At 41.3% G+C, this 144,179-nt stretch overlaps 2 protein-coding genes and 1 long non-coding RNA gene across 3 annotated transcripts in view; all 3 read right to left on the bottom strand.

Moving 5' to 3' along the window:
- Positions 1-11,323, bottom strand: part of vwc2l (von Willebrand factor C domain containing 2 like) — a 24,304-nt gene extending 12,981 nt beyond the window's left edge. Inside the window, exons 1-2 of the mRNA XM_079667484.1 lie at positions 10,810-11,323; positions 9,210-9,700 (exon numbers count right to left, since the gene is read on the bottom strand). Coding sequence (XP_079523610.1) covers positions 9,210-9,623 — 414 coding nt within the window. The 5' untranslated portion in view covers positions 9,624-9,700; positions 10,810-11,323. The remainder of the gene's footprint in view (positions 1-9,209; positions 9,701-10,809) is intronic.
- A 58,229-nt stretch (positions 11,324-69,552) lies between these two features.
- Positions 69,553-126,186, bottom strand: LOC307030585. The gene is made up of 6 exons (XR_013805705.1): positions 126,103-126,186; positions 124,414-124,566; positions 123,683-123,730; positions 77,336-77,391; positions 77,087-77,219; positions 69,553-70,382 (listed from the first exon to the last, which is right to left on the bottom strand). It is a non-coding gene; the product is annotated as an uncharacterized lncRNA (long non-coding RNA).
- Positions 126,187-132,145: 5,959 nt separating this feature from the next.
- LOC307030371 (uncharacterized protein) lies at positions 132,146-135,072 on the bottom strand. Its single transcript, XM_079666748.1, has 4 exons — positions 134,585-135,072; positions 133,949-134,111; positions 133,684-133,743; positions 132,146-133,334 (listed from the first exon to the last, which is right to left on the bottom strand). The coding sequence occupies exons 2-4, from the start codon at positions 134,058-134,060 to the stop codon at positions 132,358-132,360; spliced, it is 1,149 nt and encodes a 382-aa protein (XP_079522874.1). The 5' UTR covers positions 134,061-134,111; positions 134,585-135,072; the 3' UTR covers positions 132,146-132,357.
- Between the last annotated feature and the right edge of the window lie 9,107 nt (positions 135,073-144,179).

Below are 144,179 nucleotides of genomic sequence, written 5' to 3'. Positions count from 1 at the left end.
AGATTGATTGATTTAATGGAAATGTTCACAGTATCACATATTTTCTCTTTTTATAAGTTGAAAGTAGGCCAATAACTAACTAGACAAACAATATCTCAATCTACATTCAAAACATAGAACATTATATCTGTTTTAAGTATTGGGAATGAGGTCTCATCTCTTTAGGTTATATCAACAGCCCCTCACATCCCATGTTAAAAGAAAGAAGTCACCTTCTAGAAACCCCAGGGCGGAGGATAAACTGTTGTACTTTTGTCCTTTATTACTTCTGATAAGATGGAGAAACTAGAACCAGAATGCAGCAGTCCTCGCAGCCAGAAGCAGAAATGGGCTCATTCTCAAATGCTTAAGAGCTCAGACAGTATAGAAAGCTGGGTCTATATGGGGAAGGCAGACCCGCGCAGACATTAAGAAGCCTGGATATTACTGAAGTAATATATAAAAGGCTTTGAATCAGATGAATGCTACTTTCTGTCTATTAACATGCCATTTCTTGAATATGATCAATTCCAGGATGCTAGTGTCTATGTGAATGGGACTTTTAGGACACAAGCAGCTACAAAAGCAACCCGCGCATGTAATAGTTCTTATATTTAACAAGACTATTCCCCCTAAAATAGCATTTACTTAGCAGGATGGTCAATTACATGTTAGTCTGAAGTATCTAATTATTGGTAAAAGCCCAGCACAATCACGTACTCCCTCTAGGAGTGGGACAATTAGTTAAGTGCATGGTAAGGATCCAGCTTACACCAGTTTCGATTAATTTTTGATCAGCTGCCAAAACATAGGGCAAGGAAATTACACTAAAATATAACAATGGAAACAATCAGACGCAGTTCCACTGGAGTCTGCATCTGGCACAAATACAGTTTTCCTTTCAAGGCATATTACTATCTTTAGAGATAGCAAGGGAGATGATTAGACATCATATAGTAGTCTTTCAAAATCTGCTAAACCTTTCATTTGTGCTTTTGTCTCGAATTGTGGCTGCTGGTAAAATTCTACGGATGAATTGGAATTAGACCCGACATGAGAGTTAACATATAATTTATGTGGTTTGAGGCAATGGAATCAATATTTCTTGAGCCAGAAACAACAGAACAGTGATTTGGATTAATTGTTTATGGCTCACATACATTTTTTATGTTGTGAGACTGATGAGAAATGGGCAGCTGGCTCTCTCGACTTGCATGTGTCTTGATCTCAAGGTGCTACTTCCTCCATTTTGTATCACAGTGTTTGTTTTTGTAGTTGGTTAAACACATTTTCTCATTTCTTCGTTTTGATGTGGTCTATACTTTATATTGAATTATTTATCCAGAATAACCTATATACACAATAGTTTAACCTTTAAGTTTAGGGGCAAAAGTACACAATGTACCACTTAACTTACTATACTGCAATTTTCTACATTCTCCGACATCTTGAAAACATTTATTCTAAAGATACTCTTTAGTGACAATCTTATATTGCGTTAATTACTCTAGTTTATTATTGTCTTAATACCAACAAGTTAAAATATAAAGCATATTCTGAATGAATTACAATATTTCTGATTCATTTCTGGGACGTATACTGTGAGGAATCCAAAATGTATCTATGTGTCTATTATTGGAATATATTCATACTGCTTTTGCAACATCTGAATGCACAGGTATAGCTAGTATTCACAACTGTATACCATTGGGTGGTTTTATCTACAAGGCATACTTTTCATTGAAGAGTATAACTAAAAACTTAAATACTCAAGTAAAGTACAAGTAAAGCTTGTACTCTACGGTATTCGAGTAAATTATAAAAACAGATTGAAGTACTTTGGTTGCATAATTGCATTTTCCATTGCATGTAAGGTAATTGTCGTTCTGCTTGTCAGTAGAGAACAGTTTGAACAACAATGAAAAAGCAATAGTCAGTAGAGTTAAACATTTTTCTCTATAAATATATTGTTTTGAACAAATATGTAAAACAAAGGCTCCTCAATTGTACATTCCTTCAATGTATTCAGCTGCGCACGGTGCTTTCAGTGCGTCCTTTTGTGTGAAGAGGATCAGTCATGCCTAAGCCCAGCCTCACAAAAGAAAACACTAACATCTTAGACGTGCTGCCAGATGTTTCGGTGAAGAAAAGTCCCCTTTTGTCCTTTTCTTATTCGCTGGGTTTTAGCGTGAACCGGCTGAAATGGTTTTTATTCCCACTCGGAGACAAATGTAGACAGGGCCAGGTAGCAATGAGTAGTTAAATAACCTTCAATGGAGATTCTGCTAGGGTAAAATACCCAAAGACTAGACAACTGGGTCACATAAATCCCCCCCATTTATTCAAGGGATGGGAGTGGGTTGTCACACTGCATGCTGCTGTTGTCAAGTCAAAACAATATTCCACCAGCAGTCAGAAAAAACAGACACAGAGGAAGACTTGTTTATTGCTATTTATTTATATTTAAAACACCCTTGATACCTAGGGAATAGTTACTGCTAAAGATAAAAATAAATATTAGGTGGCGTAGTTTTTATGTTTTCCTTAATAATTTCTTCTAATTGGGTCCTTTGCTACCTCTGGCAAATTGGATAGGGAAACCAATTTGAGCAATCATTTATACAGCTTTTATGGCTGTGTTGTCTCATAGGTGTCTGCCGAAAAGCAGAGTCACACATTTCTGCGTTTGTGTGTGTGTTCATGCTTTTCAAATGCCTTGTTTAGATTGTTTGTGCACATTTCTATGATCACGCATTGAGTTTAGCAAAGGCTTTCTGTGTTGACAGAAGTCATGAGAAACAGACAAGTCGCAAAGACAAAGGCATTTTCACTTGCATCTATTGTCAGTGCAGAATGGTAAAATGTTGTGTTGATGTGAAAATGATAATGCCTCGATATTCAGGCCCCACTCAGTGGTAGGCGTTAACTACAGTAGCTTAATAGCTGCTTCGTGGGGATCTTAGGACATATATTAAGATTGCATTTTTTATCAGTTATATTTATTTCAAATGAATGAATTAACATTACTTGCCTCTAAATGAGGAGTTATTCAAGATATTCTGAAATGTTCTGTGTGTGCCTCTGACACAGCAAAGGTTGGAGCCCTTTTCCCACACTGTATCTCACAGGAAGCACGGACAGGATTGTTCACATTTGAGTTCACATCCCAGCCCTAGCCTGACGATCTGGGATCTGAACTCACCCTATAGCTCCTGGTTCTTGATTGAAGCTGCGCTGGAGCCATGCTGGACAGACTGGACCCCTCCTCATCTGATGGGGAACCCTGGAGGTGACATACCTACTAAGGTTGAGTGGCACGACTCTCACAGGGCAAACAAACAAAAGAGTAGAAAATACACCCACTGGTGGTAAATCTACAAATATCTACATTATATCAACCATTTGATACAGTGTACCAGTAAATACTTTGATGGCGGAGTACTGTATTTTAGGCTTATTATCAGGTTGCTGAGGCATGAGTTATTCCAGCATTAGATTCAGCAAATGACAGGCTGACATTGCACCACAGTCAGCTGATTTATGTTGAATGAATGCCCAAAACCACTTGCATGAGAATGACTGCATATTCGACTTACATTGGACTTAAAGACTGAGCTCTAGCATGATGACATTTTCCGCAAAATGTGTAAAAATGTGGTTGATGCCACGCTATGTATACCTAGACATTCTTCATTCATTCTCCGAGCAACCCAGAGGCTTCAAACGGAACACATGTCTCTCTGTTATCAATCTCACATTGCTGTGTCTTTGCGTTTCATCTCCATCATCGGCAACTGAATATAAATGCAAACGTCTGCACAACGTAACACGAGCTCTGCCAAGGAAATACCAATGAGGGCCATACCAAAGGTTAACCTGTCTGCATCTCTAAACTGGGCTCTGAACACCAGATACTGACAGCCTTTGATTTACTTGAACACTGCATGGTCCCGAAGCTTTCATGTACTCACTGCAGAGACCCAGCCCCTCGCTCAGGATGTAGACCAAGACACCGGAGCTACTTGTGCAGTCTAAGATACGGACTCCCCCCCCTTATTTCTGTCATGGCACTTTCCCTGAGATGATCAATAAGAACAAATTAATTCCTGTCTCTCCATCAAGTGTGAAGAGATGCCCTTCCCCCTCTGGGCTCTCCAGTCAAGGTTAGCATGAGGGTGAGCTGCACTATTGATGGACTTGATCTCACATCAAACTGCGAGGCTTATGCACTCACAACTGCCCTCACAGAAATCTGTGGGCTTGCATCTCAATGCAGGACTTTGCTCGTATCTGTGTGATGTGCAAACCAATCAGTACAGATTAGGAACATGATCCTGCTCATCCCTAACAGCAACACTGTGTCACTGTCATTGTGTTGTGCCAGTGCATAATGTATGTACACAAGTAGCAATAACATTAAATAGAGCACCCCATTTACTAAGGCCGAGTCACACAGTATCCCATGCAGGTTTGAATCTGACCAATGGTCCTTTGCTCCATATTGGCCACCCTTTCCCTGTTTCATGTCGATTTACAATCTAATCGAGGCAATAAAACCCCAAAACATATTATTTAAATAAATACAAACATTTAATATGAAAAAACAGGGAAATTCACATCAGATTTTTCCATCTTCCAATTGCTTGTTTGTCTAATAAAAAATGTTGGAGCCCAATGGCCTTTTATTTAGTGTAAATCAGAAGTTGCATATCTAACTTGTTGCTGCATCTTTATGTTGACTGTCAATTAATTGTGTCAGCATTGGCATAATGGCCCCCACGGCATAAAACACTATGCTTTATACTGAATTACCAGAATACTGACTCACCACTCATTCATCTGAATTAAAAAGGTTTTATAGACAAAGTTTTTTAATTGAAAACTGATGGACAATTCCTTACCACAGTTTTTTCCTTCCAGTTTTGCCTTTAGCATTTCCAAAGACATAATTGTTAATAAAAATGCTTGTCTACATTGTATGTGGCTAACCTCACTGTGTAGCCCCCCTGCCTGCTTCAACTTGTTTCAGTGACATGACATGCTAATATTCACAGGTGCAACATGTTCTTCTAACATCTCCCAGCAGAGGTGTCATTGCTTTGCCTTGGAGTCATTATGTAAACTAACTGAAACAAACAAGGACCTGCCACAGATAACTTAACAGTCTGATGAAGCCTTGCATGGCAGTTCACTGCTGAAAGGTTTCAATAATAACCCTTTGTGTAAATGTTTACTTGCTGCAAATGATTTTGAAATGCAGCTATTCCAAACAAGTGATTTCAGTTTGTCAACAGGTGGTATCGTTATTTATCTTCAGCACAGACAGCCCAGCTTCATACTCCTCTGATAATAATAGCAGTCAGCTTTTCAACCATGATTGTTATCTTCAGCGTATTTAAATTATATGAATAATGGGTCAATAAATGTTTGTATCGTTCAAAAAAGGTTTGCTTGAATCATAAAATGATCACAGATACACAGCCTGTCCTTTCAACGCTACAAAATAGCCTCCTTCAGCTAATTTCAGTTTTACGGCTTGCAACTCAAATGTGTTGGTTAATTGATCACCTGATTATAAATAAATAAATGCTGAATAAACTGCATACTTCTTGTGCAAGAACGTAAACCACAGACAGACAGAGAAAGCAGCAAGCTAGTAAACATAGTTGAACATTTAGCAGTTAAAGAGGCAGATATTCTCAAGAGATGGTGGAGACCAAAACCAAAGCTAAAATAAAGTGAATAATGGACTTACATTCTTCAGCTGGCTCAATGAGCAACTGTTTGCTAACACCTTTAAAAGATAAACTTTAAAATGTAATAATAGTTAAATGTTGAATTCACAGCTTGTTTTGCTGCCTCCAAGTTCACTTGTAGTTGTATAATTATGTGGCTAATAATGCAGGTTATTCAGTAGTCCTTTTCTTGCTAAGCTAATTTTATAGCATTGTAGTGCTAAAAGCTGTGATGCTTTCAGTTGTGTGGTTACAAACACTGCTGAATTCCCAGCTAATCTTCCTCTGACAATGCTCGTTAATGTTGAAGATGCTTTTGCAAGCTTATTTTCAAGTATCCATTTAGTTCTGGAGTGCTTATTATTTTTGAATTGTATGCCCAAAATAGACTGAAAAGTGGTCTTCTTCGCTGAAATATAAACATAAATCATGTGTGCACTGGACTGGATAATCCATTTGTCGCAGAGCTGCTGTTGGTTTGTGTCTCCCATTTTCTTGTAATGGAAAAAACTGTTGGCTGTTTTTGTGGATAAATCTTAGGTAACAAATAGGCAAACGTTTAGAAAAATCCAATCCATTTGGCCATGTCCTCATGCTACCCTTACACACACATGTTGGGTTGACTAGATGTAGCTTTTCTTTCTCTAACATCAGGTCATAATATGTAATTTTTGGAACCAGAAAGGGATAAATGCAGGTGATAAAGTTTCTTCAAGCTTACTTTAGACCTGAATACTCTTGATCAAAGCAGTACATCCAAAATATTATAAAGTTGTCCGTTGGAATTGTAAAGCATTTGGCTGACCAACTATATTTGACAGATACCAACCAGTTACTAATATATATTCACGGACATGCGCATATGCCTTGATTAACTATAGCTATACCATTGTTTAGGCTGCATTATGTCATATTATATTTCCATCACTTACAGCACCTATCCACTTGTGAGGAATATGAATGAGGAGGTTTCCTCATGGACAACAGTTTAAACACAGACTTAAGTTGTCATGCTAATGTTGCTATTTCTAATCAGGTAGCACTGTCAAGCTCTAAAACAACTGCTGAGACACTGGTCTGGTGGGTGGAAGCAGTCACAGGAGACATGGAGGAGCTGAATCGGCCTGCAATGACTCAGTATATCAAAGCATTCAAATACTCTAAGAGCATCTGTCGGTTTAGTAATGCCGGGTGCATTTTCACTAAATGGCACATGGATGACATCACTCTGAAAGGCAGCCATCTTTGTGCCCTTATTGGCCAATAAACACATTTTCATGATACTTTTACAGTCTGCCAAGCGGTGATATATTCTAACACAAATAGGAAGCCTCACTAACCCAGACCCTTATAACCTCCCACCACAGGTCAATGTTGAGCTGTTCCTAGTAAATGTTAAATATCATCAGACCTATTCCATTGTGTGGGTGCCCTGCACGTAATATTCATCCTCTACAGTGGCTTCAACCAACATAACATCATCATGACATTAGATTTAATTTGGTGTTTCAATTGATTGGTAGCTGTCATTTTACATGAACATGCAAGTCTATGTAAATGTTTGTATATGTACATACTACCATGCAGGGGCGGACTGGGGGGAAAAAGTGGCCCGGGGATTAATTGACAGACAGGCCCACTTAATGCGTGGCATGTATCGGCTGGCCGGCGACGAAAGTATGTTACTTAACAAAAAACCCTATTCATTTTATGTTATTTTGGACCATTATTCATATAGTAATCACATTACCTGAGCTCTTGAGTTGCCTTGAGCAAAATAGTTACAGCATATTTAGTGATTGTAATGTTAACAGATCATTGATGCAATAACATTTGGACCCAATTTGCCTGACTTGACACATGGAATTGGCATAGGAAGCATCCTCAATGTGGGTGAGACAATTTAACAGGGGGTGTGGGCAGGTGGTGGACCTCACCTCCTCTAGGGGGGTCCGGGGGCAAGCTCCCCCGGGAAGATTTTTTTTTAAATGTTGAAGTTAAATGCATCAATCTGTTGCACTTTGAGAGCAAAATTAGAGACTAAATCTATGGCAGTCAGTAGGGGCTTGGACTGTGAGCCGTAGCGTCGCCGGTTCAAGTCCCCGACCAGACCTATATTTGGAGTGTGGACTTCTACTTGGAGAGGTCCCAGTTCACCTCCTGCCCCGCCGTGGTGCCCTTGAGCAAGGCACCGGACATCCCCCTTCCCCCCTCACTCCCATTGCTCCCCGGGCACTGTACAATAGCTGTCCACTGCTCCTAGTACTAGACTCCTGGTACTACGATGGGTTAAATGCAGTGAACACATGTCACTGTGTGTGCTGTGTGCTCTGCATGTGTGACCATTAAAGAGGGTTTCATCCCTCCCAATTCTTCTTCAACACCCATATAAAACAGAACTGTAAACAGATTTACTTTTTCTTTCAACATTTATTTGAACAGCAAGTGGAGGCAAAAGTGACTGCACCCAAAACAATAAACCTGCTAGCTAACTAGCCTAAACTCAGTAACAGAATGTGGGCAACACGTTTTTCTCCACAGCCGCGTGACCTCTGAGTCAGACGTCACTTCCTCCTTTTCTATCCTACGGGTACAGCCGTACTGCCACTCCCCGTGAACCCTGTTTCCCTGCCAACCCCCTCCCCCTCCCCTCTGCAAGCCCCTCCCTCTGAACCCAGGGCTCGCTACAATACTGTAGCTTATACTGTATACACAAAATATACAAAAAACGCCTTTACGCTTTGGAGGTTGTTTATCCATCTGTAAGCAACTGCCAGCTAGGTCTCTCAGCCACTCACTCCTAATCGTTCACTGCGCAGTGACAGCTGCTACGGGCCTGATGTGTGAAATTGAAACTGATAGATAGAACAAAGGTAGCCTATCAAAACGGCCCAGCCCAGCCCAGCCCAGTGGGCCACACCCCACTGGGCTGGGCTGGGCTGGGCTGGGCCGGTAGGATTTAGGTAGGATTTAGGTAAGCAAAACAAAGGGAGTGACCGGAATACTTTCAAATGTGGGCCGGTAGGATTTAGGAAAAATAAAAAAGATCTTTTTTTTTTTTTTTTTTTTTGGGCCCTCCGGCCCACACACTGCACCGGCCCACCGGGGAAACTCCCGGTATTCCCAATGGCCAGTCCGCCCCTGCTACCATGTAAGATGTGTGCTTCAGTGGCATACAGACGTTGAACAAGACAGCCTGAAACAAACTGGCAAGATGGAACCAACTCATTATTATCAGTTGGGCACTCTTATATAAGTTTAGATGTGACCTCATAGCATCAACTACTGTGAATATTCTGGAAGACATATATCAAATGGAAGGCCAATAATTAGATTGCGAATTGTATTTTTTTTTTTTTACACACATGAATGTTCCCTCTTATATGAGAGAGAAACATAGTAGGCTATAATTGAAAAGTTTGATGGCAACCAACCAGCTAGAAATCACCTTTCAAATGAAAAGATCTCTGTTGATTTCTGGAAATTAGATCTTACCTTGAATTCTTGAAGTATTTTATACGTTTTCCCCCGGTACTCGCAAAAGTTTTTAACCTCCTTGCATTCGGGGCAGCATCCATTGTGCTCCACTTTTGTGCACTTGGGGTGCAGTTTTGGGCACTCGGGCTGGTCGCACACAGGCCCGTCCTCCGTGCACTGGCACGGACAGTTCGAGTGTCCCGGGTAAAAGCGCTCCCCGAGTTTGTAGACAAAACCACTGTCATCCACGCACCCTTTCCCCCGGTAGTCATCGAAGACAATGTTTTCAGTGGCGGTCCGCTCCGCCTCGTCCGCGGTGTAATCCTCGGGGTTTCCCACCGAGGCCGGGGACACGGCGCTCAGGGCCAGCAGGAACAGGAAGGCGGCCAAGAGGAGAGGGCCCATCCTTCGCCGCGGCATCGATGTCCACATTCAACAAGATTTTGTGGATGTCATCGCTACGCTCCCCGTATCCTCATTACTCTCGTCAGCATCATCATCACTTGAGGCTGCAGTGGGGAAAAATAAGAGATGATAGCCTATGATGGACGATGACTCCACGGCTGTTGTTTTGGCACATCCTCATTAGCACTCACATCCTAAATGGCCTACTTTTCACTTGTGCACGCCTGTGCATTTGTACGCTAACAGCCATTATAGAGATCATCATACAAGTTATAATTGTATCTCCTGACCCCCCCATGCAGGTCACTCAACAGGCTAATGTCATTATTCCCTAAGGAAACAAAATCTTTGTTGACAAACGAAGCGTGTAGTGCTCTATATGTGCGCTCGTGACGTGATGTGGGGGGTGTGCAGATTCAAATTCTCTTCATGCAAAATTGCAGCCGTGGGGACGTTTAACTTCAGAGAAAAATGTTTAAATCATTCACTATCTGAGGTGGGTGGAGTGGGTCCTGGCAGTATTCTTCTCCATAATACAACACAGCCTACCTTTGTTTAATTCAAACTCTATGAGAGCGATTAGAGACAACAGGTAGCTGGTTTATTTTTCTTTGAAGCCAACGATTATAGACATTAGTCTAAAGACACTGCTCAGACTCTGAACTAACCTGCTCTTAAATGTAGCAATGTGACATGCTAATGTCCTGAATCATAAATGCGCAATGATTTAATCCCAAATGCATCACTCACTGTGAAAGGGAAAACCACAGCATCAATCAACACAGTAAAGCAAGAATAACAGCAGAACATACATATTTTCCCTCGGCTTGAAGTCAATTTGTTTCTAATTGCTGCATTTCTTGAGAGATCAATCGAAATGCCAGTGACAACAGGGATATGTAGCACAGGATAGGGCAAACTCACCGCGTTAAAATAGCTTGATATCCACTTAGTGTGTGAAGCCAGAGCGCCCAACACAGAGGGCTACAGCAGATTAAAGACAGTCCCCTATAGTCTATTGGAAACTTCACTTTATCCACAGGGTAAATTCAACAGACTCCAAATACTATAATCCTCCCTTCTGGTCGTGATGATGGATTTAAAAGCAATTAAACACCAGCCTTTTGGAGATATGACTCTCCTTTTCCAGTGAAAAGAAAGCGATATCCACGTAAAAGTAGGTCTGCTTCATGGTAATCCTCCCCGGACTCACCTTTTGGAGACAAACAGTTCACGTCCAGAGGCATGCGGCACAGACAGAGAGACAGAGACAGAGAAAAGAGCAGCTAGAGAAATCCTCTATAGCGTTCGCCGATAATCCGGAGTCTTTTCAATATTTCCCCACACGCAGGTGAATGTTAGAGAGCTGCAGTCAGTCTTGTTGTGTGCGTGTATACATCCAGCGGTTTCATGGCAAATACAAATCCAGAAGGGTAGCAGTAAGACAAATTAACCAAAATGGGACTGAAGCCAGTCATTGTTTGTTTTTCGATTTGTCGGCAGAGGTCGCATTAACCGTCAGCAGGCGAGACTGAGGCGGGAGCGCTCCGACTTTCAGCACGTTGGAGAGCGACTGTCTCCTGCGTCCTGCACTGAGCAGAGCAGAGCAGAGCAGAGCGCCCCCCGTCCCCCAACGTCACCCACAGACACAACAACTCACATCCCACGATCCGAGGACAACTCCGGCTGCATTTCTCCAACTGGTCCTATCAGAGGTAAAGGCTCAAATCAAGTCAAACGGAGAAATAATTCAGCAGTCTCAGATACGCAGCTGGAGTGGGCTGTGTGCGCGTGCCTAAACAGGCGCTCCTGTGTTTATGTTTGTGTTATTATTACAGACCTGTACATGTGTGTGTGCGTGCGCATGTGCGAGTGTCTTCACACATGACCTGCAGCATGTTTCCCTGACTCACTCATTATGTGCAGCACAGTATACAGACACCCATTTGTATTTTGCCGTGCAACGCAAAGACTTGTCAAGCTCCTACAACAAGAGAAAAAAGACAGTAAGGCTTTGCAGAGCAGCATCGGCTTTGCTTTACAGATGGTAGCCCGTAGGGGCCACTGCCTGACTACATTCAGTCTGAGAACAGATGACTGAGTGAGACCCAAAAGACCACCACTTAATTAGCTCTTCCCATGAGTACACACCTCTTATAACCTCAACCTTATGGCCTGTCTTGTTCAAATATGTGTTCACAGACTTGATTTGTAATGATTACAACCTTGTATTCTATTTAGAGCTCTTTTAATCAAAACACCTGCAGTACCCAAGGCAACACAGTCGAAAACTCATTTCTAGAAAGTATTGAAAATGATACAGAAAAATCTGCTGTCTATTGACCTATCATGGAAGGTCAAATCTAACTCAAACAGCCCAATTAAAAGAATATATTCATGAATAAAGGCATGCATCCTCAGTTTTAACTGCAGTATTTTCTACCTGCTTTAGAAATGATTTATATATAGCTGTACAGAGATATATTATATATGTGTACAAGTAGCTATATAAATCAAGGCTGCACTGCAAAGAGGTTCTGAATATATTCAGAACCTCTTTGCAGTGCAGCCTTTGTACAACATCTCATTTATGTACATATGTTGTAAAATATATGAGGGGCGTTTCATCCGCACTTGACGTGACCAGAGTTAAACCCACCATCCCAGGTTGATTTCCCTCATTACATCTTTACTTATCACAGAGGAGGAGTTGGAAATAAAGAGAAGCTGACAATTTAGAGACCTTAATTGTCAGAGACAGCCAAGATGTGGATTGTGCAAATAGGGCTACCTCTCAACATCATAAGATGTCCTTAATATAGCAAGTGTGTATGCTCATTAATGCATGGGCATATCCTGTTCCTCGTCTCCTCTGAATATGATTCTGAGCTGCAAACAGCAAAGCCTGCTCTCAGCTAACATTTGTCAAGCAAATTCAGCATCAAGCTCAGGCTGGATGACTTTCAACCTCCGTAACCTAAACTCTAACTCCAAAGAGCAATGTGTTAGCGGATCCTGTCAGATACGCCCCACTAATTATTTCGCTAAGAAAATATAAATGCGCAAAACTTTGAATGATATGATCTATATCATAACACTATGTTAAGGCTGTGACACAGTGCAGCCAGTGCCTTTGGCAGGGCTCATGCGGGGTTTAGTTATCTATAAAAGGTGGCAGGTGTTTGAAATGCAGATGCCTGCAAAGCTGCAATCACAACAACACCAATGGCAAGCGGGGGTTTGTCAGATTCATGGTAATATGTGCAAAGTGCATAATTACTGTGTCAGCTGAAACATTTAGCAGGCAATCGCAGGGCAAACTGAGGTTACACTGTTAACTTTTCTCCCTGACTGGATACAAAGGTGTGGAAAGCATATTCCTGTTACATTATGGTGCGTGCTTTTATCCTAAGCTCCTGTAATACGCGCTGCTGTTCCTCATCATTTAAGATCTGTATTTGACTCCAAGTTGCATGTGAGCTGCATTTCCCTCCTCATTCTAACACGACTTTTGTTTCCCCTTCAAGTTACGCCTCCTCCACAAACAGATGCGTTTTGTGACTGATTAGGAAACTGTTAATGACATCGAATCATCCCTTGTGGTTTGTACAGGCCCGTCTTTCTCAGAAAGGCTTTCCTCTCCGACTCTGTCCATTACAGTACATGCATGTTTTTCTGGGATAAAAACATGCTTTTTCCATCTTATACTACTACTCTGTGTTTAACTATTCACCACAACCCCCATTACTCACATCCCTTCCCCTACTCTCTGTACAGAAATATCTTGGCCGTTGACCTGGTTACAAAGAAAAGAAACACTTATGGGTCGTCAAGCCTCTCATATTCCTCCAACATCTCACCGCACTCTCCGCAACAAAGCCATATCAAGAATATATAAATACATATATTTATATCATTTATTAAATCACTTTTACACTTGGGTAAATGTTGGATCCTAATGTGAGATGTGTAGTGTAAGACAGCCGGGCCGCCACTCCAGCATGCCATGGTCCATTAGGCCTTCACTGTGGCTCAGGAAGAACATGGGGTGGATGTTATAACACATTAGACTACCTGTGTGTTACTGCTGGGTGGTGAAGTAGACTTCTACGTGTTACAATACTTTCATATGCCATTTTCCTGAGCCCACCGAGTGTTTACATCTCATTTTCTGTTGAGGTGAGGCAAACAATTCCCAGCCCACATAACTGGTTTCCTATTCAATCAGCTAATGGAGAAGGAGCTCCTCATCCCCCGGCGTCCTGCCTTCCTCCACCTCCGTTTTCCCACAGCAACACATTCACTGCGGCGGAGTCTGTACCTAATGTTATAATGGTTCAGCCATTAGGGCTACATTTACAGCCTGCTAGCAGGTCTTAGGCATTATATTCAGTCACGGCTATTCACGCTAACTTATTAAGCTGAATGCCAGAGAGGGAGAGAGCAGAGTGAGCTGAAGAAAGTGAGAGAGGAAACGGATAGTAGGAGTGGAGGTGGGCCTCGGGCGACTTAAGGCTTTTGTGTTAGTGAGGCATACATTTCTCCTCTTCCATAGAAGTATGGTTGATAAAGCAAAGGCTTTATGCTAATGTCTCTTGAAGTGAAACTCACATTGAAATTATGGCTCTCTCTTTCTATGTATTCTGTCGGTGCCTTCGTATAAACACTACTGGTACACTTTTACTGTGACAAATGTAATCCTTGGCTTGAACTCCTGCAATCCTTTGCTGATTTGACCCTGTAACAATGGAAATTAATCTCTCTCTGGCTGATCCAAGCGCTACTAAAAATCTAGCAAAGCCTATAATGATGAATGCATTGACAGTTAAATCCTCTTTATTTTATAGATACATTTCAAACATCACTCTGAACAAGGTACATTAAAGTGTGGTATCAACAGATTGAGACATTTGTTACAGTACATCATTTCCTGATCCAAAAATTACAAATATAACCAATATGTAAGTTGAAATTGTAAGAAATATTTATACAATCATTTTCAATAGATAAAAAACATAGGTTTGAATCACAATATTCAATATAATACCGCAAAAGAGTGACACATAAGATACATTTACCAACCTTAAAGATATGTAATGGGAAACTAAGGGATACTAAGTGGATAAAGAAAGTAGAAAGGGAGATACATTCAAAATGAACGTTTGTGTAGTCCTTGCGTGTATTTCAAGTGTTTTGATTAAAGCTTGCATTCCAGAGAATAGCTAGCCCCACACTGCTTCACCCCATCCACTTTCCCCTGTGGTCCTATACACTACATCCCGTATTACATGGCACACTGGCTCCTACATTCTAAAGCCCTTCTAAAGCTAGGGGGAAGGCGTTCCATTGGCTTTTTAGGATGAGCTAATTTGGGGCAACTGTGAATAGGAAAGAAATCCATGCTTTGGTGTCAGTTTGCTGGTGAATCACGGGTCTCCCTGTGATACTTATTATTATCCCAGCTGTGTGTAACGGTGCCCCTGTGGGTGCAGGCATTTTCCACCGAGGTAGAATAAGAGCTCTCTTCTCCTCCCATAGGGGACCTGTAGAGACTCTCTGATTTGCTTTCTCTAAAGGCTGACGTTGCTCCAGCAGCTCTAGGGAGGCACTGAGCACTGACACTGTGTCGCTGTGGTTGGCTGCCTCTTAATGACTCTACGGCTTTAGACATGCAAATACATTTGAAGTGGAGAGGAGGCCTGGAGGGACACTTTGGCGCATGAGTCACATACAATATACTCAATTTTACAGCGTTAACTGTGACTAAGTTATATCTGTATTAATGAATGAATGGATTAACAGTGTGCATATGGTTATGAGAGATGTGTCAGCATTCACTGTGAGTATCCACCTTCTTGAATGTCAGTTACAGGATAGTAATAAAAGGCTAACATATGTAACAAAAGCGTAAATAGAAAAAACTCATAAAATTGGTGCTAGTGATGGAAAACGATTAGATATTTAAGGGAATATTCTCTGGGTCCTGGGTGCAATTACTCACCTTATGTCCCAGCATCCACAATTCAGTGTGTTGGTTGTCCCTGGCTTTTGCTCTAGTTCTCTCCTACATGTTGTTATTCTTGAGCATGCATTTGTTCCCCTCCTCAGAAAACACTTACAGAACAAGAGGCAACATGGCTGTGTTGATCTTCCCTTCTTTTCCAGCTTAAAAATAAACATTTGCCACTTTCTCTTGTAAACAGTTGTGCACATTTGTCTACTCTTTTGTAGCAAGGCAACTATTGAAATGTTATCAGTCAATGCTTTATGGCTTAACAACATATATACAATTAAAAGTAAATGAAAGCAATTGCTTTATCATCAACTTCCAGGACTTAAATTGCCATTGTCACCATACAAGTTTGACAGGAATCTTAATGCTGTAAAATATGTGTCTGGGACTCGAGTTGATGTGACAAAACATGTATTAAATGTCACAGTCATTTGTTCCACTTTGAATACTTTTAACATGATAATTACATGCAAGCAGTGTGGGTGTAGCCTCGTTCTAATCGTAAGTGACACTCATTCAAATTCATTTGCATAGGTGCTCAGGGATCATACTGAGTGTTTGGAGTTGGCATCACAGTGACATGGTGTGTTATAGGGCTGAACGATTAATCGATTTGACTTTCTTTCTTGTGTGTCATTCATCCACACCAATCAGAAATGCTGTGCTCCACATGTACCAGCCATTGTTAACCAATCAGAAGTGGCCCATGATAGAAGGTGATAGACAGATTAATCCAATCACCTGCCAAGTATTTTTGAAAGTGCCTGCCCTTTTCCAAATGGCTTCCAATGGAGCTTTCCTAGGTGGTTTGGTGAAACAAACCATCTGAGTCAGGTTAGTAATGCTCCATCACATGTTTTACATCTATTGCAGGGTGAATCTTAAACTGAAGCTTGACTTTAAAGCAACCCAACGGAAGTTTCATGTAAGTTTAGTTCTTTCACTTGTAGCTCGGGCTGCGGGGGTGCTAGAGACGGGAGCATGTTGATACGACCTTCCTAGCCGGAGATATGGCCGCATTTTATAATAAACTTCCGTTGGGTCGCTTAAAAACAAAATCTCGAATCGCAATCGCAATATCTGTTAGAAAAATCGCAATTAGATTATTTCCCCAAATCGTGTAGCCCTAGTGTGTTACAGACTGAACTTCCTCAGATTTCACAATACTCACAAGGCACTGGGGAGGTGTAATGCTTCCCAGCATTTGGCAGCCACTTACCGTAATTGTCACTACATACAAAGGCAGTCAGTCACTCATGGGTTACTGTTTTTAATAGTAAGCATCAATAACACTAACCCTTGTGGATTTCAATGACGAAATTGTAGCCTGTTTTTTTTCAGACACAATTCTGATGACAGTTAACATCACTGTACCATCCTTGAAAAACACAATTTGTTGAGTTTTGACAATTTTAAGTCTTTTAAAAGTATGTGTTTTATTTATAAATGTTTACATGGACATCCCTCCCTTAGGGGAATTTATCCACAAAAAAGACACTGGATGATGGGTCAGAAACCAGAGGAGACTGTGAAGTCCACCGTAGACGGACCACTTTTGGAAAAAATGTCCTCTCCATTAAAGGCAGCTCCTTCTGGAATAGCCTCCCAACTGAGATACGGGATTGTCCCCCCAATAGTTTTAAAGGTTGACTCAAAGAATGGTTGAGAAACAAACAGACGTGCATTCACCGCGAAATGCACTTTAATACAGGGGAATCTCCTCTTGCACTTTATGTAGCTCTTGTATCTTCTCTTGCACCTTATATGTCATTGCTGTTATATTGTATTACCATGTCATAAATACTTGTGTATGCTGCTCTTGCTCTTTTGCCCTTTTTGCTTGTCATGTATTTTGTTTTTGCTATGTTTGTAAAATGTAATTTTCTAAAATGTTTTATGTGAGGCAATGCGGGTGGAAATTAGCTCAAAGCTAAATCTGGCATATTTACGCTTGACACATGTGATTGTTTTAAGTGTTCATTGATGTGCATTGTCCCTGCTAAATAAACAATTACATACAAATACAACTTAAAGTGCCTGTCATGGGAAAATCATTTCTTAGGATCAAAAACTCCATTCACAAAAAAAACATTGCTAGACGAAGATCTTTAAAAATGTTTTTTCTTTTACTGCATTTTTTTTGTTTTATCGAACTGACATTAACAGTTTGTAATCCAACTAAAAGTCAATTTGACACAAACACATCTACTGGGTACCAGCAGTAAATTAGTAGTAATCTTGCACTAATCCCAGTTCAACATTGTATCATGACTGTAAGCATGCTGTGAAAACGACATGGCACAGTTGAGCTTGAAAAACGTGATTGAAAGGATACATTATTATAACAATGGGGATATATTAAATCATTTTGATGATATACTTTTTTTATAGAGCACATTTCAGACACAGTTACACATTGCATGATAAAACAGACATATTCAAAACCCAAAGAGAATGAAATGAACTACTGTAAACACCAGAACCTAAAAACATGATAAAACAGTTTAAACATATATCAGAAAAATAAAGTTGTTCAAAATGGAAACTGAGGTTGCAGCCCTGAGGAAAGTCCCTGGCACTATTCTATGAATAATGCAAACATCATCTGGCACATGATAAGGAATACAGTTACATCCTACACATAACCATAATAATCTTACATATTGATCATTGGCTGCTTTTGTCCACAAACAGTCCTCATTGGGACTTTTATGCTGTGATATTTTTGTACTTTAAAATACAGTTTTACACATCAACGTATTTTCTTAAAACTCAGAGTAATGTCTGACCCTCATTAAAGCTGCTGAAAGGCAGAGAGAACACCAAGCCGCTTCTGTGGCAACAGAGCGACTCTAAATTATTAACAGCATGTATTCTAGTTGACCAGCACTGCAGCAACAGCGGTTAGTGGTCGGCCATAGGGGCTTCATAAAGACTGTTTCCTAGTAATGTAAATATAAAATCAATCTACTGTGATGCATCAGTTTATGGTTGAAAAGCCATTTGCATTGAGTTGAAAAACATTGACTTTTCAATCGATGAATGTTGCATTAAAACAACAGGCTGACCTCCACTGAAGACCATAACTTTCACTGGTTTATCAATGTTTACAGCAAAAGCAGGATCAGGAGTTGTGGTCATCATGTTTAGTGTTGAAACATGTAGGAGTAGAGTTGTTTAGAAGCATAACTCATAAATGCCATGGGATGCAATGTTGAGTTATCTGCTTGTTATAGTAACCTTTCCCTTTATTTCACTTTCTGGCCTTTTTGTGGAGGAGTGTAGGAGTATCAGTCAACTTCTACAATGTGCAAATAACATACACACACAAACACATGGGTGCACATATACACACTTGCTTCATTTTTCTTCCTGTTAGTTTGATGATACAGTAATCTATTTCCAATTTTTTGCAAAAAAACGGACTGAAAACTTAAGGCTGCTCAAATTAATTTGGCTTCTGAAAGTACCACAAATCAATATGGCTCATATTGATGGAAAATAAAAACAGAATATTTATGAGCCAAAAATGTAATACGTCCTTCCTTTTCACTTTAGTTGGTGAATGACGCACAACAGAAAACCATGTGTTTAACACAAATAAAAAAACACTTTAATGTGTATTATTAGAGAATGAATGTCTTTTCAAAGCTTCCCTTCAAGATGTGCAATGTCAATCTACCCATCAGCTGATATGAATGTCTCTGTTTACCAAGATGGCAGGCGAATATTCCTCATGCTAATGTGTGATATTAGTCTAATGGCGTGTGGTGGATGTGAACAGCTGGCTGATCTTGTTGGCTTGATAATTAGTCAGCAGCATACGGAAGAGTTACTGCATGCGTCCTCCCTCGATCCTCCCCATGTCTGCCTTTCAGAGACTGGTTCTCAAAGGAGAGCCGGTTTCCAGCAGAATCAAACCCCTCCTCACAGCAGGGATTTTCCTCTCCTCCGTCTCTCATTCTGCCTGTCCCCCACTTCATCAGCCTCTTTCTTCAATCTAACACCACTGATTCCTGCCGATGCAGAGGTGGGAATAGCTACCCACCGAGGTGCTGACATCACCGCTGCAGATGGCAGAATGTGGATATGTGCACTATACTAATAAGACCAGGTGTTTCACCACAAGAGACAGTGCATCTTAAATGGGCCTGCAAATGAAATGTTGAGTGTGTGCAAGGTGCAGAAAGCCCAGCATCTGGAAAGAGTTTAATATTCATACCCTTATCCATTTATTAAAGTATTTTCCAAACACACCCACTGAATCCTGACTTGTTGACTAATTGTTCAGGGAGTAGAGCGATGACAAGAACTAGAGCAAAACTGTGACAAATAGATGTTCCCCAGGCGCAGCTTACTCTAGCTACATATTGAATAAGGTCAACAAGCATCCGGATTAATCAGTTATTATACAAGCACAGTTAATGGTGGACCAGTCTTTACTGCTGTATGTCATCTCATAATATCCATAGAACAACCTGCTGCTGGCCCTGTGCGTCTGTCAGTATAGAGCCAGTGAGTTATTAGTGTTGTTACACCCTAAAAAAAAACGTGTTTACCATACAAGGAATATATGAGCTCTGCTGTCAGCCTCCTTTGAAATATCAGAGTGCATTATAGTTTTTGATACCTTTGAAATATCAGAGTGCCTCCATCTCATTATAGTTTTTGATACTTTTGAAATATCTTACTATTTGCTTATAAAAAACTGTCAAACCGCACAGGGTGCTATAAGGTGCTTTTTACTTGCGTCCCATAGAACCCTTGTATACATAATATACATTGTTGAATTAAAACAGAAACAAATTCTCTTAGAACACATTTGTCAAGAAAGTCATGAAAAACAGTATTGATACCAACAAGCACCTCACAAAGAGTGTACCACTTGGTAAGAAGAGGCTCATATGGTTCGGAATAATTAATTCAAACCTGAACATTTGAGTTCAAGTAAAGCGGTTTTGCTGCCATTGGCCTTGGTTTCACAAATGGTAAATGGACTATATAGTGCTTTATCCAGTCTTTAAGACCCCTCAAAGTGCTTTACATACTACATGTCATTCACCCATTCACACCCATTCATACAGAGCAGTGTATGTTACTCTAGGTCTAGGAACTAACATGCATACACATTCACACACCGTTGGCCATGCCATCTGGAGCAACTCATAGTCCAGCAGGAAGGGCCCTCAGATTGTGAGATACCCCTACCCGAGGTAGAACAAATGACAACAATGATTTTTCTTATCTTTAGGGTCTCCCATTAATGAAATGGATTGTTGTCAAATTTTATTTTGGGGGAAAACATGTTTATTTGGTTGTTCTTTAGAACTACCCCAATCCCTGAAAAAGAGCCAAATTAGACCAGGACGAATGTGGCAAAGGTGACAAAAAAGCTCATAACTTGAGAATGGCCTCTCTTTTCCTCTTAAGATTTGCTGAGGTATGAACCAGGTAGCTGTTCTACATCACCAAATAGTCAGACAATTATTTAACTAAAGAAATACTGAATTATAGTCCTGTAAACTTAGCTTTAGTTTAGAAGGAAATTGTACTTTTTGGTGATAGGAACATAGGACTCCATCACTTTTCTCTCATTTATCAGAAAAACAGAAATCCCTAAAAAATATACTATTACTTAATTGTCTAGGGTGCTATTGAAAACAAACCAGTAGTTGTATGGAAATATCTGGTACAGTTCTATTGCAAATGAGATTTCTTTAGACATAGACCTACCTCTTCTCTGAGACAGTCAAACTCAGAATGGGGGATAAGTGGCACAATAGCCTATAAGTTAAGAATGCTCACTCTGATGGTCATTATATTTGGAGAGGGAAATACCAGGTGGCTGAACTACATCACCAAATAGTCAGAATAAGAGTAACCCAATACAATCAAGTGTATTAGTTCTAAATTGCAAGCCTCTAAAACATAGGTGTAAATAGTACAGGTTTTATTGAAACTGGAACCTTAATTCAAAGTACAGTATACAATTCATCAAATAATTCTGTGAGAGGTCAAGTATATAGATACTAGAATATAATGTTAAATGTCAGGTTCCTCAGAAACGTTAGGGACACATTTTGACATTCTGCACAGCAGGTGCAGAACTCTGGCACTTTCCACTCTCTCCACACTTTGCATCTTTGCAATACAAGTGAGTAATGTCTCTCACTTCTGTAGGTGCTGGGGTTTTTGTAAATAGCTGTGGTTTAATGGCCCCATCTCTGACTATCCACCCCTTGCCAACAGGACTCCATAACAAGGGTTTAGGTTCGGGCTGTGACACCATATCGCTGTCTGAAACATTGCTCTTTGTACATGTTGTTGAAATGCATCCTCGGGTGGCGGCAGAATTTCCGAGGCTGCACCTGTTGTTGATGCAATTATGAACCTCAGTTCATCCAAGTTAGTGCACATCAGTCCAATTTCCTTTTTCTTTTTTCCATATAGCAGAAGCGCAAATTCTCTTGCGACTGGCAAAGAATCTTCCAAGCTGGCAGAGAGTCCAAAATGGGCCAGATCTTTATGCTCGCTGAGATGGGTCTTGAGTTTGGTGAATGCTGTTGTCTTTCCTATTCTACACAAACTACTTGTTGTGCCACAACCAGTGAGTGCATGACATGCTGGTAGACATCATTGTAGTTGCCGCCCAGCTTCAGGACCATCTCCAACTAAACGGCCTCTTTGAGAAATTCCAGTCCGGTTTCCGTTCCGCCCACAGCACTGAAACAGCTCTGGTCAGGGTCACAAACGACCTGTTGATGGTGGCTGAACCTGGTTCCCCATATCTCCTCATCCTCCTGGATCTGACTGCAGCATTCGACACTGTCGGCCATGACATCCTCCTTCAGCGCCTCCAATACACCATCGGACTCTCTGACTCTGCCCTGAGCTGGTTCCAGTCCTACCTGTCTGGAAGAATAGAGTACATCTCCTTGGGAGGTGCGAGGTCCCAGACACACCCTGTCACCTGTGGTGTCCCTCAAGGGTCGGTCCTCGGGCCCACTCTGTTCACCCTGTACACATGTGTCATCAGCCAGCATGGAATATCATTCCATTGCTACGCTGATGACACGCAGCTATATGTAAAGACAGACCCTATCCCACATGCATCCTCACTGTCACCATCATCATCACCGTTCCCATCAACATCCTTTAACACCTGCATTGAGGAGATAAAGGCTTGGATGCAACAAAACTTCCTGCAGCTCAATAGCTCCAAAACAGAAGCTATTTTAGTTGGCACACCAAACCAGTTCCAGTCATCCCCCATAACCCCCATTACCTTTTCTGGCAAAAACATACCCCTCTCCACATCAGTTACCAACCTGGGTGTAATATTTGACAGACATTTGACCTTTGACACCCACAGCAAACACCTGTGCAAAACCTCCTACTACGACCGCAGGAACATTGCAGGACTCCTGTCAGATGCTGAACAACTGGTCCATGCCTTCGTTTCCTCAAGGCTTGTCTATTGTAACACTCTCCTCATCGGGACTCCTAGCGGCAGCCTCCAGAAGCTCCAATACGTACATGCCGCTAGGATCCTGATGAGGGTGAGAAAGTACAACCACATCACACCCGTCCTTCATTCCCTCCACTGGCTTCCTGTCTCATTCGGGATCGAATACAAGATCTCACTCCTCACCCATCAGTGCATCCACAGGAACGCTCCTCCATACCTGAAGGAACTTCTCACATCTCAAACCTCCACACGCAACCTCCGTTCCACAACAAACCATCTGCTTCGCCCCCCCAGGACCAAACTCCGCACAATGGGGGATCGGGCTTTCTGTGCAGCTGCTCTTCACCTGTGGAATTCCCTCCCAGATCACCTGAGGACTCCCCAGACCACCTGAGGACTCCCAGACCACCTGAGGACTCACCAGACCACCTGAGGACTCCCAGACCACCTGAGGACTCCCCAGACCACCAGAGGACTCCCAGATCACCTGAGGACTCCACAGACCACCTGAGGACTCCCAGACCACCTGAGGACTCCACAGACCACCTGAGGACTCCCAGATCACCCTAGGACTCCACAGACCACCTGAGGACTCCCAGATCACCCTAGGACTCCACAGACCACCTGAGGACTCCCCAGACCTCTGAAGCCTTAAAGAAAGGCCTAAAAACTTTTCTTTAAAAAAAAGCCTTTGATTAAACTTTTGTTTATTTTGTTTGTTTCTTACGCTTCCTGTAGCACTTTGGGATTACTTTTAGCAATGAAAGTTTCTTTAAAAATACAATTTATTATTATTATTATGATTATTATTATTATTATTATTATTATTATTATTATTATTATTATTATGATTATTATGTTATGTCAATTTTCTCACATATGGTGTTGATGGGGACATATCTCTCTCTCTCATTCCATGGGCTGCATGCATGTACACTAGAGATGCATAATATATGAGCAGTACTTCCACACCTGTGTCATCAGACCTCACAATGATGCGGGAATATGACTGCAAGATGTACGGCATGGAGCACCATCCTTGTGTCTGCCTCCTCCTGATCACTGTACAGTGATGTCAAACTGCTGACTCCTGCTGTGCAGATGCTCTTCACCTCCTCCCCTTCGTCAAATCCTGAGTGTAGTCTCTGTGGGGCAGCAGTGACAATGTAGTTGCTCACAAACATGCACAGTGCAGTCTTATTTCCACTACTCCTCAAGTACTTCCTTTAGTTTGGGACATTAGTTTTGCTTTAGGTTATAACACTTGTGTTATTCTTCAGAGCTGGGTCCTCATTACAGATCTACACTTTTTTAAATGCACCTGCATTGACACACCCGTTCACAAAATCATACTGAGTGTTTGGCACATATTATATATAGAAAACAAGAAATGCAATGTGTAGTCGTGGTATTTGACAGGTATGACGGCCCACAGTCAATCAAAGACCTGGAGAGGCAAAGGAGAGGTGCAAGTGATGGAAGGCCTACACATGTTATCACTGGCAAAACAAATGTCCCAAACTACAGGAAGGACTTGAGGAGTAGTGGAAACAAGACTGCACTGTGCATGTTTGTGAGCAACTACAATGTCATTGCTGCCCCACAGAGACTACATTCAGGAGTTGACGAAGGGGAGGAGGTGAAGAGCATCTGCACAGCAGGAGTCAGCAGTTTGACATCACTGTACAGTGATCAGGAAGAGACAGACACAAGGATGGTGCTCCATGTCATACATCTTGCAGAGTCATATTCCCGCATCATTGTGAGATTTGATGACACAGGTGTGGAAGTACTGCTCATATATTATGCAAGCAAATACATGTTTGGTTCATAGTGGACATGCATGCAGGCCATGGAATGAGAGAGAGATATGTCCCCATCAACACCATATGTGAGAAAATTGTAAAAATACATGTCTAACTGTCTACCAGCATGTCATGCAATCACTGGTTGTGGCACAACAAGTAGTTTGTGTAGAATAGGAAAGACAATCAGCATTCACCAAACTCAAGACCCATCTCAGCGAGCTCAAAGATCTGGCCCATTTTGGACTCTCTGCCAGCTTGGAAGAGTCTTTGCCGGTCGCAAGAGAATTGGCGCTTCTGCTATATGGAAAAAAGGAAATTGGACTGATGTGCACAAACTTGGATGAACTGAGGTTCATAGTTGCATCAACAACAGATGCAGCCTCGGAAAATCTGCCGCAACCCGAGGATGCATTTCAACAACGTGTGTAAAGAGCAATATTTCAGACAGCAATGTGGTGTCACAGCCCAAACCCAAACCCTTGTTAAGGAGTCCTGTTGGCAAGGGGTGGATTGTCAGAGATGGGGCCATTCAACCAGTGCTATTTACAAAAACCCCAGCACCTACAGAAGTGAGACACATTACTCACTTGTATTGCAAAGATGCAAAGTGTTGAGAGAGTGGAAAGTGCCAGTGCCTCTCTGTTGGTCTTCCCTGTACGGAGTTCTGCACCTGCTGTGCAGAATGTCAAAATGTGTCCCCTAACGTTTCTGAGGAAACTGACATTTAACATTATATTCTAGTATCTATATACTTGACCTCTCACAGAATTATTTGATGATTTGTATACTGTACTTTGAATTAAGGTTCCAGTTTCAATAAAACCTGTATTATTTACACCTATGTTTGAGAGGCTTGCCATTTAGAACTAATACACTTTACTTTATTGGGTTACTCTTATTCTGACTATTTGGTCATGTAGTTCAGCCACCTGGTATTTCCCTCTCCAAATATAATGACCATCAGAGTGAGCATTCTTAATTTATAGGCTATTGTGCCACTTCTCCCCCATTCTGAGTTTGACTGTCTGAGAGAAGAGTTACAGTAGGCATATGTCTAAAGAAATCTAATTTGCAATAGAACTGTACCAGATATTTCCATACAACTACTGGTTAGTTTTCAATAGCACCCTAGACAATTCAGTAATGGTATATTTTTTAGGGATTTCTGTTTTTCTGATAAATGAGAGAAAAGTGATTGAGTCCTAGTTCCTATCACCAAAAAGTACAATTTCCTTCCAAACTAAAGCTAAGTTTACAGGACTATAATTCAGTATTTCTTTAGTTAAATAATTGTCTGACTATTTGGTGATGTAGGACAGCCACCTGGTTCATACCTCAGCAAATCTGAAGAGGAAAAGAGAGGCCATTTTGAAGTTATGGGCTTTTTTGTCACCTTTTCCATATTCGGCCTGGTCTAATTTGGCTATTTTTCAGGGATTGGAGTAGTTCTAAAGAACAACCAAAAAAACATGTTTTCCCCCAAAATAAAATTTGACAACAATCAATTTCATAAATGGGAGACCCTAAAGATAAGAAAAATCATTGTTGTCATTTCTTTTACCTCGGGTAGGGGTATCTCCAAAACTAAAGCCTTTTTTGAGGACTTGCTGCTGGACTATCAGGGTTAAGCATCTTGCCCAAGGATACATCGACATGTTGACTGCATGGGCAGGGATCGAACCCACAACCTTCTGGTTGAAAGACGACCGCACTCCCTCGCAGCCACAGTCGCCCCACAACACCTTATTCTGTCCACATTAAAAAGATGTCCATCCCACTCCTTGATCCTTGAACTGATTGCAGAAACACAAACAATCTGCCAGTAGCTTGCGGCCCAAAAAACAAAAAATGTGACCCTGTATAAATAATTTTCAGTAGTACGTCGCTGATATCGTTACTTTAATAAAATAAAAAATAATCAAGGTCACTGTCTCATTATAATGAGAACATTTTAACAAAAATATATTTGTCCTGCATACTAATCTCTAAATGTTCTAGTATTGCTGATTTACATGCTCTGTAAATGCTCAATGGGAGACATGATGGCGCAAACAATGATAACATTAGTCAATGACTGGAAATAAACAGTTACACAGTTTAGAAACAGTTAAGTGGATTGACTAATCCCTGGCACTGCTTTTACATACATAGCTTTGACATGCCACTAGTCCATAGCTAACAATAATCTAATTAGTCTAGAATAACCTTCTGTGTTTGAGCCCATCAAACAAATAATGATTTTTTTCTGTGCAGCTCTCTGCTTCTAAGTGTAAGCACATTAAGTTCAACATCATGCTCATTAATACCAAACTTTTACTGTGTCTCACCCACATCATGATGCAAAACTCAATTAATTTGTGAAACTGATAATTGTCTGTTTCTCCAACATAGACTTTAGAGCCAGCTCTTTAGGGTGATGGTTTATTTTTGTTGTTATAGCAAGACATTATCCTCATTATGAGAAACTCAGCACATTTTATGATAATTATGATTTCCCTTAAAACAGAATATAATATGAGCCTTGAGTTCAAAACAGATTTGAAATCTAAGCCAACTAAGTGAAATAACTGCATTGATATACTGCACTAATAGCTATAGTCATGAGATGGCCACACAGCCAGCCTTAAGTACAGATTGTATTGTACATTTTTCCCCCTGCAGTTGTTTCCTGAAATAAAAAAAAGGCTATGCATTACATCACTGTTTCTGCTCTTCACTCCTTTTTAGGGCAGCTTACTATTTACTTGACCTTCTGTTCGGCTATTGAATATGAATAAAGGGATTTTCTCTTTACTTGAGAGAACATTGTGTAGAAAGCCTGCATTATTAGCACTTCTGAAGCTTCAATCTGTGCATGTTTATATTCAGACTAAATCTAAATGTAGGAGATGTTTACGATCAGATTACTTATTTTGTATTGTGTTAATTAACAGAAACCAATCATCCATAAGTTTACATGTTCCACTCATTTCACCACACTGCATAGCAACACTGATAGCATTGATTGGTGTTGTTTGTTAAATAAATGTGCACACCCGTTAAGATTAGAGCTAAAACAGTGGACATTTTTCACTTGGCTGTACAATATGCTTCTAACGCTGTCTCCTGTGGTGCATCTTCAAAGCATGACACAAATACTAATACCATGTGGGAAAGAACATCTCTCAAATCTAGAATACTAATTGGGAGATCCACCTAAAAAAATGTTTTATGGTTATGTAAGTTCTGACGAAGACTCCCTATAAAAGCTACATTTTCCAAAGTGGAACTGGTCCATTACACAAAATGCTCACAAATATCTTTTAATAATCACCATTTACTGTCAGAGGCTTTGGCGTTTCCATCAGTCATAAATGCAATTGGGATACTGCCCCAAGATCACAAGAATAGCAAATGTGATTTTCATGTTGGTGTAGGCATCTGCCTTCATTTGCATCACAATTACCCTACACATTAATTCTTAATTCCTATTTTGGCATTCAACTGCTCTTGTGTTTGTTCTGAATAATTGGATGCAGAGCCATTAACAGGGTTTCAATATTAGCTCTGCCTATGAATGGAGCCAATCTAATGTGTTGAAGTCAGTTGAAATGAGTATGTGTGTTTGTAAAGCCAGACTGGCTGCTTAAATATTCACAACTTTATCACCCAAACTGAGAGAAAAGCACTCAGTGCTGCTGCGGTGTGGTAATGACATGAAATTAGTAAATGGTCTTCTTAAGGGACTTTTAAAAAGGAATATCAATGTGACAGCAGTCTACATGAACCAAACGATTGCACAAATACAATGCCATACAATATCTGTAAATTATTATTATTATCAGAAAATAACTTTGTGAAGCAGATGAAGGTCGTCAATATTGCAAAAATGTACATGGCGTTACATTATATCTATGTTATCTTTTCAGACTGTTTGATGCTGATATAAGGTTTTCTATTCATACTTTCACAGCACTTGCACAGCCTTTTGAAAAAAATGAACTCCCTGGGTGTACAGCTCAATAATTGTTTTTACAGTGTTTGACCTCAGAGGACACCTTTCATTGTCTTAGCAGTCGAAGTTTTAGATAATGGAGTAAAATGAATGATTTAGAAAACCTCTGTATCCATGACAACTGAAGGATTACAGGATTAAACACATGATCAGACCACTGAAAAAAGATGCTTTCTTCCTACACAGAGGGATTTGTTTTTGGAGATGGATTTGTAGGTACCCAATCACACACCCCAGTGGCATTGCTTCATTCTGTTTTTATCGACAGACATAAAACATAAAGATCAGACGGATGAGACTGACCGAGCGATTTAACAGAAGCTGATCTGTAGTCACAGAACAGAGTGAGTCCACAGTACAAGCAACAGGCCCAATAAAACAACAAACAGAAAGAGACCATTGGCTCCTCTTCTAAACAATCCCTTAATGACGGCCTGGCACGGTTCACTGCTGCGTTTATTGTCAAAAACCTTCTTTGGGACATGGCCCATTCCTGTTCAGTTGAAGGGTATTCATTTAACGTTTTTTTTTGCCAAATTGGAAAGATTTCAGAAAATCTTTATTGATGGAAACCAACCAAGAAGTTAGAGAAAAGCAGATTTTTAATGTGTAAATGCTTTTTGGTGTCAATAGCATCATGGGGGCCATCTGCTGCAGAAAATACACACAATTAAGAGATCCTGGAGAGATAGACTTTTTTAAAATTTTTAATCTAGTGTCAATAAAGTGGTGTTAGAGGAATCAGTTCACAGTGCAAGGATGACAAATATCCTTCAGTCAGGATGATCACTGCAAGAAATAAAACCCAACAAGCATATATTTCACTCATACGGTAGGGACTTGAAATTGCGAGAACATTAAAACATTAAAACATTCATTAATAACTGCGAAAATATCCACAACATTTTTTAATATACCAATTTTATTCAAATGTGCTGTGCTCAAATGTTAGATCCCTGACTCCTTCTGTGTGTTATGTCTCAAAGTGTCCTTGGGTGAGACTCTTAACACCAAAATGCTCCTCGATCAATCGAGCAATTTGCAGGGTAGTGTTCTGCTATAAGTGCTTATGTGTGAGTGGTGACAAATGAAACATATTTATTTTTTGAAATCCCAAACATCACTTTCAATGTTTCAGTTCCTGTCAAGAAATACCTTAAACCATATATTTAAACGATAAATAAAATATAAATTTCAGTATTCTGAGCCCTGACTCTCTTCCTCACGGACGGCAAAAACATCAGACATTATACAATAATAATAAAAAAGTAAAAACAAATATTGATAAGCCACGCAGCTTCCGCTTTTCAAAGATTCGATTTTCGCCCTTGGTGTACACGGGTCAATAGATTAAATTAAGTGACTGTAACACAACATGCCGTGAGACTGGGCTGTGTATTTTAGAGTATTAAATGTAAGGTGGTCTTACAAGTTGAATCCCTTGTTTAGTTCTGACAAAAGACTTCCCCACATGGAATTGTATGAAAATGTGTCCAATTATTTGTAAAAGATACATAAATAAGTGTTCCCTGCAGTGTAAGCAAGTCTATGACTTACATAGTTTAGTCTAGAAGCCGGTGTGTTGCCCCTTGAAAGTGTTTTGGCTTGTTATTGCAGAAGCTGCATTCACATTCATAACACATCTCTGGCACATATTTCAATCCCTTGTCGCAAAAGGAGGCTTGCCTTGTGACACAAAGAGCAGCACGGAAACAGACTGCGCTGGCAGGCCCTGGCAGTGGACACCTTGGATCCATCCCATATCTGCCTGAACTGTAATCCTGTCAACTTCAATAAGTCTCCCGATAGTGTATACAGTATATCAAGAAACTGACACTCGCCGCTGCAAGACCACATTGCCTATTAACAGAGTGCAGAGTATATGAAGTCGAGAAATTATTGAAGATCTACATCAACAAAACTGATCAAAGACGATAAAAACCATGGCATAATGACGATTATCTGTGTCAGTTATGACAGTGTGATTACCATGACACACGACATAACTGAGTAGATTTGAAACCAACAGTGGCGGAGCAGATACTGTATGGGACTGTAGGCTTAGCTACACACTTATGAAATAACTCAGCCTAAGCATTGAGCTATTATGGAAGCACTGCCCTTAATTAGATGAAGACATAAACTCTTTAGATGAGTCGATAAGAAGTAGCCGCCTAATGTGATCTCCAGCAGATTGAAAAGCATTTAAGGCGAAGTACCAGTGACTGCTCAAATGGGATTGTGGCAACTGCTTTGGTCCCATCAGCATTCAGCTGCTCTACCCGCAGCGATGTGGCTGACCCAGGGGGAAAAAGGACAGAGTGATTACTGACGCAAACATAAGGCCTTTCAAAAACTAGGTAGGTTTTCCTTTCATAACTTCCTGTGCCAGATAGGAGGAATATCTCCTCAACACATTTCCACTTTATTAAAAATACAGCTGTGACAAATTGTTATTTACTGTAGTGCGCTTCTTGTTTGTCTCTTCACGGGGTAATTTAAAAGCTGCTCTGTCACTGTGTCTGTCCGTATTTGACTTTACACAGCTATATTTATCGCATGGATTAATTTATGGCAACTAAAATTGTACTAAGTAGATAAATGACAGGTTGAATTGCTGAGATTACTGTGAAGTGTGACTTAACCTGCCAGCAAAGAGAACACGAGTAATGTCTTTGAGGCTGTTCAGCTTGTAAACATCCTCACAATGCCAATGCAAATATACTTTTGGTATGAAGTTTGCTATGTTTAGCATGTTGGTTTAGCGTGTTAGCATGAATACATTTGCTAATTAGCAGTAAATACAAAGTACATCTGAGACTCAGGGGTCTTACAAAAAAGGACAAATGTAAGTGTTGGACCAGATGATGGTGATAGATACAAAGTCAGAGAAGTCATTACAATGTTCTCCTCAAGGGGGCATACATATCTGTGACAAATGCCATTGAAAATCCATCAAAAAGTGCAAACATATTTTAGCTAAAACAAAAAATGTCAACTTCATTTTGCCCTAAAGTTACAAGATAATAATAATAATTCATTTATTTTATATAGGCGCCTTTCAAGGCTCTCAAGGTCACCGTACAAACACGCAAAAAAACAAGATACAGAATACATAACAGCAGCATAAGAAACATACAAAAGACAATGCAGTATATACAAATAAAATAAATAAAACAGGGGATCACCCAAGTTAGTAGGTTTCATCATCTGGGGAGTGTTTTTATTACTTTGAATGCATTGTCTTATTTTCTCTGTGCAGGTACTTTGTTAAAAATATTCATTCACTGTGCCTCAATTCCAAAGACAAAAAACTAACTAAATAAATAATAAGAGAGGAAAAGTAGATGAAAGCTGATTTGTGAGACAAAGGGGGCTAAAGTATTTCATGGTAATAGTTCCTCACACTGCTTCATAAAAAACACATAAATACCTGAATAACAGATAGATTAAAAAACAAACCAAATAGAAAAAAAAGATCAGTATATTGGCAATAACACGGTCCAAAATTGGGCCATTACATTTTTACTTTAGTTTATATGATTGCACCGTTCAATCAATTTTCTCCATCTTTTAGAGGCCATGGGTCCATCCAATAGTTGTTGAGTTATTTCAGTCTTCGCGTCTGACAAATTGAGATCGCCATCCCTGGAAACACTTAAAAAATGCAAAGAAATGCTGGCAAGGAGGATTGGGTCGAAGATAAAATCAAACATTAAACAGAATTCCCAATACTCCGATATTGCAATACACCAAGATGAAATTGCTAGTGAATCATGAGTCAGATCCTCCACAAATGTTTCAATAAAATGAAATGACAAAGTGGGGGAAATAAATGGCACCATGGATAAGATCAGCATGACAAATGATTGATTTGCATGCTTGTTTTTTTCCATTTTACAGGAAGCCACGCAGGCCTCCTGAGTGTGTCTGCATGACAGCTTTGTAGCCTGTCATATGGACTATGCCACAGTCACCCTCTGCAGATATACAGTCGTAACCTAATCTACTAATAGTTCAAGTCCTGGGACAACGCCCTGGCAGAACTGTATACTGCGCGACATCAATCAAAACTGTCACACTTATCTCATGGCAGATAAAGGTTTCCAACAGAAAGCGTTCATCATTTTTTCTGTCATGGTTTCAAATGAACCTGAGCAACCATTTTATGTCTTAGGTGTGGATTGTGCCGTGTTAGGGGTTACCATTTCACGATATAAAACAATGGAATAGGCTCACAACTGTGTCCAAATATTTAGATTTCTTGTCTCAAGTATGCTTTTTTAATCTGCAGTGTTTCCTGAATTTTCATATGAATCTTGTGTAATCTGCATCTGTTAAATCATAATCCTGGTTTATCAATTAAAGTTCAAATAAGACAAAACATTTTTTATTATAAAGCACATGGAGGGAGGAGTGTGTAGCTCAGTGAGTCTGATAAAAATGAGTGGCAGCTCAAAATGATTCTTTTTCTTTTGGTGTTACTGATGAATCTGAGATACAGAATCAGGTTTGCATTAGAAACCAAGGCATATTCCTCTCCTGCAGTGTAATGGAAGTTTAGAAAAAGTACTTCATAAAATACAGAGTGTAAGGACAGAGAGCAGTGAGAGAAGGACATTTTTAAAGAACACAGTTTTATTCATGAGGCATTGCAGCTCGACTGTTCTTCCGAGTTAAGACAAGTACTTATAATGCGTTGGACTTTTCAAGTGTAAAGCAATTGGCTGTGTAAAAGTGGCTTTTCAGTTTCTTTTCTTGTGTAAACGTGGATGATGATTGGATGATTTTCTGACAGCATTCATTCCTCTCCCATCCGTTCCAGAAGTGTGTGTGGTGTGGTTTTGGTTTTTCTTCAAATAGTAGCAAAAAATGAACTTCAAATGCTCCTCTACGGATACCAAAACATCTAACAATGGTGAATGCATTTATATTTCGGTAGAGTGCTGCAATTTAGAAGGCACTTCAGCAGTGTTATGTTCAGCTTGTTACTTCTTGTGGGCAAAGAGGTGGCCATAACTCCGCACATTGCCTATTACTTTGTTTTTTCCCTCATGGTTTGCATCTATTATTAATGCATTACTTGAATCCCTATAAATTACCATCAAGCACATTCCCACGCATGCCCAATAAACTGTGAGGGGGTGACAGCACTGTAATATTTATTAGTGTGTTAGAAAGTCATGCAATATCAAGGAGGCTGGACTGATCTACAGTGAGAGTGGCTTCAGATTCCATTATTGTTAGGCCAATGCTTTTTCATTGCTATGACTGATGGAGAGTGCCATGGCAATTGTTTGGGGATGTAGTTCTGGCACAACAACTTCTCAACACCAGGGAGTGTTGGGTAATATTGTGTCCTCCTGGATCAGGGATGGTTCATTCCTCCATGCTACGCTGCCTTCAATCCTGGAGCTTAATAATAAGTCTGTCAGCTTGATTTAAAAAGCCTCTGGTAGTGTTATGAGAGACACCATCAGATTTACAATAATTCATAAATCTAAAACAATAAAGGATAAATCAATAGAGGTGTATTGTTAAACTGTTTTCAGTCTCCTTTCTTCCGGTGTCAGAGCTCTGAGGAGAGACACAATTCAATTGTGGAGGCTCTGCAGAACAAATTTACTTATTTTGTTGGCAGTGCAATGAGACATATCTCCTTTTTAGCATACATTTGCAGCATTAAACTCAGAGGTTTATGGATGTGATTGGAAAGTGTTTAACTAGACTACAAGTAACTGAATTATACCCTGACTTGATGTGTTCTCCTAGCTAAACTGTATGCATTGTTATGTACAATTATTTGTATTTTTTTGTTTGGCCTTATGATGGCTACAATTGGATGACCATTTTAGTTTTCACTTCATATATCACTGTAAATTGCTTGAAATGATGAGCTGTTTTGTTTTGCTTTAGTTTAGTTTTATGTATGTTTTGTGTGTGTGAGGATCCCAGGAAGAATAGACAATGCACATGCTAGTGGGGATCCTAATAAAGAATAAGATTTAAAAAAAACTATCCCCCCAACATTCTGCATATATGTTTATTTTTATCAGTGTGATCCTATAATATAAAATGATGTTATAGGTACTGAAAATACCAGGTACAGTTATGACATTGGTAACCAAGTGTGGGAAGGTGGAGGAGGAGAAATCCATGAGATACACCTGATCACTGTCCTCACCTCGATACGTTGAATTTTGGATCCCTGACAAGCTGAAGGGCGTTCAGACCATGGAGTGATATGAGCCATGTGATTATGAACGTTACATTTCATTGCCTAGTAATTGGTGGGAAAGAGAAGCCATATCATAGTCTGCCTTTTGTTTATTTCATGCATCAGTTGATTTTTTAATTCCAAGGGGTGCAGTAAACAAACTTAATAAACATACACGATTACTCTTCATGCTGATGAACATTCCGCACCACAGGGAGATCGTTTTCACTTCATTTTAGGCCTGTAGAGCTCAGATATGTAGATGTTTGTGTTTGGTATTTTGTATGTAATGCTTCTGTGTTGAGCCAAGAGGAGACTGTTTTAATTTGGCACTATTTTTGGTATCATCAGTGAAACAGAAGCTTTAGTAGATGTTGAAGTCGCATGCTTCATGTGCTTCATAATCTGTTTTCTGAATTTATTTTCATTGCACAATACATTTTATCTTTTGTCGATTCAACCATCCAAGAGTCAACATCTTTACCATTATTTTTAGTTTCAGTAAAATACTGAATGTACTCTTTCAATATCAGAATAGCACATTCTTCGATTTACACACGGCATCTATTGCACGTCTGTCTGTCCTGGGAGAGGGATCCCTCCTCTGTTGCTCTCCCTGAGGTTTCTCCCATGTTCCCCTTTAAACTGTGGGTTTTTTCTTTGGAAGTTTTTCCTTGTACGATGTGAGGGTCTAAGGACAGAGGGTGTTATATTGTCATACTGATATTCTGTACAAACTGTGAAGACTACTGAGACAAATGTAACATTTGTGATATTGGGCTATATAAATAAACATTGATTGATTGATTGATTGATGATGACGAAGGCCCAACTGTAACTGTGTACATGAGAGGATGTATGATTACATAGAAGAAGATCATGAGACACTGTGTTAGACATATGATAGCTATGTGACAACAATTAACATGATGACTCAGCCCCTAGGCATATGACTGTCATGTTGATTCCTTACGTGGGCCTCAGCTAATCTGAACTAAGCAACTAAATACATGTATCCTGATATTGAAACTCAAGCCGGTGATGAGTGAGATTTTTCTAACAGTTTCCATATAGGTCATTTTATGTTCAAATACAAAATGTGAATAAAACATGTGGATATAAGCCACCAGCGGTCAATAAGCTGGTTGGTTCTTCTTGTGGTGAAGACAGAAAAAAGAGCATTCATCAGAAATAAAATAAAATAATATTTACTGGCCGGGGACAACAGCAGGAAATTAGCCATGTCGGCTAAAGCTGCACCATTTACTGTTTTTGTGACAGTTCATCGATGGGGACTGTCCACGACACTATAAATAAATAAACTAAACTAAACTAAACTACGAATTATATCTCCTCTCCATTTATCTGTCAATCAAATTGAAAACACAATCCCTTTCTGTTGTCGGCTAAGACAACATGTGGGCTTTGTCTCTTTTGTGTGTCTGCTAAAATAATAAGATGTCTTCACTACACCTGAAGTGGATTTACGCTCCAAGTGTGAATAAATGATGATCCACTGCTGATTGGATTTCTGTCAGGAGATTGAACAGGAAATGAAAGCCTTTGAATTGGAAGGGGCTACAGAGGGAGACAAAATGGCATGCTGTGATTAATGTTTTTGTGCCATTTATGCAGCCATTTTCTGGCTTACGAACACAGGAGTTAAACAAGGTAATGGCAGCGCCAGCTAATCCTCAGCATCATTCTGCTATCAGTATCTGTCTGAAAGGGTCAATGATTGACTCTGATTAAGCCTGTTCTCAATTCAGAGGAAATGAATAGATGCCAATCAAACTCCAGCATTTCTGTCAGCTATGAATGATTGGTGCACAATGAGTACGGAGTTATCATTACCCAACATTACTTCATTGTCATTGTAGCATATGCAAACCATTTTGCCATATATAATACACAGGAATTACAATAAATGATTACAATAAGGTTAAAGGATCAAAATGATTTGGTTCAATTTGGTGCTTGGAAGCTCTCAAGTGAGGGATGCACTTAGTGTGCTCTCTGGTCAAAGGGTTTGCCGCTTCTAAAATGCTTATTTGCAACAATACAGTGCTAACACATTTTGTTCACAGATTATTGTAGTTACAGAAACGTTAAGATGTAACAGTATGTTGTTATGTAAGTGGTTGAGTTTAAAAACCTGTGGGGTGGGACAAAGGAACATGTTCTAGTCAAGGATGTCATCATGCAACACACTGTCAGTCTTCCAATGGATACTGACAAACTCCTAAAAAACAATTAAAGTAACTGAGGATTACTAGCCAATATGGTATAGGATCATCATGAAGTGTACATGTAATGAGTGGCTATTGGAATAACTTATATTGTCTCTGTGCGATGAAAAATCATGTGCCATGATAAAAAAAAAAACCTTCAACAATCAGCCAGGGATATGTGTAATCGCCACATGGAATAGACCTTCCCAAGCAAAGACCCCCTGCTCAAAAACACAATTTTCTTGGCTATTGCTCCAACTTTCGGCCGACTGCTAATGCAAGTAATGTATTTTGTGAAAAGTAATGTCAATATATTTTGTCTGGAAATATCACTGTAGCCTCCTCATATGCATGAGCTCCATACGAGACACTGTCAAAATGCCTAGCAGGGGCATGTTGCAGTCTTGCAAATAATTGGATTATCATAAGGCTTCTAGCCTCTGAGAGGAAAGTGCAACAAGTGTCAGACCTCAGCTCTTGGCAGAGAGTCAAAGTCACAATACCACAGGGAAGATTTACTTGTTAGAAAAAGTCAGGTTTTGAAAATGTTACTTAAGGACAAATTGAAGTAGTAATGACACCACTACATTTCAAATACCAAGAGTAAAATTACTCATTACGCATAATGTGCCATTTCAGAATAATGTGTATTATTCCATTATAGGTAAAGGTGGGCCTGAGTTTAATTACTTTATATTCTGCTTGGCAGCCTGTGGTTCTCCGCCTGGGTTTAATTATAGTTTCATCTTCCTATAATCAGGGCGGCCCCTGGCCATCTTGTGGCCCCACGCAAAGTTATATGATGAGGCCCTCTGTGTCGCGAGAGTCGAAAGGGGGTGGGAATTGCGGTGCTAGTGGAGCCTCGCAGCGCGCAACTGTGGCGCGCTTACACTGTAGGTGCGCCGCATTTGCGCTTCAGATGAGGCTCCCTCCGCAAAATGAAGCACCCTTTGCAAAATGAAGCACCCTCGGCGAGGTGAGGCCCCCTCTGCCAGGTGAGGCCCCCTCTGCCAGGTGAGGCCCCACACAGTCTGCGTGATCGGCCTGTAGGGAGGGGCGGCCCTGCCTATAATAATAAACAATAACCACTTTTGAATGACTTTGTGTTATTAATCTGAACCTGAAAGTATATATCATGTTAAGATTTAAAGTAAATGAACTGGAGTAAGGTATAAAATACAATATCTGACTGAATTGTAGTGAAAAACAACTACATGAATAATTGTACTTAGTTACTCTCCACCACAGGAAACCTGAAAACCGATAACGGGTAATCTTTGGCATTAACTGGACTGTGTGGAACATGTTTATTTTGCGTCAAAGCCACTTTGTCTTCTCATCTCTGCTGAGAGCGAGAAGCCGACTGTCTACAGCTCTTATTAGAAGTCTCATCACTGTGCGCCGGTTCTATCCCACTGTGTTTTTCACAGAAGACCTTTGTGTTCCATGAATTCAATATTTTATTCTAGTCCTGCCAGGCACCTCATACATATACATTATGCCCACACAATTACAGGCATACAATAAAGAACTGAGCAGAAGGTTATGCAAAAGTGTCTGTTCTAACTATACAGTCTATGGTTCTAACTTATCATTTTACAAGTAAAATGTATCATCAAAGAAACTTCTTCAGATTTTATGAATGTCTAAAACTATTCGTTCATGTACATACCCAGAATCACAATCTGAAAAATAATACAAAGGAATAATGAAATGTATTATTAACTGGTTGACATTAACAGAATAATAATTCTATCCTTGTTGATTCTCTAAAGCTCTGCATTGCGTTCTTCGTTAACCCACAAAGAAAATTCCCACAAATTGCCATTGCTGAAAATAATGAAAACATGTTCCTTTTGAATCAGAATCAAATTGAGATTTGTTAGGCATTGTTAGTCGCAGGATGAAATCACTGAATGGGTCTCTCTCATTTTAGACAAGTTTAACACACATGGTAATAGCTTGGAGGTTCGCTAAATTATTCTCATGACTTTCCTCACCCTGTATTCTCTTCCATTCATTATCATGTCCTGATTAAAACACTAATGAGAGGAGGATGAAAGTGCTGCCATTCATGTCTTTTTTTTTACATTTACAATTCTAATGTTATTATGTGACTAGATGTGTGTGTGAGCAAGTGGCACATCTTTATATTAATAATCAGTGGCTTAAACACTGATGCATAAAGTAATACATAATCTAAAACATATAAAGAAACACAATAACACAATTGCTTCTCATTGTAGCATGTCAAAAATAAAGATAAAAAGAAACAAGGGATTTTAGAGTTTCCTTTTAAGATTGGTCTTAAACTGCAGGGTGAATTAGAAAGCATTTTTTTTTATCTCAACACTAAAAGAGATGACAAGGACAAGTCTCCTCTTATAAGATAAGATAGTACTTTATTGATCCTAATTTGAGAATTGTTTGTTTTGCAGCAGTAAAAAGACATGGCATTGTACAATACAAATTAAAAGACAAGAAATAAACAAGAAAGTAGAAAATATACATGTTGAATTTACAAATGAACAAGATATAAAGCAAGGTATACAAAAGTATGTGACAGAGGGAATATTAAATATTAAACTGAATATATAAATGTAAAATGTAGTGTGATTTTATTCCAAGAGAAACTATGGAGCAGAATTATCTAAGTCTGTTCTGTATTGTTGTATGTTTGTGATGTAAGTAATGAGAAATGTATTTTAGGGTCTTTTTTCTAGCTTAACCTGAATTATTGTGTGGTGGTATGGGTGTTGTTTTTGTCAAGCTTTAGGAGCAAAGTATTGCTGTCGTGTCGTCTGCATATTTCAGGATGGTAATCAGCAGAGTGTCCTAACAATACGAATGGCAGTATCAGTTGTTTCAGCAAGTACGCCACAACAACTTGTGTTTATGTCTTAGGGACAAAGTCTTCTGATGGAGGCACTGATTGTGATTACGTTAAAAAAAATGAGAAAGTCATGTGCTGTAATGAACGTCAAATTATTTTTAGGGAGGATGTTGCTGATGGATGGGGGCTCAAAATATGGGACTTTTACACAGGAAGTCAGTTTGTTCCCCATTTCCAGCCGACCATATCCATAACCATGACCGTTACCTACCTTAACGTTGTCTTTATCGTTGGTACGGTGACCATAATGCACATTGAACCTAAAAGCAGTAGAATACGATAAGATAGTACTTTATTGATCCCAATTTGGGAAATGTTTGTGTTGCAGCAGAATAAAAAGACATGGCATTATACAATACAAATTAAAAGACAAGAAATAAACAAGAAAGTAGAAAATATACATGTTGAATTTACAAATGAACAATAACAAGATATAAAGCAAGTTTTTATACATAAGTATGTGAGAGATGGAATATTAAATATTAAACTGAATATATACATGTCCAATGTACAGTGTGATTTTATTCCAAGAGAAACTATGGAGCAGAGACTTCTCTGATTTGTTGTACAAAGAAGATTTTGATTTAATTCACTGTGTTTCCATGCCCACCTAACCTGACCTGCCATCAACTCTTTCAAATAGGTCACAGCTATACACAAGAAACTTGAGCTCCAACCCATTGTAACATGATTACATAATAAATATTTTCCATGGTTTAGACATAACATTCTTGTAAAAGTATATAAGTTGCAAGGATTCAATGACAACATAGTATAGTATATTATATTATAGTTTATAATGGTGTACTTCAGAATAGTTAGTGAAAAATTGTATATTTTAATACATTAGGCCTATGTATGTATTCTAGACTAGTATTGTATGGTATAATAGAGTATATTATAGTATGTTCAAATATAATATATAGTAGTATGGTACTGCATAGTATTTAATAGTATAGTGTAGTATTGCATTGTATAGTATATTATGGCATAGTGTAGTATCGTATAGTATACACTTTAGAAACCTTTTCCATAAAAAAGTGTATTAATTATATAAGTTATATGATGTACTGTAACTGTGCAGAGGTTGGTGAGAAGGGATTCCCTCTGATCACCCTAATGCTGCAAAGCTGCTCTAATCATGTCGGAGTAACTTTAATAAATCCAGTGTGTACCTGCACGGCTCTGCTTGTGTATTCAGCTTCACCTCAAATCAACAATGTGCTAAGCCAGCGACTGATCTATCTATGGGGTGTGGACTGGAGACACTGTAGGGCTTTGTTTTCCCTCTTTCTCAAATCCTTGAAAATCCTTTACACAGCCATGTGTACTGGGCAAAAAAAAACACAACGAGGAAAACTGTATGAATGCAAAGTGGAAAGTTCCTCTCGGGAGTCCTGAGTGACGCAGCCAGGAAGACGTCGACATCGCAGCTGGAGCTAAATTATTGCCTGACTTTGACACAGTAGACTTTCAAGAGGATTTATTTAAGGAGGTTATGCTCTAGTTGAGGTTGAAACAAATCATGAATCATTTTGTTATCTTTCCTTATATTCCTCTGATGAATTATGTTGAAATAAAGCTTTCCTGCATTTCAGTGTCAGAGGATGGATCTGCAGAACTTCTTCTCATGAATTTCTCTTAGGTATATCATTTTTTAAGTGGTCCCAAAAGCTGTAACAAACATAATCTAATATCTCTTTAGAGCTTTGTGATATATTTGCAATTATAATTGTATTCATTACATTTTTGGAACAGCTTATCCCAAAAGTTATCACTGTGTTGAGCTACTGCAGAGTTTCAGCTAAAGGGTATGTAGCAAACCCAATATCTTTCATTCTTTTACCCGTTCAGCCAGCCAGAAGAACTTTTTCTTAAAGCTCTGGAGAGCAGAATATCCAATTCATAAGGGTCACTGCCATTGCATTTCGGCACAACACAGATGGGCCACAGCTATTTTTCCCTCTGTTTGCCCTGCTGTGTTTGTGCAATTTTCCTCCTGTGGTGGCCTCCATGTTTGTCACCTTTATCCCCCATGGCCAGGCCACTGCTTACAGGCCAACCTCTGGGGAAGGCGGCAGTGAAGCTGAGCTGCGAACACACTTGAGACCTGTGAAGCTTGTCAGGACCCCAGACTCACGGCCTACCTTTTTACTTTGCCAAAGGCACTGACCACCTTTCAGACATTATTCAATGGTGTGATGAAGGATTTCACTACATATCTGCATATACAATAAACTAAATGTAAAAGGAATGTGAGTTGATGTGGGTCCAAGGAAATGTAACCCAGTGAACTGAGCATGAGCTGTGTCACATTCAACATTGGGATAACAATAGAATAAAGAATGAAATACTGATTTGCAGCACATCATGAGTTCCATATATAATACTATAGACACAGTTCTGCATTTTGATGTGATTATGTGTTGACTCTTGATCAGCTAGGGATTGGGGGTTTCACATAACAAGACAAGGCATCAATCCCATCTATTGATATGCAAGATGAATGACAATGCACACATCAGCCTCACAAAGATATACAACGTTTATTTTTTTACCTCAGCCTTGTCTTTGACAACACAGTCTCACTCACTGATCGTCCAATAAGGCCCAGATACACCGGCCCGAAATCGGCAGTAAATGGGAGTCGGGCCGAACATGAGCGTGGGCACGCCCTATTCGGAGTGGTGTGCGCCGCACCGTCGGGTCTTTTCTGCCGACCTGACGCCTTTTCTTGCGTCGGGAACACCACCGGAAGTCGGACAAAGGGATAACACTGATTGGCTGTTCAGCTAGTGAATCAGTGCATGAGAAGCATTAACGGAAGTGAGGGAGGTAAACAAATGATTTAAAATGGAAGATGGAACACCTCATCGGTTTATAGAGCTCCTGTTCGTTCATGTTTTCAATGGACGAGAGTGAAAATGGAAAGAAAACCGCTATTTGTTGTTTGTTTATATCACGGAGTCTGTTCTTCTTCTCTGTCTTCCGGTTGTTCCGGTTGTTGCCTCTTTTGAATGATGAATACACACTACCGCCACCTGCTGGTAAGGAGAGTTATTGCCACTCACGGATGCGCAGTTCACACGTGCTCGGCTCGGATTTGCGGTGTGTTCCAGTGTGCGAAGTCGGCAAATACGCAGGAGAGTCCGGCGAACGCAACAGTCAGTGTCGGCGTCGGCGACTTCTCAGGTGACGGGCCGATGTATCTGGGCCTATAGCCACGCTTGGTCAGGGTCCTTTGGCGTGCAGTTGTGACGCGCCGAGACTCCTTCAGCTTCATAAACTGACGCAAAGAGCTTTCAACTGATTGCAATGTATTCCCATCGGCGGCGGTATTTGACGCTCAGGGAGGCACCGCATCCGTCCATGGGTGCATCTCACTTCGGTTAAATGGATTCCTTGCGTCCCTCACTTGCGTCGTTTCCCTGCGACTAGTCCCTCCCACCAGGGAAGCATGGAGAGACGCAAGGAAACCACAAGGAGGGAAATTAGTTGTAAGAGCAAAGGGACGTCGCTTCCTCCGGAGCGTCAGGTGAAGCGACGTCCGTTTGTGATGATGCCGCACATCTGATCGTCTGACTGCAGCCAGATCAGTGCATGCGCTGCATCGTCCAATCAGTGAGCGATACACAGTAAGGGGGCGGGGCCAGTGTCTGAGGATTTCACCGGAGGATGGTCTGGTAGTTCCTCGATTATCGCTCCTCCGTTATCACTCCTCGAACCTCGATCCTCGGTCCTCCGGCAAAAATAAGGCCACTGGGTACTCAAGATGGCGCAGACAAATCAACTTCCGGTGATACCAAGCCCGAGGAGCGAGAAAATTTAAAATAACCGAAGTGAGACGCACCCCATGTCGGCGGCAGTTAAAGGCAATGTGAGCGTCCATTCCCATTGGATAAAGGAGAATTTTACACCCGGAAGTAAATATTCTCTTTACTGTCGATTGATTTTACAGTGATATCTCCACTACTCATCAACTCAAAAATACCGGATTATCCTTGTTAATTAAACAACATTGGTTGGTTTAAATTGTGCACAATGCTTTTGTGTTTTCCCCCTTAGATTCGGAGAAACAAATATTTTTACGGAGTTTAAGATGGCAGAAGACACTACACTACCCATAATCCTCGGCTATCATTTGGGACTACACCAGCCACTTTGCTTACAAACCCCGTGATTAGTCCTCAAGCTCTGTGATTGTCTGTTGGAGTGGCGGTGTCCCAAAGTTACGCCGAGCGTCAAACAGCACTTTGAAACGGAATGAAGCCCATCAACGGCACACTATCCAAAACAGGACTCGAACGTGATAGGGGGTATTTTGTAATCCTGAGGGCTTTCTTTAAGGTTAACCTGATATTTTTACTCCACTACATTTATTTTAGTTACTTTACACATTCTGATTAATGATGTGAAATATAAACAATCCTTAAATCAGACTTTAGTTACACCTGAGTAAAATTCAGTGAAGGTGATTGTCAAGTGCCAACAATCAGGCGAGATATTTGATAGTGGGTGCTTGAGATTGAGAAGACTAAAAATGTATCTGCAGATCCCTATAAAGTATATTCATTACTCGTTATTCTCTAATCGTTCAGTAAAAACTGTATATAATGGCTATTTTGCACATCCCTTTCAAGATTTTCAAAGGTTTATTGACATATCATATACACAAACGGTGTAGTTATGCCATTAATGAAAAACTTGGGTCGCAGGTTCCTCAACAGTGACAAGACATCTATCAATATTTGTGTATACCTCCACCATTAAACGTTCAAATTCTGCACATTTCTTATTCTATCTACATACATCTTATAAGAGTATAATAAATATGTATAATATCGGTTAAAATAAGTGCTTCAACATAGTTAACATTGCAGGAAAGTTGATTGTCAAGTCCCAAAAAAAACATGCAATATATTAGATGTTAAGTACTTTGTCAGGCTTACTATTTATCTGTAGATACCCCCAAAGCTTTTTGCTTGCATGTATTTAAAAGAAGACCTTAACCTAAAGTATTCTTTAATGTTTGAATAAAGCAGTTTGTCTTTTTTGCATATCCTCCTATTAATATCTTTGTACATCCGGCACTAAACTTTTTTATTCTAGATATCATTTACAGTATCTCCTTGATATGTTCTATTCTATATTTCTATCACTGGCCTTCTACTTTCCCCCTATTTTGTATGTCAAATATAACACATTCAACAAAACATGCAGCAGACCGCAAGGCAAGTTTCTTTATATAGCACCTTTCAACACAAGGTAATTAAAAGTGCTTTACAAAAATGAAAGACATTAAGAAAAAGGCATTTAAAAACAGTCATTAAAAAGCAACACTCTACCTGCATTGCAATGATTCTAAATGTGTAATAACGTGCTTTAACCACTAGATGGTGCGGGTTAAAAAACTGTCAAGTTTACAGTATTAACACAATAAAATATACTACTGTTTCCGGTTTAGTTTACGACGGATATATTTTGTTATCCACAGTCCACACATATATTGTTTTGATATTTGTAACACAAAAGTGATGTGAAAAAACCACAGCAACACAGAAAAGATGATCTTAACATGACCCAGCTGTCTAGTTAATACAAAATAATAATATCAAAAGAAAATATTACTACTAACTTTATTGTGAAATTAGAACAGAACGGTAAAAGAATAGAATCTGTAGAAGAATAAAGAATGTGTGTACATGTAGATGTGTAATATTCAATGCAGCCGAACCAAAATGTTTTCATATGGAATACAGTTGGAGGTCAATCAATCACAGAGCTTGAGGAATAATCAAGGGGTTTGTAGAGCAAAGCGGAATGATAGCTGAGGATTATGGGTATAGTGTCTTCGGCAATCCTAAACTCCGAAAACAAAATGTGTTTCTCAGAATCGAAAAAACACAAAAGCATTGTACACAATTTAAACCTATCAATGTTGTGTAATTAACAAGGATAATCTGATGTTTTTGAGCTGATGAGTAGTGCAGATATCACTGTAAAATCAATCGACAGTAAGGAGAACACTTACTTCCGGGTGTAAAATCCTCCGTTATCCAATGGGAATGGACGCTCACATTGCCTTTAACTGCCGCCGACATGGACGGATACGGTGCTTCCCTGAGCGTCAAATACCGCCACTGATGGGAATACATTGCAATCAGTTTAAAGCTCTTTGCGTCCGTTCATGAAGCTGAAGGAGACTCGGCGCGTCACAACTGCACACCAAAGGACCCTGACCAAGTGTCGCTATTGGACGATCAGGGAGTGAGACTGTGTTGTCTTTGACATTAGATATCTTTGGAATTCCAAATGCGTTCTGTATGCAAATGGTATACATGTTTTATACTAAAGTATTGGTGCTGCATGGAGATTAATGGCAGCTTGGCAGTGCAGAGGCTGTTGAATTAGCTTTCCCCGTCTCTTGGGCTCTGTTTAGCTCCTGTCTGCCAGAGAGATGATAGGTCCTGCTCTGCAGACAGGGACATCCCAGAATAAGTGACATGCCATCTCTGCATTAACTGTTAATGCGTATAGGGCTCAGTTACATATCTGCATTGAACACTAAAGTCAGTGGAGCACTCTGCAGCCTGTGCAGATGTGTAAACATGGTTTGGTGGTACTGAGTATGCATTAATGACAGCACTATTAAATAGCAACTGAACTTCATTTCAACAGCCTCGTCAAAGTTGAATGTTGGCTTTATGAAGTGTTATATAAAAGTATATACGTTATAGTCAGTATTGCACACAACTAACAATAACCTCCTCCAGCAGTGCGGCGTGAGATTTTCCTTTTAGTGAACACAATAAAAGTGTGTGAAAGAAGAAGAAGAAAAAAGACCATCACCTTGCAATTGCTGTGAAACTCCAGGGAGCCTCACACAATCCTTTCATAGTCTTTTCAGTCGTTTTAATCTTTAGTCCATATCCATTGTTCATGTTCCAATAACAATCCTATAATTATGTCTTTTGTTATTGCAAAGCTTTGAGGACTCCTATATGGTCTGTTTTTTGTGTTGATTTGGAGGTTTGATATTCCGCAGAGGCAGAAGTCTGTATAAATTACCTGTGTAATTAGCAGCGCTTTACAAATGACCCGGTCAATATTGTTGGTTGGCCTGGAGAAAAAGACGAAGAAAAGCAACTAAAAAAGTTTCTTGTTTCTTTTAGTGATATGTATTTATTTATTGGTTTATTCCATCCATCCATCCATCCATCTTCTCCCGCTTATCCGTGGTCGGGTCGCGGGGGTAGCAGTTTCAGCAGAGAGCCCCAAACTTTCTTTTCCCTGGCCACATCAACCAGCTCTGACTGGGGGATCCCAAGGCGCTCCCAGGCCAACGAAGAGATATAATCCCTCCACCTGGTCCTAGGTCTACCCCTTGGTCTCTTCCCAGCTGGATGTGCCTGGAACACCTCCCTAGGGAGGTGCCCAGGTGGCATCCTAACTAGGGGCCCAAACCACCTCAACTGGCTCCTTTCGACGCAAAGGAGGAGCGGTTCAACTCTGAGTCCCTCCCGGATGACTGAACTTCTCACCTTATCCCTAAGGGAGACACCAGCCACCCTGCGGAGAAAACCCATCTCGGCCGCTTGTATCCGCAATCTCGTTCTTTTTCGGTCATGACCCATCCTTCATGACCATAGGTGAGGGTAGGAACGAAAATGGCCCGGTAGACAGAGAGCTTTGCCTTCTGGCTCAGCTCCCTTTTCGTCACAACGGTGTGGTAAAGCGACTGCAGTACCGCTCCCGCTGCTCCGATTCTCCGACCCATCTCACGCTCCATTGTTCCCTCACTCGAGAACAAGACTATGAGATACTTGAACTCCTTCACTTGGGGTAAGGACTCATTCACTACTTGGAGTGGACAGTCCATCGGTTTCCTGCTGAGAACCATGGCCTCAGATTTGGAGGTGCTGATCCTCATCCCAGCCGCTTCACACTCGGTTGCGAACCGATCCAGTGAGTGCTGAAGGTCGCAGACCGATGAAGCCATCAGAACCACATCATCTGCAAAAAGCAGTGGTGCAATCCTTAGTCCACCGAACTGCAGACCCCCTCACCCACGACTACGTCTCGAAAACCGACCCATGTATATTACAAACAGGATTGGTGACAAAGCGCAGCCCTGGCGGAGGCCAACCCTCACCTGAAATGGGTCCGACTTACTGCAGAGGACCCGGACACAGCTCTCGCTTTGGGAGTACAGAGATTGGATGGCCCTGAGTAGAGACCCCCTCACCCCATACTCCTGCAGCACCTCCCACAGTAACTCCCTGGGAACTCAGTCATACGCCTTCTCCGAGTCTACAAAACACATGTAGACTGGATAAGCTTACTCCCATGCCCCCTCCAGGATCCTTGCGAGAGTAAAAAGCTGATCCGTCGTTCCACGACCAGGACGGAATCCGCATCGTTCCTCCTCAATCTGAGGTTCGACAATCGGCCTGATCCTCCTTTCGAGTACCTTAGAGTAGAGTAAACTTTCCCGGGGAGGCTGAGTAGTGTGATTCCTCTGTAATTGGCACACACCCTCTGATCCCCCTTTTTAAAAAGGGGAACCACCACCCCGGTCTGCCACTCCTTCGGTACTGTTTCCGACTTCCACGCAACGTTGATGAGACGTGTCAACCATGACAGTCCCTCAACACCCAGAGCCTTCAGCATTTCTGGTCGGATCTCTCTCTAGTTTATTCCACTCATGGCAATTATTATAAAACAGAACATGTACACTCTATGAAGTTTGTGTAGCCCATGATGGAAGATATTGCTGTTCATCAAGTGTAAAAAACTATTTGGGAAAATGACAACTCTTAAGATAACAGTCTGTAAATCACAATGTAAGCAGGAAGTCTATATAAAGTATAATTAAATACACATGGTGTACCTTTGTTTTTTCCTTTTCTTTAAAATAATTTAGTGTTGGTTTACAGTACTACATTCCCTTGGTAAATATCATATTTAGTTATATTTTCCAAATCTTTTCACGCTGCTACATAATGAACGGAATAAGGTGGAAAAAGGGACACTTCATTGCCTCGTCCTTTGTGTTTATTGCTGGATAATGACATTATATTGTATGACGTTATATTGCATGACTGAAAATGCAATATAAAGTGTGGTTGTATTGTAGCATTTTCACTGTCTTTTTTCTTCTGGATTGTTTCTGAAAGCATTCTGTCTCTTCTATAATTACTTAGTAATTAAAGTCTTTAGCCATTGCTTTTCCATTAATAAGCCTTTTATGCTCGTAATCAAATAATTTATGTTAGAAACATAATAGTTCATATTATAAACAGTAAGTCATAGACTATTGAGATGAGAACCTGGTCATGCTAATCATAAATATATTATCTGTTCAGCACCTCTCTCCCTTTTTGTTGAATTTGAGCTGACCATGTCCACTTTCTACTTGTTGTAAAATGTAGTCAAAGAAACTATCAGCGTTTGTATTTTGTTATGTTCCCATGAAGATAGTCATCTACACCACATTATATAGAGTCAAAACTGAGGACTATGCCTTTACTGTAAGTATAAATGAGTAGCTGGTAAGAGAATGACGTTTTTTTCTATTTTGTCTGTTGTGCCCGGAAAACAAGATAGTGCAGCATTTATACATTTTTCATGAACACAACTCTCTGCTGATTGTCTCTCTGCCATCCCAGGGCAGCAGTTTCAAAATGAACTTGGTCCCTTGGGAGTGGAGCCCTATTATATGATTTACCGACTGGATCCTCGAGGGAAGTTGTCTGGACGCTGCCTCTGGACACTGCTACCCTTCTGCTACACTTCCTCCCATTACAATCACAGCTGAAAGGCTCGAAGCTCAGAAAGCAAAGGACAAGTAGAGTATGGCGCTGTGGGACTTATGTGAGCACAGAGCTGCTTTAACACTCTGACCAGTGGGAACACACTTTGGAGAGTCATCAGAGAGTTGGCAACACATTGCTGTAATCCTGAATGCATTAACCCTGATCCCCCATCTTGGCTTACTGCAGGAAACAGGTGGGCAATGCAGTGGGAAGATGGGAAAATAAAGATGCAATTTGTCTTCTATGAAATGAAGGGGGTTTGGTCGACCGAAATACTACATGGAATCTTCTCTTGTGAGGGCATTTGCCATAGAGACTTTGATAAAATAGAAGAGGAAGCAAACCAAACATTAATCACAATCAGTGTTCTTTGGCTGAGAAAACACTTAACCTGACGATGATGGAAAAAAAGGCTTGCTGATTCGTCAAAGCATTGTTTTGTAAATGAGCTGTACTCCTCAACTATTGAGTCCACAGTTCATCTTTCACTGAGAACCTTAATACCCTCCGGCTTAGGACAGGTGCTGTGCAAATTGCTTCCTTTAAATGATTGATGAGAGAAGCTCTGTCCGTGTTGAGACTAAGACTGAAGTCTATTTGGCACAAAAGTAGGAGGTTTAGATTCAGCATGGAAATCATGAAAAAAAACTAAGACCCCAAAGGAGAAAATGACTGAGCTTTAAGGATCATCAAATGTGCATTAAGCGACATCTGACTGATCAACCTCAGCTAATTGACTCAACTGGCTTCCAAATGTGAACTTCTACTGCAGAATAATGCAGCCTGCGTCAGTAGATGTGTTAAATATAAAGTCAGAATTCAAGACAGAGTATTGATTTGTGAAGCAGGTGTGAATGCAGTTAGGTGCCGACAAATTCTACACAGAAATTGAATGCCAGCAAGTCAGTTATTCTCGGGTCACGGTTCTCTATCAAGGACTCTTGAAACACTGCAGTAAAATTGTTTTGTGCGATAGCTTTTCAAATTAACCTTGTATTATTCAGCCTCACAGTATCACCGTATTCTCAATTGAGGTTATTTGTTTTTCAAAAGCGTTTCGTTGTACTCACATTTAAACCACTGGAATTACAATTTACAAACGTATTCCAGAATACTTGTGTGCTTTGGCATTTAAGTTAACCATAAGGTAGGTCACCAGTAACTACATGAAATAAAACTATAGGGCAACGACTTTATTAAGAACATCTAAACCATTTTTTAAATGACGGCTTTATTCTTTCAGCAATGTCCTGAAATAACATATATCTGCTCAAGCGATAATGTCCTCTAGAGGTCATGACAAACACAAAGTCCTTGTAAGAAATAGGTCATGGTGAATAGATTGGACAATCAAACATGTTAGACAGCTGTTCATTTCCCGTTTCCTGCCGACAGTCAGCAAGAGTTATAGCCATTCTGTAAAATGGCGACGAAGGTCCCCTTAACTTTGACCAATTTCAACGCAAACCATGATTTATTTCCCTCTCCATCGCTTCTTTCCATTGAGTCACTGTTGTCAATGCTTCTGATTTCACCAGACACAAAGTAGCGTGCTCCAGCAGTGGTTCTCCATATTGCTTGCATAATTAACGCATCTAGTCCTGGTGTGGAATTACATTGCTTGGAGGAAAGAACAAAGCTGTTAAATAGCCAAAACATATAACACAGCTGTCCCCAGCAGAATCCAGAAGTAATAAAACATATTTTTCCGGAAGGCACAGACAATGTTGTTGTGTCATAAATGTGGTGTTGTTATTACGAAAACATTTTTGTCATTGCATTTAAATGGTCGACAATTTTCTATTTAGTTTATGTCTGGAAATTGCACCTGTTCTAAATTCAAGAGCAAACATTATTTACTGTCTTTTTCTGACCGGTAATACAGCAAAAAAACTTCCAACGGCTAAGTACTGTAGTTTATATTACATATATCTTCCTCCATTATATTTCAAGAGGTGATGTCTCCCTTCAAGTAGCTCTCACCCGCTGTTGTCCTCAACTCCTTTATTTCTGAAGTAACAAGAGGGCAGACTCTGACCATTACCCCTTGTTATGTGTGTGCTTGTGCGTAAACGGGAGGGCTTTGCAAATGCTGCTATTCTCCATTGGCAGTCATTTTATCTTACAGACACAAGGCTGGTCACACCAGTATTCTCCCTACTATGGCATTATGTCCAACTGTACATATTTTCTCAAATTATTGACATGGTAATGGACAGTCTATTCAGGAAACTCAATATTTTGTCTCCCCAATGCCTATTATAAAGCTAATCCCATGGTTTATAACAATATCATGGGGAAACATCATCAATTAAAACTCATCTGCGCTCTCTTGTAAAAACGTGAGCGCTCTTCCAATGAAATATATGACCCTAATAAGATTTCTTAAGACCTGTATAGAAAGTTGATAGTGTTTTGGTGGTGCACACAATAATCTAGGTTAGAATTGTATTCTACGGTATGAAAACTATATTTCCGTATTGATATTCTCTGGTGGTTCTCTACTTATTTGCAGGTTTAAGGCTGACAGAGTAGAGCTTCCTTGGTTCAGAGCAAGCACTCCATCATAAAACTCCTCCGAATGTCATCAAGACCTTTTAGGTCCTAAGGGAAATAGTGTCCTCATCATAAATTGTCAGTGTTACCGGCACCAGACCTAGGGGTAATCTGGACCAGCAGCAAGGGTTACACACACTACGGAACACTGTGTAACCAACATATAAACTGTGTCTGTGGATTTGAAGAGAGAGGACCAAAGTTAGCGTCTCGCTCAGATCACGGCACGTTGAATTCTGACATCAATGGCATACAGTTCAGTCACATTATGTCAAGGCTCTCAGTTAACATGCATGATACATTTATATCAAACCGTCTTACAGACAAAACATATACAAAGTATAAATAATATAAAACATTCTGCCTAAATAAGAAATACATGCATATGAATTAAAATGATTTAACATATATTCCTTAACTTAGCATATCAATAGGTACCAAAATAATATACCTCAAAACACACACTCACTTAACAGCAGCACGTGACAATATGGCGTGACCACGTGAACTGTGAAACTAGCTTAACTATGGTTACATAAACAGCTACTTAGCATGGTGATGCTAACCAGAGCAATTAGCTACAAAAGGATACTTGCTACACTTACACACATATCACAAATCCCGTGAAACATTACTAAACAATTGACAGTGCTTATACATTATCTCTTGATGCCAGCTAAAGACAGAAACATTAGTTTTGCAGTACCTGTGGACAAGGCCGTGGGAAGTAGGGGTGCTGAGGGTGCTGCAGCACCCCCTGGTGGATGACAGGGGATCTGCACTTCTACAAGATATAATACCAAAAAAATGAATTTTCAGCCTTGATATAACAACATTCATAATTAAGTAAAGATAACACCCTTTTCACCACGGTTACATTTTCCATTTGCCCTGTACGATGGGCGCTGTAGTGATGAAAGTGGGGGATGTTGGCTTCAGGCGCCCGCAGCTCACAGCCAAAGTGAGAGAGATAGAGAGAGGGGGTGTACCGGTACCGGCGGGGATTGTTGTTAGCTTCGGTTGCGCTAACGGATATAAGAAGCTGTTTCTACAATAATGTGGAGGGAGAGTTCTGTCCTGTCAGACTGAGAGGCTCAGTGAGGTAAAGGACTCTGAGGGTTTAGGTAGTTCACTTTAGTCTAAATTATCTCAGTGAGTCTCAAACGTATTGATCACAATTATGTAAACAAATATTTCCAAGGCACACCTTTATAATTATTAGGATAAATAAAAACAGGTTTGAAATCATTCCAATGTATAGCCTACTATAGGACAGTAAACCAAAAATATCGTTTAAGACTGGAGAGATTTAAAAATATGCATAAATAAATGTTAACTGGTAAAATAAGATATGAATGAACAACAAAAATAAAATAAGTTACATTTATTTTTTATTGGCTATGGTAGGTTATTGAAAATGTTCACATACTTATTTGATTAATAAAATGCAAACCGATCATTTTCATATGGGTGTTTAGAGTTGTACCCCCTAGATCAGTCTCTAGTAATTGGGCACTCAAAGTGCACCAGATTGAAGCATTTTACTTTAAAATGTTAAAAATATCTTCCCGGGGGGGCACCCCCGGACCCCCCTAGAGGATGTGAAGTCCACCCCCCAATTAAAACATGTTATAATACTAAATACATTTGAAGCCTTTTTATATAAGCTGTCCACCATGTCAATATGTTTCTCTTTTCATAGTGTATTGGTCTTTTGTAGAGGTCTTTCATTGCCAGCTAAAATCTTGCCTATAGGGCAGCACATTGGTCAGAACCAGACCTGGTGTCATCCCCACAGCACCCCCCATTTGAAACATGTTCCCATGGCTATGCCTGTGGATTTGAAGAGAGAGGACCAAAGTTAGCGTCTCGCTCAGATCACGGCACGTTTAATTCTGACATGCGCATGAGCTGAGCTCCTCCATAATGGATCCACAGCAGCACCAGGGCGCCATCTACTGACGTTACAGTGTATTGTATACATGTTAGAAAGATTATATTATGCCTCACTTTCACACAAGCAACCAACAGCTTAGTAAAACTTAAAGTTAAAAAACTGAAACTTTAAAACTTAAAGTTCACAAGCCACCCTTACTCTGTTCAAGATGGAGATAATCAACAGAGAGGAGCTCAAATGGGGAACTGGTTGTTATTGAACACATAGGTGCTCTCTCTGGAATGGTTGGCCGCTTCTGTTTAACACACTGGCATTGGCGAATGACCTAGTCTTCGATTTCACGTTGCATAAAAGGCCAATAAAACCTTTCTCTCGCCAAGTGGATGACTTTGTCTGCACCGACATGCCCCATATCATCATGCAGGTGTTTCAACACAGTTGGCTTCAGCCGACTAGGGAGGACCAACTGTTTTCGTTGTCCTGTCTGCATGTACAATGTTCCCTTGTCAAGTGTGAGTCTATTCCATTCATGTACGAGTCTGCGTGTCTCTCGTCCCATTTGTCTCTTGTCTCTATCATTAGGATTCCATCCTCTACTTTTCAGGTTCATCACCTCACAGATGGGAGCATAATCTCATGTGAAGGGGACTGGAACGATGAACGATCAAAGCGAGTCCCCCCAAAGACGCGTCTCCGTCCTTCATGCTGAGCATCTTCGCTTTTCTGAAAATCTTCGTCACCAAGATGCTGAACTTGCTGGCTCGTAACTTCTACAACGTGCGTTTCCAGGCTCTTTTTGTGTGTTTCGCCATCAACTTCATTCTTCTCTTCTACAAGGTCACTGGTGAAGCTGAGGTAGATGAGGAGGACACCTGGGACGGCGATGAAGATAATGATGAGGAGAACACATTTTTCTACATGGATGAGTTTGTCCTGCAGGAGAGCACCGGCTACATGTTACCCACGCTGCGCTTCCTCGCTGTTTTCCACACCATCATCTCACTCGTCTGTCTCTTCGGGTACTGCTTCCTCAAGGTTCCTCTGGTGGTGTTCAAGAGGGAGAAGGAGATTGCGAGGAAGCTTGAATTTGAAGGTCTCTACATCACCGAGCAGCCGTCCGACGAGGACATCAAGGGCCAGTGGGATCGACTCGTCATCAACACCCCGTCTTTCCCCAGCAACTACTGGGACAAGTTCATCAAGCGCAAGGTGATCAATACATATGGAGACATGTACGGAGCCGAGCGCATCGCTGAGCTGTTGGGCCTGGATAAGAGCGCTCTGGACTTTGACCCCACTGTGGAGACTGTAGAGAATGAAGCCTCCCTGCTCTCCTGGCTGAGCTCCATCGATACCAAGTACCACATCCGGAAGATGGGAGTGGTTCTGACTGACAATTACTTCCTGTATCTCATCTGGTGCTCCACCATGTCCATTTTCGGACACTTCAACAACTTCTTCTTCGCTGCCCATCTTCTGGACATCGCCATGGTCTTCAAGTCGCTCCAAACCATCCTGGCGTCTGTCACTCACAACGGCAAGCAGCTTATGCTGAATGTGGGTCTGCTGGCCTAGTCGTCTATCTCTACACCGTGGTGGCCTTCAACTTCTTCAGGAAGTTCTACAACGGGGGGGATGAGGACGAGCCCGACATGAAGTGTGACGACATGTTGACGTGCTACTTGTTCCACATGTACGTGGGTGTGAGAGCTGGAGGCGGTATCGGCGACGAGTTGGAGGAACCAGCTGGAGACCCCTATGAGCTTTACCGCATCATGTTCGACATCACCTTCTTCTTCTTCGTTATCGTCATCCTGCTCGCCATCATTCAGGGTTTGATCATTGATGCCTTTGGAGAGCTGAGAGACCAGCAGGAGCAGGTGAAGGAGGACATGGAGACTAAGTGCTTCATCTGTGGCATCGGGAACGATTACTTTGACCGGACGCCTCACGGGTTCGAGACCCACACCTTACAAGAACACAACCTCGCAAACTACCTGTTCTTCCTCATGTACCTCATCAACAAGGATGAGACTGAACACACGGGTCAGGAGTCCTATGTGTGGAAGATGTACCAGGAGAGATGCTGGGACATCTTCCCGACTGGAGACAAAAAAAAAAAAGAAAAAAAGAGGGGGTGTCTGTTTAAACTGAACATCTAGCATTTCCAACCTGCTACATCAGCATGAGCTGAAGACATTTTTAAAGGAAATACCCCTCAAATATTCCTTGTCAAAGCTAGTCTCTATCTCCATCATCCTCAAGGCCCCTAACAACCTCCTTACATCGAGGCTCCCTGGACCAATGACCCTCACTTGATTGTCCTTCTCCTGTGTTTCCCTGAGATGTGTCTTGGCTATTAAATGTGTTTATTTGGCAAAATCCCAAAACGGCAGTAATAATACTAATTGACGCTTAAGGTGACAAATGCTCATTATCAGGTTTATGGAGGCAATTTTCTGTTTTTGTTGTGCAGTCTGCTAGAAATGCTTTTTTTCCTCAGGTAAGCACTTTGTTGTCTATTAATTTCCTTTTAATGCAAAATCCAATCAGGCTCACGCTGTTTGGTGTGAAGGATCTGTGCTGGGTAGCAGTTACAAAAGACAAATACAACTCAGCAGAGCAGGAAAACTGCTGTGCACCATATCCCATCTGTGTAGGAAGCAATCACTTTCAAATTGCATTACAATTACTGGGAGTTGAAACCACAGCCATCATCATCATGATTGTCGTCGTCACAATCATCATCATAGTTTGTATTTCCCAAGGATATCCAAATAAAACAAATATTCATAAAGAGTGTGGGGGAAACTTCTGTGTAGCAATGCAGTGGGAGTCACAGACTCATGAAGGAGACACGGGAAGAGCAGGAGCTTTGATGTCAAACACTGATGGTTTATTTAGGAGTTTCACAAGTCACGAGTCAGAGGTTCTGACTTCACGGGAGAGTTGCCACGTCAATTCTGGAGCGCCTCTCTCTCGTTAGACCTTTTGGCTGGTTTCACAGAGAGTAATCAACATATTTTGAGAAGATAGCCTAAACAGCTGGGAACACTGAGTTACTTGCGTCTGACACTTATGGCCTCGAAGTTTTCACACCTTGGAGTCCACAAACATCGAGAAGGAAGTGTGCCAGTGTACCCACAACAATAAACCATCTGTGACCTAGTGTTGCCCGGTCATAGAAATGGGAACAACAACAAATGGCTGAATCAGCCCATTTCCTTAAGGGAGTATAATAGACGTCAGGGTTGGTCATACACGTCAAAGGGCAAAAAGGTTAGATATCTAGGAGTCTCGGAGAATTATTCCCTAACAAAGAGGAATAACAGCCATCACCATGGTACTGATGGACTCATGCACAATTTAAAATGTAAACAACACCTCACCCGTTGGATAGCTTGTTAGAGGAGCTCAGAAATAGACAATGTGCTCGGGGCGAGGAAGAAGTGTTACAGCGGATGTCAGACATGGATGTGTCTCAGTGCATGCAATGTCTTAGTCTCCACACCACTGGTAATTAATGTACTGTGTGTACCTGTTTTTGTGCAGTGTGTGTCCAGGGTGAGCTTTCTTTTCACCTTGGGCTAGTAATAACAGTATAATGAGTGGCCGGCTACATCAGCTCTGATTTTCTGCTCCTGCCAGAAGCCCTAAGGAAGCTGCGGTGACTCACTATTGACCAATAACTGATAGATGATTTTTGCCTCATACAAAGACAGCAATCAATACTGAATCCCAGGTTCCTGTAGTGCGAATTATAGGTGAGACTTTACGTCCTATCCACGTTTTCGCTCTAGATTTTTTTAGATAAAGTTCCTCAAAGTAAAAGCATGCCATGACGTTCAATATATTTGGATAAAAAAACGTATTTTCTATTCTAAAACAGTGAAAAATAAAACGAGATGTTTCGGTTTAACAGTATTGAATGTGTGTTACCAAGGGGGTTCACTAGTGTATTGAACAATACCATCGTCTTTTATAATTCACCTTGTGCTATGAAAACTACAATGCACTGCAGAAGCGAAGCAGAAATACTCTGGCATTGTTTGGTGTCACGTTGCAGCACAGTACTTGTATTTTTTCTGTAAAAAACAACGCGGTGCGGTTCAGGTTGATTTCTTTAATCATTTAGCAGCAGGAGTGATTACTGCAGGTATTTCTTTCACCCAAGAGAATCCTTCCAAAGCGTAAATCGCCTGCACAACTCACACTTGACATCCATGAAATGTGCAATTTTTGTAAACATTACCGACATTACATGCTTCTCTCGTTATTGCTGTTTTGAGGACAATGGAGGCTTTCACCCGGTGAACATATTGTGCTGCGCTCTCAGTGCATGCCAGAGTGTTTTCATGTTTTAATGATCAAACTCTGTATAATGGTGGATGATAATAATTAGACACAACCAACCTGTCATGTTAATGAACAGCCTGTGTGTAAAGTGTCGGTTTTACATTTGGCGAACACATTTAAGCAGATCATAACAGAGCTCACAGGAAGTGAACTTCAGACAACTACCTTGGGAGGTCTCATAAATTAATGCTGTACCTCACAACCCAAGTGGGGAAACATTGTTACTGCTTCCTGTATTTCTTCTATAAAAATGCATGGCCACAGGCTATTGCCATTGGAGAGGATTGCGTGTATGTTGAAGGAGAGACATTTGATCAATGAAGCATTCCAACTGGTTACCAACAAATAAGAGCCAGATGGCTTTTACAAACACAACAGATCTGTGCAAAGTTGAAAAATATCATCAAACAAAACCACCCATCTCCAATCCCCCAAAACTGGTTGGCATTGTTATTGGAGAAAAAAAAAATCCCTAAATGTCAACAAAGCAGTTCCATTTATCAGATCATGCGTAATTTAAACTGCACTGACATTTCCACAGTAGCCCTTAAGATCCACAGAGGCCCGAGTCATCTGATCGCAGCCTGTTTGTTCTACTCATTTCGAGGCAGGATCCGAGACGCCTGGGAGCATCAAAACGTTTGGATGAAAGTATGGTGATCAGGACTAGCAAGGACTGCACACAAACTACAGCAGGCTGTGCTGAAATCGCAAAGAATCATCAGGGAAGAGAAGAGGCGTTTAAAAAGTAAACAAGCACACAGATTGAGCGGAGGAGACACAGTGTGTGTGACTGTGTTGCTAAAATTACATACGAGCCGAACTTAAGAAAAGGTCTTCTTTGTACTTTTCTCATCGATACACAGCATGTACACTAATGCAATACAGCAATTAGGGTTTCACACTTCTACAAGCTTCAACCAGTGACTTTAGCCTGGCTAAAAAGGGTGGCACTCTATGAAGGTTACAACACTCATGCACTGAAAAGGTTATGGGGGAAGTGCTGAGGAGGCAATATAAAGATGAATCCCTACCAAAGCCCATGAGTCCTTGCACCAGAAGATCCCTTGTGTGTAAAATCCAGCCAATCTAAAGCAACTTTATTTTCCCTCCGTTAAACATTTCTCGGAACTCCTCCTGGGACCCGAGGTAAAAAAGTGTCTTCCAATTTCCTTTTTTTGTGATTTCCTACATATTAAGGGTTAAAAAAACATCTTGCAATTTAGACTTTTTTTTATTTGTTTTTATTTTTAAATGTTACAGTGTGTCCACTGTAGAGGACGTCGGGACCATATTAGTTTGAAAAGACAGCCAAAATTAACAGATATACTATGTAACGTATGATGGCTATAGAGTGATATTAATACAAGAATACATTCACCTTTATTTAAAACATAAAAAAGTAATTGATCTGAAAATTGCTGTTTATTTGGTCACTAAAAAACTAGTTTGTTTTTTGGTGAATCTTTCCAGATCTTGAAAGACTTTGTAGTCAATGTAGTGGGGAAAGCACCTCATTGACTCCAGACGGTACGGGCTGTAGGGTCATCTTGACTAGTTTTATGGATGTGGATATGGATTTGGAAATTGTTTCTCTGCATTTGACCCATCATCGTGTTAGGAGCAGTGTGCTGCCATTTTGAACAGCGCCCGGGGAGCAGTGTAGGGACACCTCGGTAGCACTTTACTTGGTCTTGCCGGGACTTGAACTGGCGACCTTCCAGTTGCTAACTCCCCTATTGACTTCGCTACCACCACCCTATGGAGCATTTATAAAAGAGCTGTTATTTGAAAACTTGAATTATTTAATTGCTTTCAGAACTAATTATATAGTTTCTCACATGTTAATAAACAAGAACATATATGTTCTTGTTTACAATTATTCAACAATATTTGACTTCTCCTCCTGCTTCTATAACATTTTGTTTTTGGTATGCCAGCTATTTTGGATGAAAAGAAAGAGGGACTTCCCAGCATGCAATTGTAACCAATGACATATCACTGGAAAGACCAGGATGTCCTCTGTACAGTACATCAGGGATTGATATAGTAGCTAAAAAGAGTAAAAGGAGATGCATGTTAACAAAATGTCCACTACAGTGCTGGGTCCCAGGAGGATATGTGGAGTTGTGAAACATGTGATCTCATAGAAGGGATCTGCTGTGATATGATGCATACAGTATAAAAATACCAGCGTCATTCTTTCCAAAGTCCCTAGAAAGGAAGGCTGTGATTCTATTATTATTATTATTATTATTATTATTATTATTATTATATAGATTGATTGTAAAAAAGCTACAACTGTATGCATTAAAAAAAAGAAAATATTCTGCAATCATTGCATGTGTTGGTAATTGCTCACTTAGCTTGTTGCCACCAGTCCCCTTTGATGCAATGATTGAATTGTAAAGTGTTGGCGATTTAGTCAACCTCTGCCCTAATCAGGTGTTTCTGCTTCCAACACCTCTGATACAAGAAGATTCTTATTGCTTTTAGTAGGAGAAATCCAATTGTCTATAGGTCCAATCATGTGTTCCCTCGGCAAACCCCAGATGGACTCACTTGATCATATTTCTAAGACCACTTAACATGAGCAACTCTGCAGTGTCATATAAGAACATACTTTTTTAATTCCAGCAATTGAAATTACTCCTAGAGGGGTGCTTCTCAGTCAATATTGATTATTCATTTTGGACGTATCACTGATTATTTACTTGAACTAATATGCAGCCTTTATTTAAAGAAGTCCTCCAGGTTGCCCTTTACTTTTAAAGACAGCCCTTGTATATTTGGATGTTTCTGTATGACTGTCAGAGTCAAATCCTTTACATTAATAAATGCCATTTTACTGGCTTTCCTTATTTGTGGAAACTGACAGTTGCTGCTTCTATGGACAATTATAGATCTCCAGGAAAATAAAGTAGCTCAAAGGTAATCTCCCAGTTCTTGAATTTTTCATCTGCTTCCTTTAGAAAATACGACTTGCTGCCATGGAGTCTCATTTCATTATTTTGTTGATGATACAAAATCATACCTGAGCTGAGCTGTACTGTTCTTCCATGCCTTTATCAAGTCTTGAAAGCGACAGTGCTCATTTTACCTGCCTCAATCAAAAAGCCAATCAACAGCCCTGCCACAAGGTTTTTAACTATAGCCAAAGGATGGAATTTAATGACAGGTCTTACATTTCATATTCAGATTAGGTTTTCAAAACGATCATTCAAATGCACAAATCAATCCACGACACTTCGCACTAAGCTTAATCAAGTGTGAACTACTGTGACCGTCGTGTTATACTGCGAGTAGTAATGAAGTGGTAGAATAGCTATACATTTGGCCATCAAAGTTAAATTCAGTTGTACCATTCTAAGACCATTCATCTTTGCATGAATGGCTCATATTCATTCTCCTTATGCTCAATCAGCCTCTTGCTGTATTGCAAGTGCTACATGTAGCACCTTTAAAATTACAAAATACAGACACATCAGCCGTTCAGCTGACTCCACTCGCTTCTTATTGCAGGAGACGTGTTTTCCTCGAGACAATCTGAGCTTACTGTAAGAAATAGAAATGTGACTGCATTCACTACCGCTGGATGCATCTGTCATCGCTCAGACTGTGCTGTCATCTGAACCTGCCCCTCTCAGAAGTAGAGCAGCGTGCTTTTTCCAAGATCATACTGGCATTGGTGCAAACTGTCACTTTTCCAACCCTGTGGCAATTGCAGTATATGACACGACGAAGACAACATTATCACTGATGCATGGAATATAATCAGAATATCCATTTATATATGCTATATTCTGGAGAAGTGGGGGTCATTTAACATCCCATCTTAAGTAATAAAGGGTTATTATCATTTGGCAATCATTTCTCTCTTCTCCTGATTATTGTCTGTCATGTTAACTTTGGTAGCTATTGTCATTTGAATGTTATAGAAAAATTGGGGAAAAGATCATACAAATGCGTAGATTGCCTTATAAATCTTCGACTTCCTCTGCATACTGCCTGTATGCAGCTTAACGGTTCACATGCTCACTTAATTCTTGGGCATCTTTCACAATTGTTTTTAAAAACTGAGTGAACCACCCACAATATATCTGTAAACAATAGGCTAGGGAAGGAGGTGATCATTAATTGACCCTTGTTTTTAGTGTAAAGCAACATGCATATATCCAGGTACTATGTTAAATAGGTATGTACAGACACGTGGATGCTTCATGGTGAAAAAAAAAGTGAAAACTATGGCAGTGTAAACTATGATTGACTACCCTTTAATCTTTAAATCTCTTGGTGTATTGCTTGGTAAAGCTCTGTCCCTTTGTGTTGCGTTGGAGCTCGAGGCTCGAAGAAAATAGAGCACTGTTCTGTTTTCCCTCCTTTTATATGTTGTTAAGATGAAGCTGGCCAATCAGATCCCAGTGAAACAAAACTGGGAACTGGCTTTCAGGAATGATCGGATAGAACTATTTTGTGTTTGTTCATGTTCAGCTTTGACAAGTATCTGACATGCTCTCCCCAAATGTCTGCATGTAACTGCAGACATTTGCATAGATCACATTAAGGTTGTTTTGTCATTGTGGCAATCCATTGCTGTACGGGATAGAGAGAGGAGAGGAATCCCTGCAAGGTGACAGTGCTGTGTCAAAGAGACATTCTGCTCCCAATTACGAAATTAGTAAGTGGGTGGCTTCTTTCAGACTTACTGTGTGCCTGCGTGTGAGCGGGGGTGTGGACTTTGAACTACAGCACTGCAGAAGGAATGACAACTCCCAGCCCACTTTCTGCCTCTGCTTCTCTCTCTTTGCAACATCTCACATCTTTCTGACGGCAGCTTCATTGTTTGTGCAGACGCTCTGCATATAATCAGGGCTTTCCCAAGAGTCCTCACATAATTATATTTAAAGACTCTGAAATATCAAAACCCACCTGAAAAACCCAGACATGCAGCAGCTTAACATTTCCCATGTGCCTTTAGCCCAGTGGTTCTCAAAGTGGGGGGCGCGCCCCCCCTGGTGGGCGCAGAGGCATGCCAGGGGGGGCGCGAGAGACCAGGAGGAAAAATGGTTATAAAAAAAAAAAAAAAAAGATAAAAAAAATAAATAAATTAAAAATCATAATTTGAAAAATTATTGATTCGAAAATAATATGATGCAGTACAGTACTATTACGTCTGGGTCTCTGTTTCATTCAAGCTCGGCTCTGTGTGTGTGTGTGGAACGAGCCATTTTGTGTGCGCGTGAGAGAGAGAGAGAGCGCACCGGTACTGGAGATCGTTGTTGTTAGCTTCTGGTGCTAGCGAGCTACGCTAACGGATATAAGGAGTTTTTTCAACAACAAAGTGGAGGAGAGTCCTCTCCTGTCAGACTGAGAGCTAAAGGACTCTCTCAGTGTTATCTCAGTGGGTCTCAAATGTTTGGGTCACCATTAATGTAAATAATTATTTCCGAGGCACACGTTTATATGATCATTATAGTTATAAAAAAATAAGAGAATAAATGAAAAACAGGTATGAAATACTATATGACAGTAAAACAAGAATAAAGTTTAAAAGGGTGATTTGTAAAATATCCATCAAGAAAAAGTAAATCTGTTTACATTTCTGTTTCATATGGGTGTTGAGAGATGTATCCATAGATCTCTTCCTTTCGCTCTCAAAGTGCACCAGATTGATGCTTTTAACTTCAATATTTAAAAATAAATCTTCCCGGGGAAGCTTGCCCCCGGACCCCCCTATGTGACGTCCACACATCACCTATAAAAATAGCACTTTATCCCTGCTTACACCTATATGCCGTGAGCTGAATATTGAGCCTTCATTGTAACAGTCGCGGGTACGTTGTGTATTTGCGTGGGGATTGTTGCAGTAGAAAATTCCACTGTAGCGACCGGTACATTAATGGGAAACCCTAAATGTTTGAGCACCCTCTATGAAACGTCAAGCTACCCCACAGCACCCCCAAAATAAATCTCTGGCGCCGCCACTGAGCCTGATTATTCGTTTTGGGGGGGCCCGACTTTTTTTTTTCTCCAAAGGGGGGGCCTGACAGAAAAAGTTTGAGAACCACTGCTTTAGCCTAACTGCCAAGGCCAAGCTATCGAGAGGGGGTGCTCCTACCAGGAATGTAAAAGAAACTCAAGCTTAATAATTTCGTGAACCCTAAGAATAAATATGTCTCAGTTTCTTAAAGTGATACAGGCCAGGGAACTTTGCCACCAGACGCCCACTGGGAGGGCGTCTCTAATTAAATTGTAGGATTTAAGTACAGTTTCCAATACATATTTCCTTTTTCATTTGCATTAAGGCATACCAAATGACTCCAATATTCCAGTCCTGGTGCTTGAAGCAAATGTGCTTGATTGGGCTCGCAACCTTAAGTGTGCTCATCAGGACGCAACTTATAAGCATAAGTGCTAACTAATTCATGTGTCGCCTTTGGGTATAACATTTTCTCATGGGTAGTAGACACGCCAAGTGTCAAACAGTACTGTGTCATACACCTTCAAACATGACTCGGTTTTTAATTTCGTAATCGTGTACAGTTCAAACACAAGCTGTATATTCAACACTAGGTGTGCTGCAATCCTAATCACTGTATCTTTGTTGCTTGCATGGTTCCCATGTTCATCCAATTCAATCCATTCTTTGTACGGCCAGAATTAATTAAAGGTCTGTGGAGCAGTTCACAGAAAGTTATATACAGTACATTGTATTATGGTTTCAAAGATAATGGTGAGAGTTCAAGCAATCAGGAACTCGCTTTCTCCAGCTTTGCATGCAAAACTGTTTTCTGTTTAATAATACAGCGCACGAATAGCATGCGCCTCATATAGAGCTCTGTGGTCATTCATAATTCATACTGTAATACTAATAAGCCTTTGTGCTCTCAGTTCTAAGAGGGATAATCAAAATGCTGGTGCTCAAGTAAAGAGTGTGACTTGGGTTGTGATTGGCTCACTAGCTCAAAATGGACATGGCCGTGTTGACCTGTAATACGTCTGTCAAACAATGACATAAAAGCGATTCCATAGTTCTACACAAAGTAATTTATCTGTTTCATACAGTTGCAATACATCACTGTACTCTTTCTTAAAACTGCTATAAGTTATAACTGTTATAAATCAGCTGAGTTATAAATCAGCTGCAATCTAAGTACGCTTTAGCAACAGTTAATAAGGCAACAAAACTGAGATTAACAGTAGATGCAGTGCTTCATGTAGAGTAACATGTAACAGGCCAGGAGCTTGCCTAACAATTGGCAAACAATGATGAGCAACTTATAGATTTTTTGAAAGCCGTGTACATTTTAAGAGTTCAAATTGACACGGATACCTTAAACTCCATTATGCAGTCTAATTGCACCTGCAATTCCCTGGCAGCTGTTCTCATCACATGCACGCAGTTGGCAGCACTTGTGTGTTTCTGATAAAAAAAGGTTGTTTTGCTTGGAGCTGCGGGAACACAAATGAGAATGTGCCCATCCCTAATTCAGAGCAGATGGAATCTAAATGGATGTGCCATGGACTGTAAGAGGTCACATTGAAAGACTCAATTGTAGTGTTTGGCTTATTCAATTAGCTTTCTCCTCTGAGTTCACAACAACCAGGTGGGAGTCGTGTAATTCTATTTCAGTCTGCAACAGCAAACCACACAGCATGCAGGTACAAAGTGGTGATTTAGAGGTTATCCAATATGTTTAATAAACTATTTTTGTCAGTGCCTACTCAACTTGTTAATTTTTGTGATTAAACGTGGCCAAGTGAATATTGTAATCGGAAGTTTTATTCTATTGGTTTATTCATGATAAGGGTAATGTGTTTTCAGTTTGTTTTTGAGATTCACTGTAAAGGACGACTTGATAATATTCCTGCCAAAAATACACCCATGAAATGTTTTATTATGATTGTAAAATTTGATATATTTTTGTCATTGTGAATGATATCATTAACAAACATGTTACTGTATTGAATTCTATAGGAATGTGGTGAGATTGATTGGAGAAAATAATTGCGTTTAAGCCATCTTCTCTTAGATCTATTATTTTCACTGCCATATCACAAAAAGCAAAGAAGCGTGACAGGCTTTTCCAGTGAGTTTACAGCCTGTCAGGAAGTCTGATCACACCAAGAATGTATTACTAGACAAAAGGTAGAGAAGATAAGAACAAGACATTAACATTGTTGAAAGCTAGTATACTGCTTCTGCATGTGTCACATCTCCTAGACAGCTGTTAAGATGTAAAAAATAAGTATAAGAACCTAATGGTATTTCAATTTAAATGCAATAAATAATGTAGTGGTCACTAATGAAACACGAGGGATTCATAGGTGTTCCTAGAATTGTGTATGACTATTTGCCTGAACGTGGGTAGGTGGTTGTTGGATCAGTTGGTTATGCTTTGTCCTGGGAGTTTTGCAGAGAATGTTTTATTCGTCCTGAAAAATGACTTTATACTGCAGTATTTACAGTTGGTGTCTTGTTTCGCTTTCTGAGCAAATATCAAACTGCATTTCATTGCTGCTCTTCATCTCACCTGATTCCGAGCTTAATAATAAAACATTGCTGTCTTGCTTCTCCAAACATTTCCTACCCATAAATCTAATTAGAAAAAACATCCACTATTGCTAAATGTATGCACCAGCCCTGGAGCTAGCTGCAGCATGGTAAATGTGAAGGCATATCTGGGCTGCCAATGTGGGAAGGTTATAGAGCTGAGGTCAGCAGCTTTAGTTGAAGTCAACTCTACCCTGTGCTCTAAAATGTTCACTGGACGCTAGACTGTAGCCTTCAGGGACTGTCACAAAGTGCTTAGAGAGGTGGTCACTAAGGGATTGGCCTCATTGCAGAGTGAGTAATGAGAGCCCCTCTCTGAAACTTCTGCGGTGTATGAGTTATGCAGAAGAAGAAAAAAAGACTCCTGGTATAAAATACCGGTGGATCCTTTAAATTAGGCATCCTACTGTGGGAAATGTAAAGTCATAAACAGTGCGTAAGAGAGAAATCTAATCTGTACCGGTCGCATATTAATGTGTCCAGCTTTGAGCTTCTTTAAAAAAATCATTTTATTGAAATGTTCAATCATGCATTGTTGATATACTTCTAATTTCTGTTGACAACGTCCTCTTGATACACTGTACTGTAAAATCTATTTCTATTTATTCATCCGAAGCATCAAATGACTTTGACATTAATACAAAAACAAGGGCAGAATTTCTAAATGCCCCGTGGACATCCATCAGTACAGCTGGGCATGAGAGGAGCTCAGCTAACAGCCTCCCTGGGACTCATAGACACGCGCCAATCATTATTCCATAGAGCCATGCACTCGGTTAGCATTATGTCAGTACCTGTTTTACTTGGAACATGGATGCAAATAAAAAAATCATAATTTCTACATCCACACCTCAATCATGATAAGGAAAACATGGATGAAATTGAGGAGTGGCTGAGATTTGCATAGGCCATTTTGTAGTCATCAATCATCAACATGTGCAGAGAGAGAGAGAATTTTTGCCCAGATGGTTTGTGTCATTGATTACTGGATTTAGTACCACAATTAAGTAATTTATAATTACATTGATTTGTAGCTTGCATTAGTCATCCCTTTTGTGTTTAATGCACACTGTGCCAACTGCACCAGATTTTCTGTGGGCTTTCTCCAGTTTTTTTTCTAATGCCCAAAAATCATCTACTTCATTACGTTGCAAAACAGGCTCACGTTGCACCAATTCATTTGTGGTAATTTGATTAAAGACATATTTAAATCAGGAGAATGCACCACATAAGCACAATACCAGCTGGAAAATAAAATGCACTTTAAATCAGAGTGGTGGGCTACAGTGGTCATGTTTAAGAGTTTAAGACAGCACTAGCATTATTGAGTATTGGTGACTTGATGTTTTAGATTGAATTAACGATGTATTGGTTGATGTGATCTTATTTTTTATATAAAGCTGTTATGGATTTAAATGATCATCCAGCGTAGCATAATTTCTCCGGATTGTATAACAAAGTGAAGTGGTAGAATTAAGAAATTTGCCACAAGAGGTTGTAAGTTACAGTGATTTTACAGCATCTGTGGGGTGTTATATGCACTCGACTCAGTGTCTTGCCTGAAAGCTCTTAGCTGTTGTAAAATCCCCCTTACTTATGGCCTCAAGAGGCTAATTGCTTTAATAAAACGGTTTCTACACACACCTGGCAAGGTGTCCCAAATGAAACACACAGCAGCATATATTAAATCATTCATCGAGAACTAACAATCATTCTTCTGCCAAGCAGTGTACGGTAGTTCTTTAGTGACATGGCTAAACGGTTGATGTGCAACACAGCTTGATTTAAAATTGATCTGGATATCGTTATAACGTGTGCAAATTCTTAGGTAATTATAAGCCCACCCATTTATTTTTGTCCTCTGTGGTGCACATTGGTTTTTGGTCCATTACTTTGAGGTTATACATGCCACAGCAGGAACTCCAATTGTACTCCACAGAGGACATCCTGGGCTTTTCAAACATATGACTAAGTGGGGGTGTGGCTTTGAAAAAGATAATTTCATTGTATTTCAAAATGGCGTCCATCAACACAAGCACTATTTATAGAAAGATGTTATGAACTCAGACACTTAGGAGGTAGGACCCAATTGCACGACTCGGGAGACGGAGGTAAAGTCTTTGTAAGATACTTTATTTTTTCAAGAACAGCAAAAAATGGTCTCTACAAAAATGAAGAACAAAATGAAAACGCAGTGAGGATCAAAACTTTCACCAGAGCACATACAGAGCATAGACCTGACTGTGGCAAAAGACAAGAGCAAGGATCTGACCATGGCAATAGACAAAAACGAACTGACAAAGAACACTGGGGAACAGGGGAATTCAAACACAAGACAATCAGACACAAGTGGGAACAATCAGGGGCGGGGCTGACGCTGATGAGCACAGGAGACACAGAAGGGGTGACAGGTGAACACAATCAGGGCCGGGGCAGGTGTTGATGAGTCTGGAATGACAGGTAAACGGTAAGTGACAAAACAAAACAGGAAGTGGAAAACAATACAACCAAAAAACAACATAAATCTCAACATTTCTGTCGGTGCACAACAAAAGATAAATGGTAAGTTTGTAATTTTGTAATCACCAGTGTTGTGAGTTCAATATTTTTAATTAATTATAGTAAGGGAACATCTTAGGAGTTAGTGTAGTGAGATTTCAGAGCAGTGTAATCATTATTTGACCTAAAACTAAATGTTTTTATGAATGTCTCAGAGGACATGGGGATTTGCTAACTTTTTATTTCCCCCACACAACACAAATGGAGGCAGCTCACTAACCGAGGCAGAGAGAAGTCTGAACAGAATCATTGAGGGAGACTCAGACATAGACCTGTCAGATGATGAGGATCCACAGGCAGTGATTGAGGAAGAGGAAGAAGTTGACAACTCAGAGGGAAGCATTGACTTAGGAAGAGCAGGAGACAGTTACAAAAAAAGGTCCGTCGTCCACTAGGGGCCAAAACTAACAAGTACCGGTAGGTTTCTGTAGGATGCAGTGGGAAAACATACATCAAGTACTACAAATGAGGGCTCAGTATTTGTTGCATTGAGTTGTTGTGCTCTAATGTTGTCTAAATGTACTTGTATGTTAATGTTGTTTGTGTACTATGCTTCGCATAACTAACACCCAATGTCCTCTACAAAGGACACACAATTAAACAAAAATGAGTTTGTGTTAGTCATTGTGACGCTGATAATTGAGCGGCCTGACCAAGCAAGGAGGCAGAGAGAGAGAGAGAGAGAGAGAGTTCAAATATAACCCGGTGTTGGCATTTATTCATCACTGTGGGAAATGATACCCAGCCTCAATATAACTGTCTCATGTTAACACAGTCACCATTAACAAGGATCTCACCCCCACACTAACAAGCAACCAGAACCTAAATACACACAGACCAATCAGACTAACAAGACACAGGTGAGGGGGGAGGAGACAACACAGGGCACCAGGTGACCACAATCACCAGTAACAGACAAGACGGGAGGGTGAACACTTGTACAATTAATGCAACTTAACGTCATGACATATACACGCTCAACCATATTATTTGCACTCTGATTAATCTCAACTGCTGTCATTCTTACACCAGCATAAACACTTTCGGCGCTCTCGCTAACCCCCCCTCTCTTTCCAGGTGGAGCCGAGGACCCGACCAGCATCTGCAAGACGACATTCCAATTAATACGGTTTAATCATTTAATAAATACTACCCCAATAATTAGTATACATTATGTAAAAATGTGCAAATATGCAATGCCAAACTGTACTGTGCAATCACGCTAATAAAGTCCAAACTGTTCACTAAAGTGCTGAGTGACATTTCTGAGCAAAAGGGAAGTTGTTTCATAAAGTGCAAACCCACATGTGCAATATTACAAGGCCTGAAGCCGTCAGTCCATAGTTACGAAGTTACCTTCGTTACAGTCATTATGTTAATACCACCCTAAAGACTTGTGTGATCTAAAAAAAATGACATTTGAAACCTTTTTCTTTCTGGGTCTCAGGAACGAATAAAAAATATGCAGGCCACTAAAGTTACATGTTAACTTACCATAGATTCTTGGTGAAGTTTGGGTTGAGGTAAAAGCTTGTTGTATTTTCGCCAATAACAGGTTACATTACAGTATGCATTTGTTTCTTTAGTCTGTGTTTGTGTTTTCTTTTTTACTAAATGGTTATCTACGATGATTTTACAACTGATTCAAAAGTGGCTCAGCCAATCATAAACACAGGACACAATTATCCGTTTGTTTCGCAGTTGTAGCTGTTATTAGCAATGATAGAAGGTTGAGGCATTGTCATGGCCATTTCCACTGATCATAATTCCATTGTTGAAGTCTACTAGAATAGATGTATATTGTGCAATTTTTCAAAATCACCTTGGTTTCTCATACAGTATCTCTGTAAATTATGTGTATTCACTGAATTTCACTCTCTGCCTTTAACGGCTCGTTGTAGCTCCAATAGCTCCAGCCCCCACCCTCCCTGTGAGCACAGTGTGCTCTGATTGGTCAGGACTTTGTGAATCGCGCTAAGCTGCGTGGAGGTGTGGTTTCCTTGTTTAGCGATACACATCGAAACACAGCCAAACTCACCCTGAGCACACACAAAGTCACAGCCGAAGTAAAAACAATAAGTGTGGCTTGATATTGAGTAAGAAAAAGGTTGATAAACGCTGTGAGAATGGGTCTGCAGAGAGAATTTCGCCTCGATCCCAACTGTCTGTTATCAGCCTGTAGCCAGGGAGGAGAGATCAGCAGAGCTGCCTGCACTGAGTGTGTGTGTGAGGAAGTCCGTGGAATGGTTAATTTGCACCAATCAGCGGGGGCTTAACGTAACGGCTCCACGGATTGGTCCATTTGGTTCCGGGTAACGCATGATGTCATGCGTTACCCGGAAGAATCAATGGACAGTGACGTATCTACAACGAGGCGTTTTGGGGAGGTATTTTCTGTGTTAGAGTTTTACTCGCTACAGAGTGTACTTTGAGGGTTTTGACTCTGCAGACCGTTTACATGCATAAAAACCTTCATAACAAACAAGGGGACGGGTAATAACCGGAAAAGCATAACATGGGACCTTTAATGAAGCTACAACATGGTGCGTCCAAGGAGAATAACTGACCAGAATTGTGTGTGTTGTGTTCCTGTTCGGTCTTAGTTTAAGGGGCTCCTGAAAGCTTTATTGCATCTTCTATAAATGAATACAGTATGCTTTACATTAATACATGTGAGGTTATATCTCGACCCCTTGCCTTCATTTTATTCAACACAGTAGCTGCCCTGGACTCTCCTCTATGTTACATTAAACTGTCTGGTGCTTCTAAAATGAATAAGAGCAGCTGATACAATTGGACATTATTGAATTCACCCTGACACTATTGTATTCCTCCTACAAATAATGTATGTATGCTTTCTGCTCCTGCCGCTTCTCCACAAATCCAAATTGCACGATGCTACACAAGGATTGACGTTAAACCTCTGGACACCAGTCATGCAATAATTAGTTTATCACACCTGCATGTGCTTGAGCATTGATTTAAATTATAGCAATTTTACCCAGTTTCAGCAAAGTAAAAAGCCAAAAAGTTCAGGATGAAGATACAAAAAACCAAGACTCCCTGAGGGGTTGACTTCCATCAAAGACAATTTCCTCCCCATCTCCCAACAGGAGGGCTGCTGAGCAAGGGTAATCAGTGGCATACATCAAAAATGTTATAGAAAATCAGGTTATCAACTAGTACTTTACTAAAGAGGTTACATTTCACATACATCCCGGACTGTGATACGTGATTTGATCTAAACCAGCACTTTAGGCCCTATGTTTTGTGTCAATTCAGACCCTTTGTTCAGATCGTCACTTCCTTCAGAGCACTGCCATGTCGTATTTGTGAACACCTAGAGTGTGGATTTTAACTGGGTAGCTGTTGGGAAAATACTGAATGTGCTCTTCCAATATCAGAGTGGCAAAAGATAACAAAGGCCCTATATAGCTGTGTACGTAACCGGATGTATGATTAGAAGAGCGTCAGGACACACTGTTTTAGGCAGATGATAGCTATGTGACAACAATTAACATGATGATTCAGCCTCTATGGAGATAGACATATGTATGTCATGTTTATTGCTTATGCAGGCGTTTGCTAATCTGAACTAAACATTGAATACTGCTTTGAATCAGTATTCTGCATCTTGTGACTGTAACACCCTCTCTTGTATATAAGCATGTCAAGGACACTGTTTGGGAACTAGTTGTCCCACGCAGCCCTGTGTGTGATGACTACTTCCATTCTTGCAGGGATAATAAATACATGTATCCTGATATTGAAGACCAAGCCAGTGATATTTTTCTAACCGTAGCACTGCCTCAAATCGCACACAGATGCAGGTAGCTAACTACACTCTAAAAACGAATTCAGGCGACCTTTCACCTCCACTTAATTAAATGCATGGTTGCAAGATAAAAATGTGAGTTAATTGATTTAGATAAACATTTTAAGTTGCAAACATTAATTTATAAGTTGTGTTGACGTAATGATGTTGGTTATTAAATCAACTTAATATTGTGTGTAATTTGAACTCTGATTTCTGCGTTAATTCTCTTAACACAAAATTCAAGTTGTAGTAAGTAAAGCAATTGGCTTGATAACTTAATTGTTCTACACCTTGAGTTAAGGATTTCAAGTCCACTCCCACTGAACATGCCTGGACAAGTTCTGACAGTTAAGACAAATAGAAATATACAAAGGATATTTTAAGTTGAGTGTCATCTTTTGTCATTCAAATACAGTAGATAGCCTTGTGGTTGCACTTTATAGGCAAATTGCTGTTTGACCAAAATGAGCAGCCTTTGAACTCAGAATAGTTCTGTGAGAGGATACAAAGTAGTAGAGGCTACTGTGAGAGTGAAAATACTTTGGTTCCTATTGTGATATCGCTTTTTATTAAAAATGAATCTCGGTGAAGTAGATCAAGGACATGCTTCTTGAGGTAGGATCGTTATTTAGAGTTGTCATTGAAATGCAAGTTGTTGGCAGTCACCCATTCAGAATATATTAATTTAGATCATTCCTCTTTTTTTTTCTTTTTCAAAAATAGCACAATACAATTGAAGTACGCAGAGAAATATAGCCATCCGCTGCCTTGTCGTGCACCTTGGAGAAAAGGAAGAGGACCTTTTCAAGGACTTTTTTGGAAACTGCAAAAAAGATGAGAAGATAAATCTGTCCACATGCATTTAAACACTAGGCAAAGTACTCAAAAGCACCTCTGTGTGTCTTCAGGACCACATTGCCATGATGACACACACATGCAGACTCAACAGGTGAAAACAATAGCAGCATTGCTTTAGCAGCTGGTAATAATGGCTCTGAATTCGCTAAGAGTGACAGTTTAAAAAGTATGCAATTACCTAATTCATTGTCTCTTATGCGCTAACCTATTATTTAATGTGCTTCAAAAGGACATGAATATCACCTTCATCAGTGACCGGTCCACCCCAGGATCTGACAATAGGATAGCAACCATGGTGGTCGAGGGAAACAAATGAATGAGCAAGCATTCTGCGTTAAATGTGTTCATCCTGTTTGAAATAATGACTGTCGGCAGTGTAAACATCTTTGTTACATCTTTTGTAAAATTGATGTGTGTGATCTGCAGATTGGTGTCCATTGAGAGTTTGTTACTGTAGCTTTACAAAAACTTTACAGATTTTACATATTTGGCACTGGTTTTGAATATGCAAAGGCCTCTAAGTTCGTTGTGACATTTCCCATGGTAATATGGCTAATATGTTTATTTATTATTTGTGGGGCAATTTAAATTTGTGTTATTTATCTTTTTTTTCAAGATTTAAATTAAGCCCAGCCAAGTCCTTTCAGGAAGACGGGGTGTTTATACATTCACTCCGCAGCTGCATATAATCAGTTCATCACAGGCGTTCTCTTTAACCTATTACATTTCGCCTCATTCTCCAGCAGCCAATCACCCTGCTGCAGACAAACTATAAAATGGTTCTCCTCTCTCCTGCAGTCAGCTGTGTTCATGCACCTTATCATATGGTATGTGTCAATAAATGTTCAAACTAAATGAATTCTCTCCTGATTGAAACATCATGTGTTGAAATAAACAACTGCAGTTCAAAATAAAAACTGAATTGCCGAAATATTTTTGTTGTGGAATCAATTAATTTCTTTCTTGAAAGGCAAAAACATGAAAAAGCTAAGAAAAAAAACTATTGAATACAATATATTTGGAGCAACTTAAATTATAAATGGTTGTCAACTTAAAAACGTCTGTTCATAATGATGGTAATTAAGTACATACAACTTAAAATTCCTTTTAAATCATACAGTAAAACTAGTCAAAACAACTTAATCTTTTGAGTAATCAACTTAAAAACTTGTTTTTATGCTACCAATTATTAAGTAAGTGGTAATTAAAAACACCTCTGATTGTAGAGTTAAAGCCTTCTCCCCTAACTCAAATAAGTTTTTTGCTTTAAGACAATTTCATTCGAAGTCCAATCCACGGATTGGCCCATTTAGTTCCGGGTACGTGCTTTCGTAAGCACGTACCCGGAAGAATCAAATGGATGATGACGTTTCACCAACGAGGCGTTTTGGGGAGGTATTTTCTGTGTTAGAGTTTTACTCGCTACAGGGTGTACTTTAAGGGTTTTGACTCTGCAGACCGTTTACATACAGAAAAACCTTCATAACACACAAGGGGATGGGTAATAACCGGAAAAGCATGGAGCAGGAGTTTTAACTCAATAAACATTGATGCAAACTGTTGCGTTGATTTTCTTTGTTGAGCCAAGGCATTTGCTTTTAGAGTGTAGCAAGCAACCTTTTGGTTTGCATTACCAAATCATCAGACTGATCAATTAACCAAATAAAAATAATTGTGGCTCTTTTTCTATAACAGTATAGTGGTACATAAAGTAAATCGTAAAAAAAGACATCTAAAACTTGTATTTGTATTTGTATTGTACATACTGCTGTTTTCAGAGATGGGTTTGGAGAACTGGTGCTCAATTGGTACCCAATTGAACATTACCAGTACCGATAAGCTGCGGTATCTTCATTTGGTCATACTTCTTTGTGAACACTTATGCACTTCACAAAGCTATAAAATCTCTAAACTACTGTATCTCTGAACTTTCTCCAACCAAATCACACACAATTAGGTTTCTCTATGTGATATTCTAATTAATAATGAAAAATAATTTTCTCTTCCATTTACTGAGTCTCCCTCGGGATGTATGTTTTAGACAAGCAGCTTTTAAATGCCAACATTAGTTTAGTTTTGACCAGGGTTGACATTCATGTTAAAATGACTTTATTTATAATTTGTTTTACCAGTAAGATTGAGTTCTATTCATAAAATGACACATGCTCTATAAAGTCACAATTGCATCGTACTCTAACACATTTGATTGCTCTGTCACACTGAGTGGTGCCCTTTCATTATTGGATAATCTAAGATGATTATTGTGCTAATCGCTCTGTTATCACATGCTTTCGGATAATACTAAATCGCTACGCTAAATTCAACCAGCCTTTCCCCTGATGTGGTTTTCATTTATTCTAGCAAAGTCAAGGAAGTGTAATATTATTTTGTTGGGTTCACTCTTATGTTACATTTCTTATTGGATGTTCTTAAGCATTAAACATCTGTACTTACCACGTGCTGCAGCTACATGCTCCTTCTGTTAGTTTAGTGTTCGCAGCATTGAGCTTTATTTCCAGGCTGCACTTCACAGCATAGCACCTCATGCTCCAGGATGTATCTTCATACTTTTTCTCCATGTGTCTCACTGTAGAAACATTCATTATTTCGGTTATACAGTTTAGTTTACACATTACTAATTTCAGATTTTTTATTTTTCAATGAACAATAGTAGGTCAAGATCGGATGTGTATTAAAACTCACATATTTCACCGGCTCCAAACTTTTCACTTCTTACTTATTACCAAATACCAATACACCTAAAAACACCCAAAAGATCAACACCAATATTATTTAAAAATACAAGACTCACAGATATTGAAGTGCCATTTAAAGTAAAGTAAGTAAACTCAGTATTTCTTTAACAGCTCAATCGTAAGGTCAGATAGGATTACCAGTGTTCCGTGAAATAATCCACAAATTGAATGGACAGCATCCAATATTTACAACATCAAATTACTTCAAATTAGGGCTGCTCAATTAATCGTATTTTAATCGCGATAACGATTATGGCTTGTAACGATTATGGCTTGTAACGATTACGAAAACAACGTATTCTAAATAAAACGATTATCTTTTTATTATTATTACTTTTTTTTTTGTTGCTTTTTCAGTTGAATTATACTTAAAGTTCAGGGTAATCAACTGTTAAAAACATACTGTTCACACTTTTTTCTCCAATAAATGGATGTTTTCAAAGTCAATGAATAATCGCATTTAATAATTACAATTATTGACCCAAATAATCGAGATTATGATTTTTGCCATAATCGAGCAACCCTACTTCAAATGCTTCCTTTTTTATTTTACAATGAGGATTCATAAGGTTTTATCCAAGCCCAAAGTTATGGCTATGCAATGACATGATTCAAACAGCATTCGACAATGATGTCCGTGTGTATAATAAGCATGGCATGCACCATAGACATGCTGTAGCCCAGATGCACAAATGATGAATGTGTTATTGAAAAAGTAAAGCCAGATTACGTTTTTGTCATGTACCAATAAATTACATCACTCCCCACTGAAATTCCTGGGAGTATTCTCCTAAAAGAACATTTTGTTTTAGGTGCAAAGGAGAAGAGTAAAGACAATCCCCAGAAAGGCAGTTTTTTAGGGTTCACATAAAAAAAGTGAACTGTAGTTTATATAACTATGAAGCAGGCTTGAAAAAGGTTATCGCAGCAATTATCAGTAATTGTATTATCTGCCTAATTACTCCTTTACAAAGTGAGTAATCAACATATAGTAATCTAACGAGCACATGAAGCTTAAATATATTTAATTGGCCAATGAAGCACCAGCCAAACATTATATTTCATTCTGGCAAGTTGAGCAATGTTCAACTTTTTGACTACTCAACCCTGTGTTTTTTGGGTCTGCTGCTGCCAACGCAGCAGCAGCAGTAAAGATAAATGAAAGGTCTGCTTTTCCTTTTGATGCAGGGCAAATGTATTTCTGAACTTGAAAGTGTAGGCAATGACAGAGAGACGCAAGTAGAGCTCACTTGACAGAAATCGGGGATTAATTATGTAATTATCTTCAAGCGTATAGAATCTCCAGGCATAATTACAAAAAGCCCCTTCATTTTTCCTTTTGCCAATGTTTATAGCCTGCTTGTTTGCTACAGTAAAAGATTGGATGACATATGGCTAGAGTGGAAAATCACTTTATATTGTGGAAAAACACCAAGTGGGATTTTGCAGAGCCCACTGGAAACAAACAGGCCTGCATTTAAATGCTAAACTAGCTATAAGGTAAATACAATGCAGAGTTACTATTGATTATACATGATAGCACTACAGGTTTTATTCTTGCCCTGGTAAAACAAGTTAATGTAAAGTGAATGTATTCACCTGTTTTCAATTTGTTCTTTCAAAGATTTATTTATATCTGTATTCGTTTATTCAACAGGGACATTACATTGCTGTAAATGTGCCAGGCAAAGAGGGAGTTTTTCATCTGTAGTCCCTGGACAGATGTTGCAAAGTCACCCTAAAAACGAATTATAACATTGCATTGAAGCATATGATTTGACTTTGTTTACTAGTCAACCAATGACCTCCTCAGTCATTGCTGATCTTTACGAGGCAGCAAGAGTTGGGGGCGCACAAAGAAAACACACACATTGTGCGAGCTCAGTATTTGCAGGAACGGCAGCAACAAGCTCATTAATTCCCATTCTCTTTTATCCCACAAGCTCTGGGGCGTGTTGCTCTTGTCAGTCTCTGCCCCCCGGCATTCCCAACCCGCTGCGCTGATGCTGATGTTTCTTTGAGAGACTCCACTCATCTCTCTGAGATCTCTAAGGGTCGAAGGCTGTGCAGAGAAAATGCATAGTGAGCCTGAAAATAGAGACCTAGTTATGTCTAAATTATGTCTACTCATATTGATAAAGGTATACAAGAACATTGTTTTGATTAGTGTCATCAGATGTGACAGGCTAATCATTGTTTTTAAGATTGTCTGATCCAACAGTATACTGTATAACTGAATTACTAATGGTGAGCACTCAATTCAGAAATACAAATGTTTAAGTTTTACTGTTTATTTAATAATGCCCATGCTACATGATTAAACATGTTCTCTATTCATCAGCTTTGTATTGCCAATTACAATGAACACAGTAAAACTGAACATAGGGCCTTAACATTGGGCATTAAGATGCTTCATGGCCATTTGATCGTAGAGAGAAATGTTGTCTTTAGAAGAACAACAAGTGCTGCACCAGCTTCATGTTTTAATGTCTATTTTTACTGTCTTAAAGGGTTTCTTAATACAAGAGATGATATAATCGTTCAAAGATTAACAGAGGTTAATTCTCTCGGCTATGTGTCAGACTCAAGCTGTGTTGGAATTTCATAGAGATGTTTTGCCATCTACATTTTCAAACTGTATGTAGTGCATACTGACTTAATAATGATTAATGACACTGAACTAAACTCGAGCAATACGTCTTCTCTTTATCACATGAGGGTTTTCATCTTGACGTTACTGGTACAAGTGACTGTAGAATGAAAGTTGTTTATCATAAGTCAATCAATATTACCTCCTCCACTCAATTTCATATTTTACAGTATTATTTTTATGGGAAATAATATTTGGAAATGTGTTCTTACAGTACATTTTACATATGAGCTCTCGCACTTTTCCTCTTGACTGTACCTTAACGTCACTTGCCATCATTCATAATTCATCCAACATTTAATTATTTAAACTGTCTGCATAGCAGTCCACCAATGGCTGGTCTGAAAGGTTGCAATACATTTTCAAGGCGGTTGAGTGTACACAGTTAATTTACATTGCGTACAAAAAATCTAAATGCTATGCAGTTGGAATGCATCACACACTTAAAATTTGACATCTCACTCAGGAAAAGGTTTGCAATTTAAAATGCAGCCATAGTCAACAACCCATAAAAGTGCTTACTTATCAGAGTCAATATATTTTCTTATTGTCTGTCACACGAGAAGACAAGCCACCGATTAGCAGAAAGCAGACAAGACAGGTGAAATGTCGGTAAGGGAAACAACCTCCATTAATGGAAAATAATTCAACCTTTGCCCCTGCATAGCTCTAGGAGGAGATCCTGTCACCATGTATTTAGTGCATGTATCCACCAAAGTTCTCCTTCACCGAGGTGTCATCTGTCCTTCACTAGTTAGGCCTTTAATGGACATTCTCATTCTGAGTGGTGTTTCACTTGTCTCTACTGTGGCAAGGTCACTGTCACTCACAGACTGAAGGCAGTTATGACACTAAAGACACATTAAACATAACATCACAGGGAGGGAAGTGCTTCCTTCTAACATCTGATTGATGGATAGATTATCAAATATTAATGAGATAGGAGCTATACAGCGTCATAGTGACAGAGTTTGGGAGGAAGATGATGACAGTCGCCATGTTCTCGAGATACGTCACCCCATCTCCCAATGTGTTGTTTCTTCCCCTGCATATTTGGAGCATGCAGTTTAAGGCACACAAATAATACAGGGTCATGCAAAGTGCAAGTTCGAGTCAGGAATATAACAACATTGTCAGTACTTTCTCTAGTTTTAATTTTTATCGAAGTATAACTCACCAACAAAACTAAAAGCAATGCTAGGCAACAGCAACTTGCTAACTTGCACAAACACAATTATATTGATTTGATTCCTTAAAAAAAAATAGTATAGCCTCTTCTTTCACATTCATATTCAGTGTTATCATTGTTTGTGTGATGTAAAACCCTAGCTACATGTAATCACTATAATTGCTAGCTACCTTGACACAGTTACATCCAATATGGCTGTTTGTCCGAATGCATAGGCTATAGTAATGTTGGATTTTAGGACGAATGTAGATCACAAAAGATACAAGTGCCACCCCTAATGATAAATGACAATTGGAACTGCTTGTATTTTCAATTGTAGCTGTGGTTTTCCTCTGTGGTAACTAGCTAATTAGTTCAAGCATATACCCAAAACGTATATATTGTTAGATGGACGTAACATTAAAGCACAAATATCCTGAGCCAACAAGTCAATCTGTGACTGTAGCAAGGTGATTTTATAGTTGCCAACACATATAATACATTTCTTGAAATATATATTTACATTTAGGGTGAGATTTGGACTTTGTGTTATGCGCTGCCAGATAAGGATAATATAAACATTTGAAAAAAGATTCATGACAACTTATAAAATCCCCTTATTTCAGAACAAAGGAAATATCCTATAATTGTTGAAGGCAGATGTCCCATCACTACAGCCACTCTATCACGGTCTACACTATCTCAATGCAAGCGGTTTTCCCCCACTGCTGAAATACAAACTCAAAGTGAAGGCTGCCATAGGGGAGCTGAAGGGTCAGAATAAAAAGGTTGTTACTGTTTTTGCTTTCACTTGAACATTTTTGAATGTGTATGTATGGTCTTTTGCTGTGTGTTGTGCTGAGAGGAGAGCTCCCATAAAAGGTAGTTTTTGAGTATTTTGTCTGTTGTGCAGTTTGGAAAGCTTCAGCATTCTACTCCACATGAACCCCACTCTCTACCATGCCAGAAAATATCACTTCACATTTTTTATCAAAGTCAATATCCCTGCTTTACCATTAAAGTATGTGATGATCATTACTGAAGAGACACAGCTACCAAAGATTGTTATTTACTTACATCCATGACCTTCTAAATAATTCATCTCTTTTAATGGATATTACTGGCTGAGATGAAGCACTAGACCTAATTAATAATGGCTGGAGGACAGGATAGGTGACCAATGATGAAAGTTAGGCAACAAAGCAATATGTGCTATTTGACAAATCATTTTAAAATGTGTGTCAGTTTCAGCTGAGGATGATGTGATATTGCTCATAAAGTCCTCCATTTGATAGTTATGCTACTGCTGTTATTGGAAACTAGGAGCTCTGGGGGAACCAAATTAAATGTCATAGCACTCACATTCAGACTGAAGTCATTTCATTGATAAGGAGAGCCCTTTCCTTAGAATTACCCAATAAATTAAAACACTTTTGAATAATCCTTTACAGAGCTGTCCCCTACAGGTGCTTTATGATCCTTTAAAAGTCATCACTCTCTCTACAACCTCCAGTTCACTCTGTTTTTTTCGCTCGCAATGATCCATCAGTCAGACAGGAAAATACATATTTGTCAGCAGATAATGAAAGCCCTCTGAAGGATTGTCATTTCGCTTCGACCGACATGCAAAGGAACGCTGATTTTCATGTTTTCTGTTCTCAATCTGTGTTCTCGTCTTTGTGGTAATGAGTGCAAAATGATTAGTCAAAATACTTACATGAAAGGTGACGCAAATTAAACCTAGGCCAGTTATTTGTCATATCATTCACTGTCTTATTTTAAATATACATGATTTATTTGAGTCTTATTTTGATTCATTGCTGCTGTGTGGTTGCGTGATGTGATTAATATTGCTGCTGTCTTCTGGGAGAAATCCAGTAACCCTGCATCAGTAAATCTGTAGTTCACCTGCTGAGTGTGGCTGCCGCTGCTGACACCGGAGTATCAACAGAAAATGTGAAAACAGCTAACTTTGCCTTTTTTCTAGTCCTCCACTATATTTTCCTCACTTATATCAATCACCATCACAACACCACGGCCATGTGAGAAATGCCAAGGCTAAACAAGTAAGCACACATGTGTGTGGTGTAAGTACTACTATAGTATTCTTTTTTATATTTATTTTCAAAAAGCAATATGGTATAACTATTTTTCAATATTCTGACATTTACATGTGTTATAATGAGGCCACAATATATAAACCTACATTTTACTTGATCTGCATTCATAACCATTCGAATGTTTGGTAGTTTGTCCTATGCTGCGATGGCATCCATTCAGCAGGAATAAACATGCTGTTGACGTAACTGAAATGAACCATCACCATCTTTTTTTTACACTCTTGTCCCATATTTTCTGAGAGACCTCTGTATCATGAGCACGGCAGCTGTTGGTTTGGGTATATGGGGACTTGGCCTTCAAACAATATAATTCAATTTATGAAAATATAAAGCAAACTTAGAAAAAGGCTTGAATGCCTAAACCCCTTTTCAGGTAAAACTGATACGTCTTGAATAGACATTTTAATATCCCTAAAATGCCTAGAACCTTCTGAACAAGAACTGTGTGGAAATATGATCAAATTACAGTTTACATTCAGTCTAATAAATGACAGCATACATGCAGAAAATCAACTAGGGCGACTGTGGCTGTGAGGGAGTGTGGTCGTCTTTCAACCAGAAGGTTGTGGGTTCGATCCCAGCCCATGCAGTCAACATGTCGATGTATCCTTGGGCAAGATACTTAACCCTGAGTTTCTCCCGATGGCATGGCCAACGGTGTGTGAATGTGTGTGAATGTTAGGTCCTAGAGTAAGGTACACTGCTCTGTATGAATGGGTGTGAATGGGTGAATGACATGTAGTATGTAAAGCGCTTTGAGGGGTCTTAAAGACTGGATAAAGCGCTATATAAGTACAGTCCATTTACCATTTAGTGTTCCAAGTGCAACAGGAGTTGCACTTTTCTCTTTGGAAAATGCTTGCCTGCCATGTTATTTCACAAGTGTAGGAGTGTAGCAGGTGTGAAGATGGTGGGAAAATATGTTGTTCATTTATTTTCTCATTGTCAAGCAACCAGCCTACACCTACAGCTCCCACTGTTTTGTTTACCTTTGCAGTCTCACAGATAGAAGAATGATTATGACAGTGTGTGAATTTCAACTGGAGAGACGGAAAGCTGTAGGTAGTCAGAGAAAGATGCAGCTGATAAGAATAATGATACAGTATCTTTTAATATAAAGAAAGTGCAACTGTGCACCGCAAAAATGTGCTGAATAACACATTCTATGAATGAATCCCTTTTATATTAGATACATTAAACTACTGTCTGTGAAGATGATTTTGGACAGCCCTTATCCCTAAACCAGAAATGGTACACTTATATTCAGTTGATGCTCTACGTTCTTATCAAAATAAAGAATACAGGAACCATATCTAGGGGGAATATGTTTTTCTCAACACTGCAGCTGTAATATCATTCAAAATGACAATTTTGTAATTATTTTCACAAGGAGTCAGAACAGATGGACTTCTTTATGTACCATGAATCCCCCAGAGTATTAATATCTATGATTTTCTTCTAAGATGTGATTGTGTTGTGAATGCACATTATTATTTCAGTTCTGGTTGAGACCTAAAGGAAATGTTTTAGGATGTTAAAGATATTATTGATGATTAAAAATATAGACTGATGTTCCATTCTCTTTACTGTTTTAGTTACTACTCCTTCAATATCTCTGTTGGAGAGGGGTCGTTCTTTCTCAGCTTATGAGAGTTGACATTTGGAGATTACCAGGCAACACTTAATTACCACAATTGTACTCAAATACATTCAATTGCGAATAATACCCTACTGTAGGCTATAAGTGGTTGAAATAATTGGAGGTAGGTCTAGGGTTGCCCCCGAGACTGTAGTCATGTCCGAGTCCCCGAGCTTGTCGGCAGAAGCAATTTGTCTTCTGGTACAGAAGCCCCACCGAACAGCCACACTATAGCAGAATCAATAGGGGCTATCAAATGCATTCAATCAGACCTTTGTGCCACTGAAGGCAACCATATGTCAGCATTACCTTACTTTGAATGTACTAGCTTGCTCTAACCATTAGGCTAGGGGTTATCACCTGTTGTAACATGTATTGTAACAACAGCATTATTTCATTTGTAAAATGTATGTTATGGAAATAAAAAAATACAAACCTCCACACATTTATATACATAACATAAAGCTAATACTTGCTATCAGGAGTTTTGAAAGAAAAGGTAGCAAGGCTCATTGAGGATAAACATTTTGAATCCAAAGCACCTCTTAAAAGACTAAGTTTGAGCTACCAATCTGAAGTCAAGGTGGCAACTGACAACTGAGCCACACTGCACTGTAGCTATGTAAGCATTGTAAGCCTTGAACCGTGAACAAAAATATTTCTCACATCTGATAAGTTAAAAGGGTCATCATCCCAGAATCCTCTATAAAACGATAGTGTGATGTCTGTTAAAGCCTGCCTGGAGAGACTTTACATGTTCATTCAAGTTAAACAACAGATTTGAAGTGATAATGCAAGTCCAGGAGAACCAATAGTGTTAAAAAAAAATTGTTTACACACTTTTATCTTTGTAATAAAGCATTTTCAAAGCAATTTTTTTTAAAGTGCATAGTTGCAATTTTTGGGCCTTGTTTCAACATTTTAGCCCATTATTGCCACCTGCCGACCAGCAGACATTGCATGGGACCATTACAGAATTGGACATGGCTTCAGCAACATCCAAGTGCCCTCACCCCACATCTTTCAATGTCCGAATTATAAGAGGCTGTGTCCAACCTCTTTTATAACTTCCTAGAAAAGGCCAATTAGCAGAACGCAGAGTACCTCCCACTATTTTTCTTTCAATCCATTATCAAAAATAGGCAATTATATGGCTTTTCATCCTTCAATCAAGTGGGGCCATAAAGAAAAATGGCTCTTTCTGTAAAAACAAGCTGCCTTCTATTACCCTTTTAAGGCTCAGCAATGGCATTGTTTGTCCACGGAGACTGTGACAGGAAGATTCACAAGATGTTCAAATGGACTGGTGATGTGACGGGGTGGCCGAGTGTATAAGTTATGGTTAGACATTTCAGAAGAGTCTAATGGGTTTTTGACAGCCAGAAGCAGCAGCAATGGACACTGTGGTGATTAGACGCAGATTAATGACCTGGCAACCTGAAGGCGAGATGAGGGACTGGCTTTACATCAAACTTGCAGATTCTCCTGTTTGATAATTTCCTGATTTGGTGCCAACCAATTGATTATAAATGTTTGATCAATCATAATAGACTGAGACCATTAGGGGAGACAGCATTCCAACAGGACATGTACAGTAGGGGGCTGATTATCCTTTAGCTATGCATTGTGTAGAAAGCTAATTAACTCCTTTAAACAAATGACTTAATAAGTGAGCACTGAAAATTACAAAAAAAAATTAAAACCATAAGGTAGAGACCGAAACCACTGGGATGTGTAATTAACTCCACTCTTTTATTCAATGTACTGTATATCCACCCACCTAAAAAAAGGAAAGGAGAAACATTTCGGTATTGAAATTGATCCCATTTATTAAAAAGGTGACATATACTCTTTCATGGAGTAAAACCAAAAGTATATATGGGAAATACGAAAAACTAATCTACGTGACTAGTACAATTTAATTATACAGTTCCTTGAAATCAAAGGTTGACTCATTTCTGTCAGAAATTGTTAATATTTTTGCAACATTGACATTCTTAATAATTTGGTTCAACAACACTTCTATTTCCCATAGCTGTTTAGCCATGAGTCATGCAGTGACGATGTCTTGTAACTCTTTTAATGCCATCATTAAATTAAAGAAGTGTGACATCAGCAAACACAGCTAGCCTCGGAGCAACACTTCAACTGCTTTCTATTCAAACCAATCAATGTTGCACTTCAGCCAAAATGCCCTTAAGTACAATGCATCTTTCATTGCTAAAACATGGTGGGCATTTATAGAGCAGGGTGGGAATGAAGTGAAGAATACATTTTTCTCTCTGATTGGTGCCCTTGGATGCTGCAGAGGAGATATTCAGGATAAGCAGCTAATCTGGGAGCCAATCTGTGCCTCGGCTTTCTGTGTGTGATTTGAATTCTCAGCATGGCAGCGGTGAAGGTGAAAATGATTTGGGAGCCATTATTGTGGCCCCATGTCGCTGCACCAAAGAACTGACTGAGCAGGAGGAGACTAGGTCATGATAATTACAGCCACATCGCGCAAGGATACTGCTTTCTTTTTTTTGGTCAACACGTCAGCAATACAAGCTTTCTGCCTCTGAAATGTGACCATTTGGCTGCTGAGGAGGGGTGGACTATTTCTCAAAATTATATTTCTTTTCAAAATGAGCAGCATGGTAATTTGAACACTCCTGCCAGGGTTAATCCGACCATTTCTAAATGTCATCATTGGTGTCTGTTCCTGGGCCACAAAGAGGCGCACCCACCCACCCACCCACCCACCCACACACACACACACACACACACACACACACACACACACACACACACACACACACACACACACACACACACACACACACACACACACACACACACACACACACACACACACACACACACACACACACACACACACACACACACACACACACACACACACACACACACACACACACACACACACACACACACACACACACACACACACACACACACACACACACACACACACACACACACACCAGAGTGAGTCTTCAGCTTGGGGGAGTATTCTTCCCTCACTCAGTTTCGCAGCAGAGAAACAGATATATTTTCAAAGTGAAAAGAGCCTTTATCACAAGCTCAGTGTCTGTCTTACACTCTGAATTGGAGACATGCACTTAAGAAAAAGCTCTCCACTGAATTACCTGAAAAAAAATGATTGTCAAGTAACATTAACATGTCACAGCAGAGCTGCCCTCGCTGTGATATTTTTATGTGGATGGTGTGACTATCTTGCCTTAGCCTTGTCATGAATAAATACATAAAAAGGAGATTGAGGTTATACAAATATGTTGCTTTTCTTTTCAGGCTGTTCTATTTTAGCTACAGTTGAAAGCTGGACTGGATGTGCATTAATTTATACGGTGTTCCAAAAGTTCCTTGTTAAATAAAACTCTGAGACTGATATTGTTATTTACTATCGCTCTTTAAAATGATAAAAACAAATACTAAGTGGTATCAGTCGGGATAATGTCCCTGGTGTGTCTCTTTCTCCTTACTTTTTTTCTTAGAACACTTGTCATATTTCAAAACCATAGGTCAGATTTTCTGATCTTTGAGCGACAGAATAGCTGAATCACCTATAACTTTTATGTATTTCATTTGTATTACTTTACTTGTTCTTACTTATGAGCTTTTATTGACAACTGGTTGCCTATGGGCCACATCCAGCCGGTGGGACAAAAAACGAGCCTCTGTGTTGAGAAATCTGAGATTGTTCAGTACATTTTGATAAAGACTTATCATATTATATTTAAGAAAGGTGAACTTACTGTAGTCTTAGAAGTGGAGAAAGTATCCTAAGTCCTTAGAGTATTTGGAATGGGGGTTTCAGTTCTCTCTTTTTTTTTGATTGACAAAGTAGTGGCACTCACAGGATGTGTGTGACACTTTTTCAGGTAAAAATGAATGCATGATTGGTTCAGTGAGGTCTGAAACTCAATAGTGAGTTACTTATGTATCTTGTGTAAATTGCCCTCATGCAAAATGTGTCAGAGGAGTGCTTATTGGCACAAGGGTTGAAATTATTTAATTTAGTGGATGCAAATACCCAGAATCCTGGCTTGAAGGAAAGCAACCTGTCAACTCATATATATCCAGAGGTATCATACCACTGAAACAAATAATGCTCGTAACATTATGTGGTATAATCACGGAAAAAGCACTTGAAGTATGTTTGTAAAAAGCAATCGTCCTTTATACTAATTTAAACAATATCAGTTGTTTTCACTCATGCATGCCTATAAAAGCAGGATTATTCTGTTGTAGCACAGATCATGTCATCAAACAAGCCTTGAAACTCTGTGTTATTTGTCCCAGGTTAATAAAACAGTGGGCAAGCGAGACTCTGAGTGCTAATCTCACTAACTTCCTTAGATATCCATCATAGACAGGAAAAGGAGAGAGAGGGGAGACTACATGCAACAAAGGGCCACTGCTGTTGCCTCACAATGTCCTATTATCAAAATGATAACAGGAGATGATGATATAGATTAAAAGAGACGCTGCGTGTACCCTCTTGAACCGAGTTGTTTGATTGTCTTCATTGCATATGTCTCTCCTTACGTGAACTGATTATTTTAAAACAAATTCTACAGCACACGTGTTCTCAAATATTCTATAGATGTTTTATTCCATTGATTGTGTTTAGCCTTGTTGCATGTTATTTTCTAAGCAGCAGTGTGTTGAGCTCTTAGGGCCACTATCATTAATAATATTTATTATTCATTATCATAATTAATTGCAAAATACATGCTCTCTTAAGAAACCCAACAGTTACTTTCAAGCCAGTGTTCCCCAAGCCAGGATACAAAGGATAACCCCAACACAATTTTAATATCACTCAATCAATTATTTCTTCTGTGAATGTCTAATTATTTGGACTATTCTAAAACACCACGTTTATGTGAACACACACACAATTCTCAAAACTACTGTAATCCAAAGAGTTGGACCGCCCTTCCTATAAATCTTCACTCATTAATCATTTAGAAAAAGCAATTTGTGGAGCACCTGTCCCAAACAGAAGGCCATTAGGGTTTTCGATGGAAGGAGCACTATGGGTCTAATGGCTTTTCATTGGAACTTATTGGGAGACATATTGGATTCTGTGCTACACAAAGCTACTAGCTCTAAGATAGTGGCCGCTGAAGCAAAGCTCAGTTTTAAATGCTGCACAAATTGTAGAGAAACCAGGTCTTTAGTTTGCATATTTGCATAAGGATTACTGATTATATGGGCTAGACGGTTACTTGTTGAAGAACGTAGATTAGATTTTCAAAAATCAGGTAAGATCTATTTCTCAATCTATCCATTCATGTAAGGTCTTGTATACTCACAGGAGTTCTGAAGCCTATCCCAGCATTTAATGGCCAAAAAATAAGATGTCCATTGTCTGACATGCCTTCTTTACTAGTCCAGAGTTTCACAATTATATATGGCCTGAACTTAAATATATCCTATTTAATCTGCACATAATTATTCTTATAAACAGGATCACACTCCACACTTGTTCCCATGCAAGATGCTTCTTCTTTGCATTGAATAGAACAGGGAACAACTGATCCCTGTTCCTGGAGCTCATCAGGTGAAGGGCATTTTGTCAATAATAGAAAAAATGTGCTTGCTATTCATTGCCTGGAATACAACGGTGACATTACTTTCTCAGATTCTCATTACCAATTCTGTTCTTCTCCTCTGAGGATTATTTAGCTGGAGCAGCTGTCTGTCACTCTGGCTGTACTGCGAAGCCAAAGGGAAGCCCTGGGGAATGCTGCAGCCCTGCATCTGTGTACACCGTACAGTATCAGCCAGAGCAAGGACAAGACCCATCAATATAAGTCTGTCATCTTATCTGGTAGAGACAAGCCCAGTGCTGAATCATTAAACTCAGAACGGGCTCCGGGTTTTGTAATGCACATCACTCTCCTCTATGAATATGAATGGCCTCTACACTCCCTAACTCCTCTAACTTTTCCTCCACATTGTAGTACATAAAAGTGAAACTGCTGCAAAAAAAGGGCTTCGAAATGTTCGAAATGTTGGTAGAATGCAGAAGGAGAGCAGGTTTAATATGTGCTCAGATTACTTAATGTTCATAATATAATATAGAATACAGTGACCGATATTTGTAACTACAGTATGGTGAGCTGATACCATACATATATTAAGATGTCCATCTTACAACATTAACAATGTCTATAGACCGTTAAACTAGACCGTTTTATAACATCTAGGCACATTTTTTAGTACAGTAAAACAGACATGATCCTATGATATTTTATATTTTCCTTTGAACATTTATTATCTTCACCTATTTGTGCTGGTACAGTATGTTTGCTCTTCTGTCTTTCAGTGACATTAAGGAAAAACTTCTGAAAAACGTAATTTCACTTGTCGGAAGGGTTTTACTTGGGTCAAGGAAAAACCCAATAGACTTTGGAGCATATCCAAATCATCGGGTTGATACACAAGTTATGTTTCTCTTTTAATAACATTGATAGAAATTTCATATGTGCTGCATATGCATTTAATATCAGAAATAATAAGAACAAATATGTGTTCCTTACATGGTGAGTTCACATAAACACCTCCTCAGGTCAGAACAACAACTCATAAATAGGTATCAAATGTTTTTTAAATGCTTTGAGCCATAAACTAAAACACATCATCTTTGAACACACCAACATCGGCAAAATAATTTCACAACTGCAGTCGATGGAACCACCCCAGGACCATGTGAATGCACCATACCTTTTAGTCATAACCTAAATGCGACACAAGAGTGATCTATTATAAGCATTCAGCTTGCTTCCTTAATGCCTGCCTTCCATGATTAAAAGCCTCCTGTCCCCAGCCTCCCATCCCCATTTAGTCATGTGTCTCTCTTAGCAAGGCTATGGAGGAGTCACCCCAAACATCTAACATTGTTAAACTCAGGTCCATCACCCCCACCATCCACAGTCATCCATCTTCTTTCTCGTTAAGCACTATTAATTGTCCACACATGTACAATTGAGCGTTGTTTATTAATTCACATCCTGTGCCCATTAGGTCCCATCAAGGATTCTCCAGACAAATGGCCCCCCATTAGACAACTCAGTCTTCTAATGATGTGCATGGCACCCATTACAAACAATACTGGTATGTAACATCCACATTTTTCATTTGTTAACCCTCAACAGTTCTAGTTACTTTGGTGATATGCCCTCTGTTGAGGTCCTTACACACCGAGCCGATTGTTGGCGTCGATAGATGTCGATAGATGTCGGGCCGTCGATGAGCGTCGACACGCCCTACTCAGATTGGTCTGTCTCGCACCGTCGTGTCTTTTCAGCCGTGCCGACGCCTTTTCGGCCGAAAACCCGCCAATTCCAAAAATAAATCACTCTGATTGGCTGTTCAGCTTAGCGAATCAACGCATGAGAAGCGAAACGGAAGTGAGGGACCCAAACAAACTATTAATAAGGCAAATCTGAGATTTCATTTAACTCCAGCTCTCGACACAGGTTCCGGAAAGCCCCATGAGCTTCTCCTTGTAGAGTGAAATTGGAACGCACACGCTATTTGTTGTTTGTTTATATCACGCAGTCTGTTCTTCCTTTCTCGGTTATCACGCAGTCTTCGGAGCATACTTGGTGCTCATGTTTCTGTTTGTTACATGCAATTCACACGTTTTGACATTTGCTGTTAACACAATGCAAGTTTATTGCTGAATATTGGTGCTTAATCATTATTAGTGATTCGTGATTTCAACTCAGATGTGAATGTATTCATAAAGATGTCTGCTTTCTTTTAAATGTTGCCATGCACTTTGATGCAATACAATTACAGACCCGTTGGAAATGTTGATGTGATGTCATACTTGCACTTATTAACTTGTTACCTGTATAAAAGACACCTGTCCACATAATCAATCAGATTCCAACCTCTCCACCATGGGCAAGACTAAAGAGCTGTCTAAGGACCTCAGGGACGTGTCTCTGAGGTCTGCACCCTCTGATAAGGCTGGGACTGGCTACAAGACCACCAGAAAGCAGCTTGGAGAGAAGGAGACAACTGTTGGTGCCATTATTCGGAAATGGGAAAAACACAAAATGACCATCTATCGCCCTCGGTCTGGGGCTCCACACAAGATCTCTTCCCGTGGGGTATCGATGATCATGAGAAAGCTGAGGTATCAGCCAAGAACTACATGGGAGGAACTTGTTAATGATTTCAAGGCAGATGGGACCACAGTCACCAAGATAACTATTGGTAACACACAACACCATAATGGCTCAAACCCTGCACCACCCGCAAGGTCCCCTCCTCAATAAGGACCATGAAAGGCCCGTCTGAAATTTGACAATGAACATCGGAATGATTCAGAGAAGGCTTAGGAGAAGATGATGTGGTCAGATGAGACCAAAATCAAGATCTTTGGCATCAACTCGACATGCCGTGTTTGGAGGAAGAAAGATGCTGACCCCAGAACACCATCCCCACCGTCAGGCATGGAGGCGGAAACATTCTGCTTTGGGGGTGTTTCTCTGCTAAGCGGACAGGACGACTTCCTGCATCGAGGAGAGGATGGACGGGGCCATGTACCGTAAAATGTTGGCCAATAGCCTCCTTCCCTCAGCCAGGACACTGGAAATGGGTCATGGATGGGTCTTCCAGCAGGAACCTTGAGAAACGGCCAAGGCAACACAGGAGTGGCTAAAGAAGGAGCACATTTAGGTGATGGAGTGGTCTAGCCAGTCTCCGGACTTTAATCCCATAGAAAATCTGTGGAGGGAGCTGAAGTTTGGAGATGCCAAGCATCAGCCTCAAAACCTTCAGGATTTGGAGAGGATCTTCAGAGAGGAGTGGACCAAAATCTTTCCTGAGACTCAAAACCTGGTGACCAACTACAAGAAACGTCTGACCTCTGTGCTGTCAATCAAATACTTATTTCCCACCGTTAAAAGCAAATTCATTTTCATCTTTTATATAATGTACATTTCTGGATTTTCTTTTTGATATTCTTATGTGCTGTATTTAATGTGCTTCTTCTTTAGCCACTCCTTTGTTGCCTTGGCTGTATGTTCAGGGTCATTGTCGTACTGGATGACCCATCTATGACCCATTGTCAGTGTCCTGGCTGAGAGAAAATGTTTACGGTACATGGCCCCATACATCCTCTCCTCGATGAAGTGAAGTTGTTCCTTGGTTGGTTGATTATGTGGACAGTTGTGTTGTATACAGGCAACAAAACTGATATTATGAGTACTTCCCTAAAGCCCACGTCACACTGTTCCGAAATTGACACCAGATGGACACACGAATATGGAATTGTGAATTTCGCACAAAGATGGCCCCGAACTTGGTCAACAGCCAAGCAACAGCCGAATCAAGTACGATGCCTACAGAAGGCCAAACGATGGCACCCGTACCACACACGAAAATATAGTCGTAGACTTTACTGATGATTTAGAATGTGTCCAACAAAAACAATGTAATATCCTTTTCAGTTTCACAGAACACAAATTGGATTATTTACATAATATGTTTACATGATTTTGTTGTGAAATAAATGCAATCTTGATGTCATCGTACTATAATACGATGGCTAAACGACGGTATTGCGAGGGCTTCATGTAGTTGTGTTGCCTTCCTAAGACAATCGGGCAGCTTCTTGTTTCCTTCGTATTGTCTTCGTGAGGCAAATAATGCCCGATGGCACAGATGATCAGATGAAGATGACACGATTTGACAAGATGCCCTCACGCTGGCCTTACGAAGGGAAAAATGGACACACAAATTCAACACAAAAATTAACCTTCGCAAGGTTCTTCGGCAAGTTTTTGGCATGCCAAAGATTTTGCCACCGCTCACGAAGTTACTGCCGGGGCCTGAGAAACTCCACATGCGGACATACGATGGCTTAAGATGCCCTCACGAATGGCCCGATGTTGTTACGATCAGAGCCGAATTTGAACATTTCCTTTATCGTGTGTCTGGTGTCAATTTCGGGACAGTGTGACAGGGGCTTAAAGGAAATGGACTTATGTAATCATTCTGAGGGAGCCAGAATTCTTGTTGGTTGCAAGGCGATCAAAAGTTAAAAGGAAATACATTTGTATCTTTTATATAATGTCAATATATGGATTTTCGTTTTGATATTCTTACTACTGTAAACTTATTATAGACTGTTCATTTCTATGTAAGTCGGGCAAACTTACAAAATCTGCAAGGGATCAAATACTTATTTCCTGCATTGTATATAATTGTTATAACATAAGGTAGTATGCGTATGTTTCTTGAAAGGAGTTCTCAAAGTCAGAGATATTCAAGAGGAGAACCAATTCAGAACAGATTGAATCAGAGCTGTATGTAATGTTAACTTTAACTTATTACAGGGTTCCTGCAGGTTTCGCCTACTCAAATTTAAGACTTTTTAAGACCTTTTTAAGACCACTTTGAATAGAATTTAAGACCTATTTAACGGCAAGAAAGTATGAAGGAAAATTGCTATGAAAGAAGAAATACGTCCCATAATTACTTACAAAGTTAATGTATTCATGTTCAACATAAGAACAATGACTGAATATAACAGCATAACAGTACAGAACTGTGTTAGCGTGTTAGACAAAAAGTGTGTATGTGTGTGTGTGTGTGTGTGTGTGTGTGGGCTGTGCAATTAATCTTATTTTAATCGCAATTACGATTTTGGCCTGCCACAATTACGAAAAAAACATAATCGGAAAAAAAAGAATTTTGCTTTGCTAGGTTGTGACAGTGCACTAAAACATATTTTATCTAATTAATTTTAGTCTAATTTATTTGTATTTATCTTATTTATATATATATATATATATATATATATATATATATATATATATATATTTTGTATTGGTTTTTCAGTGGAATTATACGTTCAGGGTAATCAACAGTTAAAAAGATACTGTTCAAATTATTATTTGTTTTGAAGTTCAATAAATGGATGTTTTCAAAGTCAATGAATAATCGTATTTAATAATCGTGATATCAATTATTGACCAAAATAATCGTGATTATGATTTCTGCCATAATCGAGCAGCCCCTGTATGTGTGTGTGTGTGTGTGTGTGTGTGTGTGTGTGTGTGTGTGTGTGTGTGTGTGTGTGTGTGTGTGTGTGTGTGTGTGTGTGTGTGTGTGTGTGTGTGTGTGTGTGCAGGGCTACCTTAATGCACGGGCTGACCTGGGCTGAAGCCCAGGGGCCTACGGAGATCTTAGGATTGTTTTTTCGGATTTCTTTTTAAAAGGTTGAATAAACCAAGTCTTGGCTTTCAGAATATGAAACTTTTATTTCCAAAATCACACGATAAATACATTTTTGAAGCTTGTAAAGGGAAGAAGACAGCTTTCCCTCGCCACTCTGCTGTTCTACTGTTCCCGTCCCTCCGCTGAAATTATGAATGTAAGGCGTATAGTAATCATATACCTCATTCACACCAACAGTGTTTCAGGGCCGGTTCGGAGCTGGAGCTTGAAAAGCACCGGGTTTTCCTCTTCACACCGCAGCGGAGCAGCCTCTTAGCTCTGGAATCCGGTTCATTTCGAGCACCAAATAATTGTCAGAGCAAAAGCACCACATACGTCACGCTTACGTCGAGGCGGGGGCAGGGGCAGGGGCGGGATCAACTCCTGAACGACAACAAAAAGCCAACGTTTTATCCAGTTTGTACACAACGATGGAGAATCTTAACAAGCAGCAGTGGTCCACTGAAGAGCACCAGCTACCTACTGGGAATCTGGTCTTCTGAAGAGGTACAGAGGAAGCTGGAGCACAATCGGCCATTGTTGTTGTTGTCGGTGTCAGCTGTGAGGGGTTTCCGAGCGGTTAGGCTTTATGAAGCAGGCACGCAAACGATGACGCAATGACGCAGCACCAGTCGGACTCTGGGCAGTGTGAAAAGATCCGGAGCTAAATCGAAGAACCGGTTCTGAACCTGAAAAGCTCTAGCACGGAGCTTGAACCGGAGTTGCGTTGGTGTGAATGAGGTAACAGATAACACGGCAGGGTCCGTTACAGTTTGTTTTCATCTGGTTTCAAATAAACAAACTCTTGGCTTTCAGAATATTAAACTTCTTTCAGCGAATTCAGATGATAAATACAACTTTGAAGCTTGTAACGGCATAATTACAAGCGGAGAACGGAGTAACTTAACGTCACAGCAGGCATAACAACAGCCAGTGTTTTCCCCGGGAAACAAACACAATACACACAAACGCAAAAATACACAAACACACACGTATACACACACGTATACACACACACACACACACACACACACACACACACACACACACACACACACACACACACACACACACACACACACACACACACACACACACACACACACACACACACACACACACACACACACACACACACACACACACACACACACACACACACACACACACACACACACACACACACACACACACACTCGTGAGCTTCCCCCGGACCAGTAATCCAAACGAAAATATCTTCCATCCATATTTTGATAATTTGCTCCGCTAATCAATCAGATCGATGACTCATGACTCTCAAAATCATGACTCCGCAACAGTCAGTGGGCACCACATAACAGCCAATCAGAATGAGAATATGTTTCACATGTGACTTATTCAAATTGCGAGTGATTGAGTGACAGATGAAGGTTGTTTAGGAGAAAATGTTGGAGAAGAAAAAGTTTGAGAGTGTCGCTCGGTAAAGGAAATTGTTGAGGGAAAAGGAGTTTCGAGACAAGCAGCTATTACAAAAAATGCCGAAGCTTACAGGTTATTTTAAACCTGTAGGCCAGGATGAGGAGGAAGGACAGATTAGTTCTGTACTGAGCGGCAGCGGTGCCGGCCGCGGGGCCTCAGAGCCAAGTAGGCTGTCTGGTTTTGATAGCGATGGAGTAGCGGGAGAGGAAAAACAGACAGGAGGGACATTATCTGTTGGAGGAGACGGAGAGGACGACGAGGACTTGCTACGTGGAGGGGAGCCAACGGCAGCCGGACAAATACATGAGAGAGGCCCGATATGTCACTCATCTGGAGGAGAGGACCAGGCGCGCGTAGAGCAGAGTGGAGAAGCGCGATCACAGAGCCTGCCGAGGCTATAAATGACTTTGATTTGTTGTTTAAATAGGGGGCCTACAAAACCCCAGGGCCTGATGGCAGGTTAAGGCGGGCTTGTGTGTGTGTTTGTGTGTGTGTGTGTGTGTGTGTGTGTGTGTGTGTGTGTGTGTGTGTTTGTGTGTGTGTGTGTGTGTGTGTGTGTATGTGTGTATGTGTGTATGTGTGTATGTGAGAGAGTAATAAGAGCTATATTCAGAGCTCTGCTGCCTTGGTACACTATTTCATCGTTGCTGTTGTATGATTGGTGTTTAGCTACGGTATTTAGCGTCTACAGCACCTCCGCTTTTAGGGTTGACGTAGACCCAAACGTCGCCCGGAGGTCCCCCGGTGTTGTTGCGGGAGCTGCTGCGCTAGCTAACGCTGCACTAGCTAACGCTACACTAGCTAACACTACATTAGCAAAACAAACGCTAATTTCTTTTGCAAAAGGTGCAGCTAGCTTCAAACACGTTCCCCTCCACTGGTTTCAACCAAGCACTAAATTTGATGTTCTCATTCATAACACTCCGTTCGATGTCTCACTATGGGATGCGCCTCAACGCGTATGCAAACAGAAGCATCAATCTCATTACACCGATCCTGATTGGCTGGTGATCTTGACGTCTACGTCAGGGAATCCACCCACCCTTTAAGTAGCTTGCGCTACATCGCAGCGTCATTCAAACACCTCTTCTCACTTCAGAGCACATCTCGAATTTCCACAGACTGAACCCAAGCTAACATTCGGTCGACGGGCGCTTGCCGGTTACTTTTTTGCTTTGCGGAAGAATTGAACAAATATTAACACACCAGTTAATATTGTAATCTGCCCCGCCGTTTTTTCTTTCGAAATAACGGTAAGGTTTGATTTTTTTCTTCAAACAGTAACATACCTGTTGCTAGTTTATCCCTCCGCGCTGACACCACGGCGAGCGAGGACGGACTCTTCTTTCCCTCATACCAGAGGAGACGGAGATAAGAAAGATATTAACGCACCAGTTAATATTTTTTAAAGAAAAATCTACCCCAATGTTTTTTCCTTTCGGAATAACGATAAGGTTGGATTTTTTTCAGTAACATACCTGTTACTAGCTTGTCCCTCCGCGCTGACACCCCGGCAAACGAGGCACCCTTCTCTCCCTCACACCAGAGGCAAAAGGCAGACCGCTTCCAGTCAGCAATGACCGAACGATCCTATAAAGCCGAAGCTTTGTCCGCCAGGGCGCTCAACGTCTCCTCGCTGCTGACCTCTGCGAGGAAATGACGAACAAACCTGAGCCTGCCGTGTGGGACGAAATAGCAGCGATCACGGACATTTGCCTCCGTGTGCAGCGCTGTGCAGTCCAAGCCACGGGCCAAGCACTGGGGATAATGGTGGTACAGGAGAGAGCCAGGTGGCTTAACCTGACGAACCTTCCAGACCGGGAAAAAGAGGACGTCTTGGACATGCCTATTGTTCCCGAGGGCATATTTGGCTCCGCTCTAGCTTCGATGCAGCAGCGGTGTGAATCCAAAAAGAAGGAGGATGAGGCTCTCCAGCTTTGTCTTCCCCGAAGGGTCCAGCCGCCGCCTTCAACGGTCCCGCGGCAGTCCTTCGCTCAGGCTGCCTCACGTCCTGCCCGTTTCAAGATCCCGAAACAGCAGAGGCCACAGCCCGCCCCGGGTCTCCAGCCCAGACACGAGGCGAGGACAAGCTGGCCAAGAAAGTCTCCGGTTCCGGCAGCAGCCGCTCAGGCACAGCCGGTCCAGACTTTCAGCCACCAGACGAGGAAGAAGAAAAGGGCGGCCTGACAGCCTCCTCTCCTCTCCTCGATAAAAGAGCTGGAAGTTCCCTGTTCTCCAGTTCCAGAACACGTTCCAGTGTTAGATGCTCATGTGTTTCCGGGGTGCAACCATTCCCCCATCTTCCCGCTGCCTCGAGTGATGTCAGAATGTCATCTTCAAGTTCGCGCCATGAGGGAAATGGACTTAACATCAAAGACAGCAAGCTCCGCTGCTCGTTTAAGTCACACAAACACATGTCATCACTATTGTTTCTTAATAAATCATTTTCCACTGTCGTTTCCAGGCTTAAAGCCAAGGGCGCAGTCAATAAAAATGAAAAGAAAAACAATAAAAATAATAAACAGTCTGACGTCTACCCCCCTCCTAAGAGTGGCTGCTGCCTCTCTCAGAAGGCGGACGATGGACGGGGCTGTGAAGGCATCACCGCCACGCGCATGCGCAGTGTCGACCGGGGTTGTCAACCTGGGGTACCACCTTGTTCAGACACCAGAGGGCCCCATAACACAACAAATAAAGACACAGAGGGCAGACAACAGGGATGTGACATCTCCACCCGCTTTGAGAAGCGAAAAGTGGAGAATGCTCACAGATTCTGCTTGGGTTTTCAAGACAATAGCACAGGGTTACAGACTCCAATTCGCTGTCACCCTGGAGTAAGAGATTCTCTCGCTACTAGAAAAGAAGGCTTTATCTATAATACCCTCCGAACAGAGTCAGAAAGGCTTTTATTCCAAGTATTTCCTCGTTCCCAAACGGGGAGGGAACGGAATTCGGCCTATACTAGATTTGAGGGCTCTGAACGAATATCTCAAAAGATACAAATTCAGAATGCTAACTCACACATCTCTGTTGCGTCTCGTGCACCAAAACGATTGGTTCACATCAGTCGACCTGAAAGACGCGTATTTCCACATCCCAGTATATTATCCACACAGGAAATATCTGAGGTTTGCCTTTCAGGGTGTCTGTTACGAGTACAGAGTACTTCCCTTCGGTCTGTCTCTCAGCCCACGAGTGTTTGTACGGTGTACGGAAGGCGTGATAGCCCCGTTAAGACAACAGGGTATTCGCCTGGCAACTTATCTGGACGATTGGCTCCTTCTCGCAGAGTCGGAGCAAGAGGCTATTACGCAGACGAATGTCCTCGTAAAACACCTGCTCGACCTGGGTTTCGTAATAAACACAGAAAAGAGCATGTTGTCCCCAGCCCAGACTGTACTCTTCCTGGGCCAACGCCTGAATTCAGTGCCCTTTACAGCCCGCCTGTCAGCAGAGAGAGAGTAATGGCACTGCGCCACTGGCTGCTCCCGACTTTTGTAGTACGGGGCGTGCCTATGGGTGCTGTCCTATCGCGGAAGGTGGTCACCACAGACTCATGTCTGACGGCTGTGGGGGTATATACAAAGGTCGTCCTGTGAGGGGTCTCTGGAGCAGAGACCTCCAACGGTCACACATAAATTATCTGGAGCTTTTAGCGGTGTTCCTCACCCTGAAACGCTTTCTGCCTTTTCTCAGAGGACATCATGTCCTCGTGAGGACAGACAACACGACCACAATATCGTATATAAACCGCCAAGGGGGTTTGCGTTCTCTCCAGTTACACATGCTGGCACGCAAACTGATCTTATGGAGCTGCGGACGTCTCCTCTCTCTGAGAGCGACGCACGTACCAGGAGTGATGAACCTCGGGGCAGATCTGCTGTCCAGAGGTGCACCACTATATGCAGACTGGACTCTACATCCAATAATTGTGAGTCAGCTGTGGGTGCGTTACGGCCGGGCCGCGTGGATGTGTTCGCATCAAAAGAAAACGCTCAATGTCAGCTGTTCTTTTCAATGCGCGATTTAAACGCACCGTTAGGCGTGGACGCGCTCGCGCACGTTTGGCCTCCGGTCCCTCTGTACGCGTTCCCACCCCTGGCTCTGATACCCCTAACTCTGGCCAGAGTGAGAGAACAACACCACACACTGATCCTAATAGCTCCACACTGGCCTGCAATATACTGGCTGGCGGAGATATATCAGCTACTGTGCGGGCAGCCGTGGCAGCTCCCGCTACGCAGGGACATACTGTCTCAGGCGGGGGGGGGGGGGGACTTTTCACCCACACCCAGAGCGCTTGGCACTATGGGCCTGGCTCGTGAGTGGTATAACCTGAATACAGTGGGACTCCCTCAGAAGGTGATAAACACTATTCAGAGTGCAAGAGCTTCCTCCACCAGGTCCCTCTATGCAGTGCTTGAATTGGAATAAAAAAGGTGCCAGTACTCGAAAATCAGCAACTGTTTCAAGTCCATTTATTTAAACAGCCCAAAACAAGTATTTGGCTCAAAGTCATATAGTATATTCTATAATGCTGGTGTGTTTGTCTCTTTACTTTATATTTTAGAAAGGCTCACTGTACTTAAACAAAATGACTCAGGGTGCATCTGGGATTAGAAGGGGGGGAAGTGGTAAAGTGCTATTTTTATAAGTGGGGAGTGGACCAGTCACCCTCTAGGGGGGTCCGGGGGCATGCTCCCCCGGGAAGATTATTTTTTAAATATTGAAGTTACAGTAGATGCATGAATCTGGTGCATTTTGAGGGGGAAATAAAGAGACCATATTTGTTGTCATGCGTCAATCAGGGCCGGACTGGGACAATAAGTCAGGCCGGGAATTATACACCAAGCCAGGCCACTACCTGTTTTTTGTGCCATTTTGCTGGATTTATTTGTCAATATTTACAGCGTTGCTGCCCATAGTGATAGCCCTCTAGTTTAAATCTACTACCCCAAAATAAACATATGGAGATGGGTTACTATTTAAAAAAAATTGCAAATCTATTTAGGAACCTGTCAATGTGAACATATTTTAAGTGGGGGTGGACCTCAAATCCTCTAGGGGGGTCCGGGGGCATGCTCCCCCTGTAAGATTTTTTTTAAATGTTGGACTTAAAGGTGGGGTAGGTAAGTTTCAGAAACAGGCTCGAGATACACTTTTTGTTATATTCCATGGAATACTCTTAACATCCCGATAGCAATGAATATCTTAAGTGCTTTGACAAAAAATCCATTAAAAAATGTCATCTGTGGAACCCGTAATACTGTAAAAACTACAACCAATTTTTTTAGCCGGGAAACGGATTGGATTGCCGCCCTGTCTGTCAGCCTTCCATCTCGTGCACGCACAAATGTATCTCCTGCCCTCATTGGGCGTGCCTTCATTGGGCGTGCATTGCAGCAGTACTTCAATGACTCGCCAGCAACAGGCGGCCACTTTCACCATGGCAGAGTTAGGTTCAACATCGTCTACTGGTCGCAAAAGAAAAAATGTAACGGAGCAAATTAAGAACAAAAAGAAAGTGGAAACTAAGAGAAGTCAAACCAGAGTTGCTTTGGCTGTGTAGTATTGCTAACCTAGATGTGTTTAGCTTTGACTGATATTTAACGTTACTGCAGCCTGCTCTCGCGGAGGAGGTGCTCTGTAAGGAAGTCTGAAGGAAGGGGCGGAGTCTTTTTGGCTGCGTACTTTCAAATTTTAGTGCACTCGAGCCGGTTTCTGAAACTTACCTGCCCCACCTTTAAATGCATCAATCTGGTGCACTTTGAGGGGGAAATAAAGAGACTACACCCATATGAAACAGAACTGTATACATTTAAATAATAATAAAGTACATGGCCATAACCAATAACATACCATATCCAATATGAAAAAACATTGAAACTTGTTTAATTATTTGTTTTTGGTCATTTATAGTGTGTCTGTGCTCCTGAATCAGCCTCTCCTGTCTCCCTCATCTCCCCCTGCTCCTCTTTGAGGCAGCAGCAAAGACTAGTTTTAGCTCTCAACAACTTTATCTTACCTTTTTTCACCTAGTTAACATTTTATTTGTATTATTCATGCATATTTTACTAATCACAACCCCCTCAAAAGGAAATATGTGTTTACATAAATGGTGACCGAACCGTTTGAGACCCACTGAGACAACTTAGACTAAGTTAACTATCTAAACCAGACCTGGGCACTGTACTGCCCCCGGGCCACATACGGCCCTTTGGTTGACTCTGACCGGCCCGTGTAAGGTTAATTGGAAATTACAAAATAAACATATTTTCTAAATTTTACCTCATGCATGGACTAAAGCTGCAATGCTTTTATTTTGAAGTTGTTTTTTATTCACGTACATAATGACGCAATACGTCAAATCAAGACGTGCGCGTTATTGGATAATTGTCACAAGACGACTTTAGCGCTCAAAAATGTCAGCTGATGCTAAAAAAAGAAAGGTAGATGCCGAATGTAGGGTTTTCAACAAAAATTGGACTGCTAAGTATTTATATACTGAAGTCGGAGGTAAAGCCGTGTGTTTAGTTTGCGGGGAGCAGATCGCCGTGTTCAAGGACTACAATTTGAGTCGGCATTACGAGACGAAACACGCGGAGAAATACAAAAACTTGACTGATGCTGAAAGGGCGCGCACATCGAACGCTTTGCTAGCTAAGCTGCAAAAGCAGCAAGGCTTTTTTTACCAAGCTTCACACATCCAAGGATGCAGCAACCAAGACCAGCTTCGTGATATCCCACAAAATAGTTAAACACAGTAAGCCATTCTCAGAGGGGGAGTTTGTCAAAGAGTGCTTAGTGGACTCTGCAGCACTAATATGCCCTGAAAAAAAAGAAGCCTTTGAGCAAGTCCCGCTGTCCAGGCGAACCGTGACGAGAAGGATCGAGGACATTGCGGGGAATCTGGAGCTTCAGCTGCAACATGAAGTGGCAAGTTTTGACTTTATCTCCTTGGCTTTGGACGAGAGCTGTGATGTCCGCGACACAGCGCAGTTACTCGTATTTGTCCGTGGGATAACGCCGGACTTCAAGATTACGGAGGAGCTGGCAGCAATGCGGCCGATGAAAGGGACGACGACAGGGAGCGATCTGTTCACGGAGGTAAATGCGTGCATGGACACGCTGGGACTGAAATGGGACAGACTGGCAGATGTCACAACAGACGGTTTTCCAAATCTTACAGGTAAAAATGTTGGACTTTTGAAACGTATGCAAGATAAAGTGACTGAAATCAACGCAGATCAGAAATTTGTATTTTTGCATTGTATTATACACCAACATGTGTTGTGCAAGTCAGTGCTAAAAATTCACCATGTTATTGATGTTGTTACTAAAATAGTAAACTTCATCAGGGCACGGGCATTGAATCACAGACAGTTTGTTGCACTTTTGGAGGAGCATGAGACTGAGCATAGTGACATCGGCTACCACACAGCTGTCAGATGGCTCAGCCTGGGCAAAGTGCTAAAAAGAGTTTGGGACCTGAAAGCAGAGATTCAAGAGTTTTGTGAGAAGAAAGGCAAAGACATCCCAGAGCTCTCAGACGAGGACTGGATGGCAGATTTTGCATTTGCTGTTGATGTGACTGCACTGATGAATGAACTGAACACCAAACTGCAAGGCAAGGGCCTTTTTGTTCATGAAATGCACAGCCTGGTGAAGGCTTTCATGATAAAGATGCAGTTTCTTTCAAGCCAACTGGAGAGCAACACTCTCACTCACATGCAAACCCTGAAAGAAGTCACACCATCAGCTGATCACCTCCGCAGGTACTCATCCATGTTAGGAGCATTGCATGGTGAGTTTTCAAGGCGATTTGAAGATCTCCGAACAATCGAGGATGAAATGCTCATGATTTCCTCTCCCTTTACCTGCAGTATGGATAATTCACCCAGTGATGTTCAGCTGGAACTCATTGACCTGCAGTCTGATGCAGTACTGGCAGAGCGCTTTAAGTCAGGATCTCTGCTGGATTTCTACTCTTCTCTCGAGGAGGAGAACTTTCCAAACATGAGGAGACATGCTCAGAAGATGTTGGTTCTCTTTGGCTCTACCTACATATGTGAACAAACATTTTCAAAGATGAAGTTTATGAAATCCAGGTATAGATCCTCTCTCACTGATGATCATCTGTCAGCTGTGCTTCGCATCTCCACCTCAGACATTCAACCTGACTTCGATGCACTCGTTAAAGCCCAGCAGAGACTAGATTTCTCTCACTGAACAAGAAAAAAGAAATTAAAAACACCAAATGAGGTGGTTAGACTACAAATGTAGGCATGTAAAGGAACCAACTAGCAATGAACTGGGACACTTTCTTTGGAAGCCTTTTCTCAAAATCACAGTTCAGTGATGTTCAGTGACAGTTCAATATGATGTATCTTGCTGAATGTTTGGAGCACAAAGACAATGTTGTGATGTCTTAAGAATGCTAAGAACCTTTACACAACTTTCCAACAGTATATGAAACTCAAAATGTGTTTTGTAGTGAATGCGACTGAAAATGTTCACTAATATGAGTCAGAAATTGTGAAAAACGTTCACATTTTGTTTACCATTGTTTTGGGAAATTTGATTGAATAAACATACAATTTTTGTAAGGCAACCTCACTTTTTCATTGCTCAACTATAACATATATTCTTACCAGCTTGTCAAAACAATGCTATTTACTGCTTTTTATAAAGAAATACAATTAATATTATGCAGAATTGAGTTCAGTCTTTTGGCCCGGCCCTCCACAATATTTTTTGTTTCTCATGTGGCCCCATGGAAAAAACAATTGCCCACCCCTGATCTAAACAGTCAGAGTCCTTTGCCTCACTGTGCCTCTCAGTCTGACAGGAGAGCTCTCCTCCACCCTGGTTGTAGAAACAGCTTCTTATATCCGTTAGCGCAGCAGAAGCTAACAACATTCCCCGCCGGTACCGGTGCACCCCCTCTCTCTATCTATCTCTCTCTCTCTCTCTCTCACGCTGGCTGTGAGCTGCGGGCGCCTGATAAGCCAACATCCCCCACTTTCATCACTTACAGCGCCCATCGTACAGGGCAAATGGAAAATGTAACCGGGGTGAAAAGGGTGTTATCTTTACTTAATTATGAATGTTGTTACATCAAGGCTGAAAATTCATTTTTTTTTTAAAATGTAATCTTGTGGAAGTGCAGATCCCCTGTCCTCCACCAGGGGGTGCTGCAGCACCCTCAGCACCCCTACTTCCCACGGCCCTAGTAGCATCAGATGCTAACAACAATACACGTAACCGGTGCGCGCGCTTTCTTGCTTGCTCGCGCCACACATACACTAACACACACCCTCTCGAGCTTGAATGATACACAGAGACCAATCGACGGCATTAGTATGATCTGTATGAAAGTGTCCATGTCGGCAGGCCACATCATGTAGACAGCCAGTCACCCTCTGTGAGGCAGAGTCAGACCCACATTTGCGCAGCGTTGCGTTCACAATACATACGTACAAGTACAAGCATTTTACCTTGCCGGTACTCAGTAAGAAGTGCCGGTACCACATGGGTAAAAATCAGAAGTGCCGGTACTGCGTACCGGTGAGTACCGGCCCAATTCAAGCACTGCCTCTATGACTGTAAGTGGAGGGTGTTTGAGAAGTGGTGCCTTTAAAAAGGGACACATCTCTTTTCAATGTCCTGTCGGGGTGATTCTATCATTTCTACAGGACATAATTGATAAACACAGAGCTTTCTCTACGATCAAAGTGTACCTGGCTGCTATTGCTGCATGCCATGTGGGCTTTGAGGGAAAGACGGCTAGCCACCATCCCTTGGTCTGCCGTTTTATGAAAGGGGCTCGCAGGCTCCTCCCTGTTTCCAGGTCACTGGTGCCCTTATGGGACTTGGCAGTGGTTTTAAATGGGCTCACTCGACCTCCATTTGAACCCCTGGAAGAAGCTGACATGAAACACCTGTCACTGTCACTGAAGACAGTGCTGTTCCTGGCTCTGGCATCTGCCAAGCGAGTCAGTGACATTCATGCGCATCCTTAATGCACTCAGTTTGCCAGTTTTATGAATGAGAACTATAGGTTTCTTACGTAACCCCAGTTCTCAGAGTAACATGAAGTGAGATGTCTCACCAGACGGCCCTTCTTGCTAAGGCGAAGCGAGAAGAGGTGCTTATTTTGAATGACGCTGCGTCGTAGCGCAAGCTACTTATAGGGTGGGTGGATTCCCTGACTAAGATGTCAAGATCACCAGCAAATCAGGATTGGCGTAATGAGATTGATGCTTCTGTTTGCATACGCGTTGAGGCGCATCCCATAGTGAGACATCTCACTTCATGTTACTCTGAGAACTGGGGTTACGTAAGTAACCTATAGTTATGTTAGTATAAGATAATAAAATGTACTTTGTTGATCCAAAATCGGGAAATTGTGTTGTTATGAAATAAAAAAATATATTTGTTTTTAATTTCTAACTTTCTTTTCTTTTTTTTCTTTTTTTTTGGGCGCCCCCCATAGATTGATGCGCCCTTAGCATTCGCCTATCCTGCCTATGCCAAGGGCCGGCCCTGGTCACTGGAGTTTAAAAGACTGTCTCAGCCTATTATTTTCCATCTCATGGAGACTTCATACTGACTTCAACATGTTCCACATGTTTTAGACATTATTGGTGACGTATGCTTTCAGTTCTAAAGTTTTCAATTCAAATATCCTACTGCTTTTTCATGCATTATTTTCTTGTTCTTATTTCACATTCAAGTCCCCTCTATTCATGAACTCTTTAAAGTACTCAACCACACCACTTATATACCACGTGCGACTGTGTTGTGCACCGACAGAAATGTTGAGATTTATGTTGTTTTTTGGTTATATTGTTTTCCACTTCCTGTTTTGTTTTGTCACTTGCCGTTTACCTGTAATTCCAGACTCATCAACACCAGCCCCGGCCCTGATTGTGTTCACCTGTCACCCCTTCTGTGTCTCCTGTGCTCATCAGCGTCAGCCCCGCCCCTGATTGTTCGCACCTGTGTCTGATTGTCTTGTGTTTGAATTCCCCTGTTCCCCAGTGTTCTTTGTCAGTTCGTTTTTGTCTATTGCCATGGTCAGATCCTTGCGCTTGTCTTTTGCCACAGTCAGGTCTATGCTCTCTATGTGCTCTGGTGAAAGTTTTGATCCTCACTGCGTGAGCGTTTTCATTTTGTTTTCCATTTTTGTAGAGACCATTTTTTGTTGATCATTTTTTGCTGTTCTTGAAAAAATAAAGTATCTTACAAATACTTTACCTCTGTCTCCCGGGTCGTGTAATTGGGTCCTATCTCCTAAGTGTCTGAGTTCATAACAGAACGAACTGACCATTATGGACCCAGCCGACCCAAGAACTCTTCACGCCGCTCTGTCAGCACAAGGCGTGATCATTTTTCACCACGAGGAACAGCTGGGCATAGCTGCCCATGAACGGAAAGAGCTGGAAGGACGCCAGGCAGATTTTCACGGAAACATCTCAACACAGATGCAACAACTGACTACACAGATGAATCATTGGGTTACTCACCTACAGACTGCTCCTCCGGTGACGTCCTCCACAGCTGAGAATTTACCAAGTCAGGCTGTTCCTTCCTCACAACGGCTAGCTCTTCCGGAGAGGTTCTCCGGGGATTCCATGAACTGCAGAGCTTTCCTGGTTCAGTGCGATCTGTATTTCCAGCAAACCCCAGGGACTTTCTCATCAGGCCATGGTAAAGTGGCGTTTATTGTGTCCCATTTAACGGGAAGAGCAGTACCCTGGGCTACTGCAGAATGGTCCAGAGACTCTATGCTTTGCTATTCATTAACCGACTTCACAGACACTATGAGTCACATTTTTGACCACTCGTCACCTGCTACAGAGGCCAGCAGAGGGCTTCCTCAGATGCGCCAGCACAACCGTCAGGTGGTTGATTATGCCATTGAGTTTCGCACGGCAGCAGCAGATAGCTGGTGGAATGTTCCGGCTCTTTTTGACGCTTTCCTGACTGGACTTTTGGATCCAATAAAGGACCAGCTGGCTCCTCTGGAGGTGCCACGAGACCTGGAGTCTCTCATCGCTGTATCCATCCGGATCGACAACCGACTTCGGGAGAGGGAGAGAGAGCGCCGGCGCACCCGTGACGGGCATCCCAGTTTCCAGGGCTTTCCTCGGAGAGCCGTTCCGCCGGGGGAAGTTTTCCTGCCCGCGGCTTCGGACCATCAGAGGAAAGCGCCTCCGCCTGACTCAGACGAACCCATGCAGTTGGGTAGGACCAGGCTTTCTTTGGAGGAGAGGCAGCGCCGCCTTCAGGAGGATTGCTGTTTCTACTCTGGCCAGTCGGATCACCAACTCTCCTCATGTCCGGGAAAAGACCGAGCTCACCAGCCAAGAGGAGGGCGCTGGTGAGCAAACTTCCCACAGATTTCCCTCCTCGACCGGTTACTCAGGTAAACATTTTTGTTAACAATCAGGCCATGGACCAGGGAGTGCTCATAGGCTCAGGGGCTGACGAAAGTCTTATGGACTGGGGCATAGTCAAACTAAAAATAAAAATAAATACTGTTCCGCTATCTCGCCCTATTACCGCCAGTGCTTTAGACGGTCGTCTTTTGTTCACTGTTACCCACTGCACTGAGCCTATTCGGATCACTGTCAATAAAGACCATACAAAAGTTATGCAGTTTCACATTTTCGAATCTGCTCAGCACAGATTATTTTGGACTGGCGCTCAGGGAAAATTAAGGAGTGGGGAGAGGATTGTATTAACAGGTGTAAACATTCACGCTCAGTTAATGCACCAACAGACCCTGATAGGATTGTTATAGATCACCCTGACTATCCTGATCTACAGAAAATACCTCCTTGTTACCACGATTTAAAGGAAGCCTTTAACAAATCGAAAGCCATGTCACTACCCCCTCACCGATCTTTTGATTGCCCCATTGATCTCCTACCGGGGGCTCCCATTCCCAAAGGAAAACTGTATTCAATCTCAAGGCCCGAGAGAGCGGCAATGGATGAGTACATTTCTTCTTCTCTCAAATCAGGGATTATCCGTCCTTCATCTTCCCCAGCTGGAGCGGGGTTTTTCTTCGTAGGAAAGAAAGATGGTTCTCTGAGACCCTGCATAGACTAAAGTCCTATTAATGACATTACGGTAAAGAACCGCTATCCTCTGCCACTCATGTCCTCTGCTTTCGAACTACTTCAGACTGCCAAGGTATTCACTAAATTGGATTTAAGAAATGCATATCACTTGGTTTGAATAAGGAAGGGGGATGAGTGGAAGACAGGATTCAACACTCAGAGTGGCCACTATGAGTATCTTTTAATGCCTTTTGGACTGTGTAATGCACCGGCTGTGTTTCAGGGTTTTGTGAATGAGGTTTTGCGGGAATTTTTGAATGTTTTTGTGTTTCTTTATCTCGATGACATTTGGATTTTCTAACCAGACACTAAGTCCCATGTTAACCATGTCCGTCAGGTTCTGCAGAAACTGCTTGAGAATCAATTATATGTCAAGGCAGAAAAATGTGAGTTCCATGCAGAAACTGTGTCTTTCTTAGGATACATAATATCTTCTAACCAGATGCAAATGGATCCTGCCAAAGTCAGTGCAGTTTCCGATTGGCCAACACCAGACTCCAAGAAAAAGTTTCAGCAGTTCCTGGGGTTTGCAAACTTCTACAGGAAGCTTATTAGAAACTTCAGTTCTGTTGCTGCCCCTCTGCATGTTCTGACTTCTCCTAAGGTTCCTGTCAAGTGGACTCCCCAGGCTGACGTCGCCTTCCAGCGCCTCAGGGAAAGGTTCACCACAGTTCCCATACTCACCATTCCGGATCCCCAGCGCCAGTTTGTGGTCGAGGTCGATGCTTCCAATGAGGGTATTGGAGGGGTGTTGTCTCAAATATCCGGTGAAGACAACAAGATGCACCCATGTGCCTTCCTGTCGCGTAAGTTGATGACGGCAGAGAAGAATTATGATGTGGGGAATAAAGAACTGTTAGCTGTGAAAGCTGCTCTTGAGGAATGGAGACACTGGCTGGAGGGGGCAGAGCAGCCATTCTTAGTCTGGACAGAGCATAAGAACCTGGAGTACATTAGAAAGTCTAAACGCCTCAACTCCCGCCAGGCCAGATGGACTCTATTTTTCAGTAGGTTAAATTTCACCCTCTCTTTTCGCCCCGGTTCCCAGAATCAAAAGCCTGATGCCTTGTCTCGCCTTTTCGAACCAGAACTCCTTGCTGTAGAGCCCAAGACCATCCTTCCTTTAAACCATATGGTCGGAGCCTTTTGCTGGCAAATAGAGTCGGATGTTAAGCAGGCTAATATGTTGAACCCGGCACCTAGCGAGTGTCTAAACAACCTGCTCTTTGTTCCTGTGTCTCTCCACTCTAAGGTCATCCACTGGGCCCACAGGTCTGTGCTCTCGTGCCACCCTGGAGTTAAAAGGACTATGTGCAGGATTAAGCAGCGTTTCTGGTGGGCAGCCATGAAGAAGGATGTGCAGGAGTACATAGCGGCTTGTCCGGTGTGTGCTTGCAATAAAACCTCGTCCCAGGTCAAGATGGGTTTGCTCCAACCGCTGCCGATTCCTCAACGTCCCTGGTCACACATATGTATGGACTCTGTGACTGGTCTCCGCTCGTCCAGAGGCAAAACTACGGTCCTGACAGTGGTGGACCGGTTCTCCAAGATGGTTCATTTCATTCCTCTAACCAAGATTCCCTCTTCCAAGGGTACCGCAGAGGTCATGATGAACCATATATTCAGGATCCACGGATTCCCAAACAACATTGTTTCCGACAGGGGTCCACAATTCATTTCAGCCTTCTGGAAGGAGTTTTTCATACTCATAGGCACTACTGTCAGATTGTCTTCAGGTTACCACCCTCGATCGAATGGACAGTCGGAGCGCCTGAATCAGGAACTGGAGACTACACTACGCTGTCTCGTTTTCCAGAACCAGAGCACCTGGAACGAACACCTCACATGGGTTGAGTTTGCTCACAATACTCTTCCCACGGTGGCCACAGGTCTCTCTCCTTTCCATTGTGCCAATGGTTATCAACCTCTGCTGTTCCCAACCAACGAAGGGGAAGTTACGGTACCATCGGCTCATGCCTTGATCAGACGCTGTCGCCGAGTTTGGGCTGGAGTTCGCCAATCTCTTCTCCGAAGTTCGGTTCGGATGAAGGCTGCAGCAGACGTCCACCGCAGGGCCGCTCCACTCTACAGTCCAGGTCAAAAGGTGTGGCTTTCTACCAAGGACTTACCACTTCAGGGTGGCTTCCAGGAAGTTGGCTCCAAGGTTTGTGGGACCTTTTTCGGTGTCTAAAATCATCAATCCGGTGTCTGTGTGCCTACGACTCCCCAGGTCCATGAAAGTAAATCCTACTTTCCATGTGAGCAAAATTAAACATGTGTATGAGAGCGCACTTATTCCCGCCTCCAAGCCCCCTCCACCACCCCAGTTCTTCGAAGGTGGTCGAACTTACAAGGTTCGCAAGCTGCTCGAGGTCCGCAATAGGGGTCGAGGCAAGCAATTCCTGGCGGATTGGAAGGGTTATGGTATCGAGGAAAGGTGCTGGGTTCCTGCAAGATTCATTGTTGACAAAGCTCTGATTCAGGATTTTTATGATCGGCATGGGCCATCAGGAGTCGACCCTAGAGGGGGGGATACTGTTGTGCACCGACAGAAATGTTGAGATTTATGTGGTTTTTTTGTATTGTTTTCCACTTCCTGTTTTGTTTTGTCACTTAACGTTTACCTGTCATTCCAGACTCATCAAACCAGCCCCGGCCCTGATTGTGTTCACCTGTCACCCCTTCTGTGTCTCCTGTGCTAATCAGCGTCAGCCCCGCCCCTGATTGTTCCCACCTGTGTCTGATTGTCTTGTGTTTAAATTCCCCTGTTCCCCAGTGTTCTTTGTCAGTTCGTTTTTGTCTATTGCCATGGTCAGATCCTTGCTCTTGTCTTTTGCCACAGTCAGGTCTATGCTCTCTATGTGCTCTGTTGAAAGTTGTGATCCTCACTGCTTGAGCGTTTTCATTTTGTTCTCCATTTTTGTAGAGACCATTTTTTGTTCATCTTTTGCTGTTCTTGAAAAAATAAAGTCTCTTACAAATACTTTACCTCTGTCTATCTCCTAAGTGTCTGAGTTCATAAAAGACTGTTGCTATGTCAGTTAATCTTTCAAATACAAGGTTGCTTGTTTGATTCAAGCTCTTGTAGTCAATATGTTAAGGTATTTAGGTATTTGCACCCGCACGGCGAGGGGGACCCAAGTTCCCATCAGCAAAAACGTGTGGGTTTGCTATCCTCCAAAATGGTGGAATGAGCTCCCCATTGAAATCAGGACAGAAGATAGCTTGCACATCTTCCGGCGCAGACTGAAAACTCATCTCTTTCGACTCCACTTCGAGCGATAGAATTACTAACAAAGCACTTATATACTAATAAAGGGCTGGCTTATCTAAAGCCAGTTGAGTAGCACTTGAAATGTTTGGCTCTATGAAACCTGATGTACTTATATGATTCTGTTTTCTTCAAGGTTGTATCTTCCTGGTCGAATGCACTTATTGTAAGTCGCTTTGGATAAAAGCGTCAGCTAAATGCAATGTAATGTAATGTAATTTATCCCTAACATTTTATCAGCTAACCAATGACACACACTCACAGGATCTTTATAAACGTTTTAGGTTTCCACATCTTTAAACATGACTCTTATAAATCCCTTTTAACACCAGCGATGCACTACAGTGTCAGCTTTTCTAAAACAGAACATTCAATATTCAAATCTTTCTAAATGATTCTACTTTTCAATGACCTACAAATAATCCTAATAAACCCATTTTCAATCTTCCAACTGTTCATATTTTTTGGTCAATTAACAAAACTGTTACAAATGTGTTGTTCAACACATTTGAGCCTTTGCCACATTTATTTGAATTATTTATATAATTCCTACATAATGGGGAAGCTTCCCACTCTATGTTATGTAAATACAAGTCTCATCATGGAAATGTTTGATCTCTGGACACCTCGTTAGCTCAAATATAAACACCTGTGTCATGGAACACGATGATGTCATAACTCCAACTGACATGCTCAGAGCAGCAGACTTCAGATAATGGTTAATGGTCCTTCCCTCAACAGCTCTACGTCAATTATGGGTTGTCATCATACGCCGTTTCCATGGAAACACATCCCTCGCCATAAAACACGATGTCGCTGAAACTCCAATGGACAAGGTCTGATCGTCCCAAAATCTTCACTTGTATATCACCTCTCCATGCCTCAACAGCTCTACGTCAAATCTGACATCTCACCATGTGCCGTTTCCATGGAAACGCATCCCTCACCATAAAACACGATGTTGTCGTAACGCCTATGAAAAGGGTCAAAACAGCACCACACTTCAGATAATGGTTAACGGTCCAGCCCTCAACAGCTCTATGTCAATTATGGGGTTTCATCAAATGCCGTTTCCATGGAAACGCATCCCTCGCCATAAAAGACAATGTCGCTATAACAACTATGAAAATGTTCAAAAAGTGCTCAAGCTTCACATGTGTGCACACAAAATTCCAGCCGTGAAGACATCTATGGGACAGTTTTGAGATTTCTTAAAATGCCGTTGCCATGGCAACAAAATGCTCGCCATGAAACACGGTTTTCTCATAACTTTAGTGAAAATGCTCCAAACGGCCCAAAACTTCACAGGTTTGGTAACAATGCAGCCATCAACGCATCTAAGCGTATTATGGGATGTCATCAAATGCCATTGGCATGGCGACAGATCATTCGCCATCAAGTTAGTTAAAAAGTTTGCAGTTCAAATATTCTGCTGCTTTTCCAAGCCTTTTTACTTTATTTTCTTCTCTCATCACACATTCAAGCCCCCAGTGTTCATGTATCGTTTCAATCTAAATTCTTCACTTTCTTCTTACACATTACATTTCAGCATAGCAGTTTAGCGTCAGCTTTTCAGCATAAAGCATTCCCACTTGCAATTTCTTCAGGAATTGCATTCTTTAGTTTCTGTTATTATTCAAGCAAAATCCATAACTGTTTTGGTAGGGGCACTGTATTAGGCTGCATTAAAATAGCAAATGGAATGTTTTTGATGCAGTGCTGCTTGGCCAGCCGCTTTGATAAATCCATTATTTTCAAACCACAAGGGGCTACTGGCTTCAGGAGTTTTTTCACTTGTAATGATGGTTTAGAAATGTTACTAATGTAAACAAACAAGGGCTAAAGGTAACTTTACATCAAGTGAAAATAACTATGGCAGCAGTTCAGCTTTTGGTGTCATCAAAAGATGTTTTCTTGTATGCAAACTATGTAAAGTTTTTATCTGATAATGGAGCAACATTGGTAATTCATTAGATTAGTAAATTAACGAAGATTAATCGGGGAATGTTTTAGATACATCGGTCAAAAGAACATGCATTCTTGGTTTGTGGTGCTTTCACCCAAGCTTCTTTACAGCTCACACTGATTTGACCTCTGAAAAATGAACCTGACCCGTTGGACAAATGAGTTAGTGCAATGTCCACAATTGGTTCTTTCTACTAACAAAGGTTTTAGTCATAGTGAAAAAAAGTTGGGGCAATATTTTGTGCAATATAATCTATGTTTTTTAAAACGTTCTGTATGGAAGGGAGCTTATGAAGCTTTTTCACTCCCCCCCAAAGATATAAGTTATTATTATGACAAATCTATATTTTATTTAAAGTACTGCATGTAGAGCCATGTAAACTGCAGTGGAAAATGGTGCAAACGACTAGAAAGACACATTTTCAAGCATCAGCTGCATTATTATTTTATCAAATTAATAATTGAAAGACATCAGAGAAGCACTTTGCTCATGCCCATGTCTCTACTGCTCTAATGCTTTCTTGACTTTCATAGATTTGTCAATTTTCACTCTGGGCTCTAGTTTCTTGTATAGTATAGGCCGTATACAGTATAAAGATAGTGTATTGTTTTTTGAGGAACGGTACATGCTAATAAACATGAATTTTTAAACGTTTCTTCATGTATGTGATCATTAGCAAAGAGAAATCAATCAAATGATGGTCTTTAAAAAAATGCTACGTTGCAGCAAGGCTTTAAAATATTGAAATCTTTGTAAAAAAATATCTCCTTGGACTTAAATGATAACACCAACTGAAGAAGCCAGAAAACATTCATACAAGTATCATCGATCCAATTCCTTCATCGAATCAGAGGACTTAATTGTGTGAAGACTCACTGAGTAGTTTTTCTTTCTCTAAGTCACCTACAAATAAAAGCTATCGAGTCTGTCGTTTTGACATTCTTGTTGCCTTAGGCTTAACCATCCAGTTACTGATCATCTTTCACTTTCATGATTGTGGTAATTGTAATTTACCACATTTTTGAACGGCTTTCCATTGAGTGCAAGACATGACCTTTATTTATTTTTTCTAAAAACATATCTTGGTTGACACTGTTATTCAGTTATGTTGGTGAAACCACCGTCAAGTTTACTTTTCTCAAAGAAAATATTCCAACACATTTGCGTTTTAGGTTTGGTCTCATATCTAACTCATACTGACTATCCAGGGATAACGAAGATAAACCCAACCCCGTACTGTATATTTGGTCGCACGCATGTCAGATATTTTCAGTTTCACCCTTATGCAAAGTAATTATTAAATATATGTATCTATAAATAGGTAAAGATGCACAGTCGACATTGTTGAGGCGGTGTCAGTAGCAAGAAAAATGAATGAAAATCAAAAATTGCCAAAAATAAATTAATCTAGCATCCATTGGACGTCTGGTCATTGGAATCAACACTAAATCAGAAAATGTCATTTGAAGTAATACAACTATGATACATGTCTGGGATACATATCATACACTTAGAGCTCAGCAATAATAACAGTTTTACATTTTTGGAACCAAATTATTTTGGAAATAAATAGTGAATAATCATAGTTGTGCCAAAGAAATACTGAATGGCTGCATTTATGCGATGTATTCTTCTAGTAACCTCAACTGGCTTGAAAAGATAAATGTGTGCCATTCTGCTTCATTGAATGCATCTATTGTTACTTGAGGCATTATCTAGGAGAGAATAGGACATTGGTAAAGCAGCCATCGGTTTTTCTCATTTATTACTACAATGGGAAGCAGTGGTTTTGGAAATCAATCGATTGCATTACATTACAGTTGTACAAATAAGTACAAAGAAAGAGTATAAAACAGCGATCATGGATGGTGAAGATTGAAAACTAAATTTGTTCAACAGATTATCACACAAACTTGCCTTTAAAACAAGGGAGACTGTAGAGCTCTAACATTGAGAACAGGTTGAAGGATATTTTGACCCTGAGAATGGAAAGAGATTAACAATCCGCAAAGTCACCAAAATATAATGCACTAGGATTTAATGAGGTCCTTCTTAAAAACGCACTCTCTATCACTTAATTTGCTGTTGCATGTTAGCAGCTCAAAATGATTAAGTGTCAGGATTGGCAACCTTTTCTCTGTTTTTGTTTAGCTTCTTGAACCATAAATTAAAAGAAGAAGTCATTAATGAGGATGAGATGTGTCTGCAATAATGTGGCATTGAAAATGACCCCTCCATTTCAGACCGAGTCAAGAGCTGACTAAGATTAATGGCAGATATTATGGACAGAGAAGCTGAATGTTCATTTGCTGACCAACATCCTGCCCTTAGCACAGCTCATGCATTATAGTTAGAGCGACTACCCAGACTAATTATGATAAACAACCAGTAATTGAACTGATGTCATTACCGCTACACCATATTGCCCCTGACGGTATGCACAAGCACAACAAATGTGAGTTGTGGGATTGGAACAAAGGCTGCTGGTTTACCGTTTTTTATTTCTAAAGACTTAACTATAGAGAACAGATTTTCTTACAAAGTGTCACTCCAGGGCTTACTGCTCTTTGGCGTACATGTTGACATGATGACAGGATAAAGACACAGTGTACTTGTGGAGAGCTGCTGGCCTTCCATCACTGTGGCCACTCTGAGGAGTATTATTTTATGGGCAACAGTAAATGCATCACAGAGCTCTTTTACATTTTACAACCTCCATTATACTACAAAGCAACTCCACTTATCTTCCTGCCCTTTGCTGGTGACATGGCCTATCAGTCATGGGGGAGTCTTCTGCAGCCTCATAGTTCGGCAGGCAAATTAAACTTGATTTCTACTCACAGCAATGAGGGATATGTTATACCCCTTCCAATAATAAATTGGTATATATAATAATCTGAAAGGCTTGAATGAACCACAACAACTTTTTATGAACTCATCAGAAAACACTAACAGGCCAGAACGCTTCATCAACTGTAACTTGCATGTTGCATTTTAGCAAGAGGGTAATCATTTACTGTATGTGCTGCATCAGCTTTTAAGTCCAGCTTACAGTGCTTTAAGACAAATTAAATGTGGCTCAACCCAGGCCATTGGCAACCACAAAAGGCAAACCTCCGACACCAATATATATTACAAACGTAAAACGTATATTTCAACCTAGCATTTTGTTCCTGTTTCTATAGTTTGGACATTTGTACGGATGATAGGTGCACATACTGATACCAAGATTTTTCTTCATAATCTTGTTTAATGGTAAATCGGTCGGAAATACATTATAGAGTTATCGAAAGGGGAATATACTGTATCTTTGAATTTATTGTGAAGGTCATGGCTCAACATCTCTACCAAACATTTAGAAGATCATTTTATTGTGCCTAAATATGTATTAAAATAACAGCGCTTTGAGTGCATGGCAAATCTGTGTGGTTTAAAGGTAGAGCACATTTGTTAAGCAACTTGGGAAGCATATTTTTCTAGGGTTGTTGTTCTCGCTTTGGGTTCAAGAGGTCCAGGTCTCAAACACTACAAACCTGCAGTGCATAAGTTTAAGCCTTTTGAGTTCAACATCTTTTCAGCAAGTATCAAAGATCCTTGTTTTAAAACAGAAATGCCTCGAAAAATTATCCAACTATAATAGTGATATATAGGTTACGTTTTAAAAGTAAACTGCAAACATGTTAAATTGGGGCATTCAATTAATTATTAAAGGAATAAACTCAAAGGATAGTATGGTTATTAACCAATCTTTGAGTTGACAGTTTGGACCCCACGTCCACATGTTGATATATGTGCAATTAGATTTAACACCACTTTGTGCATTAGCATTAGCTTGCTGAAGCATATTAGGGTATAAACATATTGAATATAAAACAGGTTAGAAATTCTTGAATTAAATCTGAGGGATAATATAGGTAGAAGTCTGTTATACAATCTCCTTTCAGAAATTATTTATAGTCAGTTTGTACTGCACAAATAAGCCATCACAATACGCCCTGCAATACATCCACCGAGGTATATAAGAGATTCCTTAACATTGCAAAATGTTCTGGATTAAGGCAGTGCATACATTTGTGTATAAACCAATGGGCTGTTCAATGTTTTGAATGATTTGAGAAGCCAGAGCACACACATCCCTTCAGGTAAGTTGTGCCCTTTTCTTTTGATGACAAATAGACAGACAAAGGACAACTGCATGCTGTTCTCACACTAATGCGAAATGACAGGTCTTAAGAAAAGCACCCTATCATGTTTCAGGATGTTTAAAGAAAGTGTATTGAGCTCATGAACCAGTCACAGCGCTATAGCACAGGAGGTAGAAATGTCAACATGTCGATCCTGGCTGTGGGGTGACCCAAAGCGATCATACATGTGTAATGTCCTATTGCTTGATTATCTGCATCAGTTATTTCAACATGTCCTACGTTTAGGTCACCTGCATGTGACATCAAGCAGTTTTCTTGCTATGTACTTGATTAAGTATTTTACTGTTTTGCCAATTCTCTAACACATAATGGCTAATAAGGGGAACATTAAAAGTGAGAGGACTGCATACATAGATCCTGATCCTGTATGGAGGATTCAGGGCAAGTTCAGATTATTTTTCCAATAAAGACATCAGATCTTGGAAATTGGGTTAGACATTGCACATTTATTTTCCCCGATAAAATTTTGAGGCTACTGTATGTCAAACTACATTTCAGGGCCATCCTTCAGAGCTGCAGGTTATTTTGGTTTAGATTTAATTTAGCTATTGTGCACAGTCTGAAAAGATCATTCAGCTTTGTGTCAGTGTTTCATGTATTCCTGTGTGTGTGTGTGTGTGTGTGTGTGTGTGTGTGTGTGTGTGTGTGTGTGTGTGTGTGTGTGTGTGTGTGTGTGTGTGTGTGTGTGTGGGTGTGGGTGTGGGTGTGGGTGTGTGTGTGTGTGTGTGTGTCCAGAACCTTTATACTATCCAATTATTTCAAAATGACCGCAAATGTGGAAAGCAGAGCTACACTTCTATAAAAAACAACTAATTGCGATTATTTTTGAATGATATTAGATGAGGTGATCATTTTTGAAACATTGTTCACATAAATATAAAAAAAAACGATCATAGTGGGATTTTTTAAGAGGATCTTTACCAAATAAATATTATCTTATTTATTATTATAAGATTTCGCAGAATACTGATTGTAGGCTTGGACCACACAACATTTTGTATATAATTATATTTTACATAATATACCTTTACAAAATATTGCGCTTACTGCAATTAGGATATTGCACTAGACTATATTGGAAATTCAATTACATTTTGATTAATTTTGCATTCCTTGTTAAAAGTGTTTGTGTTTTATAACATTTTGTTTTTTTAGAAATTATTTTTGATCTAATTTAGGTTTTAAACTAACTGCACATATGTTTCCATCAGTTGAACACTGGACTTGATTGCTGTGTCAGGATAAGAGAACTAAAGAATACAAATGTTTATTTTGTTACAGACGAAAGCGATTGAGGATGAAACAGAAGCACTCTGAATAATAATTACAGCATGCTCTGAAAAGTGAAGTAAGCATGCACCCTCCATTATGTGGTGAGCTATTACAGCAGTCAATGAGCTTGTGCTGTGAGGTGTGTTTTGATCTGTTATTGTGTTAGATAATCCATTCTCTGTGGCAGTGTAGTCTCTTATGAAAGGATACCGCCTGAGCTATAGCCGCTTATGATGTATGTGTACAATGATGTGAGAGCACTGAGGAGTTTCGACTGAACACATCAGTGTGGAAAAATGTCAGAAGTGATTGTGTAGACTCAAATAATTGTGTGCTATGGCATGTGAAGCCATTTAGCTGCTGTCTGAAGAGGCTTAAGATGTTACCACGATACACATCGTTACATCAAATGTAATATAACTCACACTGAAGCTATTTCTGTGAAATATAAATACATAAATTAATTTAAAAAATACCCAGTTTGATATTCTCTCTTAAGGAAAATGAACAGAATGTAAAATACTTTAAGTAATTTAAAATGAAAAAAAGAACAAATAGACTGAAATATAGAGTTTTAGTTTTGGAATTTAAATTAAAATGTAATCTGGAGCTTCTGCCAGATCATCATTACTTCAAGTTACCTGGGTCACTTTAAACTTCTCATGTAAAGTAATTTATATTCTACCCTGCCATTGAGTAAGTAGGCATTGTTTTATTAGCATCGAAAGGTTGTTTGTAGTGACCTTATACATTCAAAGATGCGAGTAATCTTTTGTCACTATTGATATAACATTTCCTATAGTGCTGCCATTTCAAAAAGTTGTTCTGTCTGCGGACTGTCATTGACATCTTTATAATGTCAGGCTGTTTGCTTTGATTGTGCAGCTTACAGACAGGACTAACATGTTGGGGTAAAATTATAATTTCATGCAGCTATGATATCTTTTTCTGGCAGGTGTGTAATTTCTCTACGTCGCCAAATCAGTTTCTCAGCTTTGTGGAACCATTTCAGGTTTTCGCGCAGATAAATTGATCCATCTGAGAAATTGTTAAGTAGAGTATTGTCCCGGGTGCAGTCACTGTTGGGAAATCACAGGATTGTCCTTGGCAATAACATGAATGACGGCACCGGCAGCCACAGTGAGAGTTTTAATCAGGCACGATGACAGGGAAGAGACGCAGGTGTGTGGAGCAGAATATAGAGGAACGCAGTGAACAAATTCATGACAATGATACTAATATAATGTTTGTTCTGGCCTATCACTGATTTTTGGATCTTAGATAGTTTGAAAAGCATCTCACTGTTCATAAAGGAAGGAGGACAAACGGTGTATGCTGCTGCTCTGTGGGATGTGAGCGCGATTTGTGAGTTATTTGCTTGTTCACTGAGGGAAATAATTAGAAAGAAAGAACAAACTTGCTTTAGGGACTTTTTAAATATTTGTGTCAGTCTTTGGTAACTGCTGGCAAAAAAGAGAAGAATGTTGTCAAATGTTGACAACTAAAAGCTGTTCTTTCTCTCGATCTGACAGTATCAGTATTCCTAACATGAAGTTTATTTGCAGCCCTGTTTAGTTTTTGTTGAAAACTTTTTAGTTAAGTACAAAAACAAATGAAATAAGCTAAAAGAAAATAATGTTGAAAGTACAGCCTGTATTAAAAATCAGTTTGATGCAATCGTGAATTCTGCATCAAACATCAGGGATACTGCAGTTTAAAATTACTCCACTCAAAAATGTCCCCTAAAGAGTCTTATCCTCACCTAATCTGACTTGTATTGGATCCAAGTTTGTCACTACAGAGGTGTTTTCACATTCATCTAGGGGGAGATGTCTGTGCACTTGCCTAAAATGTGAGTCTAGGTACCTCATTTATTCAAAACAGCCATCAACACTGGCTTATACAGTACGCAAATGCAGGAAGAGACAGAGGAAAGTCCTGAAAACAACACTGGCAAAGAAACCTAAAACCTCCTGCATGAAGTATACTTGTCAGTGCAGAAAGAGAGCATTAGCATAGTGAGAGTTTTGAAGACAAACAGGGTAGAATGAGCAGTTTTTGAATGTAAATGAGACACTTAAGTTTCCTTCACTCTCTACCAAAAAGTCCCACACAACATTATTGTACGTTTCTCAACCACTAACTTGTCATCCACTGCCAGTAACAAGATGTTACGGGTCCCAAAATGGATACTGCAGCAACAATAGAGAAATAAAAAAAATAGAGAAAGAGTGCAGGTTATTACATTTCTATTTTTCATCAAAATTCACATAATATATCATTTCCATGGGTGCCAGTTTCTGTTACATTCCATTATGTGCAAAATACCTAAAAATAACTGCTTTAAATAAATAAATATCACAAATGAAGCTCTCATATAGTTTTCTAATTTAAGAAACATTCTACAGATTATTACCCATATAAAAGTCAATTTGGGCCGCTATAATATTATATTGTAAATTACAGCAATATTTAACTGCTTTTAAAGCAAATGCCTAATCTGTAATTAATCAGGGTTTACATAGGCCTACTAGTTATATAGGCCTATACACCTTTACATTAGACTACATTAATTACAATATAAACATTTTACAATAACAAGTACAGCTCTGTAACATTTAACTGTTAGTTTATTCAGCATATTATATACCATATGTCTCTCAAACGTTTTATACATTTATAAGCCTAAATAAAATCACTGTAGAGTAATTCAGCCTAAAACATGGCAACGTTCCTGTAAGAATGCACTCGGGTAAAATAAACCGCATGTCTCAACTTTTATGGTTGCAGTCTATGGCGCTGACAAGCGTGCCTGCTTGTCGCGCTCGCTGCTCAGCTTGCACGATTTGACATTCAATATATTAAGGAAACTAACCTGTAAAATATAGATGAGTGAAGCAGCAGCATGGAGCAATCGTCATCCACATTGCTTCTGAGGAGTGGGTGGAAGTTTACCACTGAGGTAACCCGGGGTGCAACAGCGTCCATATCACAAAATCCACCTGGTTCCTGCCCACATTTAACACGTCTGTTCACAGTGCAAAAAAATAAATGTGTGATTGTCACCTACAATATTAGGGAAAATACTGATAAGCCCTGATAATCAATGAAACACAGCCTCTCCACATAGCAAAACATTACCAGTTATGTGTCATGCGATAAAAAGTAATACAAAAATAAATGCAAGTACAATTGAATATAATAAAATAAGTAGAAACAACGCATGTGAGTTAGGCACTGTAAACAATGCAATGATAATTTAAATAGTTTATTATAAGAACTTGCAGGGCAGAGATTATCTTGACGGGACATTGAGGACAACACTTACTCATTGCCACATTTAAATAAAAGAAAAAAAATCATTTTAATTTTTTTGTTAATGTTAAAAGATATTTCCTTTATAAATCAATCATTTACCTTCATCGTTTAGCTTTGTTATATCACGCAAAAAAAATGTATTCACTGTTTGGTGAAGCTCACTCTTTTCTGAAATGTTTATCAGGTTTTAGGGTTCCATCTCTTCAATTGAACATTCCCAGGCAACAAACATGGTTACATTTATAGATTGCTGCTCTAAGTGCTCAGTACAGAATGTGTGACACATTGCAATAAGATTTAGATGTCACAGCACAGACAACCATGACAGCAAATAGCTTAGCCCTGGTAAGTCTCCAAAGGGACAAAGAGAGGTGAGATACAAGAGGCTAAAGGAAACCTCAGTGTGAAGCTTAAGCCTCAGAAACTGATGTCCTTATAAGTGTTCGCCTATCCCACACACTCCGACTGAGTCAGACACCATGGAAAGCGGCTTACAGCTATTGTTGCGCTCTCACCTGTTAAAGGTTGTAGGAAAGCCGAGGACAAGGAAAGCATGAATTATACCATTCTGCTCTTATCTGCTACGATGAATATGCCTTGTTTCATATGATGGTATTTGATGTTGACATTTAGGCAAAGAGCAGAGTTTGAATAAGGAATGTTTTAATGCTGTTTTCTGACAGCCGAACAATTGTTTGCAAGGGTTTCTTTGCTACGTGAAAGACGTTTTCTCTTTAAAATGGGCCTTCTTTGACACTTACAATAAAGCAATGCAGACATTTGACACGTTGACAGTGCTAACAAAGGCAAGAGTTAAAATCACTTTGTTTTGTGTGAGTTTCTTTGTGTCAAGTTTCTGCTCCAAATAAATGTGTGTTTAACGAGAGAAGTTTCTCTGAGTGTTAAGTTTGAAATACACGGGAGTTATCAAAAATAATTCAATATTTTTAAATAAATATGAATTATATAGATGTAAACCTTCCCCTCAGTGCATGACTTACAGGATCCGAAGGAGAATGTATAGTTATTACTCACAAAATAGTTTCAGTTTTTTCTACACTGCATAACTTTCAGCAACTATGGGATTAGTTTCGTATCATAAAGATAAAGCAATACTTTCTCAGAATAAAGCAAAACTATGAGTTTAAAAGAAAAAACAGACCAGTTAATATTGTAATCTGCCTCGCCGTTTCTTTCTTTCGAAATTACGGTAAGGTTTGATTTTTTCTTCAAGCTAGTAACATACCTGTTGCTAACTTTTCTTCCCTCCACACCGACACCACGGTAGCGAGGACGTTCTCTTTTCTCTCCCACACCAGAGGAGACGGAGATAAAAACAAAAAAGGTATTAACACACAAGTTAATATTCTTTAAAGAATAAAATCTACACCGTCGCTTTTTCCTTTCGGGTTAACGACAAGGTTGGATTTATTTATTTTTCTCAGTAACGTACCTGTTACTAGCGTGTCCACTCCACGCCGACACCCCACGAACAAAGATGGACCCTTCTCTCCCTCACACCAGAGTAGTCAGGGACTCGGAGGCTCGGCTATGCGGCTGCGGGTTTAAGATCTCAGGCACAGACTCACACCAGGTCTGCTCGTCCTGCCTCGGGCTGGAACACGCCCAGGAGGCTATCGATAACCCCGGCTCGTGCGGGCATTGTGCCCGCTTCACCATTACGAGCCTCCGCCGACGGCTAGCACGTCAAGCTAGCTTGTCGGGACAGGACCCCCTCATGTCCGGCAATTAAGACATGGTGGCGTCCACCGCAGAGATTGAGCCCCGCGCTGTGTCAGGCTGGGGCTCAATAACAGCGGCAGCCGCTGAACCGGAGCCCCGCGCCGTGTCAGGCTGGGGCTCCCAACTGGACCTCACCATGGTTCCACCCGCGGAGGATATCCTGGAGGACTATATGGAGGAAGAAGAGGATGCCTCTGAGTTCCTCCTGTCCGACTCGGATGAGCACGAGGATGACATCTTCGTTTCATCGGCTCAGGCTGCAAAGCCGGGAGCGATGTCCGGGCGAAAGCACACCAGCTTCGCCCTGCCTAAGTATGGACTTGCAGGCCGTGTGTCAACGCGCTGCGTCCAGGCTGGACATCCCATGGCCTGAAGTGGCCAAGGAGACCTCCAGATCTCAATACGAGGGGAAGCAATTGCCCCAAGCAGCGAGGACGAAGAGGCAGCTCCTTCCAGTCTTTCCGGAGATGCTGGACGAGGTGTCGGTCTCGTGGAGAGACCGCCCTTTGAGCAACAAGGCCCCAATCCAGGGTGCCTCCTCCCTGGACTGTGACGGTATGGAGAGGCTCGGCCGCCCATGGAACCGCTGGTGGCAGCCCACCTCCAACCGAGGCTGGCTTCGACACCGAGCAGGAACCCCACGCTACCGGCAAAGGCAGACCGTTTTCAGTCAGCGATGACCGAACGGGCCTATAAAGCCGCAGCTTTGTCCGCCAGGGCACTCAACGTCTCCTCGCTGCTGACCGCCTACCAGGCGGAGCTCTGCGAAGACTTGTCGAGCAAACCTGAGCCTGCCGTGTGGGACGAGATCGCAGCGATCACGGACAGAAGCCTCCGTGTGCAGCGCTGTGCAGTCCAAGCCACGGCCAAAGCACTGGGAATTATGGTGGTACAGGAGAGAGCCAGGTGGCTCAACCTGACAAACCTTCCAGACCGGGAAAAAGAGGATGTTCTGGACATGCCTATTGTTCCCGAGGGCATATTTGGCTCCACTTTAGCTTCGATGCAGCTGAGATGCGAATCAAAAAAGAAAGTAGACGAGGCTCTCCAGCTCTGTCTCCCCCGAAGGGTCCAGCCGCCACCTTCAACGGTCCCGCGGCAGGCCTTCACTCAAGCTGCCTCACGTCCTGCCCGGTTCAAGATACCAAAGCAGCAGAGACCACAGCCCGTCCCAGGTCCCCAGCCCAGGCACGAGGCAAGGATGAGCTGGCCAAGAAGATCTCCGGTTCCGGCAGCTGCCGCTCAGGCACAGCCGACCCAGGTTTTCAGCCACCAGGCGAGGAAGAAGAAGCGGGCGGCCTGACAGCCTCCTCTCCTCTCCTCAACGAGAGAGCTGGAAGTTCCCTGTTCCCCAGCTCCAGAACACATTCCAGTGTTAGATGCTCATGTGTTTTCGGGGTGCCACCATGCCCCCATCTTCCCGCCGCCTCGAGTGATGCCAGAACGTCATCCTCAAGTTCGCGCCATAAGGGAAATGGACTTAACATCAAAGACAGCAAGTTCCGCTGCCTGTTTAAGTCACACAAACACATGTCAACATTATTGTTTCCTAATAAATCATTTTCCACTGTCGTTTCCAGGCTTGAAGCCAAGGGCGCAGTCAATAAAAATGAAAAGAAAAACAATAAAAACAATAAACAGTCTGTCGTCTACCCCTCTATTGAGAGCGGCTACGGCCTTTCTCAAAAGGCGGAAATTAGACGGGATTGTGAAGGCACCACCGCCACGCGCATGCGCAGTGTCGGCCGGGGTTGTCAACCTGGGGTACCAACGTGTTCAGACACTAGAGGGCCCCATAACACAACAAATAAAGACACAGAGGGCAGACGACAGAGATGTGACATCTCCGCTCGCTTTAAGAAGCGAAAAGTGGAAGATGCGCACAGATTCTGCTTGGGTTTTCAAGACATTAACACAGGGCTACAGACTCCAATTCGCTGTCACCCCCCCTCGCTTCTCGGGCATTCTGTATTCACAAGCACGGGGAGAGTTGGCCCATATTCTGGAGCAAGAGATTTTCTCGCTACTAATAAAGAAGGCTATATCGATAATACCCGCCGAACAGAGTTAGAGCGGCTTTTATTCCAAGTATTTCCTTGTTCCCAAACGGGGAGGGAACGGAATTCGGCCTATACTAGATTTGAGAGCTCTGAACAAATATCTCAAAAGATACAAATTCAGAATGCTCACTCACACATCTCTGTTGCGTCTCGTGCACCAAAACGATTGGTTCACATCAGTCGACCTGAAAGATGCTTATTCCACATCCCAGTATATTATCCACACAGGAAATATCTGAGGTTCGGCTTTCAGGGTGTCTGTTACGAGTACAGAGTACTTCCCTTCGGTCTCTCTCTCAATCCGCGAGTGTTTGTACGATGAACGGAAGCCGCGATAGCCCCGTTAAGACAACAGGGTATTAGCTTGGCAACTTATCTGGATGACTGGCTGCTTCTCGCAGAGTCGGAGCAAGAGGCTATTACGCAGGCGAATGTCCTCGTAAAACACCTGCTCGATCTGGGTTTCGTAATAAACACAGAAAGAGCATGTTGTCCCCAGCCCAGACTGTACTCTTCCTGGGCCTACACCTGCATTCGGTGCCCTTTAGAGCCCGCCTGTCAGCAGAGAGAGTGAAAGCCTTCAGAGCTTGCCTCGCTCATTTCCGGCTACGCAAATATGTTCTCTTCAGATCATGTGTGCGGTTACTGGGGCTCATGGCGTCAGCCATCCTGGTGGTACGACTGGGACGCTTACACATGAGGGAGTTTCAGCGCTGGGTAGCTGCCATCAGACTGGACCCCGCGCGTCATGGCGCGCGGAGAGTGATGGTCACTATGAAATGCGTAATGGCACTGCGCCACTGGCTAAACCCGACTTTTCTAGTACGGGGCGTGCCTATGGGAGCTGTCCTATCGCGGAAGGTGGTCACCACAGACGCATGTCTGACGGGCTGGTGGGGTACTGTATATACGAAGGTCGACCTGTGAGGGGTCTCTGGAGCAGAGACCTCCAACGGTCACACATAAATTATCTGGAGCTTTTAGCGGTGTTCCTCACCCTGAAACGCTTTCTGCCTTTTCTCAGAGGACATCATGTCCTCGTGAGGACAGACAACACGACCACAATATCGTATATAAACCGCCAAGGGGGTTTGCGTTCTCTCCAGTTACACATGCTGGCACGCAAACTGATCTTATGGAGCTGCGGACATCTCCTCTCTCTGAGAGTGACGCACCCAGGGGCGTAGCTGGAAATTCTGGGCCCCATGAAAGAATCTATTTGTGGGCCCCCAATCCATGCGAGTGCGCATTAGCGCGCACGCTAAAAAAAATGTGGCCATTTATTTATTGATGAAAACGCATAATATGGTTTTTACCTATACATTCGGATCAGCAGTTCAGCACCAGTTCAGGATGTCGCATTGCGTTCATCTTCAATGAATGGACCAATGCAATAGTCTACCAAACAACCTTGAGTTGCACTAGCTAGGCATATTTTCCCCTATTCTTGTGACAATGTTTTCTGATACTCAACATACAAAAGCTGTTACTTGTCCTGTCTCTCTGTAATCCCATCTCCAACACAAATAGTCTACTCAAGCACACTATTAGGTTGACAGACACTTACATTTTGATGTGCTCTGAAGTATACAATCGTTCCCTGCTTGGATATACCTTTTACGAAGCAGATTTTGAACTGTCGCGGGCAGAGCACTAGCTTTTTTGCTGTAGCGGCCGGGTTGCTGCCTTTCTCAGCAGAGTGCTAAAGCCCTACCTGTTACACGCGCAAGTAATTCGAGGAGGCGCGAGTGACAAGTGTTGAGTTATTGGTGGGGACAATTCAGGATTCTTGGATACTGGTGGGGTCAGAACCTTGCGTCCACCCCCAAAACGACACGATGAAACCCAACCTCGAAAACCCTGTTGAAGTTAATGAACTGTAATGGACTGCAAGAAATCAACATGCACTGACTATCAACTTTATCTTCTGTCTATTTAATTGAAAATTACACCCAATACAGGAATGAACAAACAAAAAATCTCAACATTCTTTGACTTATTAAATTAAGATTTGAACAACACAAGGACAAAAGTATAAATTAACTGAAGATTTGAACATAATTATAAAACAATAAACTCTCAGGACATGAACACACTTACAGCAAACAATGAAAAATGTAGTGCGAGAGGACTATGCATCAGATAGTAATTGTTCACAATGTGGGCTGTAGCCTGTCAGCTTACTATAGGGAAACATCCCACAATCCTGTCATAGACTGGATTTTTATTCCTAAATCCCGAACGCCAATCGCCGGACCTTCTTGGTGGCAAAATCTTTTACGAGCTCTTTGAAATCAAGTGACAGAGCCAGCTTGCTTTCAATCGATAACATTGCAAGGCTGTTCAACCTCTCTTGCGACATGGTAGATCTTAAATAGCTCTTGATAAGTTTCAACTTACTAAATGATCTTTCACCACCAGCTACGGTAACTGGGAGCGTCAAGAAAATTCTGAGGGCAATGCAAACGTCTCCAAAAATGCTCTGGAGTTCCATCTTGTATATTGCATTCAGTAGATCAAGAGAGCTACAATCAGGGGGGAAAGTGGCAGAAAATATTTTATTGAGATGCCTTATCTCACTCTCAAACTGATCTGTGAGATCCTGTGAGTATTTCTCCCTCAGTGGCTGACACACAGAAGCCATGACACTGTCACTCAACTTCCCAATTTTAAGTATGGCAGCAAATTCTTCAACAATATTTGCTGTTGTTTGGAACCGAGTGTCCAAGTCACTTATGATCTGGTCCATGGCAGTGAGAAACACAGTGTTACGGAATGTTGTTTCTGGCCTATCCTCCTGACCTGTTCCTTCAGCAGTTTCATCATGAAACCTCTTCCTCCTCCTCTCACGGCAAAGTTCTTTTTTGAAATGAGGTGGAACCTCCATTTCCTTAGCTACCATTGATGCCTCAGACAGAATAGCATCCCATCCATTTCTGAGAGTCTGCATCTCATCTCTTAGTGCAGCAACATTACCTGCCTCCACCTCTATTGAGATTTTCCCTGACTGGAGTATCACATTTCTGTCATCAATAGATTGCAATACTTTCACCCAAATGGTGAGAAGGACAATGGCATCAAATGACATGAGGTAGTTCCTCAGACCAACAGCTTCAGATCTGGCCTCACCTGTGAGACTGCATGAGCTCAGTATGGTAGCAAGGGCTTCAATGACACCAGGTAGGTGCTTTGCTACAGGTTTCACAGCATCAATTCTCGCACTCCAGCGAGTGTCAGATAGCCTATGTACAGAGCAACCTGTTTTCTTTTTGTATATAGACCAACGAGATGGACTGGCACTTACAAATGTGTAGAGGCGGTTAATGTAACCAAAAAAGTTGGATACTTCAGGGCTCGATTCTGCAGCATGCACGCCTACCAGATTCAACGTGTGGGAGGCACAAGGTGAGAAAGTAGCAAGATTATTCTTTTTCAGTATTTGTGCTTGGACTCCCTTGATTTTCCCTGACATATTCGCCCCATTATCATACCCTTGCCCCCTGCAATCACTAATGTCTATCCCTAGATCCAGAAGCACACTCTCCATCATGCCTGCTATTTCACATCCTGTTTTTCCGTTGAAATCTTTGAATTCAATAAATCTTTCAGTGATCTCCCATTCGCCTGTGTCTTCATTATAATGTACATATCTTATGAGCACAACATTTTGCTCGGTGTGGGAAATGTCAGGCGTTGCATCACAAATGATTCCATAGTATATTATATATAATGGTTTTTAAAACCTTTCCCCCACACAATTCAATAAACTCGTTCTGGATGTCTGGGCTCAGATAATGAGTTAGCTGGCTTCCTTTTTTGGATGTCCTGATTTTGTCTAAGTGGTCTTTCAAGAGTGGATCATATCGTGACAAAAGTTCTAGCGTACCTACAAAATTTCCATTGTGGACATCGCCCAAAGCATGCGTTTTACCTCGGAAAGCTAAATTCCTCGTTGCCAAGTGCAGAGTGACATCAAGGAGTCTCTGCAAGATAGCTTTGTTTTTCTCAATTTCAGACTGTAGCTCTCTCTGCAACTGATGATCAACGCCACATGCAGTCATAACCGAACACTGTAGGTGTTTCCATCGCAAATAACAGTCCCTGTGATTCCTACTTGTTTCATGGCTTGGGAATTTATCATACATGCGACCCCACTCGACGTCACACATCTTGTATCCCTGGTCACTACTCAAAGCACTAAGAGAGGGTATTTTTTGCTCCTTGGAGAAAAGAACACATGGTATGCAGAACAGTGCATTTGCACTTTCACTGTGAATCAACCAGTCCCTTTTCACTTTTCCCCTACCCTTATCTGCTTTGGTGTATTTCAAGTAATCTGGAAATCTCTTTCCCTTTGAATCATGTGGAATTTCTTGATCTGTTTCTCGCATTGCTAATTTCTTTACAATAGTTGCCCTGTCCTTGTCACTCATCCTAGCTGGGAACAACCCTGGGTCAAGTGATAGCAGATCTTCTACCTCAGACACCACTACAGGTGGCTCAGTATCTGTGGCATCCTGTGTCGGAGCCTCACTTTGTCCCTGACATTGACTGTCCATAGCTGCTTCCTCCTCATCTGTGCTGCTTTCATGGTCCTCGACCTCTTCTTGTACTGGTACCTCTGCCTCTTCACCTCTGCTCTCCTCGTTGGCTGCCTTGCTCGAAGGCCCTGCCTCTAGAGTATCCATAGTGTACATAATTTATAAAATGCCCTATAATAGTAATAACACAGTACAGCTCGAGCTATCTCTTAATTGTTATAATAATAATAATAATAATAATAATAATAATAATAATAATAATAATAATAATAATAATAATAATCATTTGTATAGATATTTTTCAATTGCTCAAATCTAGCTATAGCTACTGTAACAACCTCAATTTAATGTGCCAGTGGTCAATGGTATTGCAATTACTGGAAGAACTAGAGTAACTAAATGTGAATATTACCTAAAGTTGTATTCAATGCATGGTAAGCATATTTAAAATCTGTTTGTTAACCCCAAGCCCTGCTGCTTTACCTCCCTCTCCTTCAACTGGGAACCGGCCTGAGGGAAGGGGTACTGATCCTGAAGCCGCATCTGTGCATTAGAGCAGATGTGATTAGCATGTAACATTATACAGGTTAGGTTAGCTAGCCATAGCAAAAGGGCATAGCTGCTGGATACAAATTCACTGGGCTCATCGACACTCATCTAATTTTTGATAGCAACAGGTAGCTAACGTCAGCCACAAAATGTTGGCTAAGCTGTTATGGGCTTCAAAACCAGTTCTGTGAATAAATACCTTTCTTGTGAAAATACTTGGTGACTATCTGTCGACCTCTTTTATTATTTTCCTCTTGCTGACGTTTTTTCTTTCGTTTCTGAGCTCCTGATTCATGAGCTGTAGAGGACATTTTCCTGTCAGTCTGTTCAAGCTGCAAGCTGCTGGTGCACTGCTGTGCCGCCTAGTTATAGTTGAAAGTGGGGGTGCAAGATTAGTAACTGGCAGGCAAGGGGTGGTTTGGAGTGGGTCAGGCACGACCACCTCCATGGCAGAATTGTTTTAATTTAATGAACACCTGTACGTGCAATTTCCTGCAATATAGAGCACAGAACTGTCTCAAAATCCTATGGGATCCTAAAGGATTCCTATAGGGTTCCAAAAACGTATAGAGATTCCTATAGCATTTTTTGACTAGGGATGTTATCCTAGGTCTCTTTCTCACTTCCTCTGCCTCCTCCCTGAGTCTGCACAGTCACCACATCATTCTACATTAAGGAGAGCAATACACTTATGAGTACACTGAACTGGTTTGAATACACAATCTTTATGCTACTCTGTAAAGAAAGGGAGAGAGGGGGGAATATATTATCCAAGTATTTGTGTCTTAATTTGTTATGTTATCCTACACTTTAAGCTGACTGATATTTCCATTACCTGTAACTCTTGTGTCTCTTTCTCTCCTTCTCTGCCTCCTCCCTGAGTCTGCACTGTCACCACCACATCATTCTACACAGGAGAGCAATACACGTATGAATACACTGAACTGGGTTGAATACATGATTTTTTATTTTTTATGCCATGTTCTACCTGGTTGGCTGGCTGGCTACACACACACACACACACACACACACACACACACACACACACACACACACACACACACACACACACACACACACACACACACACACACACACACACACACACACACACACACACACACACACACACACACACACACAGTGTGCAGGTTAGTTACAGTAGGAGATGGGCTTCTATCATATTATCTTCTATCATTCTATAATTCATTCTTCTTTTATTTTCATTTCAGGTAGTTGTACCTTAAGAGAATTGAAGGCTGGCATCTGTAAATGCAGATAGATATAAGTACTTTATTCTTATTTTATTATCATTATTTTCTTTCCAATGAAATGAAATCAGAAAATAAGTGGTATATGATGGAAAATATGAAAGTCAATGCTTGAAGGAAAATGGACTTCGGAAAAGTTTTTTATTTTGTATTTACTGTTCTGTAAAAGTCTTGTCGAATGCAATGTTTTATGTTTTGTGTGGACCCCAGGAAGACTAGTTGTTGTCATGCAACAGCTAATGGGGATCCTAATAAACTCAAACTCTAATGGGCTTCGATCTACCAGGTAGCTAGCTAGTCAAACACACACACTGGTTGATGTTACTAGCTAGCTAGCAAACGTCAGCTAACCGCTAGCTAACATAAAGAGTGACCTGTAATTCAATGCAGCGAAAATGAAGAGAAGGTGATGATTATAAATGTGTTTTATTGTATTGAGTGGTAGAAGTAAAGACATGTCTAACATATTCTTTGTTTGAACAACTTACTGAAAAGGTCTGCCACCAATGACAGACTGTTCGCGGTGATTTACACTCAGCCTACCTGCATCAGGACTGCTGTGGGTGGGAGGCAGTTGATCAAACCATTGTGAGCGAAATGCGGGGGGGGGTCACAATCTTTGGAAACTTAAAAACTCGCTATTAAGTGTCTATAATCAGCACAAGTTCTTTCATTGCGTATTATTAATTCGATTGAAATTACACACTTATGTTTACAGTGATATATTGGGGGGGAAATGTCATATTTTTCATATGATCAAAAAGTGGGGGTGCAAAAGCACACGTTTGCTCCCCCAAGGTCAATTGTGGGGATGCACCTGCTCCGCTTGCTCCATTGCTCAGGCGCCCATACCATGCAATGAATGAAGGGAGGGGTGCTCATTCTGTCAAACAGAGTAACAAGCACCTGTTTGTTTCTTTTGGGACTTTTTTTTTTAATACAGGCAATTATACTTTTGAGTCATTTACATTAACTTACTTTAGGATAATAATAAAACCATATTAATAAAAAGATAATAATAGTGTTCTCTGGCCCCCCCCCCCCCCCCCCCCAGTGCTGGGCCCTTGGAATCATCCTAACCTCCCCCCCCCCAGCTACGCCCCTGGACGCACCTACCAGGAGTGATGAACCTCGGGGCAGATCTGCTGTCCAGAGGTGCACCACTATATGCAGACTGGACTCTACATCCAATGGTTGTGAGTCAGCTGTGCGTTAAGGCCGAGCCGCGGTAGATCGCGATAGGAGGCGTGTGGCGCAGTGGATAGAGCCTTGGTGGTGGGATCAGGGGGTCACAGGTTCAAAGCACATTGCAGTCAGCATGTCGATGTGTCCCTAGGCAAGACACTTCACCCCAAATTGCTCCTGTGGGGATTGTCCACAGTATTGAGGATGTAAGTCGCTTTGGATAAAAGCGTCTAACAAGAAAAATGTAATGTAATCTGTTCGCATCAAAAGAAAACGCTCAATGTCAGCTGTTCTTTTCAATGCGCGATTTAAACGCACCGTTAGGCGTGGACGCGCTCGCGCACGTTTGGCCTCCGGTCCTTCTGTACGCGTTCCCACCCCTGGCTCTGATACCCCCAACTCTGGCCAGAGTGAGAGAACAACGCCACACACTGATCCTAATAGCTCCACACTGGCCTGCAATGTACTGGCTGGCGGAGATATATCAGCTGCTGTGCGGGCAGCCGTGGCAGCTCCCACTACGCAGGGACATACTTTCTCAGGCGGGGGGGACAATCTTTCACCCACACCCAGAGCGCTTGGCACCAGTGCTTGAATTGGAATAAAAAAGGTGCCAGTACTCTAAATCAGCAACAAATATTTGGCACAAAGTCATAGTATATCCTATAATGCTGGTGGGTTTGTCTTTACTGTATATTTTAGAAAGGCTCACTGTACTTAAACAAAATGACTCAGGGTGCATCTGAGATTAGAGGGGGTGCAGTGGTAAAGTGCTATTTTTATAAGTGGGGAGTGGACCTGACACCCTCTAGTCTAGGAGGGTCCGGGGGCATGCTCCCCCGGGAACATTTTTTTTTAAATATTGAAGTTAGATGCATCAATCTGGTGCACTTTGAGAGCAAAATGAAGAGATATATGGATACCTCTCAACATCCATAATGAAACAACTGTAAACAGATTTACTTTTTCTTTATGGATATAAAAGAAAGTAAAGCTTGACTCCTACTGGCTGGTTAAATGACTCCTCGTCCCTGAGGCCACTACCAGTTTTTTGTGCCATTTTGCTGGATTTATTTGTCAATAGCGTTGCTGCACAAAGTGATAGCCCTCTAGTTTAAATCTACTACCCAAAAAGAAACATATGGAGATGGGTTACTATTTAAAAAAAATTGCAAATCTATTGGGGAACAGTGGGGCCGGGCCTCAAATCCTATAGGGGGGTCCGGGGGCATGCTCCCCCGGTAAGATTTGTTTTTAAATGTTGGACTTAAATGCATCAATCTGGTGCATTTTGAGGGGGAAATAAAGAGACTACACCCATATGAAACAAAAATGTATACATTTAAATAATCATAAAATCATAAGTACATGGCCATAAGCAATAACATACAATATCCAATATGAAAAAACATTGAAACTTGTTTATTTATTTGTTTTTGGTTCATTTATAGTTGTGAGTGTGTCTGGGCTCCTGAATCGGCCTCTCCTGTCTCCCTCCTCTCCCCCCTGCTCCTCTTTGAGGCAACAGCAAAGACTAGTTTTAGCTCTCAACAAGTTTATCTTACCTTTTTTCACCTAGTTAACATTTTGTTTGTATTATTCATGCATATTTTACTAATCACTACCCACTCAAATGGAAATATGTGTTTACATAGATGGTGACCGAACCGTTTGAGACCCACTGAGATAACTTAAACTAAGTTAACTATCTAAAGACTCGGAGAGTAATTTACCTCACCAGAGCTGTAGTGATCAGCCTCTCAGTCTGACAGCAAAGGACTCTCCCTCCACCTTGTTGTTGAAAAAGCTCCTTATATCCGTTAGCGCAGCTAGCTAGCACCAGATGCTAACAACAATACACGTAACCGGTGCGCGCGCTTTCTCGCTCGCTCGCGCCACACATACACCAACACACACCCTCCCGAGCTTGAATGACACACAGAGACCAATCGAGGGCATTAGTATGATCTGTATGAAAGTGGCAATGTCGGCAGGCCACGTCATGTAGACAGCCAGTCACCCTCTGTGAGGCAGAGTCAGACCCACATTTGCGCTGCGTTGCGTTTACAATATATACGTATATTGCCGGCGGCTGAGTACCGGCATTTTACTGAGTACCGGCAGTAAGAAGTGCCGGTACTACATGGGTAAAAATCAGAAGTGCCGGTACTGCGTACCGGTGAGTACCGGCCCAATTCAAGCACTGCTTGGCACTATGGGCCTGGCCCGTGAGTGGTACAATCTGAATACAGTGGGGCTCCCTCAGAAGGTGATAAACACTATTCAGAGTGCAAGAGCTTCCTCCACCAGGTCTCTCTATGACTGTAAGTGGAGGGTGTTTGAGGAGTGGTGCCTTCAAAAGGGACACATCTCTTTTCAATGTCCTGTCGGGGTGATTTGATCATTTCTACAGGATCTAATTGAAAAACACAGAGCTTTCTCTGCGATCAAAGTGTACCTGGCTGCTATTGCTGCATGCCATGTGGGCTTTGAGGGAAAGACGGCTGGCCAACATCCTTTGGTCTGCCGTTTTATGAAAGGGGCTCGCAGGCTCCTCCCTGTTTCCAGGTCACTGGTGCCCTTATGGGAATTGGCAGTGGTTTTGGATGGGCTCACTCGACCTCCATTTGAACCCCTGGAAGAAGCTGACATGAAACACCTGTCACTGAAGACAGTGCTGTTACTGGCTCTGGCATCTGCCAAGCGAGTCAGTGACATTCATGCGCTCTCTGTATGACCAACTCTTTGTATCCTGGGCTAACCCTCATAAGGGCAAGCCCGTTACCAGGCAACAGCTCTCCCACTGGATTGTGGAAGCGATTGCTCCGGCTTATACGATTCAGGGTTTGCAGGCACCAACGGGCCTGCGTGCTCATTCTACTCGTGGACTGGCTACATCCTGGGCTTTGTTCAATGATGTTTCCATCCAAGACACTTTTGCAGCAGCGAGCTGGTCCTCACCGCTCACTTTTGTCCGCTTTTACAGGCTAGATGTCTCTGCTCCAAGTGTGGCCCGTGCAGTGCTGGGCCACGTGTTGAGACAGGGTTCTACCTGTTAAGTTCTGGTTATTTTGGTGATTTTCGAGATAAGCATGTCTAGCAATACGGGAGTTTCAATATTCCATAGTGAGACATCGAACGGAGTGTTATAATAATAATAATAGATTTAATTTGTTAGCGCTTTTACAGGTGCTCAAAGACGCTTTACAGATAATAGTGAAGAGAAAAGAAAAGAGAAGAAAGGAACAACAAATAAATATATAGTTAAAGTTAAAGTCAAATAATACAAAAACAATCACACATGAAAAGCCAGATTGAAGAGGTGAGTTTTTGTGAGTTTTTTGAAGGTGGTGAGGTCGGTGCAGTCTCTGATGGGTTGTGGGAGTGAGTTCCAGAGGGAGGGGGCAGCGACGGAGAAGGCTCTGTCCCCCCAGGTCCGGTGATTGGTGCGGGTGGGGATGGATAGGAGGTTGGCTTCTGATGAGCGGAGGCAGCGGGAAGGGGTGTGGTGGTGCAGCAGGTCTGTGAGGTAGGGGGGGGCCTGGTTGTTGAGGGCTTTGTAAGTAATGAGGAGGACTTTGAAGTGGATTCTTTGACGGACGGGGAGCCAGTGGAGGTTCTGGAGGATGGGAGTGATGTGGTCTCGGGAGCGGGTGTGGGTGAGGAGGCGGGCAGCAGAGTTCTGGATATGTTGGAGTTTATTGAGGAGGTTGGATGGTATGCCATAGAGGATGCTATTGCAGTAGTCGAGTCGTGAAGTAATGAATGCATGAATCAGGGTTTCAGCAGCAGAGGATGAGAGTGATGGGCGGAGACGGGCAATGTTTTTGAGGTGGAAAAAGGCGGTCCTGGTGATGTGATTTATGTGGTGGTTGAATTTGAGCTGACTGTTGAAAATGACTCCGAGGTTGCGGATGTGAGGGGGGGGGAGATAGAGTGTGGCTGTCAATGGTGAAGTTGAAATTCTGGATGTCTTTGATACGGGATGGGGGGCCGATGATGATGATGTCTGATTTGGCACTGTTTTGTTGGAGATAGTTTGTTTGCATCCATGCTTTTATTTCTGAGAGACAGTTGGTGAGAGTGGAGTGTGTTGTGGGGATGATGGTTTTTGTTGAGATATAAAGTTGGATGTCATCGGCGTAGCAGTGAAATTGAAGGTTGTGGCGACAAATTATTTTGCCAAGGGGGAGCATGTAAAGGATGAAGAGGAGGGGGCCAAGCACCGAACCCTGGGGGACCCCTTGGGACAGAGGAGCAGTGGAGGAGGTGCAGTTGTTGATGTTGATAAACTGATGTCTGTCGGTGAGGTAGGATTTCAGCCAGGAGAGTGCAGTGTCAGTGATGTTGAGTGATGATTCGAGGGGGGACAGCAGGATGGTCTGGTTGATGGTTTCGAATGCTGCGGTGAGGCCGAGGAGGATGAGGATGTTCAGGTTGCCGGAGTCAGAGGAAAGGAGGAGGTCATTTGTGATTTTCAGAAGAGCTGTTTCTGTGCTGTGTTTTGATCGGAAACCGGATTGAAATGGCTCAAAGAGGTCATTGGAGCTGAGGTGGGATTTTAGTTGTGAGGCAATGACACGTTCAAGTATTTTTGACAGAAAGGGGAGATTTGAGATGGGCCGGAAGTTGGACATGATGTCAGGTGTGAATCCAGGTCTTTTGAGAATGGGTGTGACAGCAGCCAGTTTGAGAGAGTGGGGAACTGATCCAAATCTGAGGGAGGAGTTAATGATGGTGGCGATGAGCTGGGAGATGGCAGGGAGGCTCTCTTTAACAAATTTGGAGGGGATTGGGTCAAGTGTGCAGGTGGAGTTAATTTCAGTCATGAAGTGGGACAGTTGCATGGGGGTCACAGGGGAGAAGTGGGACAGGGGCTGTGAGGTGAAGGGGGGAGCCAGGAGAGGAGGTGGGGGGTGCTGATGAGGGTGTCAGATTGCTGTAAATGTTGCTGATTTTGGTTTGGAAAAACGAAAGGAAGGAGTTGCACTGTTCGGTGGTGAAGGACGAGGTGGCGTTGTCACAGGGTTTGAGAAGTTTGCTGATGGTGGAGAACAGACGCTTGGGGTTGCTGGAGCCAGACTGAATGAGTTGTGAGTAGTAATTAGACCGGGCTGCTTTGAGTGCATTACTGTACTGCTGGAGATAGTCTTTGTAGATTTGAAGATGGACTGTTAGTGTGGTTTTCTTGTGTTGGCGTTCAAGTTGACGTTTCCTTGATTTCATTTGGCGGAGTTCGGGGGTACCAGGGGGCGGAGTGTATGAAAGAGACATTTTTAGTTTTTGTGGGGGCCAGTTCATTGAGACAGAAGGAGAGGGTGCTGTTACAATAGTCCACAAGTTCAGATGGGTTTTCAGAAAGTGGGGGGGGGGGGGGGAGACAGACATCTTGCAGGTAATGGAGGCAGTGATTGCTGAAGGTGATATGGATTTGAGGTTTCTGTAGGTTATTGTGCGTTTTTGCTTTTGGGCGGGGATGGGGATGTTGATGTCCATGATGATGGCCAGGTGATCAGAGACGTGGAGATTGAGGCTGGACAGATGATGGATGGTGAGACCAGTGGAGCAGACCAAGTCCAGGATGTGACCACGGCTGTGTGTTGGGAAGTTGATGTGTTGAGAGAAGTTGCAGCAATGAAGGGTTTCCTTAAATTCAGAGGCATATTTGCAGGTCGGGTCGTCAACATGAATGTTAAAATCACCCAAGAGGAGAACAGATGGGGATATGGCAGAAAGCTGAGTGAGAATGTCAGAGAGGTCGGAGAGAAAGGAGGGGTTTGGCTTCGGGGGACGGTAGATGATGGCTTTGACCATGGGAGTGGGACCTGAGAGTTTAAAGATCAGGTGTTCAAATGAAGAAGCATCAGGGAAGGGGATTATGGTAGCTTTTATTTCCTTTCTGATAATAGCAGCTATACCACCACCCCGCCCTTGTGGGCGAGGTTTGTCAATGTATGTGAATCCTGCTGGGGTTATTTGATTTAAAGAAAAATAGTCCAGGGGCTTTTGCCATGTTTCGGTCAGATACAGAAAGTCCAGGTTATTGTCTTTAATGAATTCATTCAGAATGTGGCTTTTATTGTGGATGGAGCGTGTGTTGAGCAGGGCTGCTCTGAGGTGACGTTGCATTGGGGGGGGTTGTGTGGACCGGGGAAGTGGAAGGAGATTGGTCAGATTCACGTGTTTTTTGTTGTGATGGCGTATTGTGGGCGTGTGACAGGACCGAATGGACGGGATGGAGTGTGGAGACGTGGAATGAAATAAAAACTTACGGCCAGAGTCTCTGTGTGGAGGACGGCGTTTGCGGAGTATCTCATTATCTGCGAGGATGTCCATGCAGTCCGGAGGCAGGCGGTTATTAAAGGAGTGGAGATCTGACAGGGAGTAGAGCGGCGGCATGATCCCGTGAAGTGGCGCTAGCACAGAGCTAGCTAATGCTGGGGACCCGGGCAGCAGAGACCAGGAGCCGGATGACCGTGGAAGAAGGAGCGGTGTGAGTCCAGATAAAATGAGAGTGATAATCCACAGCATATCAGGAGAATGATTCCAGTGGTTTCCGGAGGAGAATCGTAGGAGGGGCTGACAGCCTGGTGCAGAGTGGGAGCCGGGTGACCAGCCTACTAGCTTGTTAGCTAGCTTGATAGCCACCGGCTGTAGAAGGCAGGGAGAGACGATGTCAGCGGGGAAGCCGGCTGATCGCAGCGGGATGGGAAGATCCACACGAGCCGCGGAGTTAGGGTGGAGTTAGGCTGGAGTTCGGGTGGAGTTGGGGTGGAGACAGAATTGTTAGCTCGGCAGACTTCAGGGAGCAGAGGAGCATCTAGGTAGCAGCGTGCTAAGTCCAATAATGCTAGCTAGCTAGCGGGCTAGGGACCGATGAGCAGGAAAGAGCCAGCAGGTAGGAGATGACAACACAAAGATCTGTGTCGATTCGATATAGAGATGCTGCTATTTTTGCTGATGACTGACGTTTCAAAAGTAGAGAGCCAGACATGACAGGTTCTAATCTGGACTAAAGAACAATATTTGGGGCGGAGGAGCGGCGAACAAACAACGCCAGCATCCTCGGCGACCCGGGATCCTATGAATGAGAACTATAGGTTACTTACGTAACCCCAGTTCTCAGAGTAACATGAAGTGAGATGTCTCACCAGACGGCCCTTCTTGCTAAGGCGAAGCGAGAAGAGGTGCTTATTTTGAATGACGCTGCGTCGTAGCGCAAGCTACTTATAGGGTGGGTGGATTCCCTGACGTAGACGTCAAGATCACCAGCCAATCAGGATTGGCGTAATGAGATTGATGCTTCTGTTTGCATACGCGTTGAGGTGCATCCCATAGTGAGACATCTCACTTCATGTTACTCTGAGAACTGGGGTTACGTAAGTAACCTATAGTCTTTCAGTCACCAACATGTGTTTTCGAGACACTGATACTAATAATGGTTATAGGTTATAACCGGGAAATCCTGCAGGACTCAAATGCCTCGTCTCTGTTCCCTCACTCATTTGGGAGTGATTACCCATCAGTAGGGTGGGCGATACCACAAAATCTGGATTCGATCCGATACCAAGTATTTCAGGTCCAGTATTGCCGATACCGATACTTTTTTTTTAATGAAAAGCGTCTTATGTACTTTCATATAGGGGGGAGCTGCATGACATGATTTTTGAGCTGAAAGCATCATAAATAGACTAAATCTGAATTCATTTTCATGAACAAAGACAGGACAGTTTTTATAGACAAATAAACATTTTACTTTTGCAAATTTAAAGTGCAAACATGAAAAATAACAATACAAAGTGGCCAGAGTAGCGAACTGTCTTCTTGCACACATCACAGTTCGCTAAGTTTGAATTGCCAGTTGTGAAATTGCTCCACACAACGCTCCTCTTTCTACCAGCCATCATGCGCGTGTGTGTGTTGCACTCGCGAGACGCTGGCTGCTGTTGTCCTGCCCTGCTGCCTGCTGTCAGT

The sequence above is a fragment of the Notothenia rossii genome (assembly GCF_949606895.1).
Source record: "Notothenia rossii genome assembly, chromosome: 2".
In the NCBI taxonomy this organism is placed as follows: Eukaryota; Metazoa; Chordata; class Actinopteri; order Perciformes; family Nototheniidae; genus Notothenia; species Notothenia rossii.
This window is presented reverse-complemented; position numbering and strand designations above follow the sequence as displayed.

What these genes read in the sequence shown, in the direction of transcription:
- LOC307030371 (XM_079666748.1), bottom strand. Translation starts at nt 134,060, where the DNA reads ATGTCCTCTACAGCTCATGAATCAGGAGCTCAGAAACGAAAGAAAAAA. An exon ending in CAAGTATTTTCACAAGAAAG is followed by an intron (nt 133,744 to 133,948) that starts GTATTTATTCAC and finishes TCTAATGCACAG; the next exon opens with ATGCGGCTTCAGGATCAGTA. An exon ending in CCCAGTTGAAGGAGAGGGAG is followed by an intron (nt 133,335 to 133,683) that starts GTAAAGCAGCAG and finishes TGGATACTCTAG; the next exon opens with AGGCAGGGCCTTCGAGCAAG.